The 144,179-nt window shown below is 36.9% G+C and overlaps 3 protein-coding genes and 1 pseudogene across 8 annotated transcripts; 2 read left to right on the top strand and 2 right to left on the bottom strand.

Annotated features, from left to right (window-relative positions):
• Positions 1–45,725: 45,725 nt before the first annotated feature.
• LOC141554152 (uncharacterized) lies at positions 45,726–63,130 on the bottom strand. The gene is made up of 4 exons (XM_074285751.1): positions 63,054–63,130; positions 57,996–58,080; positions 53,426–53,549; positions 45,726–47,420 (listed from the first exon to the last, which is right to left on the bottom strand). Exons 2-4 carry the CDS (start codon positions 58,026–58,028, stop codon positions 45,847–45,849), a joined length of 1,731 nt encoding a protein of 576 aa, XP_074141852.1. The 5' UTR covers positions 58,029–58,080; positions 63,054–63,130; the 3' UTR covers positions 45,726–45,846.
• Positions 61,520–62,795, bottom strand: LOC141554153 (actin, cytoplasmic 2-like; annotated as a pseudogene).
• A 2,961-nt stretch (positions 63,131–66,091) lies between the features above and the next one.
• Positions 66,092–84,040, top strand: LOC141554150 (uncharacterized). Of its 4 annotated transcripts, none has more exons than XM_074285748.1 (5): positions 66,092–66,141; positions 73,025–73,119; positions 75,705–75,831; positions 76,384–76,479; positions 78,767–84,040. In XM_074285748.1, exons 2-5 carry the CDS (start codon positions 73,087–73,089, stop codon positions 80,701–80,703), a joined length of 2,193 nt encoding a protein of 730 aa, XP_074141849.1. In that variant the 5' UTR covers positions 66,092–66,141; positions 73,025–73,086; the 3' UTR covers positions 80,704–84,040. The 4 variants fall into 4 exon arrangements, with proteins under 4 accessions (XP_074141849.1, XP_074141850.1, XP_074141848.1 ...); XM_074285749.1 differs by lacking the exon at positions 66,092–66,141 and adding an exon at positions 67,831–70,200; XM_074285747.1 differs by lacking the exon at positions 66,092–66,141 and having other exon boundaries at positions 67,831–73,119.
• Positions 84,041–87,675: 3,635 nt separating this feature from the next.
• LOC141554149 (uncharacterized) lies at positions 87,676–112,636 on the top strand. Of its 3 annotated transcripts, none has more exons than XM_074285744.1 (5): positions 87,676–87,838; positions 93,363–93,454; positions 102,569–102,695; positions 103,438–103,533; positions 107,900–112,636. In XM_074285744.1, exons 1-5 carry the CDS (start codon positions 87,691–87,693, stop codon positions 109,801–109,803), a joined length of 2,367 nt encoding a protein of 788 aa, XP_074141845.1. In that variant the 5' UTR covers positions 87,676–87,690; the 3' UTR covers positions 109,804–112,636. The 3 variants fall into 3 exon arrangements, with proteins under 3 accessions (XP_074141845.1, XP_074141847.1, XP_074141846.1); XM_074285746.1 differs by having other exon boundaries at positions 87,777–87,846; XM_074285745.1 differs by having other exon boundaries at positions 87,812–87,911.
• The last annotated feature ends 31,543 nt before the right edge of the window (positions 112,637–144,179 follow it).

Here is a 144,179-nt window from a genome sequence, read left to right as displayed (position 1 = left end):
TTGATTTCTTATTTAGATCAGGTAGCGCTACCATTTATTTTAATAGGTTAGCTATACCCATAGTATTATTATTACTCTTTCTAGTTATATTATGTATGTGTAATTGTCTTATGTATTGGAAAATGAAATTAATTTACTCTAATTTCACCCCACTAGCTCAGTCCTCTTATTATTTTCGTGATCTTAAGGCCAAATGATTAAGAAATTTAATATTTCATATTAGGATTATAAGCTCACTCAAATCTAACAGTCCTGAGCTTCCAAATTATGGGAACTTGACCGTTCCATGAACTCTGTATATTTTTGACACTAGATGCTAGGAACTGGCCATTCTTAGAGATGTTTGTGCTCCAGAGAAGAGTGGCTCCCTCCCTGGGCATAGACAATTAATAAAGAACTGTCAAGATACAGACGATACGGAACGAGTCAATTAGGGAAGCCCTTCCGTACCCCGCACCTGCACAGATGTATGTGCCAAACCCTTAAATAATTTTTGGTAAAAATCCTTCTTTGTCTATAGACATGATAAGAAATTTAACTAGAATGAAACGAGACAGTTCTTTTGATACAGCTATATCATTGGTTAATTTGGCTCTTAATGTGATAGAGGAAATGCAAATATATAAAATACAACAGGAGGTAGCTTTTTTAGCTGCGAGTCTACCACAATTTATGATAAAAAACAATGCTGCTTGGCGGCATCAAGAAAGTTTGGATCGGATAATGTTAAATAAAATCTCACAGTTATCTGATGTAATGCAAATTGTTGTACATCAATAGGCATTGACCTTTACTCTCACAAAAATCTTTTTTCCCACCTTTTGATAAGAGAGAAGGCAAAATGATATTCATAAGAATTAGTCCCTCAAATTCTAACCTCTAATTGGCTGATAAGCCTTTATAAAAGGCCAGGCTTTCTCATACTCTTGCTAGGGGAGAGAAATACGGAGATGGAGATGCAAAACTCATAATGCACTGGCTGTTCCCTGAAAGGCAGAAAGGTACTGACCTCAGCAACACACGAGCACCGGAAGATCATCAGGACTGTATGCTTGATACCTGTCTCAAATCGGCCTGCAATACATATGGTCATTAGGAATTCTGCCTACCATAGAATAGACAGGACCACCTATGACTCAATGGCCTAACAAAGACAGACAAACTCAACAAAAATTGGTGTTCCCCATAGCTGTTGGTCGCAGTGGACCATCTGACCCTAGGGATAGAAGCCTCTGCTAATTCTCCACTCTGTTCAGTGCTCTCCTCCCTATGCATAGAATTGAGAAAAACCATAACAACAGGATTATAATAATTAAAATTTCAAATTGGCTAGACGTGATTCTTCTGAGTCAAAATGCCTTCTCTCCTATTTTTTTAAATTGAAGAAGGGAGACATGCTGGAGCCCTTTGCCCCACACCCCAAATACCAAAGAATTGATAAGCAATACAGTGAAGCATGAGAACATCCTGCCTTGAAGATCATTAAGCCCAGGTGTTAGCAATAAAACATTCTCTCTTAGCCTGAGAGCATCCTGCCATAAAACATCACAAGGACACACATATCTACCACCAGATGTTCTTTAATCATCAAAAGTCCCCCTAATTAGTCACAGAACTATTTTTTCAAACCTATACTCTGGAAACATATATAAACCTTGTATTTCCCTTTAATAAACGAGCTATTCTGCCTTACACAGAATTGTCTCCGCCTCTTGCTTTCTTCACCCATTCCCAGGTTGTCGCCTTACGAGCTTTGCTTACAGGTTGGCACAGGGCTTCAGACCCCCCTAGTTCGAGACCCGCAGGTCGGGTCAATGCTGTATGGAAACAAAGTCTTTATTGATAATAAAGGGATAGACGGGCATTTGGCCTTCAGGAAGACCCAAAATGCCTGAAAAGGGGGACGACAGTTTTGACGGGCATTTGGCTGGTATATACCAAATGCAAAGATTTCATTTTTCAGCCTTCCTTATATACATACATGATGACTAGAATCATCAAAACAATGTTTGCACATTGTTATCAAGAGGTTCCGGAGATATTTGTCAATAATACAAGAATTCTCTGTTGTTGTAAATAAGACAGGAATTTTCTTATTATTGTAAGTAAGACAAAAATTCTCTATTGTTATCTCCTTCGGTCTCTCCCAAAAAAGGAATTTCCTGTTGGTATTTTTGATCTTAAGCTATCTCCTTTCCAAATCTCATCAATAGCACTCATAATATTTCTTCTACTGTTACGCCACAGTCTCCTTGAGCTGTTCTACCTCAGTTTCCTTGCACTAGTTTCCCTCATTGTCCTGACTGAGTTTCCCTGAATTATTCTATCTCAGTTTCCTTAACTGTCCTGCCTCAGTCCCCTAAGTCATAAACCCCCCCTGGTTCATTAAGACTGAGGACCATTTGCTCTAAGGTTATAAATTGTCAATGGGAGATGAGGAGCAGATCAGACTTCCTAGCTCCTAGCTCCTTCTGCCCCCAAGAATTTATGACAGTTCCCCTCTAAAATATTCTAAAAGATAAGACTATCTCAGATACTTCACTGACATCTTTACTTCTGTTATTCAAACATTCTGACTCTGGCTTTTAGTAAAAATTTACAACTTCCCCCCCATCCTGACAAGGCTTCTAATTTTCCCGCTCTTTTTCCTCTCCTTCCTCTGAAGAGCTATAAAGGTGTTTATCATTCCCCCATTCATTACTGGATACTTTGAGACAAGAGTCCTGTCCAGTCAATTAAACTCTCCAATTAATAAAATATTTAAAAAACTCTCTAATCTCTCTCTTGCCTCAGTTTCTCCGGCATTACACTACTAACTGCACCCTATCAACTTCTGGTCATGGGTCTCCAATTGCCTAACAATTATCTCTAGTTCCAACCGCTAAAGGGCAGTTGGGTTATATGTCATGTATGTGAATGGAGGTAAATCTAGCTTGAGAATCTGTGGACAAAATGTTCAGGCCAAGAAGGTAACCCAGAGTTGGGGAGAATAGAACCAGTTTCAGGGAAGGCAGATTAAAACACACAAACATTCAGCCTGGGCTCCAGCTTCCTGACTCTGCTGATCATATTCACTCTTTTTCTCCAGGAGGACTTGGAGGCAGGATCTTGTCTGGTTCTGGTCACATGACATCCCTGAAGCTCCTTGAACCCTGGTCTTTCCTGGACCCCAAGCCCTGACCCCTCAGCTCCTCTGATCCTCAACTCTTAGCTCATGATGGAGGTCTTCAGGACTCTGACTCTTTGTCACTCTCCAAAAAGTAGGGTCCCCATCCAATTAAAAGATTTGGTCAGAAAGTTAAAAAAATCAAATTAAAAACAAACAAACAAAAAACAATAGCATTTTAATCAGCCACTATGGGAAAGAAGCTCTGGAGTCAAAGACCCTATCTGAATAGTTGCTGCCCTTGTGAAATTTCACATTCATTGGGAAGACAGTAGCTGATATTTACTGAGTGATTTCTAGAGGAAAAGAAGAAAAAGATGAGAGGAGAAGCAAAGATTTCATCAAAGAAAGATGGAGTTCCTGCCTGAGGAGTGGGGAAGGCCTGCATGAGGTCTGAGGGAGACCCCTGTGCAAAGACATGGCAATTTCAGGTTGCATACAAGAGAAGGGAACAGGCTGGCTTTGCTGAAACAGAGAGAATCCAGAGCTGGTGAATATGGCTTGAGCCTGGGGAAGTGGGAAGGTCCTGAATTGTGGAAAACATTCAATGCTAGGGGAAGGATTGTGTGTTTTCTCCTAGAGCCAACAGGAAGCTGATGGAGATTTAGTGAATAATCATATGGCTCCTCTGTGGAAGAAAGAAAATTACAATTGTTTATATTGACCCGGAGCCCTAAGCTTATAAAGACTTTTATTTTCTTTTATTCTTCTAATTAATAAATAAATTTTGTGTGCTCAGCCATGTCTTAGGGAGAGGATTAAATTAGATACTTTTATTAATTCTTTCCAACTCAAAGACTCCTTCATTCTTGATAGATATTTTTCATCACTTTGCCAACTCAAGAGACATTTAGAAATCTGATCAAAGTCACAGAGCTACTAATTAGGAGAAACTACCATTTACTAAGGCCTAACTCCAAAGTTGATTGTCTTTTCCTAAATCTCCTTACTAGGTGCAAGCCCATTTTCCAAAAATAGGCTCTCTCTCTTCTCTCTATTGGAAGGAAAGCTCTTCATTTGGAATTTCATTTTGATTAATGAGGAAAAACTCAGAATGAGGGGATTTTACAATGGAGCAGCATGTTAATGGGCTCAAGATCAGCCATAGCTTCAAGGTGGGGAAAGCTTTCATAAGTCAGTCTAGGACATTCAGATAGGTCTCCCTCAGGAGAGTTTCCATCTTAGTTCTTTCCTAAGGATTTGATTAATTTGCACACAGATTTACCCAGAACCATTTTTCTAGAAATAGTCCCAGCCAACTTATTGGATGGATCTGAGTATGGGTTCTCTCGGGCTTGTCTGGAATGGGAAGATGGAAACCAGATTCAACATTTTCTTTCACATTAATCTCTTCTAGTGACTGACTAAACCCTCTCAGAAATGAGGCTTTTCTGAGGGGCTTAGACTAGGATCTGTCCAGTCTACCAGACCCCCCCTCAGTGCCCCCTGCAGTTCTCCATTTCTCCAGCAGAGGGGGGCAGTGGGGCAGGTACATGAGCAAAGTCAGGGGAGGCACTTCCCAGGTGTCCAAGCTGGGAGCTCTCTGCCTCCTCCCTGGGGTTGGGAGCTCTGTAATGGTTCTGGAGAGTCTAGTCCTGGGTGAGAGAGAGAAGCTCCTTTCATTTGTCCACAATCATCTGCAACCATTACTATGAGTCAATAAATCTGATCTTTTATTTGTCCTTAAGGTCCCACATTTGAGGAGATAACAGAGGGGGCCCCTCCCCCAGAGCCAGGCTCAGCCAGGGTGACTCACTGTGACTCCCAGGGACCCTGAGGGGAGGCTCCTCCCAGACCTGGGGCTCTTTTGCATCTGGAGCCCCAAGGGAGCTGCAGGGAGCCCTGCCCAGGACATAAAAGCTTCCTCCTTCCTTCCTGCCCCTCAGGGCTCTGGGTGCTCTCTGCACAGTCTCTGAAGGCCAGGATGAGCTCCCCATGGCAGCTGCTCTGGTTCCTGGTGCTCTGGGCTCAGGGTAAGACACAGGAGGGCAGGGAAGGGGTTTAGGAGATCACAGGTTTTCAGGAATAAAACACTTGATGCCCACTCAATTCACAAGGCAAGTAAGCTTAGGTACAACATAGGCAGATGGATGCTGACAAACATGTACAGAGCACAGAATATAACATGAAATCTTTGCAAAAAAATGACTTTTTACTCACATTGGCAGTAAATACTACTACTTATTAGTCACTGGGGATTTCTGGAGTCTACACAAAATTGTCTCATTCGTGTTCTTTAAATTAGACATTCATTTCTCTCTTCCTCTAATTTTGTTAACTTCCTAGATTCCCAAGGAGCCATTGTGCTGACCCAGTCTCCAGCCTCCTTGTCTGGATCTCTAGGAGAGACAGTCACCATCAGCTGCAAGGCCAGTGAGAGTCTAAATGCTTATGGTACTAACTACTTGCACTGGTACCAGCAGAAACCTGGCCAAGCCCCCAGGCTCCTCATCTACTTTGCTACCAATTTGGCATCTGGGATCCCTGCCCGGTTCAGTGGCAGTGGGTCTGGGACAGATTTCACTCTCACCATCAGCAGCCTGGAGCCTGAAGATGGTGGAGATTATTACTGTCAGCAGAGTAGGAAGCTCCCTTCTCCCACAGTGCTTCAGGCCTGAACAAAAACCTCCCCAGGCTGTTCAATAGACTCAATTCATAGCAACAGGTGCCTCCTCCGGGGTCCCCAGGGCAGAGCAGCCCCTGCTCTCTGGGCAGGCTCACATTGTCCAGGGCTTCCTCTTTCTGGTCCCAGGTCCTCCCCTTTCTAACTCAGCCTTGTCAGTCACAAGCCCATCTGCACAGCCAAGGCAGAGGGGAGGTAGCACAGCCCCTGGGAAACCAATGGGAAAAACCTAACAGAAAAAAGCTTCACTTGATATCTTAATTTTGACATAAAGTGTTTCTCTTGTTGGGAGCTCAAGTTTGTGTTGAGGAGGCTTTGCTCTAGTTTTCTCCAGCAAATGACAGAAACTTGTTACTGTTCTTCAGTAATGTCTGAGTCTTTGTGACCATGGGGTTTTTCTAAGTAAAGGCCCTAGAACTGTTTACTATTTCCTCATCCAGCTCAATTCACAGATGAGGAAACTGAGGCAAATATTTTAAGTGATTTGCTCAGGGTCACATAGCTCAGGGCTAGTAAGAGTCTAAGTTCAGATTTGAAGTCAGGAATAAGAGTTTTTCGGATTCCAGGTTAAGGATTCCATTCATTCATTGCACCATATGGCTGCCATGATGTAGACTAGATTGCTTTTTCTCCAATACAGGCCACACTTGTCTGGAAGGGCTAAGGTCATTATGACTTAGGCTAGACCTAGAACCAAGATGAATCTCCATCCTCACAGAACCCCCTTCACCATGCCCCTAATTCCAGATCCATTATTTCCTGCGTCTGTAGAACCATGGTTTTATTGGCTGACTCAGGCTAATGTGTGCACCTGACTAGGTTGGTGGTCTCTCCCACCATTTCTTAGGATAGTACCTGGCAGACATCACATACATTCCCTGTATCATCTGTACTAGGCATCTCTACCTCTATTCTGTACCCCAAGGGATCTCTTGGTAGAATGAAAGTCCAAGACCCTGTTCCTTTCCCTTTAGGACCAAGAGCACACAAATATGTTCTATATTTCTTAAGGGTTTTCTGGTCAGCCTTCTCACTGAAAAGATGATTAGACTGGCTCAGCTTGTTCAACTCAATGGTGCCTTGGGTCCCTATCCTTACAATATTCCCAGAATATTACTTTATTTTCATACTCCCAATCTTATGAGTGGGATTGCATGAAGTATAAGCAATTGTTAACATTGAATTTCTTTCCTTGAATTTTCTTACCTGTCAGGATTTTCTTACTTGAAATGAAGGTCCTAGAATACATAGAGTAAAGTCTATACAAATGTAATTCATTTTATATGGAACATAAGACATGGGCAGCCAAGGAAATCAGATATCCTCTAAGAGAAGGTGCTTGAATTCAGGTTTGTAGAATGCTAGGAATTTTTATAATCTGTCATGTTTAGAGTAAAATTAAGGAATGGAGATCAGCCCAAGAATGACCTGGAGAAAGAAAATGAAATATCCTTTTTAATAGATAGCAAGATGGCTATTTAATTTGGATTGTTGTTGGAATATGTAGGAGCATTTGGAATACACAGGAACTATCTCACAATGGCACCTCACCAACCCAAACCTACAAAATGGATCTCCTCTTTTGAGAGGATGATACAAGGAGACTGAGAGGCAGTTGCTGTTCTTTGTCCTCTCCACTGAGAGGCTGTTGCATTGTCTGACCTCTCTCCTCTTCCCTCCCCCTCCAATTTATCTCATTCCCAGTCCACAACACCTGTGTCAGCAAAGACTGCCTTGCAACTCCTTCAGATGCTATGATCCACAGCTGTGGAGGCTCTCGTAGAATTGACCTGCCCTTTAACAGATTGTGGAATTAATAAAGGAGTAAATAAGTACAATTAATTTGTAAAGCGATGCTGAACTACATAGAAAAGGTCTTAACAGGATGGTTTGTATTTTATCCTAAAGAGAAAAAGACCCCAATAGAGTTTATTCAGTCTGTCAGTAAGCCTTTATTAAACTTCTTCCATTTGATGTGCACTATGTAGAGGAATTTTATGGTCAGATCTATTGTCTAGTTAAAGTACCAGAGGTCATCAGGACTTGGTCATCTATATCATTTAAAACAGAGATATTTTCTGAGGCCAGAGAAGACTAGGGCTCCGGGGAAAGGCCACAGTCTGAGAGCTTGGTGCTCTGAGAACTCTTCAGCCATGAGCAGAATCATCAAAGAAAGAACCACTGGCTCAGACTGACTCCTCTCTGAACAAGAAATAAAGAGAAACCACAAATCTTTGGCCAAATATTCTTTCTGAACTTTCTTCCTGGCTCAGTATTCTATAGGAAGCAACAATTCATGGACCCAAGAGCTGAAGAACAGGCAGCAAGCTAATAAAATCCATCAGTGGATCCAGCTTAAAATTCACATCCTTAGGGCAGGTAGGCAGTGAATAGAGCAGTAGCTCTGGAGTCAGGAGAATCTGAGTTTAAATTCAAACTAAGACACTTTAACCCTTCTTATATAGTCTTCTTACCTGTGTGCCTCTGGGCAAGATATTTAACCCCAATTGCCTTAGCAAAAAAAAAAAAAAAAAAAATCACATTCTTTGCCCATTTTCTCTGACCATGCATTTAAATCATCAGATTTTTGTCTATTTTTTAAAAAAATCCATCCATGCCCAGGGCCATAAAGAGATCTTTCTCAAATCTCCTCTGTCCACTCTTTCCAAAGGAAGACTTCAATTCTTAAAAAAAAAAAAAAAAAAAAAAGGGAAATTAGGATTGGTACCAAGAAACTGAAGATTCTGCTCTCCTCATAGATAAGGAGTCTGCTTAGAATTATAACCACTTCTAAAAAAAAGAATTATAACCTTCTCCCCCCTCTTAATAATATTAATCTAACAGTATTAATTTTTATAGTCCAGGCTGAACTCCTTACTCCTATCCCTTATTGGGGAAAGAGACTGTATGGCGCATTGAGTATGTCAATATATAAATATAAACATGCATGCACAGAGGAATATTTTAAACTCATTCCCCTTATCAAAGACAGACTTTTCATAAATAGTTTTCAACATTCATTTCAACATTTATCCATGTGTTCCAAATATTTTCTCCTTTTCTTCCCTCTCCCCTCTCCCCTAGGCAGCAAGTAATCTGATATATGTTCAACATGTGCAATCTTTCTATATGTATTTCCACAGTTGTCATGCTACACAAGAAAAATGAGAACAAAAAAAAGGAAAAAATAAGAAAGAAAACAAAATGCAAGCAATCAGCAAAAAAATATATATATATATATGTATATATATATATATATCAAAATTTTGTTGTTGTGATACACAATAATGTTCGCTCTGGGTCCAGAAGGCTCTGTCCATCACAAGACCATTTGAATTGGACTGAATAACTTTGCCATTGTAAAGAGTCATGTTTATCAGAATTAATCATCATATAATCTTGTTGTTGGGTACAGTGGTCTTTTGGTTTTACTCACTTCACATAGCATCTATTCATGTAAATTTCTCAAGGCCTTTCTGAAATCTCCTGCTAATCATTTCCTACAGAACAATAATATTCCATAACATTCCTATATCATAAGTTATTCAGTCATTCTCCAATTGATGAGCATTCACTCAGTTTCCAGTTCCTTGCCACTACAAAAAGGGCTGTTGCAAACATTTTTTGCACATGTGGATTCTTTTCCCTTTTTTGTGATTTCTTTGGGATACAGGACCAGTAGAGACAATTCTGGATTAAAGGGTATGCACAGTTTAATAGTCCTTTGTATATGGCTCCATATTGCTCTCCAGAATGGTTTAATCAGTTCACAACAACATGTAGAGTGTCCTCGTTTTCCAACATCCCTTCCAACATTTATCATAATCTTTTCTTGTCATCTTAGCCAATCTGAAAGGTGTGTAGTGGTATCTCAGAGTTGTCTTAATTTGTATTTCTCTGATCAATCAACAAATCTAAATATTTAGAGCACCTTTTCATATGATTAAGAAATGCCTTTAATTTCTTTATCTGAAAATTATTTGTTCATATCATTTACCATTTATCAATTGGATAGTGGCTTGTATTTAAAAATTTTTAATCATTTCTCTATATTTTTTCAGAAACGAGGTCTTTATCAGAACTTTTGGATGTTTTCCCAGTTTACTGATTACCTTTTAATCTTGTCTCCATTGGTTTTGTTAATACAAAAACTTTTTAACTTAATATAATCAAAATTATCCATTTTGCTTTCTATAATGTGCTCTAGTTCTTTCTTTCCTTCCTTCTCCACAGATATGAGAGGTAAACTATCTTTGGTTCTTATAATTTGCTTATATTATCACTCTTTATCTCTAAATCATTAATGCATTTTGACTTTATCTTGGTGTAGAATATTAGGTGTGGGTCATTCTAATTTCTGCCATACTAATTTCTAATTTTCCCAGCAGTTTTTGTCAAATAGTGAATTCTTATTCCAGAAGTTGTGATCTTTGGGTTTATCAAACACTACATTACTATTGTCATTGAGTATTTTGTCCTATTCCACCAATCAACCACTTTATTTCTTAACCAGTACCAAATGGTTTGATGACCACTGCTTTATAATATAGTTTTAGATCTGGTACAGCTAGGCTACCTTCATTTGCATTTTTATGTAATTCCCTTGAAATTCTTGATTTTTTGTTCTTCCAGATGAACTTTGTTACTATTTCTTCAAGCTTTATAAAATAATTTCTTGGGAGTTTCATTGTTATGGCACTGAATAAATAGATTAATTCAGGTAGAATTATCTTTTTTATTATATTAGTTCAGCCTAATGAGCACTTGATAATCTTCCAATTGATTAGATCTGACTTTATATGCATGGAAAGTGTCTAGTAATTTTGTTCATATAATTTCTGACTTTGTCTTGGTAGGTAAACTCACAAATATTTCATATTTTCTCCGGTAATTTTAAATGGAATTTCTCTTTATATCTCTTGTTGCTGGACTTTGTTGGTAACATATAGAAATGCTGATGACTTACATGAATTTATTTCATTTCCTATAACTTTGCTAAAGTTGTGAATTGTTTCTCAAAGTTTTTTAGTTGATTCTCTAGAATTTTCTAAGTATATCATCATATCATCTGCAAAAAGTGATAATTTGGTTTCCTCATTACCTGATCTAATTCCTTTAATTTTTTTTTCTTCTTTTATTGTTTAAGCTAACATTTCTAATACAATAGTAAATGGTAATGGTGATAGTGAGCAACCTTTTTCATTCCTGATCTTATTGGGAATGGTTCTAATTTATCCCATGCTTGCTGATGGCTTTAATTAGATGCTATTGATCATTTTAAGGAAAAGTTCATTTATTCCTATACTCTCTACTATTTTTATTGGGAATGGATGTTGGATTTTGTCAAATGCTTTTTCTGCTTCTATTGAGATAATCATATGATTTCTGTTAGTTGGTTATTGATATGGTCAATTTTGTTAATAGTTTCCATGATATTGAAATAGTCCTGTATTCCTAGTATAAATTCTACTTGGTCATGGTGTATTATCCCAGTGATAACTTGCTGAATTCTCTATGCCAATATTTTATTTAAGACTTTTACATCAATATTCATAAGGGTAATAATCTATAATTTTCTTTCTCTGTTTTGAGCCTACTTGATTTAGGCACCAGCACCATATCTGTGTCATAAAATACATTTAATAGTATTCCTTCTTTCCCTATTTTCCCATATAATTTGCATAGTTTTGAAATTAATTGTTCTTTACATGTTTGATAGGATTCACCTGTAAATCCATTTGGCCCTGGAGATGTTTTCTTGGGGAGTTGATCAATAGCTTATTCTGTTTATTTTTCTAAAATTGTACTATTTAAATAAATTTTTCCTCTTTTGTTAATCTAGGCAAACTATATTTTTGTAAATGTTTATCCATTTCACTTAGATTATCAGATTTATTGGCAGACAGATGGGCAAAATACCTCCCAATTATTGTTCTAATTTCCTCTTCATTGGTGGAAAGTTTACCCTTTTCATTTTTGATACTAACAATGTGATTTTCTTCTTTCTTTTTTTTCTTTTTTATTGAGGCAATTGGGGTTAAGTGACTTGCCCAGGGTCACACAACTAGGAAATTTTAAGTCTGAGGCTGATACAGCAAGGCAGAAGGGAGTGTTGACACAGGTCTGTACACTGCCCCAATGGTGTTGATCCAGCTCCCTGAGCCCATCTTCAGTCAGTACATGATTCTTTGTATCTTCCTTATCTCCTTTGAATTTGTTCCTCCAGCTGCCTTTAGTTTATCTTTTCTCACTTCTGAAATGAAATTGTAGTTCATCTCATTCCTATTTTTCAATTATCTGTTTTGCTAACCTTCAACCAGGCATCTGTCTCTCCATTTATTTTTTTTTCAAAAACCAAAAGTGACCTACTCTCCCCAGAGAAGAGAAGCTTGTCTTATTTATAACTACAATGAGCCACTGATTACAGCCTCACCAAGAAACTCTCTTTACAGTCTTAACAGAGGGAGAAGGACTTTGATCTGGGGCTGGTTCCTATCATCAATGGGAAGGACATCTCAAGTCAGAGCACACTCTTCTGGACATACTTCTTCATTTAAATCTATTTCTTCCCTTTTTCTTTCCTCCACCAAAGGTTCCTGTGCAACCCTCTTGCTGACCCAGTCTCTAGCTTCTGTATCTGTTACTCCTGGAGAAAGAGTTACCATCAGCTGCAGAGCCAGTCAGGGTGTTAATTATCTTCTAGCCTGGTACTAGCAGCTGCCAGGACAGCCTCCCAAACTCCTTATCTATCATGCTTCCAACCTGAACTCTGGAGTCCCTGCCTGCTTCAGTGGCAGTTGGTCTAGGAGAAATTTTACTCTCACAATCAGCAGTATAGAGGCTGAAAATGCTAGACATAATATTGTCAGCAGTATCATGAGAACATTTAGCCACACTGGTGCAGACCTGAACTAAAACTTCCTAGACTGCTGAGTTCTTTAGCTCAGGAGAGCAGCTGCCTTTTCCAGAGTCACTGAGCCACAGCCACCACAAAGCCCAAGGGATGGCAGAGTTAATAGCCCAGCTATGGGGGCCACATGTCATAGTCTCTTGCATCCTAGAAAGGGACAAGAGGTAGAAAGAAGGAAGAGGACACAGAAACTTTTCTCTCTCCTCTCAAGCCAGGCTCATAAATCCTTGCTACATACCCCAGTAAAGCTGGTTCCCTTTCTTACTCACTGATCTGTCCTTCCCCTTATCCCTTTACTATGAGGGCTGCTGAGATAAAGATCATGAGGGTCCATTTAGAGGAAATTTTAAAAGGTTTTTGGAAAAGGGGAGGCCTAATATATGAAGGGCCCTTCTTGTCCCTGCCCTGACAGGCTGTACCAATACAGGATCCTTAGCAATGCTCCGGAGACCTCCTTCAATATTTCTCCCTTAATCTGGGAATATGGTGCTCAGGAGAATCTCCTTCCTTGTCTTTGTCATCCCTGAGGTGTCAAACCTTAGTCCTAGACAATCAACAACGGTTTAAACAATCCTCATGCCCTCTTAAAAAATGTTATCTTGGAGGGCAGCTGTGGTGAGGAACAATCTTGGAAATCTACTTTCAGCCTCTCTGTCTTCTTCCCATTTTCAGTGTATGTTGCTCACATATTTTATGTATGTCCCATCAGGTATATACATAAATAGGTAATATGAATAAATGTCTCTTTGGATAGACATCTCTAGAGTCTCTTTCCTCTATCCTTTTTCATGGGATATTTTAATTCCCCTATGAGGAGGAGAACAAAAGATTTAGGTTATGAGGCAAGACATTCTTCTCAACTTAGAGAGAAGATATTAGGCTGGAACTTAATCACTTCCATTAGTCTAAAGAAGATTTTTTTAAGCCTTCAATTTATTTTATAATATATATGTACTATGTTATTGCAAATTTTTAAATTGTAAATTTTTTTAAACATCAGAATTCTATAAGTGCAACAAAGTATTATTTAAGTATATAAATATTTGTATAAGGAAAATGTCATAATGTTAAAAACCATTGGAAAATTCTGGGAAGATGTGGAACAAGTCAGTTTATTTCTTTTTTTTATGCAATAAGTTTTTTTTATTAATTTTGTAATTATAATTTTTTGACATTATATATGCATGAGTAATTTTTTAATAACATTATCCCTTGTATTCATTTTTCCAGATTTTCCCCTTTCTCCCTCTACTCCCTCCCCTAGATGACAGGCAATCCCATACATTTTATATGTGTTACAGTATAACCTAGATATAATATATGTGTGTAAATCTAATTTTCTTGTTGCACATTCAGTATTGGATTCCGAAGGTATAAGTAACCTGTGTAGATAGGCAGTAGTGCTAATATTTTATATTCAAGTTCCAGTGTTCCTTCTCTGAGTGTAGTTGTTTCTGTCCATCATTGATCAGCTGGAAGTGAATTGGATCTTCTTTATGTTGAAGATATCCACTTCCATCAGAATACATCTTCATACAGTATTGTTGTTGAAGTGTATAGTGATCTTCTGGTTCTGCTCATTTCACTCAGCATCAGTTCATGCAAGTTTCGCCAAGCCTTTCTGAATTCATCCTGCTGGTCATTTCTTACAGAGCAATAATATTCCATAGCCTTCATATACCATAATTTACCCAACCATTCTCCAACTGATGGACATCCATTCATCTTCCAGTTTCTAGCCACTATGAAAAGAGCTGCTACAAACATTTTGGCACACACAGGTCCCTTTCCCCTCTTTAGTATTTCTTTGGGCTATAAGCCCAGTAGTAGCACTGCTGGATCAAAGGGTATACACAGTTTGATAACTTTTTGGGCATAGTTCCAAATTGCTCTCCAGAATGGCTGGATTCTTTCACAACTCCACCAACAATGTATTAATGTCCCAAGTTTCCCACATCCCCTCCAACATTCATCATTATTTGTTCCTGTCATCTTAGCCACTCTGACAGGTGTGTAGTGATATCTCAGAGTTGTCTTAATTTTCATTTCTCTGATCAGTAGTGATTTGGAACACTCTTTCATATGAGTGGATATAGTTTCAATTTCATCATCTGAGATTGTCTGTTCATATCCTTTGACCATTTATCAATTGGAGAATGGTTTGATTTCTTATAAATTAGGATCAATTCTCTATATATTTTGGAAATGAGACCTTTATCAGAACCTTTAACTGTAAAAATATTTTCCCAATTTGTTACTTCCCTTCTAATCTTGTTTGCATTAATATTGTTTGTACAGAAACTTTTTAGTTTGATGTAATCAAAATCTTCTATTTTGTGATCAATAATGATCTCTAGTTCTCCTCTGGTCATAAATTCCTTCCTCCTCCACAAGTCTGAGAGGTAGACTATCCTCTGTTCCTCTAATCTATTTATGATCTCATTCTTTATGCCTAAATCATGGACCCATTTTGATCTTATCCTGGTATATGGTGTTAAGTGTGGATCCATATCTAATTTCTGGCATACTAATTTCCAGGATTCCCAACAGTTTTTTTCAAATAATGAATTTTTATCCCTAATGTTGGTATATTTGGCTTTATCAAACACTAGATTGCTATAGTTGTACCCCTTTTTGTCCTTTGTACCTAATCTGTTCCACTGATTGACCGGTTTATTTCTTAGCCAATACCAAATGGTTTTGGTGACTGCTGCTATATAATATAACTTTAGATCAGGTATACCTAGACCAGCTTCATCTGACTTTTTTTTCATTAATTCCCTTGAAATTCTCAACCTTTTATTCTTCCATATGAACTTTGTTGTTATTTTTTCTAGGTCACTAAAATAATTTCTTGGGAGTCTGATTGGTATAGCACAAAATAAATAGATTAGTTTGGGGAGTATTGTCATCTTTATTATATTCGCTCAGCCATCCAAGAGCACTGGATATCTTTCCAATTATTTAAATCTGACTTTATTTTTGTGGCAAGTGCCTTGTAATTTTGTTCATATAATACCTGACTTTTCTTTGGTAGATGGATTCCCAAATACTTTATGCTCTCAACATTTGTTTGGAATGGAATTTCTCTTTGCATCTCTTGCTGTTGCAATTTATTGATGATGTATAAAAATGCTGAGGATTTATGTGGATTTATTTTGTACCCAGAAACTTGGCTAAAATTGTGAATTATTTCTAATAACTTTTTATCTCTGGGGTTTTCTAAGTATACCATCATATCATTTGCAAAGAGTGACAGTTTGATTTCTTCATTACCTACTCTTATTCCTTTAATCTCTTTCTCGACTTTTATTGCTGAGGCTAGCATTTCTAATACAATATTGAATAGTAATGGTGATAGTGGACAACCTTATTTCACTCCTGATCTTATTGGGAAAGTTTCCAGTTTATTTCTATTACATATTGTGCTTACTGAGTGTCTTAAATACATGCTCCTGACTATTCTAAGGAATAGTCCATTTATTCCTATACTCTCAAGCATTTTTAGTAGGAATGGATGTTGGATTTTATCAAATGTTTTTCTGCATCTATTGAGATGATCATATGGTTTTTATTAATTTGATTATTAATATGGTCAATTATACTAATAGTTTTCCTAATATTAAACCAGCCCTGCATTCCTGGTATAAATCCTACTTGATCATAGTGTATTATCCTGGGGATGATTTTCTGAATTCTTTTTGCTAATATCTTATTTAAGATTTTAGCATCAATATTCATTAAGGAAATTGGTCTATAGTTTTCTTTCTCAGTTTTTGATCTACCTGGTTTAGGTATCAGTACCATGTCTGTGTCATAAAAGGAGTTTGGCAGGGCTCCTTCATCCCCTATTTTTTCAAATAGTTTATACAACTTTGGGGCAAGTTGTTCTTTAAATGTTTGGTAGAATTCACATATAAATCCATCTGGTCCTGGGGATTTTTTCCTGGGGAGTTGATTAATAGCTTGTTCTATTTCTTTTTCTGAAATGGGACTATTTAAGCAATTTATCTCCTCCTCTGTTAATCTAGGGAGCCTATATTTTTGGAGGAAGTCGTTCACTTCACTTAAGTTATCAAATTTATTGGCATAAAGTTGAGCAAAGTAACTCCTTATTATTTCTCTAATTTCTTCTTCATTGGTGGAAAGATCCCCCTTTTCATTTGTAAGACTAACAATTTGATTTTCCTCTTTCCTTTTTCTGATCAGATTTACCAATGGTTTATCTATTTTATTGGCTTTTTCATAAAACCAACTCTTGGTTTTATTTATTAATTCAATAGTTTTTTTACTTTCAATATTATTGATTTCTCCTTTTAATTTTAGTATTTCAAGTTTGATTTTTGGTTGGGGGTTTTTAATTTGGTCTTTTTCTAGCTTTTTAAGTTGCAGGCCCAATTCATTATCTTCTCTTTCTCTATTTTGTTCAAATATAAAGATATAAAATTTCCCCTTACTACCGCTTTAGTTGCATCCCACATATTTTGATATGATGTCTCCTCATTGTCATTATCTTGGGTGAAATTATTGTTTCTATAATTTGCTGTTTCACCAAGTCATTCTTTAAGATGATATTATTCAGTTTCCAATGACTTTTTGTTCTATTTACCCCTAACTTCTTATTAAATGTCGTTTTTATTGCATTGTGATCTGAGAAGAAGGCATTTATTATTTCTGCCTTCCTGCATTTAATTTTGAGATCTTTATGTCCTAATATATGGTCAATTTTTGTATAGGTTCCATGAACTGCTGAGAAGAAAGTATATTCCTTTCTATCACCATTCAGTTTTCTCCAAAGATCTATCATACCTAGTTTTTCTAATGTTCTATTTACTTTTTAAATTTCTTTCTTATTTGTTTTGTGGTTTGATTTGTCTAAATCTGAGAGTGCAAGGTTGAGATCTCCCACTATTATGGTTTTACTGTCTATTTTTTCTTGCAACTCTCTAAGTCGGTTTGTTTCAAACTCTCCAGATTTCCCACACACAGAACAAATTTATGCTTCAGGATGAATATATACTGGTAAAAAAATCAAGAAGACAGTTCAGAACAGGGGTCTATTCTACAAACCTCAAAAGCACCAAATGGGAACCCCTGAAATGAGCAAGTGTAACTAGAGTCTGCAGGAAGAACTTTCATTCCACCCCACCCACAGACTCCATATGGATTCAGGGGTCTGAGTCCAGGCAGACTGAGGGAAATTCTGCTGATTAGGAACCCAGGCCCAGCTGTGCTGCAGAGGTGGGGTCCTGGGGAGAAGGAATCAGCACACTGGGAGTGCAGAAGCATGGGAGCAGGGATGCCATTACAGGCTGAGAGGATATGGTTTGGGGTTCCAGATCAGAGAGGAAAGCTGAAGTAAAAGCTAGAAGCACCATTCTCTCACCCCTCAATTAGAGGTGTTTGCACCAAAATCTTTTAAAGTTAAATGAACTAACAAAGAAGAGAGAAACCAACAACATAAACTTACTATGGGAATGGGAAAGAAAAGGTTCATTTTCAGAAGGGACACTGAAGTAAAAAAACCTTCTATCCCAAAGAGTAATGTTAAATGGCACCTTATCCAGAGACAGTTTATAGAAATCAAAAACATTTTTAAATCAAATGAGAGACATTGAGAAAAAAACTAACAATAAATAAAAACCATCCAAGAAAAATAAGATTATGAAAAAAAGATAACCAACTAGAAAAGGAAATACAAAAATCTTTTTTTAAAATAGTTTTTATTTACCAGATATATGCATGGGCAATTTTGCAATATTGATAATTGCCAAACCTTTTGTTCTAATTTTTCCCCTCCTTCCCGCCCCCCCCCCAATGGCAGGTTGGCCAGTACATGTTAAATATGTTAGAGTATAAATTAAATGCAATATATGTATACATGTCCAAACAGTTGTTTTGCTGTACAAAAAGAATCAGACTTTGAAATGGTGTACAATTAGCCTGTGAATGAAATCCAAAATGCAGGCGGACAAAATTAGAGGGATTGGGAATTCTATATAGTGGTTCATAATCATCTCCTAAAGTTCTTTTTCTGGGTGTAGCTGGTTCAGTTCATTACTGCTCTTTTGGAACTGATTTGGTTCATTCATAGTTGAAAATAGCCACATCCATCAGAATTGATCATCATATAGTATTGTTGTTGAAGTATACAACGAGGAGATACAAAATCTTAAAGATGAAAGTAACTCTTTGAAAATTAGATTTGGGTAAGGGGATCCTAGTGAAACTATAAGTGACCAAGAAATAACAAAACAGATTACAAAGAATTAAAAAAATAAAACAGAATGTGAAAATCTTATGAGACAAACAACTGAATTGAGGAACAGATCAAGAGAAAATATAAGAATAATTGGATTACCTAAAAGCTATGACTAAAACAAAGGGAACCTTAACACAATAAATACAAGAAAAATTCAAGAAAATTGTCCCAGAAAGCTAGAATATGAGGGGAAAGTAGAAATAGAAAAAAATCCACCAATCACCAGTCACTCAAACAAATCCCATGTGGAAAACAAATAAGAATATTATTGCCAAATTTTGAAAACCCCAGATCAAGGAGAAAATTTTGCAAGAAACAAGAAAAAATCAATTCAAATATACTGGAGCTACAATTAGAATTATATAGGACTTATCAATAGCCACAATAAAAGACCTCAGGTCCTGGAATTGTGTATTTGGCAATCAAAAGAATTAGTCCTATGGCCAAAAATATCACATCCAGCAAAATTATGCATAATATTTGAAGAGAAAAATAATGGAAATTCAATGAACTTCCAGATTTTCAGGACTTTCTTTCAACCAAATCTAAACTCAATAGAAAATTTAACATATAAGAAACAATAAGAGATAAAAACCAATTTCAAGGAACTTAACATGGACAAATTGTTTTTTATATGGAAATATATACTATATGTTTAGGATTAACATCAGCAATTGGATAGCTCAAAAGAAAGATTGAAGTATGATCTTACTTTAAAATGTTTAAGAAAAAGTATAAAAATAGTGATTACGTTATACAAATGAGGTATAGAAAAAGAATAGACATAGAGGCATTAGAGGGGGAAAAAACATGTGCTCATAGTTCTGAAAACCTACTCAAATTGGGAATGGGCTAAATAGGCAACATTACATATATACCATGAAGGGTACAGCACTATCCACAATATTTAAAAAATAAGGGGTACAGATGGATGGAGGGGAAGCAAAGGTGGGGGGAAGGAAACAAGGGAAGTATCTATATGTGGAAGAGATTAAGTAATAAAAATTCATTTTAAAGAGCATAATTAAATTGGAAGAGTTAGCAGGGATAGGAAAGAAGAATTATACACAAATACTACCATAAGGATCAGGAGTAGCATTTATTAGAAATAAAAAGTACAGCTAATAATCATTTATCTTAGACTATCAAACTTAAAAATTAAATCAAGAGAGAAATCTACATTATATGTCAGACATACTAATATTGTATTAGATAGCATGTTTACATATGAGTAAATGTATCTGTATATACATATGTGTATCTGAGTATGCAAATATGTATGCATGTTACTTTATGTATGTCTGTATTTAGATATATGTATGCATGTGTGGGTCTGTGGATGAGTGTGAATGTATATATCTGTGTATATATAAATATAACTGTGCTTAACTATAGCCTGGCTGGGGGAAGTACCAGAATGAAAGGGGAAAAAAAGAATAAAGTTTTAAAAAGTGTGTAGCATAGAATAAAAAACAACTTACAAGGAAGCAAAGAAAAGATAGACACCCATGAATATCCCACCCTGAACAGGACATTTATTGTTCTACATTTTGAATCCTCCCTGATGTTCTGTTGGGTGCATGACAATGTTCTGTTTGTTTTGTTTTGCTTTGCTTTATTTTCTTTTTCTGTTTTTTTTCAATACAGAAGCAACAACATAGAACTATCAGCTGCACCAGTGTCATGTAATTCTCATCTTTTAATAACTTTATTTAAAAATCCTATTGTTTTAAGTAACCTAGTTAACATGAAATGCCAGAGAAACTGATGCAAGATAGAAAATAGAGAGTTTTTTTATTTAGAATTTTTTCACAGTATATATGCATGAGTAATTTTTTTATAATATTATCCCTTGTATTCATTTTTCCAAATTATCCCCCCTCCCTCCATTCCCTCCCCCTGATGACAGGAAATCCCATACATTTTACATGTGTTACAATAAAACCTAGATACAATATATGTGTGTAAATACTATTTTCTTGTTGCACATTAAGTATTAGATTCCGAAGGTATAAGTAACCTGGGTAGATAGACAGTAGTGCTAACAATTTACATTCACTTCCCAGTGTTCCTTCTCTGGGTGTAGTTATTTCTGTCCATCATTGATCAACTGGAAGTGAGTTGGATCTTCTTTATGTTCCATCATCACTTCCATCAGAATATATCTTCATACAGCATTGAAGTGTACAGCGATCTTCTGGTTCTATTCATTTCACTCAGCATCAGTTGATGTAAGTCTCTCCAAGCCTCTCTGTATTCCTCCTGCTGGTCGAAAATAGAGAGTTTTTAATATTTTATTTATTGGAGAGCTTGATTGATTGACTGGATAGGACTCTCATCTCAAAGTATCCAGCAGTGAATGTGAGACTCCAAGGTTTTTTTTTAAATAGGATTCTAGTAAGAAGAGAAACAAAGGCGGAGGCAAAGAGCGGGAATTTTCAGTGATGGACCATAAATTTGGTTCTGACAAGATGGGGGTAAGAACTATAAATTCTTACTAACTGGAAGGTAAGAAAGTGTCTGGCTGGAGACAGATGTCTGAAAACACAGAAGTAAAGATATCATTTAGGTATCTGAGTAGTCTTATTTTTTGGAATGTTTAGAGTGGGTAGTACAGCTCCAATGGATAGAAAAAAGAGGGGGGGTTGCATACTAACTCAGGGAAATGGAGATATTATAAATCAGGGAAACTAATGCAGGAAAACTGAGGTTGAATAGTTCAAGGAGACTGTAGCATAACAAACAAGTTTTTCAAGCCTCATCTTAAAAACAAACAAGTTGTCTATTGGGAAGATAAGAAGGAAGACTCTTACTACAATATTTTGTTTCATGCTTTTCTAAAACAGATGTTCTTGTGACCTTAGACAAAGCCAGGCAGCTCTTAGACACTGAAGTTATCAGTTTAGCTCCTGATTATACTCAGTAAGAATGTATATCCCAAATTTTCCATCCACATCTTATTTCCCTTGTCACAGAATTCCTGTTAGATAAATTCTAGGCACCCTGACCTATTATTCAGTTCATTTACCAGTTGTCTTTCCACTTTTTATCCACTAGACAAGAGATCTCAAACACTGGGCTTGCTACTTGAACCAAATGAAAATGTAATTGAAAAATGTCACATAGAATAAATAAAAATACACTAAAACACTAAACAATGATCATTTGCAATTTTCTATATCAAGATGCAGCCAGCAGGGTCTTTAGAAATGACTTGTCAGAGATTATATGATGATCAATTCTGATAGACATAGCTCTTTTCAACAATGAGACAATCCAGGCCAGTTACAATGATCTTGTGATGAAGAGAGCCATCTACACCCAGAGAGAGGACTGTGGAAACTGAGTGTGGATCACAACATAGCATATTCATTCTTTTTATTGTTGTTTACTTGCATTTTGTTTTCTTACTCATTTACTTTCCTTTTTGATCTGATTTTTCTTCTGCAGCAAGATAATTATATAAATATGTATACATATGTTGGATTTAGCATACATTTTAACATGTTTAACATATATTGGATTACCTGCCATTTAGGGGAAGTGGTGGGGGGAGTACATTCCACACATGAACATTAAATAACCTGTGATGAGAGGTAGAATGGTCTGTAAGGAACAGAAAGAAACAGAAATGACTGGATTAAAATGTGTATGAAGTACAACAGTGAGTAAAAATGATTGGAAACTAGAGTGGGACCAGATTGTAATAAACTTCAAAATGCCAATGAATTTGACGGTTGCTGCCAACCTGCCCCTATAAGAAATTTCTGAATCAATTATCTGACTGACATTTGACAAAACATTGACTTGTTTGAGAGAAGGAAGGAAGAAGGGAAGTAAAAAAAGATAAAGACAAAGTAAAAAGCATTTATTGATCACCAGTTATGTACCAGGCACTGTGCTAAGAATTTTACAAATATCTCATTTTATTTTCACAACAACTATGGAAGGCAATTATTATTATTATTCTCAGTTTACAATGGAGGAACCTAAGACAGAGAGGACAACTGATTCACCCAAGATCATACAACCAGTTCTTCCTGACTGGTAAGCCTCAGACTCTATTCACAGCACTACCTAGTTGCCTCTGTGACAAAAAGAAAAGAATGTCAATGCCTAATCTTAAGAAAAAATGAAATTATATGATGGAAAATATATTAAAAACATCTCAAAATATATTTATATCATAAACTTGTTAATAAGAAAAAATCAGAAGTAGATAAAAGTTATGAACTACCCTCATGAAGTATGGAAGTTTAAGCAATGAAAAGCAATCACCAAGTAGGAAAAAGGAGTCCAGAAACAAAATCTCATTTCACCAACACTTGATTTCCTTGCCAAAGAATTGGCAATGGTCCATCAAGGCTAATTCTGGGTTATAGAAATGTATTAGAAACTTAATATAATATCTATTTAGGCAGGATTACTGCCTAAAACATTGATAAGTATTAGAGGGGTAAATAATTTTACTCATGTAAGACCCAATTAATCTCAAGAGCAGACAGGGATGGAACTTGTAGAAGAACTATAAATGTAAATTAAAAGGTAAAAATGTAAAGTTCTCGTCGTCTCTCAATTGGAATCCTTCTCTTGGAGTAGATTTCTTTTCTCTGTGAATCCTGTATGCAGGTTTCTTGGGAGCTCTGAATCTCCTCCAGCTCTTGTCCTTCCCCAATCCAGACTGCTCCTCCAGGCCGCTCCTCCAGGCCGCCGTCCCAACTTTGGCCCAGACAAGACTCCTCTTCCTTCCCAGAGTAGACTACTTCTCTGGGCCCAATGTTGTCTCTTTTATCCTCCCAGAGAATGGGCGTGGGAGAACTCAAGGGCTTGTGGGAAAATTACTTCAACCAATGAACTTGCTCCTTTTAAAGGTTATGTAAACTCCTTTTCATATGTAAACTCCTTCTCAGAAGTTCAAAGGGGTAAACTCCCCTTAAAGGCCTGAACCAAAAGGTGTGAACTAGAGAATTGTTAAGTACTGACTTAGCACTTAGTAAGAACCTAACATCAAAATTTGCCAAAATTAAAGTTTCTGTACAAATAATACTAATGCAAACAAGATTAGAAGGGAAGTAACAAATTGGGAAAATATTTTTAAAAACAAAGGTTCTGACAAAGGTCTCATTTCCAAAATATATAGAGAACTGACCATAATTTATAAGAAACCGAACCATTCTCCAATTGATAAATGGTCAAAGGATATGAACAGACAATTCTCAGAGGAAGAAATTGAAACTATATCCACTCACATGAAAGAGTGTTCCAAATCACTACTGATCAGAGAAATGCAAATTAAGACCACTCTGAGATACCACTACACACCTGTCAGATTGGCTAAGATGACAGGAACAAATAATGACAAATGTTGGAGGGGATGTGGGGAAATTGGGACACTAATACATTGCTGGTGGAGTTGTGAAAGAATCCAACCATTCTGGAGAGCAATCTGGAATTATGCCCAAAAAGTTATCAAACTGTGCATACCCTTTGACCCAGCAGCGCTACTACTGGGATTATATCCCAAAGAAATACTAAAGAGCGGAAAGAGACATATATGTGCCAAAATGTTTGTGGCAGCTCTTTTTGTTGTAGCTAGAAACTGGAAGATGAATGGATGTCCATCAGTTGGAGAATGGTTGGGTAAATTGTGGTATATGAAGGTTATGGAATATTATTGCTCGGTAAGAAATGACCAGCAGGAGGAATATAGAGAGGCCTGGAGAGACTTAAATCAACTGATGCTGAGTGAAATGAGCAGAACCAGAAGATCACTGTACACTTCAACAACAATACTGTATAGGGATGTATTCTGCTGGAAGTGGAAATCTTCAACATAAAGAAGATCCAACTCACTTCCAGTTGATCAATGATGGACAGGGGTAGCTGCACCCAGAGAAGAAACACTGGGAGGGGAATGAAAATTGTTAGCACTAATATCTGTCTGCCCAGGTTGCATGTACCTTCGGATTCTAATGTTTATTGTGCAACAAGAAAATGATATTCGCACACATGTATTGTACCTAGACTATATTGTAACACATGTAAAATGTATGGTATTGCCTGTCGTCGGGGGGAGGGAATAGAGGGAGGGGGGGTAATTTGGAAAAATGAATACAAGGGATAATATTATAAAATATATATATATATAATTAAAAAAAAAAAATTTGCCAAAATTTCTGTCAGAAAGTTTTGTCTTTGTTATTGATAGTGAAGCTACCACATTTGGCTTGTTTTATCACTGTGACCATTTCAGGTACAAGGAAAACAAAAACAAAAAACATGAAGAGAGCAGCTTTAGCAGACCAAGGACAGACAGAAGAGGTCTCCATTGAAGGCAGTACAATTCTTAAGGCTTTTATGGATCAATGCTCAAGATGTCTGAAATAGAGGAAGATACCAAAGAATTAGAAAAATTCATGGATAATCTTGTACTGAAAAGCATAATGAAGTAGTATCTCTAACCAGTGACAAAAATGCCTTCTTTTATCTTCCCATTAAATCTTTATGATAATGATTTATTTTTCTATTGAGACCAGAGTTGATGAAGGTATGAACATTGAATAGGCTTCTTCAAATGGTATTGATGTAATGGGATTCTTTGTCTCCCTGATCTTTGTGAAGGGTGGGCCACCTGGCCTGGGGAAATTCCTAAAAATGATCCCCACCCTCCTACCTGGTTCCCATGGGAAACTCCCACTTTCCAATTGATCTGGGAATCACTTTGGTCTGGAAAATAATCACCACCCTTTAGTGATTTGAAAATTAGCCCTTACTCATTCTGTAATCCCAAACCATAGGCTAATAAAAGAAGATTCTGTACCCACACCTTTGCTAATTCCTACCAGGAACTGGCTCACTGAGGGAAAGTTTCTCAGTGTAATAAATCCATTTTTTGCCAAAAAAACTTGCATGGAGATTGAGACTGAGAATTCTTTCACAAAAATCTGTGACATCAGCCTGGGGACTCTATCGCTGTTAGGGTATCTCTCACCCCTCATCTCTCACCTCTTAACAGTATTGAGTATAAAGGGAAACTGAGGATTTCTCACTTGATAATTCCAGACCCAGTTTCGAAGATCTGTTAATCATTAAGGCTCTGGGAAGGAGAACAAAAGACTTGCTCTTTTAATAGAAATATCTGGTCTCTGGACCTCAACTTAACTGCTTAGAGAAGAATCTAACCATTTAATGACCTGGAGATATTCTAAGAGGTCTATAAACTGGGTGATTTTTATTTGTTGAGGAAACCTGAGATAAACTAAGTCTTCTTGGTTATTCTAGGATTACATACCTCTAAACAAATCTCCTCTTTATGGGGCATTATATGTGTTTTTTTTATAATATACATATATAAAATCATTAAGTACAGTAGATTGAACGTATAATTTAAATTCAGTTCATCTGGGGAATTTGGGAAATAGGGTGCTCATATTGGCTAAGAGAACGGTTGCAAAACTGACCACGATAAAACATACCTGGAAACAGTTGTAAACCTTGTGAAACTGGCCATCATAAAAATCAGGTCAAAATTTAACAATTTTATGTTACTTCCAAGCATTAAGCAAGATAATGAGAATCGACCAGATAAGGGGAATGGGGAAGTTGTCATGGTTGCTTGTGAATATATAACCTCCCCTGACTTCTGAAGGAGTGGCATCCCCTTTACTGGGGAACTCCAGTTTATTGGATGTCCATTTCTTATGAGATCCTAAATAAAGCTTCTATTCTTCACTTTGAAAGAACTCTAAGAAGTCATTTTGAGTTAGGATTTGCTGTGCCATACATTATTACATCTTTACAGTCACACAATTGACTAAAAGTGCCATAAAATACAAATTCTTGTTGTTATGATTCTTTATATTTGACTCTAAAAAAGCATTTAAGTCATTCAACATGCATATGTCAAGACCACATAAGATTCCTTGAAGGATTCAATGAAATAACTTAAGCATGGGGGAAAAGCATTTTCTCCATAAATCTGGGACTCCTTCTCACACAAATATACCTAGAATTGGTGGAAAAAGTGCACATACAAAGGAAATATGTATGGAAGGGTGCATGAGCACACACACACAGACATACATGTGCACACATGTATACACTTAGGCATGCACAAATATAGTATTTGTGGTCCAAGCACCTTGGAGAAGCATTTCTGTAATGCAAATAGGTAGTCTGGGAACATCTATGGAAGGATATCCACCTATGTGACCATGGTACATATAAGGAGCAGTAATGAACACTTCCAGTGATATAGGAACCCTGTTCTTGATGCTGCTTATCCTTTTACTTCTCTCTGTTGTTCCCATTGTCTTTGCTGGATGTTGTTCAGCTAAAGGCATTGACCCAGCTAGAAGAATCACTTCCCCCAGAAGTCACTCTTTGCACATTTTGTTTTTTCCAGTTTCTGACTCAGCTGGAAATTCATGTCTCACTCAAGAGCAAAGCAGATGTAATCATGCTCCTTCACCTAAATCCCACAGGCTTTCCCCCAGTCCTTTCAGAAAAGGCAACAACTCTCAGTCCTCTTGGATTGCACTTTTTTGTTCCTTCCAAGTAGCTTTTATCCTCTCAATAGAAAACTCTCAGTCCTGCTTGCTGCACATACTCACTCCACCAATAAGTCATCAGTGCTAACCTCATGTCTAAGAATGGAAGGTGGAGGCAGGGAGAGACAGACCCATTGTTTCACCCAGGGAAACAGTAGTCACTTTAGCAAGAGATCTTCAACACGGGTGTCTCAGGAAGTCCTCTAAGACCTGCCCAAGCTCACCTAGAGACCTCCTATCCTTCTGTCTCCATTCAGGGAAGAAGGAATGATTCAGAATTAGAAACAAAACACAAACCCCAAACTCTGATGTTTGTCTCCTTTAACAGCACCCCAACTCTCTGGGCTTAGAACTCTTTCTAGTAACTTCAGAAATCTAGTCTTCCAAAAGGGACATAGAGCAGATGCTGCTATCGAGGTCACAATATCAAATAGATAAAAGGGGGAATCTCACAACCCATGATTCCTTTCCCCCAGCTTGTTCAAGTTTGGCACCTGCAGGCCCTGGGCTGAGATCTGTGAGCCAGGACTTCTTTTGCATAAAAATACCCAGAGGAGCTTTCACAGCTACTGCTCCAGATATAAATGTCTTTGTGCCTCCATGTATCTCACTCTGAGCTCAGAGGTCTCTGCCTGCAGGTGTTCAGCTGACAGAATGATGTCTCTGCCCCTTTTCTGGTTGCTGGTACTCTGGGCTCAGGGTAAGACAGATCAAAAGATGGGATCAGTTTCCAGGAGAGGCAGTGTTAAGGGTTAAAATTGTTGTGAGCCTTCCTCTAGAAGAGTTAAGAAGTCAGACCCAGCACTGGCTGATAGGGGCTTATAGGCAGAGATGGGGCCTGTTTTACAGGAAGTAGAATGTCTCTCTAAAACAGGCATTTTAAATAATCTTATGGGCTTTAGCACATCTATAATTACATAATATTTAACTAGGGAGTCCATATATTTTTATTTTACTCTACTTTTTCTTTGCAGCTTCCTATGGAGATATTGTGCTGATACAGTCTCCAGCCTTCTTGTCTGCATCTCCAAGAGACAGAGTCACCATGAGCTGCAAGGCCAGTGAGAGTATTACAGATAGTGATGGTGATGACCTCTTAAACTGGTATCAAAAGAAGCCTGGTCAGCCCCCCAGACTCCTCATCTACTGGGCTACCAGGTTGGCATCTGGGGTCCCTGCCCGCTTCAGTGGCAGTAGGTCTGGGACAGATTTCACTCTCACCATCAGTAGTATGGAGGCTAACGACTCTGCAGTCTATTACTGTGGGCAGAGTTTTAAAAGACCTCCCACAGTGATATATTCTTGAACAAAAACCTCCCAAGACTCAGGCAGGGGATCAGTGAAGCTTCAATACCCCAGCTACTTTCCCCTCCTCAGAACCCACCTGCTGTGGGGCATACACATGTGGCCTCTCTGCCTCTCTAGGCATTCAATATGTGCTTCTGAGCTGTCCAGTGTTCTGTGCTAAGAGCCAGACAAGAAGAAAAGGGTGGAGTCTTTCTGGGACTCAGAGAATTTGACTCTTCTACCCATGTAAACAATCTTAGTCCAGTTCTCTTGACTGCAGAATCCTTGGATCATAGACCAGGAGCTGAAAAGTCCTTGAAAAGTCCCTGGGCTCAACCACTTCCCCCAAAATTTTACATATGAGGAAAATGAAGCACTATTAGGATCCAATGTGATATTTGAATCTGCCAGGCTCCAAACCCCAGGTCTATCCACTTGTCTACACAGAGGAAGACAGTAGTGTTCTGAGTTTGATAAATGCTCAAGATTTCAGTCTTCTCTTGAGTGCCCCACCTGAGTTGGGGGAAAGGGGTTTCCTTCCTCTCCTGTCTCTGTTTTCACCTTCTTCTGCCTAAGGTAAGAATAGAAGGCTGTCCTTGAAGTGCCTGAGTTGTGGAGTTTTTTAGGGGCCAGATCCTGCAGTAGAATACTTTTTTATTGTATTTACATTTTCTTCTATTTTTTCATTCTTTTGATTTTGTTTTACATTCTTGACATCTCATAGAGTCCTTGCCTTCCATTTGCCCAATTCTGATTTTTAAAATATCATTGTTTTTCTTTTCTAAACTATTGACTTTCATTTTTTATTTTTTCTTCTACTTCTTAGTTGGTTTTTAAAATTCTTTTTGATCTCTTTAAGAAAGGTTTTCCAAACCTTTCCTTCATCAGGAAGGAAAGAAGGAAGGAAGGATGGAAGGAAGTAAAAGAAGGGAAGATGAAAGAAACATTCCCACCTGGAGAAATCCTTCTTGGATTAGTAACTCCAAAACCCAAATTACCATTTTTGAAGAGGCCTCAGCCATGCCCACTTTACTCCTGTCTCAATCTACTTCAAGGACACCTCCACATTCTCACCAGCTGCCTTCTATCCATCTCCATCCACTCCCTCTTATTTGCTTCTCTTCAAGTATGTCTGATTCCATTAGAAAATAAACTTAAGGATGGAGATTGTCATATTTGCTTGTATTTCTATCCCCAATATTTTGCATAGTTTCTGGCACAAAGTTAATAATAACTGCTTCTTGACTAATTACTTTTATATTGAAATCATTTTTTGAGTACTATCTGTATTTGCAATAGTCTTTTTAGAATCCCTCCCCAAGTCTCCATCTCTTTTGCTTCTCATCTGAATTTTTGCTCTAAATGACTTTAGAATATCATTCTTCAGATCTCCCATTCCTTCTTGTACTGTTATTGACTTTAGAATTCTGTTGTAAGAGATTCTGCCTATTTGTCTAAAACCTTTGAAATCTCTTCTCCCTACAGATCATGTCTTTTCTTTCTTATCTGTCAAAAATTATAAGACAAACTGATAACTTCTCTCCAAAGCTGCCATTATTTCTAATTTAGTAAATATCTCCTTGTTGGTAAAATTCTTGTCCAGAAATGTTGGGTCATTTTAGTTATATCTGACTCTGTGACCCCATTTGGGGGATTTTATTAGCAAAAATACAAGAGTGATTTGCCAATTCCTTTTCATTCTCAATTTATAAATGTATTCTTAGAATACATTCAATTCAATGTTGAGTGATAATTTGATCAGTAAGAACCAAATTCTGGAGCCACTCCTCAATTCATTGCTGACTGATATTCTGGTCACTGAGAACCAAATCTGAGACTACTCCCTGACCCTACCTATGGGCCATAGAATTAGCATGTCAATGATAGAAACCTGGATAAATGCTTCTGTTTCTTTGCTCATTTCTTTTGTAAATTAGCCCGCTCCAAATGGCATTATAATTACAATAAAACTTTGCCCCTGACCAGGAAATGAGTTTAAGCTTCCAAATTCTTTTGAGACACATCATATCATCAGTCTGTGAACCCAAACTTTTGAGGTCCCCTTCCCAACTTCAACATTTGGTGATACTGGCCTCCCATGGCTTGATTTCCTCCTTGTCAAGGTAAGACTTCCATTTTTTCCCCAGAATCCTATAGAGAGATACCCCAAGTCACTGGAAGAAGGCTGGTCTGGGTCATCATGAGCTCCATGCTCAACAAGTTTTCCTTGACTGGGGCCACCCAGACTAGGAAATACTTGCAATTTTAGGCAAAGTTCCTAGAGAACCTTTGCCACCCTTTCACCTTCTCTGGGATGCCAGAAAAGATGGAAGTGCTATAGGATAGCTTTTGGCAAAATGTTATGGCTATTAGCAAAGATGGAACAGTTCTCTTTCATGTCATTTTGTCTGTGCTGCATCTCTATACATAATGTCTGTGTCATATTTGTTCTGTGAGCTAGATTTTGCTACCCGGAAATATTTAAATCACAACCAGAAAAAAATATTAATATTAAGCACCAGCCAAGCAGTGTGTCTGGAGATAAAGATAGAAAATGATCCCTGCCCACATATTATAAGACTTAATATACACAGTGATACACCTTCAATTAGCCCAACCTTCCACTTCCTCAGTCTACTCAAATCTTGTGATCTATAACACTCCATTCAGTGTCGGCATAGTATAGGTATTTCATAAATGCTTGTTAACTTGTCTTGAACTCAACTACATCCAGAGATGGTCCTAACTTGGGCATTGACATTGCCTATAAATGTTCCACTTCCACGTTAATGAATCTGATATTTCTTTCTCTGATCACAACCTTCTATCTTTCCTTTCTTTGTGTTTACTAGTTTACTAGGCCTGAGCCTGTTCTTCCAGATATGAAGATTTATATAAGGAGTTTTCTCCCTTAATACATCTCAAGCAACCTATGTGTCTCATCTGGAAACTGACTTGATGTTGGCCAATCAGACACTGTTTCCTTGTTCCTTTGTTCAAAGTTTTTTTTTTTTTTTTTCCAATTCTAGATTTGTTCTCTGCACGCTCTCTCTCTTTCTCTCGTTCTACAAGTACATTATGCAGATATAGATGTGTATATATGTACACATGCATGCATATATTCATAATGTGTATATAGCACATGGACACATGCATGCATATATTCATAATGTGTATATAGCACATGGACACATGCATGTGCATTTGTTCAATGTTTACAGATTTTGTTACATATCACATGTGTATATATCATGCATGTAAATATATGACCTTTACCATAAATTCATATTGTATATATATAAAATGTTCCTACACATATACTATGTACAAAAAAGACATGTAATAGATAAATGTCCACACAGAAAGACACAGATGTATCTAAATAACTTGATTTTCTTTACATGTCATTACTCTTCCAACATTAGAATGTGAGCATCTTACAGACAAGGATGTCTTGTCTCTTTTGGTCTCCCCAACATGTAACATAGTGGTAAACATATAGGAGAAACGAAATAAATGTTTGCTGATTGCTTGGCTATCCTGAAAGAATTTATATTCTAGGGAAAGGAACTCACATGTGCAAAAATGTTTGTGGCAGTCCTTTTTGTAACGGCAAGAAATTGAAAACTGAATGGATGCCCATCAATTGGAGAATGACTGAATAAGTTATGGTATATGAATGTTATGGAATGTTATTGTTCTATATGAAACGACCAACAAGAGGATTTCAGAGAGGCCTGGAGAAACTTACATGAATTGATGCTGAGTGAAATGAGGAGAACCAGGAGATCATTATACACAGCAACAACAAGGCTATACAAAGATCAATTCTGATGGACATGGCTCTCTTCAACAATGAGTTCCAATTGTTTGATGATTAAAAGAGCCATCTATACCCAGAGAGAGAACTGTGGGAATTGAATGTGGACCACAACGTGCTATTTTTACTCTTTTTGTTGTTGTTTGCTTGCATTTTGTTTTCTGTCTCAGATTTTTTTTTCCTTCTTGATTCAATTTTTCTTGTGTAGCAAGATAACTGTATAAATATGTGTGTGTATATATATATATGTATATATGTATCTATATATTTATATATATATTGGATTTAACATATATTTTAATATATTTAACATATAGGGGAGGGGATGAGGGAAGGAGGGGAAATTTTGGAACAGAAAGTTTGGCAAGGGTCACTGTTGAAAAATTTCCCACGCATATGTTTTATAAATAAAAAGCTTTAATTTAAAAAAGAATTTATATTCTAATTGGAAAAAACATGTACATGTTTAGGCATACAAATAAATAATGGGAACTCAAAACCAGGAAGAATGAGAAGTACTTCAGTAGAAGGTAGTTGCTGAATTAAGCCTTAAAAGAAAGAAGAGATTCTATGAAGTAATGAAGGCATATATTCCATATATAAAGAATAAATAACCAGTAATGGGAAATAGAATGAATGGCCTGTGAACTTTACAAACATTATCTCATTTGATCCTCACTACAACTATGGGAAGCATGTATTCTACACCAGAAAATACTGAGGAAGAAATATCTAAGGCCACATTTGAATTCAGTGCTCTTTCTAACTATAGGCCTAGTACTCTATCCACTGTACCATCTAGCTGCTTCTGTCACAAATAAGACAAAAAAAAAAAAAAAAGAATATCATTACCTAATTTTTAAAAAAATGAAATTAGGTGATGGGAAACACATCAAAAACAGCTCAAAGTTTATTGATATAAGTAGTCTGTTGATGGACAAAAAAATGAGAAACAGATAAAAATCATGAACTACCCTCTCGAAGCATGGAAGTTTAAGCAATGAAAAACAATCACCAATAAAACAATCACCAACAAAATCTCACCTCACAGATTCTTGATTTACTTGGTAAAGGATTAGCAATCGCCCACCAACGCTAACTCTGGTTTGTAGAAGTGCATTAGAAAATTTATATAACATTTTATATGGATGGATTATAAGCAGTGTTACTGTCTAACACATTGACAAGTACTGGAAGGGAAAATAATTTTATTCAGGCAAGATTCAATTAATTCAGGCCATGTCAAGAGCATTTAGGAATGAAACTTATAGGAGAATTATAAGTGGGAAAAAACGAAAAAAGTCTGCCAAGATTTTTGCCAGAAACTATTTTCTTTTTCACTGATAGTGGAGCTTGTGTTATCACTGTTCCCATCTGAGACACAAAGAAAGGGAATTACTAAAAATTAAAAATGAAGAGAGTAACTAGAGCAGACCAAAAATGAACAAAAGTCTCCATTAAAGGTAACATGATTTCTAGAACTTAAGATTTCTTAAAGAGAGGAAGATTCCAAAGAATTAGAAAAAAATCACAGACACTCTTGCTACTGAAAAACATGAGGCGGCATTTCTAAGCAGTGACACAAATGCTTTCTTTTACATTTCCATGAAATCTTTATGATAATGGCTTACTTCTTTATTGAAGTCATTGTTGATGAATGTATGAGCATTGAATAGGTTTTCTCAAATGTTATCACATCTTACAGTCACACAGTTGACTGAAAGTACCAAAAAATACAAGCTCTTGTTCTTATTGTTTGACTTTATATATTTGACTCTAAAAAACATTTGAGTCATTCAATATGCATTTGTCAAAACCATGCAAGATTTCCTTGAAGGACACAATGAAATAATGTAAGCATTGGGAAGAAAGCATTTTTCCCATAAATCTGGGGCACCTTTCTCACATAAATATATCTAGCATTGGTAGCAAAAGTGCACTCACCATCAACTGATGCTGAGTGAAACGAGCAGAACCAGAAGATCATTATACACTTCAACAATGATACTGTACGAGGATGTATGCTGATGGAAGTGGATTTCTTCTAGAGAAGAGCTAATCCAATTCCAATTGATTAATGATGAACAGAACTAGCTACATCCAGAAAAGGAACACTGGGAAATGAATGTAAACTGTTATTTTTACCTTCTGAATCCAATTCTTCCTGTGCAACAAAAAATTCGGTTCTACAAAAATATATTGTATCTAGAATATACTGTAATATATTTAACATATATAAGACTGCTTGCCATCTGGGGGAGGGGGTTGGGGGAGGTAGGGAAAAAATCTGAATAGAAGTAAGTGCAAGGGATAATGTTGTAAAAAATTACCCATGCATATGTACTGTCAAAAAATGTTATAATTATAAAATAAAATAAAAATTTAAAAAAAAGTGCACTCACATGAGAAATATGCATAGAAGGGTGTGGGTGCAAACAAATATATACTCACATGAACACACATGTGCACATATACTCACGCACATTCATAGACACAATATTTGTGATTCAAGGATCATGTAGAGGCATTTCTGTAAGGCAAGTCAGTAGCTGGGAAACACCTATGGCAGGGCATCCATAGGAGATACAGAAGTGGCCAGAGTACATATATAAAGCAGTAGTTCACACTTCCAATGATACAGGAACACTCACCTGTTCTTGATGCTACTTATCTCTCTACTTCTCCCCATTGTTCCCATTGTCTCTGCTGGATTTTGTTCAGCTAAGTACATTGATTCAGCTAGAAGAATCACAACTCCCAGAATTCACTCTCTTGCACTCTTTGTTACCTCCAGTATCTGACTCAGCTGCAAAGATATATCTTACTCAGAGGCTTTCTCCAGCTCTTTTAGAAAAGGCAACAACCTCAGCTACCAGCAGAAATGATCCTATTGATTGGACTGTTACTCTTCCCCACTAACTCTCATCTCCTCAACAGAAAATTCTCACTGCTGTTGCATATACTCACTCCACCAATGTCATCAATGCTGACCTCATGCCTGAGAATGGAAGGTTAGACAGACCTATTGTTTCCCAGTAGTCACTTTAGCAAGAGGTCTTCAATATGGATGTCTCAGGAAGTCCTCTGAGACCTGCCCAAGCTCACCTAGAGACCTCCTATCCTTCTGTCTCCATTCAGGGAAGAAGGAATGATTCAGAATTAGAAACAAAACACAAACCCCAAACTCTGATGTTTGTCTCCTTTAACAGCACCCCAACTCTCTGGGCTTAGAACTCTCTCTGGTAACTTCAGAAATCTAGTCTTCCAGAAGGGACACAGAGCAGATGCTGCTATCGAGGTCACAATAGCAAAGACATAAAATGGGAAATCTTACAACCCATGATTCCTCTCCCCAAGCTTGTCCAAGTTTGGCACCTGCAGGCCCTGGGTTGAGACCTGTGAGCTAGGGCTTCTTTTGCATAAAAATCCCATGGGACCTTTCACAGCTACTGCTCCAGATATAAATATCTTTGTGCCTCCATCTGTCTCATTCTGAGTTCAGAGGTCTCTGTCTGCAGGTGTTCAGCTGACAGAATGATGTCTCTGCCCCTTCTCTGGTTGCTGGTGATCTGGTCTCAGGGTAAGATAGAACAAAAGGTGGGATCAGTTTCCAGTGTTAAGGGTTAAAGTTCTTGTGACTCTTCCTTTAGAAGAGCTAGGAGTCAGACCCAGCACTGGCTGATAGGAGCTTACAGGCAGAGGTGGGGCCTATTTTACAGAGATGATAATGCCTCTCTAAAACAGGAACAGTACTGTCTCTCTTTTATAGCCAATTAAGTAGATTTAAGGCTTTGTGGGTTTAAATATATTTATAATTACATAATATTTAACTAGGGGGTCCATATATTTTTATTTTACTCTACTTTTTCTTTGCAGCTTCCTATGGAGATATTGTGCTTATACAGTCTCCAGCCTTCTTGTCTGCATCTCCAAGAGACAGAGTCACCATGAGCTGCAAGGCCAGTGAGAGTATTACAGATAGTGATGGTGATGACCGATTAAATTGGTATCAAAAGAAGCCTGGTCAGCCCCCCAGACTCCTCATCTACTGGGCTACGAGGTTGGCATCTGGGGTCCCTGCCCGCTTCAGTGGCAGTAGGTCTGGGACAGATTTCACTCTCACCATCAGTAGTATGGAGGCTAACGATTCTGCAGTCTATTACTGTGGGCAGGATTTTAAAAGACCTCCCACAGTGATATATTCTTGAACAAAAACCTCCCAAGACTCAGGCAGGGGATCAGTGAAGCTTCAATACCCCACCTACTTTCCCTTCCTCAGAACCTATCTGCAATGGGGTACACACATGGCCTCTCTGCCTCTCTAGGCATTCAATATGTGTTTCTGGGCTGTACAATGTTTCATGCTAAGAGGCAGAGCAGAGGTAAAGGTTGGAGCCATTGGCCTCAGCGATTTGACTATTCTCCCCATATAAACAATCCTAGTCCAGTTCTCTTGGCTGGAGAGTCCTGGGATCAGAGACCTGGAGCTGGAAAGTTCTTGGATATCCCTAAGTCCAACCCTTCCCCTTTCCTGAGTCAAAGATTCTCTCTTACCACATATGGACCGAACCTCCTGAGCCCAGAGCAGGAAAACTAGCCAATGGGAAGCTGGTTCAGGAAGTCAGATACATCCAGGAAGAGGCCAAGCCCAGACACTGGGTTCAGAAGCATTAAAGCCTTTAAATCACAGGGTCCAGAAAGGTTGGAAGGTGATGTTTTTTCTTCAGGAATTGACCTCACTGCATTTCCCCAGCATCTAGGGCTGCTCAAACCTTTAACAGTCAAGAGTCATGGAAAAGACCTTATTCCTCCCTAGAGATTAAGAACTAATGCCACAGGGCCCAGAAGTCTAAGTTGGGGAGGGAGAGAAAGGGAGAAAGTGCTAGGGAAAGGAATAAACATTTAAATAGCACCCACTATGTTCTAGGCACCATGCTAAACAGTTTTACAAATGCTGGTGCTATTATTATCCTCATTTACAGATGAGGAAAATGAGGCAGGCAGTTAAAGGACTTGGTCAGGGTCATGCAGCACTTACACATGTAAGTGTGTAAGGAAGTGTGTCCAACTCTGATGGACGTGGCTCTCATCAATAATGAGATGAGTCAAACCAGTTCCAATTGTTCAGTGATGAAGAGAGCCATCTACACCCAGAGAGAGGCCTGTGGCAACTGAATGTTGTTCACAGTTGCATTTTCACTCTTTTTCTTGTTGCTTGCTTGCATTTTATTCTGCTTCTTATTTTTTGCTGATTTTTCTTGTGCAGCACAATAATTGTATAAATATGTAAGCATATATTGAATTTAATATTTATTTCTACCATGTTTAACATATATTGAACTACTTACCATCTAGGGGAGGGGGTGAGGGAAAGGAGGGAAAATTAGAACACAAGTTTTTGCAAGGGCTAATGTTAAAGAATTGTCCATGCATATGTTTTGTAAAATAAAAAGCTTAAAAAAAAGGAAAAAATAATCAATTTTCCTAAATAATTTCTTGAAAGATGATATCCAGTCTCTCTTTTTTTTTGTCATGACTTTCAGTAGATCAATAATTTTTAACTAATCTCTCCTAGATCTATTTTCCAAGTCAGTTATTTTTCCAATGATATAGTTCACATTTTTCCTATTTTTTCATTTGTTTGGTTTTGCTTTATTGTATCTTGATTTCTCATAAAGTCACTAGCTTCCATTTGTTCAGTTTTATTTTTTAAGGAATTCTTTTCTGCAGTGAGCTTGTTGGTTTTTTTTTTTCCAATTGGCCAATTTTTCTTTCTTTTTTTTTTTTTTTTGCATTCTTGTCATTAGCTTTTTTCATTTCCTTTTGCACCACCCTCAATTCTTTTTCTAATTTTTCCTCTCTCTTACTTGATTTTTAAAGTTCCTTTTGAGCTCTTCCATGGCTTGGGCCCAGTTCTTATTTTCTTTTTTTTTTTTTTTTTTTTTTTACTGAAGGTTAACACAGTGTGTTTATTTAATTGAATGGAAATAGCTTTGTGTTCTCAGAATGTCATTGTTAATAAATTTTCTTTTTTTTTTAATTAATAATTTTTATTATATATATTTTTTATAATATTATCCCTTGTATTCAATTTTTCCAAATTATCTCCCACTCCCTCTATTCCCTCCCCCCGATGACAGGCAATCCCATACATTTTACATGTGTTACAATATAGTCTAGGTACAATACATGTGTGTGAATATCATTTTCTTGTTGCACAATAAACATTAGATTCCGAAGGTACATGTAACCTGGGCAGACAGATATTAGTGCTATCAATTTACATTCACTTCCCAGTGTTTCTTCTCTGGGTGTAGCTACCTCTGTCCATCATTGATCAACTGGAAGTGAGTTGGTTTTTCTTTATGTTGAAGATTTCCACTTCCATCAGAATACATCCTCATACAGTATTGTTGTTGAAGTGTACAGTGATCTTCTGGTTCTGCTCAATGATGCTGAGTGAGCATCAGTTGATGTAAGTCTCTCCAAGCCTCTCTGTATTCCTCCTGCTGGTCATTTCTTACAGAGCAATAATATTCCATAACCTTCATATACCATAATTTACCCAACCATTCTCCAACTGATGGGCATCCATTCAACTTCCAGTTTCTAGCTACAACAAAAAGAGCTGCCCCAAACATTTTGGCACATATATGTCTCTTTCCGCTCTTTAGTATTTCTTTGGGATATAAGCCCAGTAGTAGCGCTGCTGGGTCAAAGGGTATGCACAGTTTGATAACTTTTTGGGCATAATTCCAGATTGCTCTCCAGAATGGCTGGATTCTTTCGCAACTCCACCAGCAATGTATCAGTGTCCCAGTTTCCCCACATCCCCTCCAACATTCATCGTTATTTGTTCCTGTCATCTTAGCCAATCTGACAGGTGTGTAGTGGTATCTCAGAGTGGTCTTAATTTGCATTTCTCTGATCAGTAGTGATTTGGAACACTCTTTCATGTGAGTGGATATAGTTTCAATTTCATCAACAATTGTCTGTTCATATCCTTTGACCATTTATCAATTGGAGAATGGTTTGATTTCTTATAAATTAGGGTCAATTCTCTATATATTTTGGAAATGAGACCTTTGTCAGAACCTTTGTTTTTAAAAATATTTTCCCAATTTGTTACTTCCCTTCTAATCTTGTTTGCATTAGTATTGTTTGTACAGAAACTTTTTAGTTTGATGTAATCAAAATCTTCTATTTTGTGATCAATAATGATCTCTAGTTCTCCTCTGGTCATAAATTCCTTCCTCCTCCACAGGTCTGAGAGGTAGACTATTCTCTGTTCCTCTAATCTATTTATGATCTCATTCTTTATGCCTAAATCATGGACCCATTTTGATCTTATCTTGGTATATGGTGTTAAGTGTGGATCCATATCTAATTTCTGCCATATTAATTTCCAGTTTTCCCAACAGTTTTTTCCGAATAATGAATTTTTATCCCTAATGTTGGAATCTTTGGGTTTGTCAAAGATTAGATTGCTATAGATGTACCCTTTTTTGTCCTTTGTATCTAATCTGTTCCACTGATCTACCGGTCTATTTCTTAGCCAATACCAAATGGTTTTGGTGACTGCTGCTATATAATATAGCTTTAGATCAGGTACACTTAGACCACCTTCCTCTGAGTTTTTTTTCATTAGTTCCCTTGCAATTCTTGACCTTTTATTCTTCCATATGAATTTTGTTGTTATTTTTTCTAGGTCATTGAAATAGTTTCTTGGGAGTCTGATTGGTATATATATTTGGGGAGTATTGTCATCTTTATTATATTCGCTCGGCCTATCCAAGAGCACTGAATGTCTTTCCAATTATTTAAATCTGACTTAATTTTTGTGGCAAATGTTTTGTAATTTTTCTCATATAATTCCTGACTTTTCTTTGGTAGATGGATTCCCAAATACTTTATACTCTCAACATTTGTTTGGAATGGAATTTCTCTTTGTATCTCTTGCCCCAGTTCTTATTTTCTTGGAAACTTTGGATAAAGGAGCTTTGACTTAATTACCATCATCTAAGTGTATGTTTTGATCTTCCTGTTAACCATAACTTTCAATAGCCAGAAACTTGTTTTTTTGTTTTCTACTCATTTTCCTAGCCCATTACTCTGCTTTTAACTCTTCATTAAAGTATGGCTCTATTTCCAGGGTGGAGAGTACATTGTACCAAGCTTCCAGGGTTTTGTGCAGCAGATTCAGAAATGCTTCTAGGAATTTGACTATAAGCACTCTTTTCTTCCTTGGAGCTGTTAGGTATATCCCTGCCCCACTGTAGTTGGAAGGTGAGCTGGTCAAAGCTGGGGTTCTCTAATCAGGGCTGAGTTGGGACTGCACACCAGACTCCCATCCATTGCCAGAGACCCTCTCTGCTGATTTTGTGAGTCCTCCCTGGTCACCCTGGGCCTTGAGGTCTAGAAACCTCCAGGAATGCTGTTGATTCAAAGATCCCATGTTACTAATATTGGGGTCTGTGGTTGAGTCCAGGACTGAGACTGGGGTTGGGTTGGAGGCTGTGCCACCATGCCTTGCACCAAGACTGCATGCTAGACTCCCACCTCGATGTCATAGATTTTTTTCTGCTGAACTTCTAAGTTGTCTTCCGCTGTAACATATTCTACTGTCTTTTAGGGTGTTTGGATGCTCTAAAATTTGTTTAGAATCCTTATTTAAAGGAACCTGGAGCAGTTTAGCAGAGAGACTGGACAAGTTCCTACCTTTATTATCCATCTTGGCTCCACTTTCTATATTATTTCTTAAACTGGTCTTGATTTCTGAGAAGCCTGCAATTCTTAAATTATCTCTTCAAATTCTATCTCTATAGTCAGTAAATCTGCTTTATTATCACTCACATGTTCTTCCAATATAATTGTCTTTGGGTTCTATTTTATTAAACTTCTTCCATTAGTTTTGAATCTCAAATCTGTTATTTGCTTTTTTCAGAGCCTCTGTTTTAGAGAATGTCTCTGTAGTGTTCAATACCTGTTCTAATTTCTTTTTTATTTCTTCTTTAAAAGTTCTGTCACCATTCCAACTTCCATCCTTACATGTTATTTTAATTCTTTTGTGAACCATTTTGCAATCTCTTGAGGTTTTTTTCCTCATTATTTCTGGAGATCCCAAAGAATTTAGCATCTTGCTTTTTCATTCTTTGGGAGCTCTTCACTGAAAAAAAATTAAACATTCTGTGAGAACCTTTTCCAGATTCCATTTCAATTTATGGACTTCCAGTACACTGGGTTTTAAAAACAGAATCACATTAAGGCCTTGAGCTCTCACCCAACCTTTCTCACCCTTTTTTTCTTCTCATGACTTTTTATGAATTCTGAAAATATTTGCAAAAGTTTTCCCTGGATTTTTTTTGGACACTCACCTACAGCTGCTTTTTTCCTATCTAGACCTGGAGGACTTCAATAAGTTTCTTAAATTTAAGGGAACAGTTAAGATCCAGCTGTATTTCTACCATAAGAACACTCCATACAAAGATAACTTTTAAATGGTTTTAATTAGCTCTTATTTATAGCTGTAAATACAGAGGGAAAATGTTGGATCTTTTGGTAGAGAGAGGCTGAGTGCCTTTTCCCATAACTCAATCCCAAGCTACTTGTACAATAAAAATTGTGGGATGAGTCTTTTTGGTAACATTTATTATATTGAATATGCCTGGTCTTGGTGAGATTCTTTTGGACCTTGATAATGAAATAATGAGGAGTGAGTTTTACTGGTCACTCAGGGGCCACAGTAATATAAACTGTGAATTGGAGACCAGATTAAGGAGCTTTCATTTTGAGGTCAAATCCAGATTTTATTATCAGAGTGAATTCAATTCTCTTTACCTTCCTAAACAGCAATAAGAAATTTAAACAAAACTATCTTTTATCCTTAAGTCTCAAGATTAGCAATTAAACCACATAATATTTATGGTCCCTTCCATTTCTAGCCTTGCATGATTGAATTTCAGACTAAGTAGAATAACATGCATTATTTCAGCCTATTTAGGCCTAAGGATAATTAATTTATACCTTATAAGAATGTTCAAATGGGTATTTTACATATTAAGTATCATCCTTCTACAAGGAAAAAAACTAGAATTACTAATTTTACTAAAAATATTTTAAAAAAAATTCACCCAAACAGTATATTAAATCTTGCATTGATAAATCAATCAATCAAGACATTTTTGAAATATCTACAATTTGTCTGTTACTATATTAAACATTGAAGAATGAAACAACCTCTACTGAAGGGGTTTTTTGCTGTTACCTCAACTGTCACTTAAGGGTCCCTTGTACTAAACTTGGAATCAGGAATGCGAAAGTTTGAGTTCTGTTTTAGATACTTCCTGGTATAATCCAATGCCTTAACCTTTCTGGACCTGTTTCCTCACTTGTAAAATATGGGGATTGGACTCAGTCTCTAAGATTCCTTCTAACATGATCCTAAGGAAGTATAAGATGTTTTGTAAATCGTTTCAGGCCAAGGATTCCCAAATACTAAATTCTATTCATAAATTCTCACATATATATCTGTGTGTCCATTATATATATATATATATATATATATATATATATATATATATACATATATACATATATACATATATACGTATATATGTATATATCTGTCAATGCTTATTTCAAACTGAAAGATTTCCAATATTTATTACAATTAAAAAATTACTCTCTAGTATGAACCAACTCAATCTTTAATGCTTTGTTTTCAGTTTTTTAAAGTGTTATTGATTTTGTTTTCACATTTAGCATACTTATAAACAATCCCCATTAAACAAGATCTCTTGTAACACAGTAAAACAATTTAGGAAAACTAATAATGAGTGACCTCATTTGAAAGTGATTATAATATTCCATATCTGTAACACCCAAATATTGCTCTTTAAAATTAATATTTATTTTCTTTTTAACCTCTCATCTACCCCCAAAGAAAAGCAATTATATTCATAATTAAGCAAAACAAAATACATTGTTGTCTGCATTACCAAAAAAAAAAAAAAAAAAAAAAAAAGGTCATTCTGTACTTTAATTCATCATCTCCCTGTTAAGGTTGTCTTTACAATGTAATTATTGAATAAACTTCTGATTCTGCTTATTTCATTCTTCATAAATTTACAAAAAAAATTTTAAATTGCTCATTTTTTATATTAATATTAAAATATAAGTTATTCTAGTTCTTCTCACTTCACCCTGCATTAGTTCACAGAAGCATTTACAGATATCTCTGAAATTACTTATGTTCCTCATTTCTTAAAACACAAGATATTCCATCACATTTCTATACCACAACTCATTGAGCCACTCATCAATTTATGGGTACCCCCTTTAGTTTACCGGTTTTTGCTAAGAAAAAAAAAAAGTGCTATATTTGTATATATATATTTTTTCCTTTCTTTGAACTTGTCCATACAAGTCTAACATGGCATAGCTGTATAAAAGGGTACATACTGTTTTGTAACATCTTGTGTATAAATTAAAATTTGCTTTCCATTCCAAGTAGTTATATCTATTCATAGGTCTATCAACATTGTATTAATATTGTTTTCTTAGAATCCCTCCAATTTTTATCCTTTCCATTTTTTGTCATCTTTGCTGCTCTGATGGGGCATGAAATAGAATCTTCAAATTGCTTCAATTTGCATTTCTCTAATTAGAAGTGGATTTGGAGCATTTTGTTTTCAATTGGCAATAGGTAGCTTGGATGTCTTCCTCTGAGAAATGCCTGTTCATATCTTTAGATTATTTATCAATTAGGAAACAGCTCCTATTCTTATAAGTGATCAGTATCTTAGATTTTGAAAATGAGATCTTAGAGAAACTATATGCAAAAATTTGGCTTTTTCACCCTCCCCCTTTCCCTTTCAATCTTAACTTTGTTGGATTTATTTGTGCAAAAAAATTTTTTTTTTTTTAGGAAATCAGAAATTTCTATTTCATCTTCTGTGATTCTCTATTCCATATTTGATTGTTAACTTTTTTCTTATGCATAGATATAAGTAATTTTTTTTATATTTTGTCTTTCTTTTATTTATAATTTATATACTAAATCTTGTACCTATTTGAAACTTATCTTTTTATAACTTGTGAGGTAGTGTTCTAAATCTAATTTCTTCCATATTGCTGTCCAATTTTCTCATTAGTTTTTTGTCAAATATTAAGTCTCTTATTCTAGTAGCTTGCCTCTGCGTTTATCAGATGTGAAAGCTGTATACGAAATCTCCACTTTTTAGTCTATTTTTAACCAGTATTAGACAATTGAGAAATATTTTGTATTATTCATTTGCGATCTCACTTTGCTAAGCCTCTTCCATTCTCATATCTTTTCATTGTTTATCCTGAAATTCTTGACTTTATTCCCTCTAATAAAAATGAATTTTATTGTTTTTTTTCTAGTTAATTCTATTAAATAATCCTTTGGTTGTTTCATTTGTATGGTACTAAAAACTCAAATTAATTGGTAAATAAAATCTTTCCTGATGCTTCAAATTAATACTTCAGTTGACAACTTTCCTATAGTATATTATCCTGAAATTTTAGCTTTTTCTTTAGTATGGATCTTTTGCTTCATGGTGAGCTGGGGTAAATATTCATTTTGATAGTCAATAGTTTTCTCCACCATGAATTTTATGTGCAATAAAGTATGGACTTTGGGATCTTCTACCTTCAGTATATTCAAAAGGTTTTTTTTCTACAATAACAATTCCCTAATATTGTATAAAGTTTCCATCTCATTTAAAAAATTTTCTACTCTACACACTACTTCCATAGGAATTATCCTGTGTTCATTAAGGAATATCCTCTGACTGAAAGCTTTCTTGCAGGCATTACACTAAAAGTGTTTTTCTTGAGCAAAAATTATCTGATGTAATTAGGCATGGATTATTGACAAATACTTTCTTCACATTTATTAAATTCAAAAGGCAAACCATTTATATGGATTCTCTTATGAGTTTTAAGATTTCCCTTCTGGCTGAAGGCTTTTCCACATTCATTACATTGAAAGGGTTTCTCTCCTGTATGAATTCTCTTATGAGCAGTGAGGCCTCCCCTCTGCCTGAAGGTTTTGCCACATTCATTACATGTGTAGGGTTTTTCTCCAGTATGAATTATTTTATGTGTATAAAGTCCTCCTCTCTGACTGAAGGCTTTTTTACATTCATTACATTTATATGATTTCTCTCCAGTACGAATTCTAATGTGTTTATTAAGATCTCCCTTCATGCTAAAGGCTTTTCCACATTCATTGCATTAAAGAGTTTCTCATTATGATGAATTGTTTGATGTGTCCTAAGACGTCTCTTCTGATTGAAGGTTTTCCCACATTCATTACATTTATAGGGAGTTTCATCAGTATGAACTCTCTGATGTTCTACTAGGAATATGCTGTACTTGAAGCTTTTATCACATTCCTTACAAGCAAAGGGTTTCTCTCCAGTATGGGTTATCTTACTTTTATTTAGGTTTCCCTTTCTGTTGAAGACTTTTCCACATTCATTCTTTTCGAAGAGTGTTTCACTCATATGAACTCTCTTATGTGTTTTAAGGTTTCCCTTCTGGCTAAAGGCTTTTCCACATTCATTACATTTAAAAGGTTTCTCTCCAGTATAAATTCTCTTATGTGCACTAAGACCTCCCCCCTGCCTGAAGGCTTTCCCACATTCATTACATTTATAAGGTTTCTCTCCAGTGTGAATTCTCTTATGTGCCCTAAGGCATCCCTTCAGGCTGAAGGTTTTTTCACATTCACCACATTTATAGGGTTTTTCTCCAGTATGAATTCTCATATGTTTAATAAGATCTCCCTTCAGGATAAAGGTTTTTCTACATTCACTGCATTTAAATAGTTTCTCACCAGGATGAATTATTTCATGTAAATTAAGGCTTTGCCTCTGGCTAAAGGTTTTTCTACATTCATTGCATTTATAGGGTGCCTTACCAGTATGAATTTTCTGGTGTTGCATAAGAAATGATCTATATCTGAACCTGTCTCCACATTCGTTACATTCAAAGTGCTTCTCTCCAGTATGAGTCATTTTATGTCTACTTAAGCTTCCTTTTCGGTTGAATGCTTTTCCACACTGATTACATATATAGGGTTTCTCTCCAGTGTGGATTATTTGATGCTGTACAAGATATGAATGGTATCTGAACCCTCTTCCACATGCATTACATTCAAAGTGTTTCTCTCCAATGTGAGTTTCTATATGAGCATTAAGGTTTCCTTTCTGGTTGAACTTTTCCCTACATTCATTACACCTATATATTTTTTCTTTTATATGATTGCTTCGATGTATAGTAAAGCATGAGATATTTGTGAAAGGTTTTCCAGATTCATTACACTTATTACTATGAGTATTTGTTCTGTGGTAATGAATAACTTTTGACTGATAACTAGAAGGCTTTCTGTATTTACTATGCTTATGAAGTTTTTTCCTGAAGGCAGTTCTATTATGTTTAATAAGATCTGAAAACTGTTTGAAACTCTTTCCAACTCTATTAGACTTAGGGAGACTTTCTCTTATAGGAACTCTCTGGTTTTCAAGATGAACTGCCCCCAAAACATGCCATCTACCAAATATATTCCATTTATGAGTTATTGCCACCTGCCTAGATTGCTTTTCCTGTTTTCCTCTTTGCCTCTCTAACCAGACATCATTATCCCATGCTTCTCCCAATGTGGAATCCCAGGGACCATTCTCTGTAATTCTTTTTTTGGAAGATCCTCTTATAAAGACACCCTGCTTTGGAATTGACTTCTTAGTTTCACATCTTGTCTTCTGAATAAAGGAATCTGAAATCAACAAAAAAGTATCATTACCTTTTATTTCCTGTGCTAGAAGAAATCAAAATGATATATTCGAGATCATGTCTTCTCTTCAAAGAGAATGATGATGTGAAGAAATATTAATAGGTAAAGATACAACAATAAAATTAGGTGTTCAAAATTTAATAAATTCTAGGGTATTGAAAACATTTGTAGATGTCATCAAAGTAGCAATTCTTAGACAATTCTTTGGAAAAAGTCAGAATGACCAGAAAGGGAAAATAGATTCTGGAAATTACAGAATGAAAGGACTGAACAAAACATCTAGCAAAATTCATGAACATACACATTTATTGTAAGTTCTTAGAGTATTGATCTCTAAGTATGAATTCCATAAAAAGAGATTGTGTAAAAGCAATCTCCTTTCCTTTACTTATCAGATATCTGGATTAAGGGACAAGAGAATACTACAGATTTAGATATCTAGTCCTTAATAACCTTTCTGGCAAAGAATCTTTTAAAACTTGTTTATTATTTTTCTTTTTCTCAGTTATATTAAAAACAATTTTTAACATTCATTTTTTAAAACTCTGAGTTCCAGATTCTCTCCCTTTCTTCATTCCCACCCAACCCTACTGAGAATGCAAGCAATTAATTATAGAGTATACATGTATAGTCTTATTCACAACATTTCTGTAACTATCATGTTGTGAAAGATAACAGACCAAAAAACAAAAACAAAAACCCAACCCTCAAGAAAAATAAAGAAAGATTAAAATGTATATTTAAATCTGCATTTAGACATCATCAGTTCTTTCTCTGGGTATGGATTGCATTTTTCATTTTAAGCTGCTCAACTTTTCTTAGATCATTGTATTGCTGAGAACAGTTATGTCATTCACAGCTGATCATCTTATAATATTGCTGTTACTTTGTACACAATACATTTCCCATTACATCTTCCAGATTCTTCTGAGAGTATCCTGCTCATTACTTCTTATAGTACAACAGTATTCCATCATAATCACATACCATAATGTATTCAGCCCTTCCCCAGTAGATGATCCACTCAATTTCCAATTCTTTGTCCCCCAAAAAGCTGTTATAAATATTTTGTGTCCTTTTTTCTTTTTTTAATCCCTTTTGGAATACAAATCTAATAGTGATATTGTTAGATCAAAGGATATGTATGGGCTTATAACCCGTTGGGCATAATTCCAAATTGTTCAGTTGAATCAGCTCATCACTCCATGAACAGTCTCATTTTTGCCACATTACCCCCAACACTTGTCATTGTCCTTTTCTGTCCTATTAGCCAATCTAACATGTATGTAGAAGTATTTAAAAAAATTTTTTTTGCATTTTCATTTATCCAATCACTTGTGAATTAAGACTTTTTCATTTGGCTACAGATAAATAAGATTACTTCAACTAAAATCTTCTGATCACTTATCACTTAGGGAATGGCTCTCATTTTTATAAATGTGACAAGTTCTCTATATGTTTGAGAAATACTTTGTCAGAGAAACTTCCTTCAATTTTTTCTCACAATTAATCTTGCTAATTTTATTTCCCATTTATTCCACTCTCTCTCACCCTGTCCCCCCTCAAGTGGTTTGCTTTTGACAACCCTTATCCCCCCCCCCACCCTATTATCTTGTCTGCTCTTTCTACTGTCCTGTAGGGTAAGATAGATTTCTAAATACAATTAAGTATGTATATCACCCCAACACTGATTAGAGTAAGGTTCACTCACTCCTTCATGGCCACAACTCAATCATGACCCCATTTTTACCTGGCTCCCTCTGAGCAAAACAATAGTGGAGGACTTCCATTTCCCAGAATTAATCCAATAATTTTAAAATTATCTCTCTTGTATCTATTTTCCAGTTTCAGTTGTTTGTCCAATGACATTTTATGTTGTCTTCAATCTTTTTTTCATCCTTTTGGTTTTGTTTTATTGTTTCTTGATTTCTAGCTTCCATTTGCTCAATTCTAATCTTTAAGGAATTATTTTCTTCAATGTACTTTTATACCTTCTGTTTCATTAGTTCAATTCTACCTTGAAAAAGAGTTGCTTTCTTCAGTGCATTTTCCTCTCAATGTGGTCAGTTTTACTCTTTAGTTTTTTTCTTCAGTGAATTTCTGTATCTCTTTTCAGTTGGCCAGTTCTGCTTTTAATGCATCCTTCTCCTCATCAGCTTTTTATTCTTCCTTTAACATTTGGCCTAATTTGTTTTTTAAGGTATTATTTTCTTAAGTATTTTTAGTGTCTCCCTTACCAACTGTTGACTTGTTTTTCATGATTTTCTTGCATCACTCTCCTTTCTCTTTCCAGTTTTTTTCCACTTCAAAATCATTTTTGAGGTTTTTCATGGCCTGAGACCAATTCATGTTTTTCTTGGAAATTTTGTGAATTGGACCTTTGACTTTAATATTTTCTGAGTGTATTTTCATCTTCTTTGTCACCATAGTACTTTTCTATTATCAGAATCTTTTTTTCTATTATTTGCTCATTTTTCTAATCTATTATTTGACTTTTAACTCTTTTTAAAGTAGAGTTTTGCTTCTAGGGTTAATGGTGCACTGTCTCAAGCTTTAGGGGGTTTGTGCAGCTGTTTTCATAGATACTCCAAGGAACCATTAAGTTTTCAGTTCTTCCAAGGTGGTATGATCTAAGAAGAGGAGTTTCTACTATTTCCTAGCTCAGCATCTGGTATTTGAGTGACCACAAGCACTCTATTCTGGAGAGTTTTGTTCCATTGTGGCTGCAAGCTCTGCTGTGCTAGTGCTCCTCTTCATCCTGGACTGCAACCCAGATTTGGTCTGGACAAAGCAACAGTGTCCTGCCTCAGTACTAGCAAAGAGACCCCTGTAATTTCCTTCTGACCAGTTGTTTGACCACCTTACTGTCAGCAGCCTGAAAGCTCCAAAAGCTGTCACCAAGTCCTACCTCCAGTCCTAGAGGCCTGTTCCTGATTTATTGGGGATTAGGGCTATACTGGCATGGCCCACAGTGAACTGTGCTCCACTCCTATCCTGGTGCAACAACATCCACACCTGACCCTCCAAGCTGTCCTGAACTGGAAAATTGTTTTGCTTCACCATATTATGTGTTCAGCAGTTCTAGAATCTGTATAGAGTCATTATTTAAAGGTATTTGGAGGGGTTTGAGTGAGAGCTCAGCTGAGTCCTCGCCTTTATTCTGTCATCTTGAATCCACTTATTGACCAAGACTTTTGTCTTTATCAATAAGATGAAGAAATGCAAATTGGAAAGTATATGTCAGTGGATTTATAAAAGCTTAAGTAACCTTATCCCAAAAGAGTATTGAATAAGGAGTTGTCATCCTGGAGAATATTCACTAGTTTTATATCTTTGAACTGGTCCTACCCTATTCAATACATTTATAAACAGTTTTGATGAAATTAAAGGGGGCGCTCTTCCCAATACTGCTGATAACAGAAGTATGTGACATAACTAAATAGTAAATGAACAAATCAGAATTTAGAAAAAAAAAAACACAAGATAGAAGAATGGACAGGAATGAACAATATGCAATTTAATCAGCAGAAATTTAATTCCTGCAATTAGCACATTAGCTGAATAACTAACTATAGGATTGGAGAAACTTGACTAGATAATAGATCCTGTTTAAACACTGGGGATTTTAGTTGACAAAAAGTTTAATTTGGACTAACAGTAAGAATTGGTTCCTGCTATTCTCATTCCACCTGTGTGAACAAAGAGAAATAACAATTAAATACAGTAAGGTAGACTTGGAATTGGACACAAAGAGAAGTCATTGATATTTTAATATCAACATGGAGAATGTTTTCTAATGAACTGTCTTAGAATAAATCCGTAACATTTTAACCAATGCCATTATGAAAGCATAAATAAAATGTTTCTCAAATGAAGATAACATGAAGTTAGGAGGAGTATCTAACATGATAGATGAAAGTTAGGATTCCAAGATATCTTAACAGGGTAGAACCTTAAGCTCAATTTAAGGAATTTAAATGCATTAGAGATAAAGGTAAAATTCTGATATTAAACATCAACAATCAACTATAATGTGAAGGAATTATGGATACCCCATTGAATTCACAAAAAAAAAAAAGAAAGAAAGAAAGAAAGAAAGAAAAACTATGCTATTTTGAAAAAAGATAGTGATTGTGGTTTTAGAAATATTAAGGATAATAGTCAAAAGGAAATACCCTATTATTATGTGCAATTATGGAAGTAGTGGACCAGTGAATGTACAGGACAACAGATGTGGATTTACAAATTTAATTCTCTTAAACTCTTAAAATAATTTATTTACTATGTACAAAGCACTAACATTCTACTAGGGAGAATATAATATATGTACACAGATAAATAAATATAAGATAATTTAAGGAGGAGAAAACTTGGATAACTGAATAACTGAGGAAAATTTCATGGAGAGAGTAATTTCTGATCTTTGAAAGAACACAGGAATTCTGAGAAGCAGAACTGACAAGACAGTGCATTCCAGACAAGGCCTGTAGGAATGCCAAGAGCCCACACATGGTATAACAGCTTTATAATCTTTTCCCAAAATAGCATTCTTCCCTCTCCACTCTCTCTCTCTTTCTGATCATGGGATGTCTTCTTTTAAGCTTTCTTCCCCTATATACAAAACATTACTAAGTCTTTTTGATTCTTCCTTCATTGTAACTATCTTAGATTTACTTGTTCTCCTAATCTCTATAGATAGCACTCATTTCATATCTTTTTTTAAAATTCAATTTTATTTTATTTTCAGTTCCAAATTCTCTAAAATAAACCAGACTGAGAATCCAGTCTGAAACCTCCCTAAGAAGTGTCAAGATGTGAAATGTGGCAGAGGTAGAACAAGATGAAGATGTGAGAGAAAGTATTTGGGAAAAGCTATGACTTAGAGGAAGCCTGAGTCTGAAGCTCCATCATCATTCTAACCAGCCGGGTGACCATGAACAAGACAAACTCTTGAGGCTCAGTTTCCTCTGCTGTAAAATAGGAAAGTAGTTGCATGATTCACTTTATAAGTTGGAAAAGCACAGTGGAAGTTATCAAGTTCTATATATATATATATATGCAAACTAGCAGAACTATCATAGAGCTCCATGCAACAGTAAATTATTCTCCATAGAGCAATGACAGATTACAACATTTCAAGTAGGGAAAGAAATCAGAGTAAATGGAGATACAGTGTAGATGATAATTTGGGAGTGGAGATTGAAATTTGCCATTGAAAAAAATTGACAAGAAATTTCAAGCTAAATAAGACAGGAAATAAGATCAAGAAAAATGTCTTTTTTTTTTTTTTTTGTTGTTGTTATTTTAACTAGATGGTAAATATATCTCTAAGAGCAATAACAAAGGGTGATTAAAGACTCAAGACAGAGAGAAAATAAAAATAGTAAGAAGGAAAAGATGCAATTTGAATCATAAGAGGAAGCATCCACATCAAACCAAAGAAATGGTACCTCCCACCTTTTTTTTCCCTCTCCCTTTCTCTCTCTCTCTATCTCTCTCATCTCTCCCTTTCCCTCTCTTCTCTTTCCTGCTACCTCTGTCTCTGTCTCTAACTTTCTCTCCTTCCCTTTTTTTGAGAATGCACATGAGATCACAGGACTGGACTTGTATGGGTCAGCTCCAACACTCCTCCATTAGTCTGAGATCATTTTTAGGAGTTTCCTGTCCACCGTTGATTCTGACCAATTAATCTGCTACTTCAAAGTAATCCCTATCTTTCTGTTCTTCAATTACTCACCTTCAAAAGAAAATGTAACTTCTTGCTCTCGCATCCATAGTGTTTCTGTTCTTTCCAGTTCAGAGATCATACTGGGTTTGAAAACAGTAAGTTCTACTAATAGGTAAATAAATGGGAAAATGCTGAATTCTGAGAAATATTACATCAAAAATCAGCCAGGCCCCTTAGGAATTCCCCAGGCAATAGAAAATGAGAACACAAAGACAACCCCACAAAAGATGATAACCCAGGGAGAAAACAGTATCCTTACCCAGGAAGGCAAAATTCTCATAGTTCTCCAGCATCACTCTCCTAAACAGGTCTTTCTGGGCAGGGCCCAACAGCCTCCATTCCTCCTGAGTGAAGTCCATGGTCACATCTTGGAAGGTCAGTATCTTAAATATCAAAACATGCTTACCTCAGGACCAACTCTCAAAGGAAAAACACAAGGAACCGTAGGATATCAAAAGGGAAAAAGGAAGACTTCTCGCAACTTTAGGGGTCTTGAGTATTCATGTCAAATATTTCTTTAGGACTTCCTAAATACCATACTTTATACTAGGTTGAGGATGACAGAGAAAAGCTTACTTTATTGCTCAATCAACTTTACAAATCACCTCTCACTCTGAGAGGACAGTGAATCACATATTTATGTATAAGAGTGGGGCTTTCTACTTCTCCCTCTTCAGTCAGTAAATATTTTTTGAGAACCTACTGTGTGTCAGGATCCATACTAAGTGCTGGGAATATAAAAGTCCCTGTCTTCATTCTAAAGAAGGGGGATCTAAAGATAGGATAAGTAAGGAATCATTAAGAGAGGGAAGGCACTGGAATTAAGTGAATATATAAACACACACTTCTCTACTGAATCAATCAATCAAAGGTAGATAAGTCCTTAATTTGGGAGGAATGAAGTGTCTTAATCATCCCATGAAAGCAGGATGACTCCAGAAAGGAAATATGCCTTGACTGATTGAAGAGAATTAATCATTTCCCCTTGGGGCTATGGATAAAACAATGTATGAGGACAGGACTTGGGTCTATGGAACAGAGAAGCAGTCAATTATCAGCAACTTTCAGGTTTACAAGGACCTTGGGGCAGACCCTTGTACCTGTACTAGAGGGCAACAAGGAAGGGGAAACGTTTCATGGAGTGTAATATTAGTGCACATATACCCACCTCCCCAATGACCATGTCACTAGAGAAACTGCTTATACCCTCTGCCTTAGTCCTTGATTCTTACATGGCTCCCCTGATCCTTGGTATAGAATTCATTCTAGAGACTTAGAAAAGAATATGCCTCTCTTTAGTGGGAACACTAAAAGAATTCAGCAGCCATATTTTTAGCATTTTACTTTTTGGCTAATACCAAGCTAGTGGTCCCCATATCAAACAAACTTCATTAAAATGTATAAATTGTGCATGGTTGTATTTTTTTTTTTTTATTTTTCTGGGATGACAGAAGACTTAATACATAAGCATTCATTTAGAGAGCATTTGTTATTAAGAAGTGAAGAATGGACAAGAGAGACTTTTATCTTCCCCTCTTTTAAACTTCCTCTGTTAGAATTTATAACTCAAAATCTGGAAAAAAGTGTTAAAATTGTTTTTACATTAATTGAAAAAAAATTAAGTTTAAATTTCTATTTTCATTTGGTCTAATGAAGCTTCTTTTCCATGTATTGATTCTCTTCAGTGACATTTCTAGCAAGCACATAAGGACATCTTGGACTACAATGGAAGTATGGGGATTTCAATACCCTCGATGGTGAAAAATGTTTGCTATAAAAATTTTTGTACCACTTTTCCATTTCTCATCTCATTGGTCTTTCTTCCAGTTTAATCTTTAAATGTTCCCCAAACTATTTTGCTTAATTAGCAAAGTTTTTTGCTAAGCTTTTAAAACTTTTTAAGGCAATCTTGTTCATCATCACTCCCCATCCTACTCTATATTTTATAAAAGAGATTATAACCCAAGAAATTAGGTGGCAAGTGAGTAATAGAATGCAGGATTTGTAGTCAAGACCTGCATTCAAATCCTGTCTCATACTCTTATCAGGTGTGTGACCATGGTAAAAGTCATGTAACCAATCATTCAGAAACGACTTACACAAATTGATGATAAGTTAAATAACCAGGACTAATAAAACAATATGAATAATGTCTACCACAGTAAACAGAGCTGATTCCTGGTTTTCACCAGGGCAGCACAGGTTAAATTTTTGGCATGGGAAGATTTTGATTTTTTTCTAGACAGTAAGGTGGAAGCCAGGGCAGAGAGCTCCAAGGGGAAGTGTGAATGCCACCTCAGACCCTTACAAGACAGGTCCTCTCTGCACCTGTTTCCTCATCTCTGAAGTGAGAAGGTTGGACCTGATGCCTCTAAGATCCTCTCCAGTTCCAAACCTATGATCTGATGAATGCTGTATGTGCAATAATTATCAAACTTGGCCCTACAGAAGTGATCCGATTGAATTCACTTCAATTCAATAAACACTATTTGTGTACCTACTAAGTGCCAGACGTTGTGCTAAGCATTAAGGGTACAAATAAGAAAAGACAGCTCTTGTCTTCAAGAAGCTTACAATCTAATAAAGAAACTAAAAATCAGGGGGAACAGAATTGAGGAACCAGAGGGCATATTGTTCTATGAAGTGGAAACTAAGCAGCTGCTGGTGAAAGAAGTTTGTGAACCTTCTATAAAGAAAAGCTTTGGAAGGAGTTTAGTATTCTGTCCTCCAAGCCTCCAATCATGAGATAAAGGTCACTGAGGGTGAGCTGAGAAGGCACAAAAATGGGCACATGCATCTTTCTCTTATATTTGCAGAAGTGAGAAACTATAGGTGCAAAACACTGTATACACTTCCAGGCTCAGCTGACCTGTTGCCTGGCCCTTAGATGCTTTTCTTCTTTCTTTTTTATTCTTTGTAACAAGAAATGGTTTTCTGAATAGGGGAGGAGAAAAGTTCTTATTTGGAAATGAAGGTGCAATAGCCACAAAATATGCTACTAAAATTAAAAAGAAAAGATAAAAATGAAATCCTAAATCACATTTCTCTTAGCTATACAAAAATAATTTTAAAAACCACTTAGGAAAAAGCAGAATCCTGGGATTTGTGTTTATATGGTCAAGAAGAAGTGATTTAATTTAAAACAAATTTATTAAATGCCCAATATGAGTAAGGCACTGTTCTACTTTCTAGAATGTGAAGACAAAAGCAAATAGTCATTTGAGGAGCTTCCTTCTTAATGAATAAATCATTTACATATATTAGTATAAGAAAAATTATAATTTCAAGACAGAATGAGAACAATTCAGAATATTAGAAAAGTTAGGTTACATGTAGTTAAGTGTACTGACAAACAATATTGTCAAAGAATTTAAGTATGCTATGAGACAGAGGGGAGGCAGGTGATCCTCTGGATATGAGAGATCACCAAGACAAAGGCAGAAATGGAAGATGAAATGACATATACAGGTAGCCCTAAGTCAGTGTGACAGGAAGGAAATTTTTTGAAACAAGAATGTAAAATAGAATAGAGCCAACTATGAAGCAATTTAAGTTCCAGGCTGGGTATTTTATATTTTATCTTAAGAGCAACAAGGAACAACTGGGAGCCACTAAAGATTTTTGAGTTGGATAGAGACACAGTTAATCATTAAGATTAAGATTGTTACACAAAAAGATAAAATGTATCTGCATTTGAAGTGGGAAGGATGGCTGTGTTATGAAAAGGAATAAACTACTCCTTTAAAAACAATACATAAGTTGTTGATTTTTTTTATCAAATAAGGAAGAAAAAATATAGTTGGCAATAAAAATTTGGGGAAACTAAATTGCTAGATGATATGGAGAGTTGTGAATGAGAATCATAAGGAATATATTTATTTCTCAAACTCTCATAGGACCTGTACAAAAACTATGTTCTTTATAATAAAGAAGTCATAATAAATGCAAAAAAGCAGATACTGTATTCTTTGTATACAATGATGCAACAGAATTGTAATCAATAAATGAATAAAAAATGCAGGCTTAAAGAGAGACTGAAAAAGTATCATCCTAAATAATTAGTGTGACCAAAGTAATAGAAACAAGAAAAAAATTCAAGGAAACTCATACCCCTGAATATATTAAAAAAGAGAAAATGAGAAAACTAATGAACTGAATGTGCAGTTTTAAAACTAGAAAATTCACAAATTAATAAACTCAAACCAATCACAAAAGAAGATTCTTTGAAACTATGAGGCAACAGATGCAAACCTGGAAAAAAAAACTGATCTTGTTAATAAAACCAATAAATGTTTCTTTTAAAAAACTAAACAAAGGTACATTATCATAAAACAACAATTATTAAAAATGATTAGTAAATTATCTTTGTTATAGATAACCTTTTTCTGGTTGTAACTTGCTTTACAGAAAGTTAACAAACTCAAAACAGAATATATAACAAAAGGAAAGGTAATAAAAATTAATCAAAAAGTCATAATTATACTGCAAAAATACTGAAAATATAAATGAAATGAACTAAAAAAATGTAAATACAATTAAAAAAAAAAAAAGAAACAGGAAACAGACAGCCTAAATAAACCACTCAGAAAAACCCAACAGTAAGAAATTTACTCCCACCAAAAAAAAAAAAAAAAAAAAAGGAAAAAACCTCCAGGTTCAAATGAATTTCTACCAAACTTTTAATAATAAATAATCATCCCTATTCTAAATAAACATCATTATAGGCACCATAAGAAATTCTATGTAGCCAACACAGTCTTGATTCCTAAATTAAAAAGGGATAAAGTAGAAGATGGAGAGAGGGGAGAGAGGGAGGAATTCTAACTCACCTGGGATCTAGTCGTTAAGGTTCTAGAAATCATTCCTTCGTTTTCCTTAATTTTTCTTTCTTTGGGAAGAGCAGAATCTTGAAAACTGAAGGACAAAAATAAAGTCAGGAGGAAAACAAATTCAGCTTTGTAGTTTCCAAGCCCATTAGGATGGAATTTGCCACATACCACTTGGATGTGATCCCTGAGATCTTTATGAGGAGAGAAGACAAAAGAAAGCCAGGATCAGAATGAAAGAGAGAGTCTCTAGACATAAGTTTTTAAGGTCAATACAAAAATGGGAAAGTCAAGAAATAGTAGGAGGGTATCTAACTGCCTTGGGTGAGTTAAAATCTAGAGAACATCTAGAGAAACTGCATCTTTCTATAAAGGAGAATTGAATCAGAGACTTAAACAATTAAGAAATCTTAGGGTTTTTTTTTTCTTTTTTTAGATGGGTTCTTACCAGTACAGGGAGAATTTCTCAGAAGTCTGTCTGCTCAAGACCATTAAGAATAGGCTTTTTAACACTACAAGAAACAGTCAAGACAGCCATGAAAGCAGGGACTATATTTCTTTTCTTGATCTGAATCCCCAGTGGCAATAAAATGTTTATTGACTGGCTCAGTGGATCTTTTTCTAAAATTATAAATAGTATTTTTCAAAAACCAAAGGACAACATTATCTGTAATGGGATTAAACTAGTACCCTTTCCAATAATATCAGGTATAAAGCAAGGATGTCCATTGTCACCAATATTGTTCAATATACTACTAGAAAGTGGCAGTTAGGTGGCACAGTGGATAGAGCACCAGCCCTGAAGTCAGGAGGACCTGATTTCAAATCTGGTCTCAGATACTTAACACTTCCTAGCTGTGTGACCCTGGGCAAATCACTTAACCCCAACTGCCTCAGCAAAAAAAAAATATACATACATATATCTGTGTAGATATACATATATATATATATGTATATATATATATATGTATATATATATATATACTAGAAGTATTAGCTATAAGGATACACCTTTTTAAAAAAAGAAGGAATAATCATAGGTAATTGTAAATAAAACAATTGCAGATGATAAGATAGTTTACATAGAGAATTCTAGAAAATTAATTTTAAAAACTGACACAATTAACTTCACCAAAATTTAAGGCAATATAATAAACTCATTTATATCATCAGGATTATTTCTGTGCATTACCAACAAAATTCACCAAGAAATGGTAGAAAGAGATATTTCATTAAAAACAACTACAGAAAGTATTAAATACTTAAGAAACATGCCTGATTGGAATCATATGAATGCAAGCACAAAACAATCTGTATTCTAATAGAGATCAAAATAATTGGAGAAATATTAATTCTACATGAGTGGCAATATAACAAAAATGACAACATTACCTAAATTAACCTACTTATTCAGTGCCATATGAATCACATTGCCAAAAATTTACCTTATACAACTATGGAAAATAACAACAAAATTCATTTAAAGAAATAAAAAGAGGAAGCTATATGATACAGTGGAAAGAGTACTAGAGTAAGGAGTTCCTGAGTTCAAATCCAGCCTCACTTAACACTAACTTGTCACTTAGGCCCAAATGCCTCACAAAAACAAAAACAAAACAAATCTCAAAGAAAATAATGAGAAAAGAAGTGGGAAAGAAGAGGACTAACAGAACCAGATCTCAAACAATATTCCAAACAGTAATCATCAAAACAATTTAGTACTGATTAAGAAACAGAGAGAAATCAGTAGAACAGATCAGGTTTACAATAAGCAGAAACAAACACAGTAACCTAGTGTTTTCCAAAACCAAAGATCCTAGTCATTAATGTAAGAACTCAATATTCAAGAAAAACTGTTGGGAAAACTGGAAGGCAATATGAAAAAATCAGGTATAGACAAACATCTCACAAAACATATCATTCAAATACCATGTCATTCAAGTGGACACGACTTAACTAAAAAGGATGAAGGTAAATGAGGGACTCTGCAGCAAGTGTTTTTTTGTTTTTTGGGTTTTTTTTTCATAAACATCTAATTTTTAAGATACAGAAGGCACAACTTCTTCAGATTTTTCTACTTGTGACCTTTTTTCACCTGAGAAATTTTATGTGACTAGTATATAGATAAATAAAATAACATTTGCTGATAAATAACATTCAGTTACATTTGGGATCACAACCTATAGTTTAAGAAGCTTTGATAGAAGAAACTAATTCAAATTTATAAGAATAAGAGCCATTCCCCAATCAACAACATGGTCAAAGGACTTGATTAGGTTGTTTTTCAGAATCAGAAATACAAGCTAACAAATAGCTCCTTGAAGGCAGGGGCTCTTTGTTTTTATCTCCATCTGTATCCCCGGAGGTTGGCACAATGCCTGGCATACAGGAAGTGCTTAATCAATGGCACAATGCCTGATTGTGGCAGTTAAGGCCAGGATATTAGGGATGCCCATCGATTGGGCAAGCTGTGGTCTCTGTACAGGAAGATAAGGTAGGGGAAGGGTATTACAGAAGCCTAAAAAGACTAGGATGAGCTGGGAGGGGCGTGGCAGTGACGTCAGACCCCAAGGAAAAGCTTCATTGACTGGGTCCATCTAAACTAAGCAAGGTCAGAGGAGCCCAAGACCATACTTTAACCTTAGGGGGAGTGGTTGGGGTGCATTTCCTTTCAGTAGTTATTGTTTTTCTTTCTTCCTTGGAGGTGAGAAGGTGGAATCCTAAGAACAAAAAAGGATGGGTACTTTTTATGAATTGAAAATAAAAATAAAATTTTAATTTAGAAAAGAAAGAAAAGAAGGAAAGGGTCCAGAGCCCCCCGAGCTGAATCCCCATCTCTTTTTTTTTTTTTTTCTTTAACGTGTGCACTTTTATTTGAACTGGTCTTAAGTCAATGTACAGGTAAAGCTCCTCCCCTCCCCCAAGTACTGGCACCAATCTCAAAACTCAGCGGGAGACTGTAAAGTCTGCATTCACATCTATGTTGGGGGCAGGGAGGGAATTTAGGGGGCCATTTTTTTATGGCTCTGACAATTAAAAAAAAAAGGAACAAGTATTAAGGCGGAAGATACAAAAAGTTTTTTTTTTTGTTTTGTTTTAAAGGATTACATAATTTACATGTAAAGCAATATTAGTACCTTCCCTCCTCCCCCCCCCTCCCCCCCCCCCCCCCCCCCCCGCCTGGATTTGTTAAGTAGCTCCTTTGCTCTGTGTGTAAGAGCAGGACAGCCTTCATAGAGGCAAGTAACTCTGTAACAATGCATTATACAATATTTGGAATGACTTAAAAAAAAAAAAAAAAAACACAAACATGTACAATCAGAGTCCTGAAGACGCACTGTAGAACTTTGGGGATGTTTGCCTCCAACATACTTAGACTGCTCATCACCTTCACCGGTCCAGTTTTTAAATCCTGAGTCAAGCGCCAAAAAAAAAAAAAAAAAAAAAAAAAAAAAAAAACAAATAAAGCCATGCCAATCTCATCTCTTTTGGGCAATTATCATGTCACACCCTTTGAAAAAAACCAACCAAAAAAAAACAAAAACAAAAACAAAAAAACAAACAGTCCATTTAGAAGCATTTGCGGTGGACAATGGAGGGCCCAGATTCATCATACTCCTGCTTGCTGATCCACATCTGCTGGAAGGTGGAAAGAGAGGCCAGGATGGAGCCTCCAATCCAGACAGAGTATTTGCGCTCAGGTGGGGCAATGATCTTGATTTTCATTGTGCTGGGGGCGAGGCTGTAATCTCCTTCTGCATCCTGTCAGCAATGCCTGGGTACATGGTGGTACCACCAGACAATACGGTATTAGCATACAGATCCTTACGGATGTCAACATCACACTTCATGATGGAGTTGAAGGTAGTTTCATGGATTCCACAGGATTCCATACCTAAGAAAGATGGTTGGAAGAGAGCTTCTGGGCATTGGAATCTCTCGTTGCCAATGGTGATAACCTGACCATCAGGAAGCTCATAGCTCTTTTCCAGAGAGGAGCTAGATGCAGCAGTGGCCATCTCCTGTTCAAAGTCTAGGGCGACATAGCACAGCTTCTCCTTGATGTCACATACAATTTCCCTCTCAGCTGTGGTAGTGAAGCTGTACCCTCTCTCAGTCAGGATCTTCATGAGGTAGTCCGTCAGATCATGGCCAGCCAGATCCAGACGGACGATGGCATGGGGAAGGGCATAACCTTCATAGATGGGCACAGTGTGGGTCACACCATCACCGGAGTCCATCACAATACCAGTAGTACGACCAGAGGCATACAGGGACAGCACAGCCTGGATGGCAACGTACATGGCTGGGGTGTTGAAGGTCTCAAACATAATCTGAGTCATCTTTTCTCTGTTGGCTTTGGGGTTCAGGGGAGCTACTGTGAGCAGCACAGGGTGCTCCTCACGGGCCACACGGAGCTCATTGTAGAAAGTGTGATGCCAGATCTTCTCCATGTCATCCCAGTTGGTGACAATACCATGTTCAATGGGATACTTCAGGGTCAGGATACCTCTCTTACTCTGGGCCTCATCCCCCACATAGCCATCTTTCTGGCCCATGCCCACCATCACACCCTGATGTTCCAACAATGGAAGGGAACACAGCCCGAGGGGCATCATCTCCTGCAAAGCCAGCTTTGCACATTCCAGAGCCATTGTCAACAACGAGAGCAGCAATATCATCATCCTGGCGAACTTTGAAGTGGCAAGTTTAAACCCTTAAGAGAGAGAGGAGGTGGTGCCGCACCTGGAGGCAGGGGGGAGGCAAGTGCACGCTGGGTGGAAGAGCTCACAGCTCCCCATCTCTTTAAAGAAAAGGAAACTGGATCCCAGGAGTTTGAAGCCTCGGTAAGGGGACAGAGCTAGGTAGGGGAGGCAGAATTTGAACCCATGTCCTGGCTCCACTGTACTGTGCAGGAGGGTCAATATATCTTCTATCAATATTGCCCCTCCCGCTTTTCCTTTCCGTCTTCCCCTCCAGCCGCAGACCCAGGGGTCCGCGGTCAGATAGAGCCCTCTCACAATTCTAATGTGAATTAGGCACATTCACGTTCACACTCACCTGGACCACTGGAGACCCAGCAAGGATGAAAAGCAGAAACCTTTAAACCGCACACACAGCACTACGCTTGCGCAGATAGAAAGCTGAACTACGACTCCCAGAAGCCAGTGGGCTCCTGACAACCTAGAAGAGGACGGGGATGGTCGCTGCACGTGCCTGGATTGTTTACCTTGTGGTCCAGAAAGATTTTTCTCCCTGGGCCTCATGGAAAATGTAGTCCTGGAGCTACTTCAACGCAGGCGCACTACCCAATTCTCCAGGAAGGGCTCTATCTAACAGGGGAAAAAAGAATCAGTATGAGCGGGAACCCCTCTCAGAGCGAAGAGATCAATGCCAGGGGATGCCAGAAGCCAGAGCTGCCCAGCAGAGTAAGAATTGTAAACAACAGAACAAAAAAGTGGCTAATAGGAGATTCAGACCCATGATAAGTATACAGAAGAGCACTAAATTGATGTGGTTGAGTTTTGATCTCCAAGCACAAGTGAATGAGCTGTCCAAGTACTGAAACTATTGGTTGGTTATGATTGCAGAACCTTGGTTAGTGATTTTGAGAGATCACGAAACAGGCTTTTCTGCAACCCAAATTAACTTGTTAGCTAAGAAACTTTAATCCTTTCACATTCCTTGCGAAGTAAAATTTAAACTCATTAAGTTGGCATTCTAGGTAGAGGCTTCATAATCTGCTTTCAACTATTAGTTTTATTCCTCACTATTGTTCAGTTACTGTAGGTGCTAGTCAAATTGAATTATTCCCAGTTTTTCTTTTTTTTATTTGACCTTCTACCTGAAGATCTCTTCTCAAGTCTCCTTTGCCAGAGTCATACTGCTCCCATCCACTAAATATGATGGTCTGCCAAAGCTAGTCTATCCTGAGTCCTTGTCTCTTCATGATCTCCACTTAATCTCTTTTGTTCAATTGTCATATCTATGCAGATGGCTTCCAAGTTGACATGTCTAGCCCTTTTCAGTCTCTCCACCAAAATCTAGCCACTTGCACCAAAGGTCTGCCAGCTATCACCCACCAACATCTCAAACTCAACATGTCCAAAATGCAACTTACAATATTTCTTTTCAATCCCTTCCCATCTCCAAACTTCATTATTTCTGTAGGAGATGCCACCATCCTGCTTATGACTAGGGTTCATAATAAACTTTACTTTTTGTTTGCATATGTCTGCCTCTAGTATAATGAAATCTTCAAAAGATAAGGATTATTTTGTTTTTTGGCTCCATAATCTCAGTTGCCAGGCCAGCACTTGGCATCAAAAACATTTAGGAAGTGTTTTCTGAGTTGGGCTGATTGCACTGAAATAACTGTGGATTATACTACCATAAAATTTCAACTCTATTCTATTCTTTTACTTTTAAAGCCTCTCTCCTAGTTTATCATCTTTGGGCTGGACACTAGTAGTCTCTCTGCTATCATTTCCACTGCTTCCAAATTAATATTCTTAAAACACAAATATCTTTATTTTGCTCCAAAATTTTAGCGTTTTTCTAATGCCTCTAGGATGAATACAAAAAAAAAAAAAAAAAAAAGAGTGGAATTCAAAACTTTCTACAACTTTCCAGCCTTATTTCAAATTATCCTATTTCATACATGGTGATCTTCCAGTAATCATTACCTGTTAATGAAATGCACGGGCATTTTCCTTATGTCTACTCCTTACCCTTTATTTTAGAATTCTGTGCCCTTTAAAGTAGACTTCTGATCCTACCTCTGTGCTAAGCTGTACTAAGCATATTTTCTTTTACTCTTTGTGGATTATTATGTACCATTTATTGATGTTGTTTGAACCTAGCTTTATGTGATAAGAGGTGGTTGGACCCAGATCATCAACCTGACCTCAATTCCTCTCCAGTATGCTGGAGATTACTAGAAAGTATTTTGGGTTCTCCCAGGTCTTGTGGATCCACTCAAAACCATATCCAGATCTTGTTGGGATTCCTTTGATTTTGCATAAATTTTATTGAATGTTCATATTTATTTACATGCACCTCAGTTTATCTTGTTTTCAAGTTCTCTCAGCAAAATTGCTTAACTGTGTATGTGAGTTTTGTATGGGGAGCCTTGTAGAAAGCATATGTAACATAAACCTTCCAGAGCCTTCTTTCCTCTTCTCTTACCTCTACCAAATTGCCTAATAAATTTTTCTATTTCAGATTTTTGGATTCGTTCTCACAAACAATAATTTCTTTGTTTTCTCCCATTGATTTGATTTCCAGCACCCCTAATCCCATAACAGTGATATCTCTTTGCCTCTGGTCAATTCTCAAGGCCACTCCGTTAGTACAGACCCTAATCCGGCACTGTTTGAACCAGGAGTCTCCTGATTAGTCTTTCCACCTTCAGTCTCTCCCTCATCCTTTCTAGAACTCCGAGACTAATCTTCCTCAGGATGATGTCACTCTTTTTCTCCAAAATCCAAAGCAGTTCCTTTTTGGATACTGAGTGAACCCCAGGAGAAACTAAATGGAAAATAAAAATCAGAAAAGGGAGCAAAGAGGAGAGAGAAAGAAGAGAGGGAAAAAACGGAGGGAGGAGGGAGAGCCCTCTCCAAGTGCAAGCGAGCCCCGCGTTCCCGCCCCCAGCCGCAGATCCTCCGGGCGGGAAGGGGGAGGGTCTCTAGATCTAATCCTGCACTGCCCCTTGGGATGTGATCAAGACAAACGATGCTCCCTCTCCGGACTTCAGTTTCCCCTTCTAAAGAAAGAGATGGATGGACCCTAAGTCTTCTAAGATCCGTTTCTAATTACGTATGAACTGTCCCCATTGCTCACTTCGTGGGAGTTTAATAAACTTATTTGATGCAATAACTGCTCAGTACACCTGTGCAGAGAACTACATATCCCCGAATCCTACGGGTTCCGGACCTTGAGTTTCCCTGAGACTTCATTTCCCAGAGTTCATCGGCAAGCCAAGAGCATCACATGTAATGGGTCACGTCCAATTAAATTCGTCCTGGCCGACTCGGTCCCGAAGGATTCCGGGAATCGTAGTTTAGGTCTTTCTGCGCAGGCGCAGTCCGGAGTGGGGCGTGGTTTTTCTCTTCCTCCTATGCGTAGAACTGCGTTGGGCAGGCGGCAGGTAAGGGTGAGGGTGAGGGAGTGGGGGAGGGGTTCTTCTGTTCCTTCACTTCCTGCTGGGGTGGGGCGGGAAGCCGGGTCCTGACCTCAGAACCCGGATGTAGTGGCCGTGAGTTCGAATCCCTACCCTTCCCTTTTTTGACCCTATGTCCCTGGGAAGGTCGCATCACTGCTTTGGGCCTCAGTTTCCTGATCTGTAAAAGTAGACTTAAACTTAAGAGTTCAGGCTCTTAGGTCCTGGGATAGGCCAGATCCCGGCAAGGTCGGGATCTGGAGAATCCCCTGGGGTGAGTGGGAGAGGCAGTCAACTCAGTCTACAAAGAGGAAGGGACAGGCAACCAGCATTTATTAAGCACCTACTGTGTGCTGAACTTTGTATTAAATGTTGGGGATATTTTTTTCTTTTTCTTTTAAATTGGACCCTGGCCTCCAGGAGTTTCCATTGCAATAGAGAAGGCAGCGAGGAGGTCTATAGACAGTGTCTGGTTGGGCTGGGAAAGGCCTCCTGCAAAAGGCAGCGAGCAGAGTGCATTGTGGGGAGAAACTTTGTGGGTGAATGAGTGAAGATCACAGGGGAAGATGGAGGAGCAAGAGCGGAGCTCTGGGGTGAGAGGAGGACGGAGGATGGGGCAGGGAGCACTTCTTGCTCTTTTTCTAGTCAGATTCCCTGCCAGCCACCACCGTCTGCCACCAGTGTCTTGTTGCTGTCTTCGGCTCCTTGGGATCTTACTCTGACAAACCCAAGTCCAAACCCTCGCTCAGATGTAATTAACTCTGTGGTTAAGGTTAAATCCTCGGTTAAACCCTTGCTCAGATGTAATTAACTCTGTGGCTATGGTTAAACCCTCTCTCTAAGCTTCATTTTCCTTAATCTAAAATCCACCTGCCCCTCCAGGTTATGGAAATGAAGCGTCTTCCTTTACCTGAAAATGCTGTGTAAATGTTAGAACCAGACCGGCCATGTATTCTGTCATCGCAGGGAAATTCTCAATAATATGAATTATTATCTATGAGAACCAACCAGTTTCTAAGTTAGGCTCAAAGGACATTTTTGTCCGAATAGAAGTGATTTCATCACTGGAGGGAGCTCATAGTGAGGAAGTGACTGATACAGATCCGCAATTGTTTTGCAAGAAAGGCCTGGGGCCCTTAGAAATAACCAGAGTCACACAGCCAGTGTGTCAGAGGCAGCACTTGAACCCAGAGCTTGAAGTCGGCTCTATCCACTGCACTTCCTTGCCTCTTAAATTCGATGACGTTCGTAAAGTGCTTTGAAAGAGTTTCAGGTGCTGATTAAATGTCACCTTTGATCCTGAGAAACTTTTCTTTGACTCCGACCTTTCTTCCTCCTAATCATTTTAGTTCTTGCCCTCTTCATCAGGGACCGGCAGAGCAAGCCATGAATTTGGAATTCTAGTTCCACTGTTTATTATTTCCTTGGTCTTTGAATCCCTGGGTGAACAAGTTGGTTCCTTTCTGAGTCATGTTTTCTTCATGTCCAAAATAAAAGGGTCACACATGAACATTCTTTTTCATTCTGTTTGGTCTCAGGCCAAGCTCTTTTCTCCCCCAATGCCTTTTTTTTCCCTCTTTCTTCAACTAACATTCTCTCCGTTTGTCTTTCTCCTTCAGGTCCTGGAAGATGATGTTGACCACAATGAGAATGTGGAGGGGAGGGGAGGGATGTGTGTGTGTGTGTGTGTACACATGCATATGTTTGTATTTATAGTGAATAGATCCTGGTCATGAAGTCAGAAGGCCTAACTTTCTAGCTCTCACAAATGCAAGCCATATGACCAGTGGCCAGTGATTTACTCCCTTGGTACTCTAGGCAGCTGTTCAGAACTAAGGAGTTACTAAGGGACCAAGTCTAACTCGTTTGAAAGTATTTGTTAAGTTGTTTTTCCCTCACAACCAACAACATCACCTCCCATTTAAAAAAAAAAAAAAAAAAAAAAAAAAAAAGCATCCAGACTGGGGAAAGCCCAAAAGAGTTTAAGGTCCTGATAAGCAAGAGCATCCAGGAGGAAGAGGTCTCCAATGTCAGATGCTGCAGAGGGGAGACCACAAGGATGAGGACTGAGAAAAAGCCAAAAGATTTGGCAATTAAGAGGTCTCTTAACTGAAGGAGATAGATTGATAAGGCCAGAAGTCAGACCGAAGAGGAAATAGACTTGTAATCTTAATAGTACATGGAGTCTGGGGGAAGGAGAGGGAAGCACTTGCTCCAAATTTTTAGTCTTTGAGAGTTGCCTTGGGTAATATGAAGTAATTGACTTGCCCAGGATGTGTCTGAGGCAAGACTTGAAACCAGAGCTTCTTACCTAATGTTGGCTCTGCATCCATCATACTGAACTGTTTCTCCATTTATTATTAATTTAAAAGGCATTCTTCAGTTTATAATATCTCCTGCCCTATTGTTTTCTTGTGGGCTCTTAAAGGCTATGCTTCCTGGGCATAAGGGCTGCAGTAGCCTACTAGTCTGAAAATAAATTCAGTATGGACAAGATTGGGCTTATCTGGTTAGCAACAAAAACAACCCAAAGATGTGATGTTACCTCTGAGGGTATATATACTGGGACAGAGGGCATACTAGGACAGATCTTTGAAATGTTGAAAAAGCGAGAGAGAGAGAGAGAGAGAGAGAGAGAGAGAGAGAGAGAGAGAGAGAGAGAGTGTGTGTGTGTGTGTGTGTGTGCGCGCGTGCGCGCGCACAAGCATGCACGCAAGAGAAAGATTCTCGAGCAGTTGTTTGCTAATCCTCATACTTGAAAACAAACTCTTGTGCCTATCAAGGATCCTAAAATAAAATGGGTTTGAACAAATAGGGATTGAATAAATAAATCAATGAAACACCACAGATATCCATCTGTAAGCCCCCAGGAAATCTGGCCATCTGCGTAGGACCATCAGTGTGACAGGGTAAAGTGTCTTCGAGGTGACTCCATCTAGTCTGCCTCCAGTAGTCTAGAAGGCCCTGTCTGAGGCACCTGGATACCAACTCTTCAGGGAGGTGAAGGTATTAGGAGACAATCCTGGAGAGCAAGAGGCTTCAAATATAGTATAAATGCCTTTATTGAATTGAATTCAAAGGAAAAGTACTTGGCCTGAGATCTTGTTCACCCCAGAGCTTCAGTGCAAAGGCCAGTGAAAATGAGTTACTTGGGTAACAGCAATTTTCCCATCCTTGCCGTATATGCTAGACTAAAGACTTTTGTTAGCACATCAAGGAGAACATGGAAAAAGAAATGACTTTTAGTGTTTGGAACTAATGCTTTCAGAGGGTGGTTAGAGATGAGAAGGTTTAGGTGGAAAGAGTTGGGGAGGTACCCTTGATGAGGTAATAGGGAACCTCAAAATAATGAGGTAACTTGAACCAAATCATGAGGTCAGTACCTAATGAGGAGGTATATACCTCAATAGGATTAAGTGAGGTCTAGTGGCAGGATTCAGGGTACAGGAAGTCATATGGAGCTCCCCTGCAACCTCCTTAGGATTCGGCGCAAGGATACAAAGTTAAATCAGGTCTAGTGGTGGTGAGAGTCCCCTGTAAATGAATTTACAGGCCAAAAACCTAGATGGGTAAAAAGATGTTTATTGCAGGGTTTGGAAGAAAGGTTAAGGTCTGGTTAGTAAAAGGCATTAGATAGAGGAAGATAAATGCTGAAAGCGGCGGGGACAGAGAATCTCTGATGCAAGCATCTTAGCTGGCATCTTTCAAATCTCTGAACCAAAGATGTTCTAGCTTTGCTCTTTTTATCTACTTGAAGAATGGGCGGAGCTCAGGTTAATTCCTGGAAAGCCAGATTTTTGTCGGGCTTTATCCAAGCCAGCTCAGATCTGGTGGGAGGGCTGGGTATAACCCAAACTAGTTTTGACCAGATCTTGTATCTAACGGGGCTGAAAACCCAAACCAATTGGGGGCTGGGTACAGCCCAAGCTGGATCAGATACAGATCTTTTCCCTTAGGAATATCTTGTCCCAAAAGTAGATCAGACAAGGAATCTTAAAGGGGCTACGCCCGCACACCCTGACCAGAAGGAAAGAGAACTTGGCTCAGGTAAGGGTTGCTGAGAGAATGGCCCTGATGCTCCTTGGCTCCATGGCCTCCCCCAGACACACATATACCCTTCTCTGCCCCCATTTCACTAGAACTTTATTGAGCTGCTCAGTCACCTGGCTATCACTATCTAGTCTAAAGGGTCACTCATTGCTTATGATGGAGAAAAGGGTCCTTATGTATAAAATAATGTATTTTTTCTTAAATAATTTTTTACTAAGAGGAACATAGGAATAAAAATGCAAATACTCCCAAACACAGAACTGTGGACAGAGAAACTTTTATGTTGATCTTTCATAGTTCTTAGCCTATTAGTAGTCCCCTGAAATCACAAGTGGTTTTTTTCACCACTAACTTGAATTCCCCAAGTTTTTTGTAGTTGATTTTTTGAACCCTAAATAGGAATTTTTTTTTTTTTACTTCTGTGTAATTTCATCTTTCTGGATTTGATCTTGAACAAATTTTCTCATCTAGTGTATCTACCTCTATATTACTGGTTCTTGTTCTGGTTTTGCTTTTGGAACAAAACAGAGACAGTCCAGCCTAATTTCAAGTAAATTCTTTGTTGCACAATCTGGAGGCCTTTCCCCATATCATAATCTCTGATTTTAAAGGACCTCAGTAGCTTTTTAGCACAACCTTTATCTAAAAGGAAATTTGGCTGCTTTCCTCTAGACACCAACTTATTGATGTTGTTTTTAACATAGTGTTCAGAACTGAACCTAATAGTCTAAATTAAATACATTCAAAAAAGCATCAAGACCCTTGCCTTTCTCATTATGGATAGTAGTATTCTTTTCTTGGCAATCCGAGCTTCAATTATTTGGGACATATGGGAAAATAGAGCTGGTGCCCTTCTACATAGTTGAGCCCTAAGAAGTTCATAACCCACTAAAATGCCCAATTTTTTTAATGGCTGCTATCTATGTTTCTCCTTTGTTCTTGTAAAGTTGATTTTTGAACAATTTTATATTAATCCATTTATTACATTTAATTTTTTTAAAAGTCAGCCCAGTGTTCTGTTTTGTCAAGGCCTTTTTGTATCATGACCCTATCATCTAGAGCTTTAGCAATCCTTCTTAGATTTGTGCCAGTTATCTATGATTTTTAAGTTATTGATGAAAATATAAAATGACCAAAGGACAGATTCCTTAGTATACCCCATTGGAGGCCTTCCAAACTGACTCACCCTCCACCTCTCCCCACCTCATTTTGGTGCTTCCACAGAATCTTTCCCTGTAAATAGGGAAAACAGTTAAGCAAAATTATATAGTGAAGCAACCACACCTGCCAGAGATTATGAAATATTTTGCCCCCATAAGGCTCTCAATTCTCTGATAAAAACTGGGAAAGATGTTTCGTGATGTATCTTTTAGGACCAAGATTAGTCATTGAATCAAATTTCAGATTAGTTGTATTTGAATGGTATTTATTTACATTATTGTGGTCAGGGTTTTGCATCATGTGTTTCTCAAATTATTCATGTACAACATAATTTTGCCACAATTTGCTTGAACATTCCCAAGCTGATGGGAAGACACTTTTCTCTCCAATGTTTGGCTACCACAAATAATACCCTTACTGGTATTCTGTTATCTGAAGAAACTCGATTTCCATCCTCCTTGGTTTATATGCTCAGTTGTCATTTTAGTAACTCAAAGGGTGTGAACAATGTATTCATTTTTCTCATATGATTCCAAACTGTTTATAATACTAGGATGAAGACGGAGCAGCAGCAGCAGAGCATTAGTGTTCCTGTCTTCCTACATCTCCTCTAGTATTCATTTAATTCATTCATTCAGCATTGATTAAGCACCTCCTATGGTCCAGGGTCTGTGTTAGGTTCTAAGGACAAACACATGAAAACCAACCCACCCCACCCCGCTAGCCTGTTCTGGATTGATATTAAAAGTCAGCCCAGGGTTCTGTTTTGTCAAGGTCTTTTTGCCTTGATGTTCCTCATTTGTTCTTTCTTTTTTACATAAATATTGAGAACATTTGGTTTTATGTCACCCACATTTCCTAACATACCCTTCTCTCCCCCAGCCATTAAACTACCCCATGTAAGAAAATAAAAACAGTTCAGCAAAACTGACCTGATAAAATATATTTTTGTTCTTTTGAAAACTATCACTACTCCTTTTTCTGGATATTTCCTGACCATCTCTTGAATAATGTTCCAGAATTTTGCCAAATATTAAGATAGAGCTCATTTAAGGCTCTGTCTATAGAGTTTGTAGGCTATCATCTATCTTCCCCCCCCCCCCATTTTTTTTTTCAAATTAGTTGACCTGTCTAGTTCTTATGGGCCTTGTGACTTGAATTTAGCTAGGGCAACCTAAGTAGTTGCTTTGCTTTGTTTTGTTTAGTTTTTATCATCTCCTTATTTATTTTCCATTTCAACTTGCTATTAATCATTATTCCTGTCCTTTCATAGTGCTTACCCTTAATAATTCAGCAGATTTATTTCTCACATAGGCAGTAAGCTAAAAACAAGACTGAAAATGTTTTCCTTCCTTAAGTGGGGTATTAATAGAGTTGCATACTCATTATCATGTAGCATATAGTTAAACGCATCTCTTAATTCCCCTAAGAAAACTCTAGTCTTTGAAACTTGCTTAGTAAGAGATAGAACTAGTGTCAGAAAGCTATATCCATGGTCTCCTTCTGATTACAGGATGAGATCAGGTTGTTGCTGGGCTCCTCTTAATTTCTCTCTGTATGATGGACCATGGAGTTACATAACTTGTAGTTTCATTCTGGTGAGTTTGTGAGTGACAAGGCAGAATTAGATTTTTTAATAACTTATTTTTTTCTTTCCCAGTTCTCTCTTCTCAAGAATTTTGTCTTCTCTGCCAAAGGAAAGCCAAGGAGGAGGAGGAGAAAATGATTTCTGGTCTTCTGATAGCTGAGTCCCAGGTAAGCCAGAATTTATTTCTTTTCCTTCCTGATATAATTAAACATTGCTCAAAATATGGATACATTTCTTTCCCTTTTCTTCTATTTCTCTGCTCAATCAAGTCATATCTATGGACTAGAAAACCTAGACCTCACTCAGAAGATTGTAGCTGAGTGTATGGGTGCCACAAGATTTCTAGAATCCATAGATTATTAGATTTGGAAAGATTGGAAAAATCCAATCCCTTGATGTGACACATGAATATTCTGAAGTAAAAAAAAAAAAGGTGAATGTGGAGCAGTGGGAAGTTTGCAGGATTTGGAATTAAAGAACCTGGCTCATTCCTTGCATGATGTACATTAACCTCTTCTTCTGTAAAATGAGGGGGTTGGCCTAAATGACTTCTAAGGTCTTCTCTACCTCTAAGTCTGGTATCCTGTAATCTGATTCCAGACCTTGGCACTTGGTCCTCTGCTCTGTCATTAAGGAGAGAGTTTCTCTTTAAGCCTAGAAGTCTGGATCAAGGTAACTTTCTTATAATTAAGTTTTCACTGATATAGTTCTGAATTTGTATATTCTTTTTCCTCTTATAAATAAACCCTGGGGAAAAACTGAAGAAATTACATTTAAGATCTTTGTGAACAAAGTATAGAATGGATCACAGAAGATATAACAGAAATTTAATTTTTTTTAAACTTTAAAAGTTATTTTTTTTGTTGTTTTTTTTCCCCCCTGAGGCAGGGGTTAAGTGACTTGCCCAGGGTCACACAGCTAAGAAGTGTTAAGTGAACTCGGGTCCTCCTGAATTCAGGGCTGGTGCTGTATCCACAGCACCACCTAGCTGCCCCTAAAACTTTAAAAGTTTTGCACGAAAGCCCATTGCAGCTAAAATTAAATGCAAATCAAGAAAACAAGGGGAAAAATTGTACAGCAAATTTCTTTGATATAGCTTTTACATTTAATAAGTTGATTTAAATATCTAGGAACAAGAACTATTTCCTTGTTGATAAATATTTAAAGGATATTTATGGGCAAAAATTCAAGTTATCAATAAATTTGGAAAAAAAAGCTTCAAATTACTAATAATAAGAGAAATATAAATCGAAACATTGGTGAGAGTCCACTTTACATCCATTAGATTGGCAAAGGCAGTGTAAAAGGAAAATGATAATTTTTGGATGGGCTATACTATTTATGGAACTGTTAAATATTCTAGTCATTCTGAAAAACAATCTGGAACTATTCCTTAAAAGTTGTTGAACTTGGAGTAGCTAGGTAGTACAGTAGATAGAGCACCAGCCCTGAAGTCAGGAGGACCTGAATTCAAATATGGCTTCAGACACTTAACACTTCCTAGCTGTGTGATCCTGCGCAAGTCACTTAACCCCAATTGCATAAAAAAAAAAAAAAAAAAAAAAAAAAAAAAAAAAAAAAAAAAGTGGTGAAGACAATCAGGGCAGTGTTAAATATCTGTGTTGTATTTGATACCTACTTAAAAAAAAACAAACAAACAAACAAACAAAAAAAAAAAAACCAAGGTGTATATAATAGAAATGTAGGGACTAACCTACTATCCCCCTTTTCTATTCTTTGAATAAAGAAATATTCATGTTTATTACTTGTCAAGTTCATAATTATATTGAAAAAAGTAATAAAATGCATTAATTACATTCCTATAAGTTGTGACTAATATGACCAATCATGGTGGAATACTACTATACTGTAGGAAATGATGAGCTTGTTGATTTTTGAAAAGCATAGATAGACTTGCACAAAATAATCAAGCAGGAAATGACCAGAACCAAGAAAATAGAGTATACAATAACAATGATACTGTTTTTAAGAACAACTTTGATCAACTAAGTTTTTTTGACTATTATAAATACCAAAATTAACTACAAAGGATCTATGAAAGAAGACATTACCATCATTCAGAGAAAGAAATAATAAATAGAAGTATGTACAGAATGATTTATATAAAATCATATATATATATATATAAATATATATATATATACACACACACACACACACACACACACACACACACACACACAGATTTGCAACTAATGGTAGCCATCTCTAGAATGGAGGAGGGGTGAGAAGAAAAGAAAAAGAATAAAGTTACATGATGACTTTATTATATATTTAAAAGGAATTGCAAGTTGTATACAATAGATTTGCAATTTAACATGCAGTTATCCTTTTAAAAGTTCTATTGTTATAGAAATGCTTATTTTATTTCATAAATTTAAAAAATATATATATATATATATATATATATATTTAAAAGTTCCTCCTATTTGCCAGTCAATATGCTAAGTGCTAAAAATACAAAAGCTAAAATATTATGTGATATTTAAGAGTAAAGTGCTTGATCCTGTTAGGGCTTTCTGTAGGTGAGGTTTGGGGAAGTCTTAGAGCAATAAAATGAAATTATTAAAGTGATTTAGAATCTAATATAAAATACTGAGTAAGGTGCTCAAGAAATAGGTAAGTTAATGTGGTGATAACCCCTTCCTCTCCATGCTGCCATCTTCAGATATTCCTCATGCTCCATTAGAGAAGGTCCCCTGATAAGCAAGAATGTCTTTTGCTATTTCAGAAAGCACTGACCTTCCAAGATGTGGCTGTAGAATTCACCCCAGAGGAATGGGGACTGTTGGAACCTGCTCAGAAGGACATGCACAGAGATGTGATGTTAGAAAACTATGAGAACTTCGTCTTCCTTGGTAAGTACAGGTTTTGTCATATGAATATCATCTGTCATCGGAATATTTTTGTACTCTCCTATCTTCAGGACTATGCACTACCTGAAGTGCTCTGCTGAGTTTTGACTTGGTGAGCAGGGTTATTCTCCTGAATTCATTTAAAGTACAAAGATTCCTAAATCTTTTGGCATAGAGAAACACAATATTGTGCTCCCTCTTTCCACATGAAAAAAGGTCTTTGTTTTTTGAACAATTTGAAATGAGCAGTTTTATTGTTATGTCACCAAGACTATTCCTTCCTGACTGTTCATCCAGGTCTGATATTCTCCACTAAAGTCTTAAAGAAATAAACAATTTCTATTCACTTACCAGGAAATATGTAATAATTAGCTCCTTTGAACTCACATAGAATCCTATCATCCATACATATCCCATATTTCCTAGAAACACAATACAGCACATTTTTCAGAGGTTCTAGTTTATCCTCTAGTTCTCAAAGATAAAGAGGCTAATGTTGAATTCTGAGATATCTTTCTGATCTCAACACTTTTCCATTCATTTCCTTATGAGCAGATCTTCCAGTTCCCAAACCAACATTAATCTTCCATTTGGAGAGAAGAGAAACACCATGGCTATCAGCAGGAGATATCATAAGATATACCTGCTCAGGTGAGCAAACTAACAGACATGCAGACCAGATACATTGCAAGCAGCAGCTGAGCTAGACCGTGAGGCCATTAGGAACTCCCCTTAAAGTCCCTTAGAACTATCACCAGCCAGACTGAGATTCCTCCTCTAACTTCATAATTTACTCTCTTCTTTCATATTTACCTCCAGTCTGAAAGAAAGAGGTATTCCTCCCTAGTGGTGCTAATCCTTCCTGCTTTACTCTGGATCCCAACTTTTTTGTGCTTCCTCCAGTCATTCTTATCTTTTTATACCCTTAATCTCTCTTGCTTTCAGATAAAAATAAGGTTGACCTGCATTTAAAAGACAAAGCCTTTGGTTGTGATTGTTTCCTGTTTTATGAGTATTCTTATTCATCTCTCTCCTTTCATGGCCAAAGCCATATACATTTGCTCTGTACTCCTCTGTCTCCACTTACTCTGTCTCTTTTCTTTTTGAAATTTTGTAGAGCAAAATGCTTTCATTCCTACTGTTTAATGGAAGATGAATTTGGAATGCCATTTAATTCCATGATATTAACTATAGCTCATAGATACAATGTACAAAGTGCTTTCCAAGTCTGCATAGTAGTTAGTGAAAATACTCATTTTTTCATTTGATAAATGAAAAGCAAGAGTGAAGCTCAGTGAGCTTTTGACTTGCACATAATCACCTGACTAGTAGGATCTTCAGTCCAGGTTTTCTTTTTCTGAGTCCAGCACTTTGTCACTTTTCTCTCCATTACACATACACTTCTTCTTCTGCCTTATTCATATTTCAACTCTTTGCAGAATTTATAGTTTCACTAGCTATTTATGATACTTTGGGATACATTGTACAGGAGAGTCTCACTTGGGTACAAATCATATTAGAGAACCCCACAACTCTGAGATTCTTTGATAGTCATCCTTAACTCTGCCATGGCCAGACCATTTATTGTTTGTAATTCTTTCCATTATTGTTCTGAAAGAAGATAGACAAGCCAGGCCATTGGATTAAGTGCATGGGAAGTGAAGCCTTAGTCTTACCAAGATTAGTGGAAAGAACAATGAATGTTTTTCCTGGAGAAAGAGAAGATTTTGGAGGGGTCTTGTGAAAGGCAGGGAAAGAGAGATTCACCTTGTTTTCTCTGGCTCCAGAGGGCAGAACTATTAGCAGAGGGTGGACTTCACAGAAAGGAAAACTTACTCCTGATGTAGGGAAAATTTTCATATTAATTAGTGCTTTCTGCTCATAGAATGGAGGCTCTGAGGTGGTGGTTTCCCCTACAGAGCAGGCAAAACTTTAATCAGGCTAGTCTTTTCATTCAGGTTCCTAGTTTAAAATGCGTGAAGTTCTTGGGGTTTGGAAAATCCATTTAAAACTGAGTTCACAAATTAAAGAACATACTTCAAGGTATAAAAGAATATAAAAGTACAGTTATTATTGTCCATAATTTCCAAGTCAGAAATCTCAAAGGAATTTCTGGAAAGCAGTCACTACAGCAGCCAATCAGTTTAAAGATATCTCCTCCCACCCTACACCACTCCTTAAGCTAAGTCTCTTATACCTCCTAGGACAGGAGGGGAAACAAACAAAAGCCATACCATGTTGAAGAGGCAGTCAGGCTTTCAAGTCTTGTTCATTTGATAACAGGTGATTCAGTTCATCCAAGGACACTTTGATGTGTTTGTATCTATGCAGACCACTAAAGGGATGGTCCCACAATCATGAGAAAGATACTGGGATACTAAAGAAAGAGGGTCCATGCCCATTGCTAGTAAATAAATTTTATTGGGGCAACTTACAAATAAGGTAGATCCTTGGTGGTGGCAGGACAATGATATATATCTGTACCACACTTAGATCAGGTCAGATATTGTACAGAAAAAGAATAACATTGTCACATGCAAGTTTTCCCATGATACCAGGTTCACATTCCCACAGTCTTGCTCTTACCATATGGTACTCTATTACTATTTCCTTCATTATCCTGGGTAATAGTACCTCCTTATTATGCATTTTTGTTCTCTCATTTTCGGAAGTCAAATAAGAATTGAGCAATTCTACCTTCTCTCTCTTGTCAGCTATCATTCTCTCTACCCACTCTCTTGTGACAGTATCTAGAACTAGTCTATATTTTGACATAGAAATCAATTGATTTTTTATTGTCTTTAAAATTATTTCAATAAGCCTTTGTTCATCTTAGGTTTTATTGTTCTTAACACACTTAGGAACTTTTTGATTTATTTTTTATTATTTATCCTTGAAGAGCATTAGATATTGATACTATGTTTACTGTTGTTTTCAGATTTCCTTGTACAGAAGACAAATTGTGAAACCATAGAGTCATCTCCAAAGCAGCATATTTCTATGGAAGAATCATCCAAAGAAAGACTGAAAAAGAATAGTCCCTGGGATTCTAAATTGGAAGATGCTTGGGATTATGATATAAAATTAGAGAGGCAAAACAAAAATCAAGAGAGATCATCCAGACAATTAAGAATCATTCACAGGAATACTTTTAATGGGTTAAATACCAATGAATATGATACATATTGGGAAAAAGTCAATCTAGGGTCAAATGTTATTCCACAACAGAAAGTTACTATAGAAAAATATTTACAAAAATATGATATATTTGGAAACAGTGTCAGATTATGTTCAGACTCAATTAAGCATAATACAACTTCCTTGGGGAAGAAATTTCCTAAGTACAATAATTGCAGGAAATCTTTTATTTACCATTCAAATCTTATTCAGTATCATAGAATACATAGAAAAGATGCTAAATATAATCAAAATAGCAAAGATTTCAGCATCAACTCTTCATACCCTACTGTACATCAAAAAATAAATATAAGAGAAACTCCTTATAAATGCAATGAATGTGGGAAAGCCTTCAAGCAGAAGAAATACCTAAAAACACACAAGATAATTCATTTTGGAGAGAAATATTTTGAATGTAAAGAATGTGGAAAAGCCTTTAGCAATAATCACAGCCTGTCTCAACATCAAATAATTCATAGTGGAAAAAAACCATTTGAATGTAATGAATGTGGTAAAGCTTTCAGTAGCAAACGATACCTAATTGAACATAAAACAGCTCATACAGGAGAGAAACCTTATAAATGTAATGAGTGTGAAAAAGCCTTCAGCTGGCATGCAAGCCTCTATGTACATAAGAGAGTTCATACTGGAGAGAAGCCCTTTGAATGTAAGGAATGTGGAAAAGCCTTCAGCAAGAAAGTGTATCTTATTAGACATAAGGTAATTCATACTGGAGAGAAGCCCTTTGAATGTAATGTATGTAGGAAAGCTTTTAAGCACTATTCTTCCCTTATGCAACATCAAAAAATTCATACAGGGGAGAAACCCCATAAATGTAATGAATGTGAAAGAGCCTTCAGACAAAAGGCACACCTTGAAATTCATAAGAGAATTCATAATGGAGAAAAGCCCTTTAAATGTAATGAATGTGGGAAAGCCTTCAGGAACAAAGTATACCTTAATACACATCAAGTAATTCATACTGGAGAGAAACCCTACAAATGTAATGAATGTGGGCGAGCTTTCAGGCGGAAGGCACACTTAGAAACACACAAGATAATCCATACAGGAGAGAAGCCCTTTGGATGTAATGAATGTGGGAAAACCTTCAGCAGTAATCACCACCTAAATCAGCATCAAACAATTCATACTGGAGAGAAACCTTACAAATGTAATGAATGTGGGAAAGCCTTCAGCAGTAATCACTACTTAACTCAACATCAAACAATTCATACTGGAGAGAAACCTTATAAATGTAATGAATGTGGGAAAGCTTTCAGCACAATTGCCAGGCTACAAACACATAAATTAGTTCATCCTGGAGAGAAACATTTTGAATGCAGTGAATGTGGGAAAGGCTTCAGGTACAAATCAGGTCTTATACGGCATCAGAGGACTCATACTGAAGAGAAACCCTATAAATGTAATGAATGTGGGAAAGTCTTCAAGCGGAGCTCCTCTCTTATGCAGCATGAGATAATTCACACTGGAGAGAAGCCCTACAAATGTGATGGATGTGGGAAAGCCTTTAGTCGGAAAGGAAACCTTGAAATACATAGGAGAATCCATACTGGGGAGAAACCTTACATATGTAATGAATGTGGGAAAGCCTTTAGGCATAAAGGAAGCTTTAATGCACATATGAAAATGTATACTGGAAAGAAACATTTTAAATATAATGAAAGTGCAACAGCCTAAATAAAGACCAAATTGCTACACAGAATTCATAGGACATAAATATTCATTAAATATATAGAACTTGAGAAAAATTTGCATTGCAAAAAATCATGGAATTTATATTAAAGAGAAACTTAATGAATGTGGCTTGGCCTTTAGCTAGAAGGGAAACCTTACTGAAAACTTATACTTGAAAGAAATATTTTTAGTGTAATTGTACCGTGCTCTCCTGGCAGTTACAATTACTAGTCTGTCCTAGACCCACCAGAGTACCTTTGACCACTGTGCTTAGCAGTGTGAACTCTACCTGGCTCGCCTCTTCTGAGGCCTTCAAAGGTCTCTGGCCACAATCTCTTGAATCTATAGTTTAATAACTGGTAGCGTACTCAAGAACAGCCACATGTAATCTTAAAAGCCTTTATTATACCTACTCACATAATGCCCTGACTGATGCCCTGACTTGTTGGTTCCCGAGTGAACACCTGGTCAGAAGACCCACGTGTTCACTACCAAACTCCTTACCTCTTTCGGCTATCCATCTTGGCTTGGCCACCCAGGCTAGGAAGCCAGGGTGAAGAGCGCCAGGTTAAAAAGAGCGACTGCTGCCTGCAGTGGGCTTACATAGGGCCTGTGAGGTCACACACACAGCCAATCAGCGAGTCACCCATTACGAAGCTATCTCAAAATGGACAGGATCCTACCTACAAGGCAGTCCTAATATCCATAGAAATTACTTCCGGACCACTCAATCTCCCGATGCACTGTGGCGCCCATTTAAAGGGCTCTTACAGTAATGAATGCAGGAAAGTTTCCAAATGATGGAGAAACTTTAAGGAATGTTAGAATTCATTCTGGAAAGAAACTTTCTAAATGTAAGAAATTTGGGATAACCTTTAGGAAAAAAAGCAAAGCTTCATGTTGAAGGGAAACACTTTTAATGAAGTTGAGTGCACAAGCTTTCAAATAAAATAGAAAGATTAAAGACAATAAGAGATTACATTTCAGAGCAAAGTCCTCCTTGAATGTAATGAATGTGAGAATACTCCTAGAATTAGATAAATCTTTATTACATATAAGAAAATTACTGTAGAAAATGTGTTTATTTTATTTTGATTGCTAATATTTGAGTGTTTGGAAAAGCCTTCTAGAGGGAATCTCTTAGAAGATACTATTGAGTATCTCAAATGTTTTAAATGTATTTTGAAGCTCATGAAAGACAGCATATCACAGAGAGGGTTTTTGTGCAGTTGTAGTTTTTGGATAAAAGCATTCTGTAAAAAGTTTACAGAATTTCAAGATTCTAAGGAATCTTAGGAACTCAAGTATTCCAACTTATACTTGAAAAAAAAAAATCCCTTCCACAGTATTACCAAATGATAACCTGGCTTTTGAAAGCCTCCAACTGAGGCATATTTACCTTATCTTGGTCTGCCATGGGGGCTTTAAAGTATTTATTGTGCAATTCCTGCACTAAGAAACACTAGGTACAGCCCAGTGGTTGAGGGTTACTTGAGTTTATGGCAAGACTTGGAAGACCCCTTAGTAGTCATCTAGTCCAACTTGATTTACTTTAGTTTTCTATCTGATCATCCACACATAAGTTTACATTTTTAAAAACAAGCATTTGTTGCTATATGCATTTTATTGTTTATCACTGGAAATAAAAATTTAAAAATGAAACATTTATTTCCACTCCCTTCTCCAAATTCTTCTCTCTTCTAAACTTCTCTATTACTGTTAAGGACACTACTATCTTTCTAATTACTCAGGCTCACAATCTTAATTTCATCCTTAATCCCTCCCTGTTATTCATTCCATTTATCCAATCTCTTGCCCACGCTTATCATTTCTATCTTATCACCATATCTCAGGTGTTTGCTCTCTTTTTCTATAATCACCACCATATTTGAAACCTTTACCACTTCTAAATATATTGCAATAACCTAATTAATCTCCTTGTTTCAAGACTTCCCCCACTCAAGTTGTTCTTCAACTAAGTATCAAAGTGATTTCCCTAAAGAACAGGTCTGATCATATCATCTGCCTGCTAAAACAACTCTAATAACTCTCTTTTACCTTTGGGAACAAATAATAAAAAGTACTTGGTCTTTGTTTTGTGAGAGTCCCCTTGATGAAGTTTTGGATCTCCTCAATTCCTGGTGGTGATGAGGTTGGTGGCAGTCAGAGAGTTGTTAAAAATCCCCTTTTAATCGGCTGTAGATTTAAAGTGAAAGAATTAACTTATTCCCAAATTATTAATTGCAAAATGAAAGTTTATTGTCTGATAGAAACCAGTTTGCTTCTTCTATAGTGGCAAAGACCTATTAGGGTAATGGAATTTTGTGCTGAGAAGGGTCCTAGCAAATTGCCTGGGCCTTTTGCAAACAATGAGTCCAGATCCTGCCCTTTTTAAGAAGCATTAGGGCTTCAGGAGCCAAGGTTCAAAGGCTTAGATGCTTATCAATTTTCAACCCAGATCTCCTATTGGAATGAACACTTCAAAGAAGTGCTTTTTGACCAGGATTTCTAATTGAATCAAAGGCTCTGGCATCCTGGAAAGATAACTTGTGTGGGGGATATACCTTTCCCAGGAGGGGCTGAGACTCAAAAGGGATCACAGATCAAAAGGAAATACAGTTTCTTCAAGGGAACACAACTTCAGTAAAGGAAACAGTTTCCCTCCCCCTTGATCCTGGCATGAGGGAATTCCTCATGAGAGACATAGGGGCTCCCATTGATCTTACTTTCCATGATTACACTCACAATGCCACACTGCTATCAAGGTAAATTCTTGTCTTGGTACTGATTTATGTCTAAGGAAAGGCCAGTGGGCTAGCCTGAAATGTCAGGAAAACATTCCTTAATAAGTTGAAGAACCAAGAGTAATATGTAAAACAATGGAGTTGTTTCCATTGTCAGAGATTTGATAAGGAAATGGAAAAAGAGAGGAAGAGAAGAGAATCCAATGTATAACTCAGATTTATCTCAACATAGAGTACAACTCACGTAAGGGCAGTTTAGGAAGCACAGAGAGCTCCATGCACCTAGAAAGGAGTGCTCTAGCTGGTAGGTGTGCTCCCATATTTCCTTCTAAGGCTGGGATACTTATACCCTGATTTTGGGTGATCACCTGAAGCTGACCATTTGCATGTCAGTATTCAAGGCATACAGAACAGAGAACAGTATGGCAGTTGGCAAGATGTTATTTTGGGAGGGGAGGGGATATAGTTGCACTAATCTTGGGAACTTTAATACCTGTATTTTTCTATTACTAGCTTGAGCTACAGCCTCCCTTGAAAAGAGACTTAGGATAGTGTTTAAGACTAATAACATAACAGTGGTATAGAAATTGGTGAGCAATAAGGGAAGCCTATATCTTCCTGGAAGGGATTCCCTTACGCCATAGCACTGGCACAGAATAATTTGGTGTTTAAAGTTCTTCACAAACTTCCTAATTTTCCAGTTTTCTTAAATTTTCTATATCCAGTATTCTATGTTTCTTATATACTGGATATACATGTGTGTGTGTGTGTGTATACATACCTTTTGTCACATTTCTATATATCTTCAATGTACCTATATTTACATCTCAGGATGTAAATTCCATGAGGGTATATGATGTTTTTTGAGATTTTTGCCTTTCCTGGCACCCTTAACACTTATTGAAGTGTTAGCACATCTTTGTACTTTCTGAGTAAATCTCCCACAAGGAGCCTACATTTTACCAATAGATATATAGAGAGGACACTAACAAATGTGGGGCAAGAACAGGGAGAGATTGGAGAAGATTGTCCATAAGAAATAGCAATTATGTCTTGAAGGAAACCAGTTCAGAAAATGGAGGTAAGGAGAGTGCTCTAGGAGAGCTAGCTTGCCCAAAATCATGAAGAGCAGACCCTATGCTGGGTTCAGGAAATAGCCAATTGGTGAGTTTGATTGGAATATAGATTGAATTAAAGAGAGTTAATATGAAATAAATTACAGAAAGGAAAATAAGAGACAGATTGTAAAATGCTTTATTGTAAAATGCTTTAAAACACAGGCTATTTTCATTTTATTCCAGAGGCAAATTTTATTTTGACATTAGTTACTTCCAAAAAAGAACTTCCTGCCCCAATCCAAATTTCCACAGGCCCTTACCAAAACAAAACCAAAAAATCAATGGTTAAATAAAAGTATGAAACCCAATGATTGCAAGTGATTTTTTTAGGCAAAACCTACTTTTATCTTACTGTTTAACATAAGGAATATATATTTTAGTATTGATACTTTAAGACTAACATTGTACCTATGATCTTAGTTTTGTTGCATTACATTATCTTCATTTATATTGTAGTCATTATGACATTCTTTTGATTTCTTTTTCACTCTTTAAGCAACAGGTAAACATTTATTGAACACTGTGCTAAGTACTGGGGTTACAAAAAGAAGCAAAAGATAGTCCTGCCCCCAAAGCACTCATGATCTAATAATTTCATACAAATCTTCCCTTGTTTCTCAATTCTTCAAGTCCAGATTTCCTAACTGTAGAATAATATTCATTTACATTCATATAGTATTGTTTATTTCAGCCATTCCTGAATCATTAGGCCCATTATGTGGTTATTTTTAGTCCCATTTTTGGTTATTAGAATGAGCAACTACTATATATATTTTGGTACACATAGGATCCTTCTTTCCATTCTTGACTTTGTCAAGCTGTGAGCCCAATAGTGAGACCAGGTAGATAGAAAGATGGCAACAATTTCCTAACTTCTCTTTGACCATTCCACATTGTTTTCTAAAATGGTTGAGCCAATCACTATCATCAGTGAATTTATTTGCCTAACTCCAATATTTTTTCAATAATTTAATTTATTTAGAAAACTATTTACACTTTTTTCCTATTTGACTTTTGGGGAATACATCATAATCACAAACTTTGTGTCAATTTCCTATATATTTTGAATGTCAGACTTGTATCAAAGATGTTTGGTGTAAAGGTTTTTAATCATAATAAGTTCCTTTTCTCCTTTTGGCCACATTAATTTATGCAAAAAGCTTTGAAACTTTATAGGATAACAATTATCTGTCTCCCACTTGATAACTTAAAGCTCATTGACAGAACCTGGCTTTTGTATTTATATTTTCAGTGTTTAGCACAGTGCTTGGCTTCTAGTAAATGCTTAATAAGCACTTTTTCATTAACTTATTTTTTCTATCCAGTATCTTTCTTTTCCTATCCACACTTAGGAATGATATAATCTTCCAAGCTCCTCTACTTGTTTTATGGTTTGATATCTTTATTGGGTCATTTATTTGCCATTTATTATATATGTAGTATAAGGATATCAGAATCTCAGAGTGGAAAAGCACATCAGAAACCATATCATCCAAACAATAACTAAGAAAGATAATTTATTGTTTCCCATAATGATGTATTTCCTCTGTGAAAGATTCTAGTAAAACCTTTTCTGATAACCCTATAAAATGATACAAAGCCTTGTTTACACTCAGTTGATCTAAACATGGGATTTCTAGAAACTATATCAAATTGAGAAGTGGACAGAGCTTATGGAACAGGCATGTGATTGATATTTTCAACATAACTGGGCTTGAATATTGTTTCTCTCAGAAATGAACCAGTACCTGAAATGGTCCTAGGCTAAGTGGGGATGAACAAACTGCCCAGATGTCTGACAACTCAATTTACAATGGAATTTCAATGTATGTTCCAGATTCTGGAATAATGTAACATCCAGTTAAATTTCTTTTCATGAATTAACATCTATTTCATATTCTTTATTATTCACATTTTTGCATTGATATAGAAACACCTTATGCTGTGCAGGTATCTCCTTAGGGAGATGAGACTAAATCATTCCAGAAATAGTGCTGTGGATATGTATACATTATTTAAAATAAAAATAAGGGATAAAATGTGCATTAGAATAGCATGAAAAGATGAACATGTCTGAGGAAGTGCTTGAAATGGCAAAGGGATGAATGCTAGAAAATCTCTAGGTGAAGAGGGGAAGAAAATTTAGTGATTTTGACAAACTTTGCAAAGAAGCATACTGTCTACTAATGGGGGAGAACTTCTGAGTATTCCCTTTTAGTCATAGGTCTTTGAGAGACAGTGATAGAAGAAAAGCAAAGACATAGAGCCTAGAAAACAGTCATAGAGACAGAGGCAGAGATATAGAGAGAGAGATGAGCACACACAGAAGCAGAGATATAGACATGATTAGAAAGGCAGGCAGATATAGAGAGACAGAGGGGAAGAATGAAAGACTTAAGAGCAGAGAGACAAAGGGACAGAGACATAGAGAGACAGTCACAGAGACAGAGACAGAAATACAGCAACACAGTCGGAGACAGGCAGAGACACAGAGGCAGGGACAGTGACATAGATGAGCACAGTGGCAGACGTGGGCAGGGGCCGGCTCTGGGACCAACGAAGTTCGCTTCCCTGCTAGGGGTCCCTTTGCAGCCTCAGCCCCTCGGAGCGCCCCGACCTCCCATAATGATGAAGCCGCCGCCACCCGGATCCCAGCGCCCTGATTCGAGCAGGGGTCCCGCAGGCAGCGATTACGGAGGCGGCTCGGACGCATCTAGAGGCCTCTTCTGCTCCAGCCCAGGAGCCCCGATACCCTCCCTTTCTTTCAGGACAGAAACCCCCAGGGCAAGGGGTAGGAGGAGGGGACGGAACCAAGACCCCGCAGCGGCGGCAGGAAGGATGCGGGGCACACCTGCTCGCCCTGCGCCCGGGCATCTCGGCAAGGACGCCGGTGGTGGACGCGGGAGAGTGAACGGAGGAGGCCGAGGAAAGCCTGGGCCTGGAGGCCCCAAGAAGCCGGGAACCCAGCAAGAGAAGAATAAAAGCCTCTAAAGCAGGACTGGGAATAATTGGGGAGTGCGCTTGCGCAATAGTAGGCCGTTGACTACATTTCCCAGGATGTCAGACTGCAATGCGACCTGGAACCATCCACTGTTTCCCAGAACCATCCCGAAGTAATCTCTCTAAGCATGTCCTGCTTGTTCCAATTCGAATTGTCCCTCACCCCAGTGGCTTCTGGGCATCGTAGTTCTGGGCTCAATTTGCGCAGGCGCAGTGTAGAAGTGAGTGGGCGGGGCAGGGCTTTCCGCCCTTACTTCTTCGCCGAGCTCTGTGCAGGTGAGCTGGTGAGTGGGGTGAATGTGTGTGCGCGCACGTACGTGAGCGAGAGGATGAAAGCGAGCGTGTGAAAGTGAGTGCGGGCGAGTCCGGGCGGAGCCGGCCCGGGAGGGGGTTGGGCGTGGGGGAGGTGTGGGGGAGGGGCGTTAGGCGGGGCACTGAGTGTGTAAGCTGTTTGGGGGAGGGGAGGGGCAGGGGCTCTGCTAGGCCGGGGTCCTTGGCTGGGGGGAGGGGTGGGAGTGGGAGAGAACGTGACCGGCAGGGAATTTGGGGGGCCATATTGTCAGAGTGGAACCTGCAAAGTGGCCTGTGACCTTCCAGACCCGCACTTCTCGCCCCCTTCATTCTTTTTCCCTGATCCATCTTTCTCCCATCCCCCTGCCCCATCCTTTCCCCATCCCTTCTTCCCTATCCTTTCTTCCATTCACGTTTCTCCAGTCCCCCTTTTCCTCTGATCCCCCTTTACTTCTCTACCCTTTCATTCTTTTTCTTCCCCTTCTCTCATTCTTTCTTCTCCTCTTCTCCCCCTTCATCCCTTGTTTCATCTTCACCCTTTCCTCTTATCACTTTCCCCCTCTTCACCCCATCTCTTCTTCCTTCCTTCTCCCCCTTTCCCTCCCTTTTCTGGTGGCTCCTCCCTTCATTCCCTTCTCCCCCTTCACCCTCACTCTACTTCACTCCTTTTTTCCCAACTTCCCTTTTCTCCCTTCTCAGATTTGAATGCTGTTTTTGCTATCTAATCTATTTTTTACTTGTTATGGAATACCTGTGTGAGTTTAACAACCTGATCCCCATATAGTAAGCATCTGCCTGATACTGAGTTTTTGCCAGGGACACAGAGATGAAAAAGAATGTGCCCTGTCCTTGAGCTGAGGGACTTCATCCTCACTGAGAGACTCTACTAGACATGACCAGCTAATCTCCTCCTGCCTTGTCTCCCAATATTAGACATTTCTCTTTGTTAGGAAATTTTCCCGACTTCAAATTTAAATTTGCTCTTGGCATCTTTCATAAATTGCCCTTAATTCTGACTTCCCTTGACAAAGAGAACAAGCCTGTTTACATGGGACAGACTTTCAAATAATTGCAGATAGCTGTTATTCCCTTCTTTGTCTTCCAATCTCCAAACTGGAGGTATCCAAGTCTTTCAACTGATTGTCCTAGTTGACCTCCTTTGGACAATCTAATTTATCAACGTTCCTAAGCTCTGATGCCCAAACAGAATAAGTTCTTAGTATGGCAGATGAGGACAGAGTGTGAGGGAATTGTTCATCTGAAAGTTAAATCTCTTAATACAGCCCAAGAGTGTATGAATTTTCTTGGCTATGGTCTCATTGAACCAGCTCCCTACAAAGATTCCTAGCTCTTTTCAGTCTTGTTATTGTTCTCAGATAAATGGCTTTCTCTCCCCAATCTTGTCCATGTGAAGTTGATTTTTTTTCTAATCCAAATATAAATCTTTACATTTATTCTCACTGAATTTCATCATTTCATTCAGCCCAGTGTTCTAGCCTACAAATATATACAATGCAAAATAAATATATTGCATTTGTATCTAATGATACAGCCTTCCTAGTCACCTTTTCTAGCATTGTTTACACTTAACATTCATTTCCCCTGGGAAAGGTGGGAGAGTTGGAATACTCATTGCTCTCCATTGCCACTTCTAGTCTCTCCTACTTTATTCAGTAGCATCTTCTGCGAAGTTCATTCTATCTATAGTTATTACCCAATTCTGTTGGCAAACCTCCTCCAAGATGCTTTTCTGTATCTAACTTAGTCTTTTCTCCTCCTCAACTCTGCCCTCATACCAATGGACTTCACCAAAGCATATTGATATTTCTTCAATCCCATTTCTTCCCACCTCACCTTAGCCACACACAAAGATCATTCTCTTGATTTTGTCATAGCCTGCAAATACCTCCATGTTCATGAACTTTGATCAAATTGTGACTGTAGTCATTCAACCTTTCACTCTGCTCAGCAACTTCCAAACCTAGTCTTTCTCTTCATTGTGATCTCTGGCTTCTTGACCCCTTTTTCCTTTCCAAGCTATCACCCCTGCACTGCCTATACTCTCCATTTTTCACTGTCTTGACCCCTCTGTTCCCTTATACCATCATTGATTTTGCCTTGCCAAGCCTTAGACCTCCCTTTTCCATCATCCGCACTGCCTTCATCCTTACACATATGGCTGAATGAAGTATAAGAAAATCATGACAACATGCTGGCAGGGTCTCCTACAAATTTCTGTTGCATAATCTCACCTAGGCTACTATGCAGTCCTTATATTCCTTCCTAATTAAGTCACAGTCCCACTCATCACAACTACTCTTCCAGACCTCTTTATCCCACACCTCTCATGACTCTCCCGCTCCCTACAGCCTCAGCTGAGAACCTTGTTTCATATTTGACTGAAGAAAGTGAAGGCTGTGCCCCAGGAACTCCCTTTTATTCCCCTTTGCCTATCTCATATCACTGTCTCTTGCCACTTTCTTCTCCTCTTTCACATGAAGAGATGATCTTTTTCCTTGTAAGGCTAGCCCTTGTACATATTCTAAATGATCTCCAGCAGATTTTTCTCTCTACCTTCCTCACTCTCCTGGCTGCTTCCCTACTTCCTACAAACAGGCTTATGATACCCCTATAAAAAACAAAACAAAACAAAACAAAAAACTTCCAAACCCCAACTTTTACTTTATCTCTCCATTCCTTGCTAGTCACCACCACATAAGCAAAATAAGCACAGTACTTACAATCTATTAAGCACTTAATAAATTGGGGGTGGTCTCTGCTAGCTCTTGAGGAAGGGGTGGGAAATCAGGAAAAGCTACTTTGTAGAGGGCTGAAACTCTGAATCAGACAAGAGAGCACTTAAGGTTACCTATTTGATGTTAAATATATTAGTATATATTTAGATGATGGCTCTCCTCACCATTGGTGCTTGCTGAATGTTTGGTAGTGAGATAATCATAGGCAAGGATCGGAGGGTGGAGGGAGAGAGTCAGAAGCACTTGGCGGAAGGATGAGGAGGAGAGAGGCTGGTGACTCAGGACTCCAGAATCCAGGAGAGATCTTTGGTAAGCCTCACAGCTTGCCTGCTTCCTTCACTTCTCCTCCTGAGGACCAGAGACTTTGATTTATCCTGACTCTGGCTGACCCTAAAGCCCTCCAGGGAGCTAGCTCATATTTTACACTACCTGATGAGGTTTTTAAAGGAAACAAAGGAGGACTTGAGAAGAAAGGCCATCCTGGAGTAAAGATGTGGCAATGAAGTTTTATGTGATGAAATATACAGAAAGTTGGGGCCAAGTGGTAATAAACAAAAGAATGTATCTCTGATCTTAAAAGTAATTTATTGAGGAGAGGAGATACATTGTTAGTTTAGGGAAACCATTTTTGTTACTTTGTGAAAGAAGAATTGAGCAGGGAGGCTAACCAATAGAGATCATTGTAACAATCCAGGTGTGAAAAGTTGAGGGTCTGAAATGCAATAGTAGTTCTGTTAATAAGAGAGGAGTGAACACAAGAGGCATCCATTCTGACTTAGAGTCTGTAGATCATCTTATACTCTAAAAAATTAAGATGATGGTTACCCTTCTTCAGTTTGGGGATCTTCTCATGACCATCATTTTTCAGAGTTCATCAAGAGTAGTTCTCTCAGGTTTTTGGATACCTTGGGGAATCAGGGCCACTCATTAGTGTTGTTCATTCAATTCCAGTTTGAATGAGACCTATTTGTATAAGTTTTAAAATGAGAAAGTGGCTTAATAAGTATCTCCTCTCTATTTGAAATTTTACACTTGGCAGGATTGTGGATGGTGGGATCTTCCTGATGCTCCATTCATAGATGACATTGTATCATTGCCTTAAGTGCAAAAATATGGCAGTCTCTCAAAAGGATTTTGTAACCATGCATTAGAGATTGGCCTGGCCACCTAAATAGAAGAGACCAAGTAAATAGAGAATGTCTGTTGCTCATATAATAACATATATTTGGTGGACAAGCTATAAAGTTAAAAGTATGTGTGTGTACATGTACATACATAAATACATATATACTACTGTAATATATAATTGCATATATACATTACAATATGGAATATAGGACATGTATACTATATGTACACTCATGTTTGTATGTACATATGTATATATGTATACACACATATATGTAGAGAAAGAGAGGTGTATCAGCATTCTAATTGTTTTATAGCAGTAAGATATGGAGTATAACAATATCCGAAAAATTAAAAATGAACATCATATAGAGATCAATGGATAGGAACATGGTGATTATAAGAAGACTTTTGGAGAACAGGATTAAAAGGTATTATCAAAGAAAAGCATTCTGGGAGGAAAGGGACTAGTCACATGGCAATGGCAAAGGCAGGGGATGACAAGTAGGCAACCAAGAGTGCTGCTGGGAGAAATCAAGGAAGGCCTTAAACATATTATATAGACACCATTTGGCAAACTCATAGAAGGATATGGACAAAAATTACATGGGATGGCCCAGTATCAATGGGTTGGGGGAAGAATGAACATCAAAAGTAGTGGTATCACAGATGCATTTGGGTATTTCAAATTCAATATTTAGTAGCAAAAACCTCTCCAAATAAATAATGGAGTGGCAAACCATTAGGAAGGAGAACAGAAGAAACCCATGCATAAGCCTTATTTATCTAAATTATTAGATTTTTTAAAAAGCACACCATTTTCTTTCAGCTAGGATGAGAAGGATTCTGTAGTATCAAAGCTTATCCAGATGGGGTGGTAATATGGCAGCTCTGAAGGTAGAGTCCCAACTCTCCCTTTTTGTATAGAAAAAAAGTTCCATGTTAAGGATTTCTCTGCTTTGTTGGGGTTCCATTGTGGTGATTGCTTCCAGGTCTGTGCTTTCAGACTTTTTAGCAGAAAGAGAGCAAGGAAAGAATTTGATTCATCCCTGGACTGATTTTGGATTTATTCCTCATAGAAATAAAAATCTGTTCTTCATGGCTGTACCCGAATATACCTGTGAGCTCATCCACAGAACAAAAGTGCTAAAGTGCCTGATTTTCTGATTTAACTTTTAATTCTTATATGTAAATCTCTGGTCTATCTCTTAAGTATCCATCTAGTAGGAACAGCTAACAGGTTGACATTTACTCAGGACCTTTTGTTCCCTCTTTCATTTATTAGCATGTGGTATCTATGAGTTTAGCCCGAAGGCAGATCTAGAATAAGGATTTAGTTCTTTGGGGCCTTGAGATTTTTACTCATCAAAGGTCAGGTACTCTCTTATTATTTCTCTACTTTTCTTAGATTTCATGTTTAGATCTGTCCTTAGGAAATCATGTCTGTGCTTTTCCCCTCTGATTTTAGTAGATGTTTCCAATTCTGTGTTTCTTTTGACCTATCCCTTTCTAAGGATCATGGGAATCATACCCAAATAATATACCCAAACAAATCATACCCAAATAAATAAGTGGGCTTCAAGGCAAGACTTGGTCTCCCTCTTGATTTCTTTTTTGTACTTCAGCTCTGGCTTCTCAAGATTCTGCCTTTCCCCAAGAAAAGAAAATCAAGGAGGAGATGGAAATGACTTCTGATCTCTTACCACCCACATCCCAGGTAAGTTAGGCTTTCCTCTTTTTTGAAATACCATTCCTTTTCTCAAAGTGTGGATCTTTCTTTCCCTTGTCCTCTATTTTGTTTATAGTTGCATTCAGGAGTTTGATCATCAGTTTTCCTCCTCAGAAGACTGGTGCTTCTGACGTATGATAGAACGTCAGTTCATAGATTATTAGAGCTTGTCACAGTGTTAAAAATCACCCCTAATTTGATTACTGAAGAAATCAAAGCCTAAAGAAGGTGGTGTCTTACTCATCAGGGACCAAACCTTAACATTTCTACATGTGTTCCAATCTTATTGCTCTGGTCTTCTGTGGAATGTTGCCCACTTGCCTTATATTCCCTCTGACAGTTTATTTATTCATTCTTAGTACTAAAGTCTAAGGGGCCTGCTGCCCTTCTTTAAAGTTTTATTGACACAGCAAATATACTCACCAGAATTAATTTTAAAAATAACCGTATTGATAAATTTTGTTTTGATGCATCATAGATACCCATGAGTTACTCCCAGTTGAACCCCCTACAGTGTGTAGTTTTGGAAAAAAGGTAAGTGAAACAACATAAATGAGTATTTGTGACCTTGGTCCTTGCAGCCTTAGTCCTTTAGTGGTTAAAAAAGGGATATGTTATAAGCTATTACTAAAGCCATTCAGTATTTATAGATTTAAAATTATAAGATACCTAATGGATCATCTGGTCCAGTTGTCTTATTTTACAGATAAAGAAACAGGCCTAGAATGGTGAAGAAATTTGTTCAGGGTCCCCTAAGTAATAACTGGTATAGCCTAGGTCCTCCAACCCCCCCAAACCAACATTTTTTCCACTAATAAATGTTGTTCTTGGTCTTATTTGTTTGCCATTTAAATTTGTTTTCTTATACATGGTTGAAGGAATTGTATATAGTGTTCTTTTAATTTTGCCTTTTATACTGTTTCATATAAATCATATCGCATTTATCATTATTTACAGCAGAGTATTATATAGTCTTTGAAATGACAATTTGTTTTCACTTTTTTCCTATTGCAAATAATGTTGCTATATATTTATTTTTGTGCAGATATTTTCTTTTCAGCAGTAATCTCTTTCGGGTTACACCCATTAGTGGGACATAATAACTGAATCAGAGCACATGGAACAGTTTTGTAACTTTTCTTGCTTAATTACAAAGTATTTTTGGTTGCACCAATACATAACATTTTAAGCAGTTAATATATCTTTTTTTTTTTCTCACATTCCCACACATACTTGAACTTTTTTCCATTTTTTAGGAATTAATTTGGTGGTAAAGCTCAAATTTGTTTCAATTTGAATCTCTCAGATTACTAGCAATGTTAAGCTCGTGGTTGATAATTTGCATTTCATATTTTGAAAATTTTTCATATCTCTTTTTTTTAAATTTTATTTATAATTTTTTGACAGTATATATGCATGAGTAATTTTTTTTATAACATTATCCTTTGTATTCATTTCCCCAAATTATCCCCTCCCTCTCTCTATTCCCTCTCCTTGATGACAGGCAATCCCATACATTTTACATGTGTTACAATATAACCTAGATACAATTCATGTGTGTAAATACCATTTTCTTGTTGCACATTAAGTATTAGATTCTGAAGGTATAAGTAACCTGGGTAGATAGACAGTAGTGCTAACAGTTTACATTCACTTCCCAGTGTTCCTTCTCTGGGTGTAGTTGTTTCTGTCCATCATTGATCAACTGGAAGTGAGTTGGATCTTCTTTATGTTGAAGATATCCACTTCTATCAGAATACATCTTCATACAACATTGAAGTGTACAGCGCATATCTCTTTTCTAAAATTTTAAAGTGAGTCTTTATTTTTCTCCCTCATACTTCCTCCCCTCATGGGGAAAAAAAATGAAGAAGAGCAAAGTCCTTATAAAAATTATGGATGGTCATGTAAAGCAGATTTTCACATTGCTGTTATCTATCTATGTATGTATGATTCACTCTTCATCACTTTTCTGTTAGTTTGTAGCATACTTCATTAGCTATCTTGTAATCATGATTGGTCATTACATTGACCTCACACTGAATCTCTCATTTTTCTTTTTGAACTGAGTATGTGTGTATGAGAGAGAGAGAGAGAGAGAGAGAGAGAGAGAGAGAGAGAGAGAGAGAGAGATATGGACAGAGAGAGAGAGAGGGAGGGGAAAAGTAATATGTAGAAGCTTTCTGTTTGATAGAATTGAAATCTATTTTATCTTTTGTGATACTGCCTTTTTGGGATCTAATTATAAGCTTATTACCATGTCCTTTCACTCACTGGCTTCAAATAAATTAAAAGACGAACATTTTAGAATATGAATGTTCTGAAATTTTCATAGCAACCCTACTTTTTTAGTGAAGAACTGGAAACTAATTGGGTTTCCATCATTTGGGGAATAGCTAAATAATTTGTATTATACAGATGTATAAAAAAACACAAAACAAGTATAAGGGCTTCAGAAAAACACAAGACTTATATGAATTGATTCAGTGATGAAGGCAGAATTAGGAGGAAAAATATCCACAATGACTAAAACACTGAGAATAAAAAACAAAACAACAACAACAACAACAACAACAACAACAACAACAACAACAAAAACAACCTCAATAAATTAGCTGAGCTCTGTATGTAAGGATCAGTCTTAGTTCCAAAGCACAAAGAGTAAACCACATCTTATAGAGATAGAGAGATGAAGGACTGTGGTGGTTGAGAATGGTTCATACTTTGTCAGATTTGGTTGCTGCTTTGTTGTTTTGGGTTTTTTTTTTTTTTTTTTTTGGTGGGGGGGGATTGTTTATTTTTGTTATAAGAAGTTGAGAGGGAAGTAATGTCTATGGTATAAAAAAAATAAAAGGTATCAATAAAAACTTTTAGATGATCAACTTTCTATAGTTGTGGAAGAAACTTTCCTTATTTTTTACAGTTTAACTTGCATAGGATATGGCATAGCCAAAAGATGCTGATTTAAGCATGTATTATTTCAGTAGTTCATGAATAAAGAGTTCAACCTCAAGTACTTAGTTTTCTTAAATATTTCCTTCTAACTTTACTTATCTAGTATCTTTCATTGGTTATATTTTTTATTCAGGACCAAAAAGAGTTGATAACTACTGCTGTACAATGTAAATTAAAATTTGTTAATGCTTCCTTTCACCTTAACATTTCTAGATTTGGTTTTTATTTTTTCATTCTTTCTTAAGAAATCCTTGACCTTTTAATTCACAGAATGAATTTTATTATTCCATGAACTATCCCCTTGGTAATTTGAAATTAATGCATTACATTTTTAAATGAATTTGCGTAATCCTCTTTCTCTGCTTTATTGAACCTATCTTTGAAAATTGAATTCTCTTTATTTATTTATGACTTTTTAAAAACCAGATCTGTGGTTTCATTCTTATAGTGAACTCTTGATGAGGAAATGCTCTCTGCCAATGCAGACTGACAGCTTTTCTACCACTTACTACCTTAGAACATTGGCCGGGGTCCTTAGAATTAAGTCTACCTCCTCAGAGTCAAATTACCACAGTATGTTGGAGGGGGCACTTGAGCCCAGATTTTGTTGGCTCCAAGATCAACTTTCTATCTATTGATTAGTCTGCCTATACATGTACATACAGATATGCATGTTTGTATTATAGGCATATACACACATATGTATATAGCATTTTCATAGCAGATGTACACATTTGTGATGCACAGAAATATGTATTTGCATATACACATATATGCTGTGTATGTGTGTACATGTATTGCTTATGCTTGTATACATATACACACATGTATACATGTGTGCAAGCAGATTCTAGTAGAAATGAACCCTAAGACAAGAATGACAAAAAATTAAATAGGCCCAGAAATAAAGCGAGCTGCCTAATTAGGCCTTGTAAAAGTTAAAGCCTTGGGTTCTTATCCCAAAGATACAAAGGGATCCAAAACAGACAATCACATTTCTCACTTCTGGAGAATAATACCAGGTGGCAACTAAAAGGGGCAGATCTTGGCTGACCCTCTAAAACTGGCAAAGAATTAGACTAAGATCAATTCCAAAAGCCAGGAGAGATTTTACTTGTTAACAAAAGGAAATAGATATGGACTGCTCTGAGCACTGTTCCATTTATGTAAAATATAGATATATACTTTTATTCTCAGGAAATGTTGCTGCATCAACAAGGAAAATAACTGCGACATCCTTGAACACTTTTCTTCTTATATAATTTTTGCAACTGTTTTTGCTAAACTATAGCAAGTTGCTATTATTTATCTTTGTTCCATATACTTATTTTCCTCTCTTAGTATTCTTCCTTCCTTCCTCCCTCCCTCCCTCCCTTACCTTCCTTCCTTCCTTCCTTCCTTCCTTCCTTCCTTCCTTCCTTCCTTCCTTCCTTCCTTCCTTCCTTCCTTCCTTCCTTCCTTCCTTCCTTCCTTCCTTCCTTCCTTCCTTCCTTCCTTCCTTCCTTTCTTCCTTCCTTCCTTCCTTCCTTCCTTCCTTCCTTCCTTCCTTCCTCCCTTCCTCCCTCCCTTTGTTCCTTCCTTCTTTCCTTCCTTCCATAATTGGGGTTAAGTGATTTGCCCAGGGTCACACAGCCAGGAAGTGCTAAGTGTCTGAGATCAAATTTGAACTCAGGTCATCCTGACTTCAGAGCTGGTGCTCTATCCACTACGCCCCCTAGCTGCCCTCTTCTCAATATTTTCTATCAAAAACAACTGATGTATAATTTTGAAGAGAGATGACTTAAGAATAGTCAGATTCTCTGAAAACCCTAACCAAACAAAAAATGTAGCTGTAATATTTTATAGAACAAAAAAAAAAAACAAAAACTTGCTTACATCTGTTAGAACCAGAAGGTAAAGTGACATAAAAAAAGTAGAATCTTTCAGTCACCTGCTGGAAGAAATCCCCAATTCAAAACATTCAAGAATGTCATAATTACTGGGTAGAATTTCCAAAAGATATTGCAAAGAACCAGAAAGAGTCCAAGAACCAAAGAACCACAGTCAGTATCACATAAGAATATGCTGTAACTATAAGAAATAATAGAAAATATTGGGACATGGTATTCTAAAAAATAAAAAAAGATAATGAGCTATAGCCAGGAGTAATATAACCTGTAAAACTTGAACATAATCCTATAGGGGACATTTAATCTTTGGTAAACTAGAACTTTTTAAAGTAGTCCTTTTTTATTATTTTTTAGGTTATATATGTATAATAATTTTTTTACTTATTTCCTAGTGAAAGGTGGAAGCTATGTTGTTCTTACTGATGGCTTAGGTAACCTCACTATTATCATTGAAACCATGACTCATAAGCATTCAAAACACATAAGGCCACCTCTTCCTTTCTTCAAAGTGTCAGGACAAATTGCAAATTTCTCTCTTAGCAGATCCTTTAAACAATTAAGAACATTACAGGTGTGGTATTCCAAACTAGGGGACAAAACTGGAAATAACTCTGTCTTATTCAAAGAACTACCTTCTCTAAAGATTAATAATGGTATAGTCACATTAAAATTGGGTCTGGATGAAGTGTATACTTTAACAACTATCACTACAGGTCAGAAGGGTAGTTATCCTATTCCTCCGGAGTCACAACCATTTCCAAAAAGCTATAAAGATGATTTCAACATTCGTAATTCACCTTTTAGTGAAGCTCCAAATGTAATCCAAAATATATCAAACATGTTAAAAATATATGTTAAATCTAGTATATGTATACATATTTATATAATTATTGTGCTACACAAGAAAAATCAGATCAAAAAGAAAAAAATGAGAAAGAATACAAAATGCAAGCACACAACAACAAAACAATTGAAAATGCTATGTTGTGATCTACACTCAGTTTCCATCATTCTCTCTCTGGGTGTAGATGGCTCTCTTCACCACAAAATCATTGGAACTGGCCTCAATCATCTCATTGTTGAAAAGAACCCCATCTGATGTGCTAATTTCATGGAAGCACAGAATACTACAGATTCATTCACTCATCCATGCATGGCCATTCAAGGAAGTAGCTGACTAGTTTGTACAGGAAAAAAATAAATCATTAAGAATGATTACGGTCCAAAATATAATATTAAGTTTTATGAGCAGTCCTTTAAGACAGTACATCAATATGTGCGTCTTGGACATATACTTCTGACAATAATCTAAGACTGAAACTGAATAGGAAAGAATGAATTTTCTTGCTTTTTGAAAGTTACATAATATTTTCAGCAACCCCAATGTACTCTTACTTCAAAACCTTCTTTTTTAACACTAATATTGTCTCCTGGTGTTCACCCAAAAGCAAAGACCCATCTTTTTTATATGAATATGTCAGTGAATCTTTAAACCCAATTGTCTGCTGATAAGTACTTAGCAACTAAATTTCTGGAAAAAGAAATTTATGCACCACATACTTGTAGGTTTACTCCACAACATCTCTCACTTTCTTAAATCAAGCTCTGATTTGTAACTTTTGTCAGTTGCTCACATTGAAAGTTTATGAGAGCTGTTAAGAGTTGACTAGCATACCTTACATACCCTTCAACTCCTTCTCAAGGACGATTGATAGTTGAACATACTTAGGTCATCATATCTACATAGTGCTGGACCCAAAATTAGACCATGTTTCTTCACATATCATCTAACCCCCTATTTAGACCTTGCCATATATGCCTGCTCCACGTGGCAATGTATCACTTGTCCATCCCCTTCACTTTCCACCTTTCTCCTGAACACAGTAATCAATCAATAGTACTATTACTTGAAGAAAAGGCTTGTCACTTAACTTAACTCATGCCTGAGACTCTCTAGACCATAACCCCATTTCCCTAGCCTCTTCATCCTTCCCAATATATGTCATTTCCTCCAGTTAGAATGTAAGTTCCTTGGAGATGGGAATCCACTCCCTTTTTATATTCATGTTTACTCTTCTTTAAATACAATGACTGCAAAGTTATTATTTAACAGATGCTTTTTCTTTGATTTATTCAAAATAGATTTGGTGCTTAGGATTTTCAAAATCAAGTTCAAACATTTTGGAATGGCATATATATTTTGGTATTTTCTTATCTTTTTAGTGTCTTCCTATTCCTTTCCTAACTAGATTGTTCACTTACCCTTGTAAATGTCTCACACAGTCTTGCCTACTTGCTTTTGTTCATTTTATTACACTTTTTTAATACCACCCTTATTCCCATGTCTGCCTTCTGATATTATGACCATCCTTTATAGTTTTTATAGTTTAATGGTACAAATATTATCCCCATGTATAAATGGGAGAACATATGTAATACTGTTTATAATTTCAGTGTTTTTTGACATATTGGTTAGGTTTTTTCCTTTGTCTTTAAAAGAGATAATTCTTTGAGAGAGAACTGATGAAGAGACAAGGGATAAAAGATTTTTAAAAATATATAAATATATGTGTGTACTAGATACACTTTTATGTGTGTCTTTAAAATATATAACATTCCTTGATCAGTTTATCCTTCTTAAATATTGTATATTTGTACCTGGCATAAATATAGTAGTGATTTGGAAGAGAGCAGGGTTAGAAGATTTGTAGGTGGGAAGACGAGAGAATATATATATATATATATATATATATATATATATATATATATATATATATATATATATATACATACATATAAGTATATATATAGAAATTTAGCAAAGAGGCATGTAAAGGAGGAAAACCTTATGCCCAACTCAAAACAATGGATGGCAGGCCTCGAGGTCTTTCCTTAAAGAATAGTCTGAATTATGCATCACTTGCTAAAAATCACTTCTTGCCTAAATGCTCCCTTTCTGGTCCTTACAACTCATTAAAGTGGACTCTGCTATTCTAGTGGTGAAGCAGTGACAAATTCTTTTAGCATGAAGCCACTGTTAACAAGATCCTGAAAAAATGTTACAGACTTTCAAAGACAGGATGTTCTTCTCTTAAGCTAGAGAACTGCCAAACTTCTCAGATAAGATTTGGGGTACTTGAGGAGTTTCTTCTAGAGCTGTAGACAGTAATACAGTTATTCAGTCTTTTCCTTCCTCCAGCTCTTCAGATAACAAGGGATTCTGTTTTATCCAGCTAGCTCTTAGAAAAATCCAAGCTACTTATCACAGCAATCCAGATTCAAGGCCTGTATTTTCCCTGCTGTTTGTCCCCCTCAAACCAGAGAAAGCAGTAGAAGATAACAAATGCCCCTGAGAGGTTTTCTCTAGAAAGCAGTAAATCCAGAGAACTCTATTGATCAGCAAATTAAGCAGAGTTCAGCTCTTTTAAAGACTTCCAGCAGCTGCAGACACTAGCATACCCTCTCATCTGATTCAATCCCTGTCAGTTTACTGTATTCTTTCTTTTAGCAACTTTTCCCATCTCCTCATGTGCCTTCTGTCCCTAACTCCTGCTCTCATCTTCATCTGGTCATTTCTTACTCCTCCAATCTTCCTCCTCCCTCTAGTGTCCTAAATCAATGCTTCTAATACAACTTGTGAGCTGAAATCCCAAAGATCTACCTTTATGTCAAATATGACCCACCAGTCCTTTTATAGAATCTTCCCATTGGTTTGTAATGTCTCATTAGATAGAACCTTTTAAAATGAAAACAGTCTTACTCACATAAATTTATGTACCACAGTGCCTTCTCCCAGTGCTCTGTTATCAAACAGGACTTTTCAGTACATTTAGTTGAGTAGCTGTTCTCTTTCTGATCCCCAAAACAGGATCTCTTTCTCAGATTTTTCACTAAGATTCTGTATTTCTTCTTAAGGTGAATTCGCTACTTTTTCTTACATAAACATTCTTTTTATGTCTCCATGAGCAACCAAAATGTTCATATAGAGGAGCAGTGTTGTACATGAGTAAAGCATATAATATATAAGGGGCCAGTTTGGGAAATGATTTTTAAGGCTGACTTTGAATACTAAAGCAAAGTTTCCTATAGGATGCAGAGTTTGATAAAATTTAAAAAACAACGAAGTACACAAGTGAAGCAAGAATACTCCAAACCCTTGTGCTATGATATCTTCTCCATTCTGCCACCTTCACATCCTCCTTGTTTTCCCTTTTGAGAAGGGTCTCTAGATGAGCATAAACATGATTTGACATTTTAGGTATCGCTCACCTTCCAAGATGTGACTGTGGACTTCTCCCAGGAGGAATGGGACCGCTTGGAACCTGCCCAGAAAGACATGTACAGGGATGTGATGCTGGAGAACTATGAGAATTTTGTCTTCCTTGGTAAGGACAGTTTTCCTATAATGAGTCATCACCCATCTATGTCTTTGCCTTCTTATTTCCTAATAGTGGTGGGATGTCTGCAATGCTTCACTTTGTTTTGACTTTATATGCAGAAATATTATCATGAATACATGCAATATAATGTACTGAATTCATGTAATGTAACCGTGGAGGTTTCTATTAAATAATAATAATAAATAGCTAGCACTTACATGGTACTTTTAAAGTTCATAAAGCATTTGGCAGATATCTCATTTATCTTCATGATAACCTTGGGAGGTAGATGTTCTTATCCATTTTTTAGAGGAAGAAACTGAGGCAGAGAGAATTTCAGTGACTTACTCAGGGCCACATATCAGAAGCAATGGCAGTCTGCTTGTGCTTTGCCCAGCTTGTAATTTTGGAGCTGGTTTTTTGTTCCTAAGTGTAAGACTCCACTTATCCTTATTGAATTTCATCTTACTTTAGATTCAGTAGAGATGCCTGTTAAGATTCTTTTTTATCCCAGGTTATTAGCTTCCCCTCTCAGTTTGGTGTCATCTGCTGATTGAACATACCATAATACAGATACCTTTAAATGAACATGCTTTCTTTAAGACCAGATCATTCTCATTATCCATCCTTACTGCTTCCTGGGAGCACATCTTTGTCACATCCTCTGGGTCTTTTTAGCATACCCTAAAGGGAGAAGAGAGTAACACTGAATTCCTCAGCATTTTACCATTTCTCTCCCTACGAGCAGGGCTTCCAGTTTCCAAACCAGATGTGATCTCCCATCTAGAAAGAAGAGAAGCCCCGTGGATGACAGAAAGTGAAGTCCTAATCAGCACTTATCTAGGTGAGTGAAAACCAAGCAGATGGAATCATTTGAGAGTGTTTGTAAGGATATTTTCCCTTGATTCTCCCCAGCCTCTGGAGAAGAACTGTGGTTGTCAACCCTGGGTTCTCTCCTCTTTGACATCTGTCACTTTGCTAATAGCTCCCTATGTCCATATTCTCCAGTCTCCAGAAGAGATGTACTTATTTTTAATGTTAACACCTCTCCCTACACACCTTTCCTTTCATACCTTCTCTCCTAGCATGTTTAATCTCTCCCTCTTCAAAGTTTCCTTTCCTTCTATTTTCAGATATAACTATATTCAAGCTGTATTTAAAAATGACACACTCTTTCCTTTTTTTTTTTTTAACCTTCAACTCTACTCCCAACCTTCCATCTACACTGTTTCCATTTCCTCTGGTCTCTTTCTCTTATGAAAAGCTAAAATCTGTCTTCTTTTCAACTGTTCCATGACCATAATCTTTAAGGTTGCTATGGAGCTCCATGATAGTCATGCTAGTTTGCATCCATATAGAACTTTATAGCTTCCACTGTGCTTTTCCACCTTGTAAGGTGAATCATGCATCAACCTTCCCATTTTACAACAGAGAAAGCTGAGCCTCAAGGAGTTTCTCTTGTTCATGGTCACCCAGTTGGTTAGAATGATGATGGAGCTTCAGACTGAGGCTTTATTTAGCCCATGGCTTTTCCCAAAGGCTTTCTCTCACATCTTCATCTTGTTCCATCTCTGCCACATTTCACATCTTGATATTTCTTAGGGAGGTTTCAGACAGGATTCTCAGTCTGGTTTAGGTTGGACTTGGTGGCCTCTGAGATCCCTTCCCACTCTGGAGTTCTGTGAGGTTTTCACTGGACTCTGCCTTGGTCAGACCACAAGTGGAATATTGTGTTCAATATTTTAGGAAGGATATTGACAAAATGGAGCACAGTCAGAGGAAGAAAACCAGGAAATCACATTGCAAGGCAGTGTATTACAGCTTCTTAATGGGAACATTTTAGTATGCTCAAGAGAAGGCATAAGACCTACCTGGAAATATCTGGACTGGACCAGAAGGGGCAAATGAAGAGGAGTTCAGAGCAAAAATATCTTTAGGTGATGGTAAATAATGAGAGAGACAAGGATATAGCTGTTTCAGAAGAAAGGAGATTTATCTTGATCATTGTCTTTTGCTATAGAAGGATTCAATCTTATCTCACAGAGCAAAGAGACATCATTGTGCCCTGGTGACAGTGATCGTAAGATCTCAGGAGCAGGAGGAATGGCATTGATAACCTTATGATAGGCTGCCCTCTAGATCTGGTGTGCCCAGATTATATTATACTTTGTTCATTGTTCATTATGGGATTATCTGGAATCTATCCATACTTGGCATTTAGTAATCATCCTTCCTCAAAATCCCCTTCCATTGTCACATTCATGGTCACAATTCTTCTCCAGCTTTTCCTTTCTCCTTGTCAAACTAATGTTACCTATGTTATGGAATAGTCATCTATACAACTTCAGCCCCAGGCTTTGGAGCAGTGGGCAGAGTGATCACACCTTGGCTGCCCTGCTAAACTGCATCATTGAAGCACCCTGCATATATAGTATTTATCACCATCATTAAGAAGCAGAAATCTTGACTACAGATTGGAAGTTAGAAAGTCATGTATAAGCTTGATGAAAAGAAAACCTTCCTAACCATTAGCGCCTCCCCACATTGAAATGGGCTCTTTTTATATTTCCTTCCACTGAAGGTTTTTAGGCCAGACTAAAAGTTCACTTGCTGGAGTGTTGTGAAGGTGATTATTGGATTAGGTAGTCTCACTCTGAGATCCTGGATTCCTTGTTGCCTTCTGTGGCCATCCTAAAGCACTTCACCTGTGAGCATCTTAGTGATCTATCTTTCAACGACTTGGCCATCCATCCTTCCCAAGATCTCTCTGCTCTTAGAATTGTAGATTGAGTGTTGCCAGTGCCCATATTGACCAGCTCCCTCGTTTTGCCAATAAGGAAATGGTATCCAGAGAGATGAGATGATTTGCACACAATCCTACAAGGAGTAAGTGGCAGAGCCAGGATTCTCTCCCTTGTAGCACAATTGCTCCTTTATAAATGGAAGGCCAGTAAGAGAGAATGTTGGTGAAAAACAAGAGAGTGAATGACCAGTCCTTTTAGAAGACCCACAACAAGGTGTCAGAAAAAAAGATGAGCCAATAAGGAAATGGAGCAGGGTTATGAAGTGTATCTGAAGCCGTAGGAGGAGAGAGTCTCCAAAGGGAGGGAGAGTGGCTGATAGTGATCAAAACTGTGCAGAGACCTTGACAAATAAAGCTTGAGAAAAGGGCTGGGAATTTAGAAAAATTATGGTAGAAGCACAGGCCAGAAAAATCAAGAGAAGATGTTGGGGAGGGATTTATTTTAATTTAAAATTCAAGAGATCTGAGCATATTTGCAGGTCAGTGAATGAAAGAATTGGTGGCAAAATGAGAAATTGACATTGCTAGAGAGAAAACATTAATTGAAAACTTAGGGGAGAAATGGACAGGGAATGAAATCCATGATTAGCAGAGAGGAAAGCAAGAATGATCATGTTGAGAAAATTTGAGGAAAAGAATGGGGGCTCATGTTAGATGGTTTCATTTTTCTCATTGAATTAAGAGCCGACATCATCTGATATAAGTGTGGAGGTGGGGAAACGTAGAGTATTTGGAGGAAGAAGACATGGAATAGTCCTTGTGGAATTAGATATAAAGAAATGAAATGAGACTGTTGTGCAGAACATAAGAACTATAGCAGAGTTGAATGGAAGCAGGGCCTCAGCTAAGGTTATATACCTGAATTTGTATGTTTAGTTAACTCAGTTGTATTATTTTCTCCAGTGATATTCCATATCAACCCTAGAGCTGGAACACAGAAATCAGAGTAGATAGTTAACTAGGGTTAGATATAAGATGACAGTATACACCTGGAATCCCTCAATGTGATCACTCCCATAATGCAAAACTATACACCCCTCTCATAGACCATGTCAACAAAACCATTTCTGTCCTTAATTCTACCCCAAACTCTGTGTCTTTATCAAAATTTTGAGAACAGACTCTCTCCAGCAGGAGGTGAGTAACATGTTTCATCTTTAATTTTCAGGACTCATATATATGCATTTCATTGATCAGAATACTATAGTCTTTCCAAGTTGTTTTTCTTATAGTGGTGTTGTAAATTGTTCTAGTTCTGCTCACTCTGCTCTGCATGACTTCATAGAAGTCTTCCCGTTTTCTAAAAATTTTACTTGTTATAGATAACCATTCTCTTTGAGCCAAAGAACTGCAAAAATCATGAAACTAGCTATAACTGGGATATACAGACCAGCCTAATTATTCATTCACATAGATGCTATCTTCTTAGTGCTCAGAGCAACAGAACACAAGTTAATTCCTTTAAGCTAGATAGATATATCTAGCTAGCCAGCTTACTAGAATACCAAAGCAGGTACAAAAAGTTTTTCAACATTTCCTTTTCAAGCTATCGGTGTCAGAAAAGTTCCTACCTCAATTACTTTTTTCTCAGGCTTCTAAGTAGGGTTCATCTCAGTTTCCTATACCATATTCTTAAATATTTTGGTACCTTAAATGAGACCCTTCTGATTCTCAGTGATTCATCTATCCTTTAAAAAATCAACAGACTCTCTACATTTTCCCAGTGAAATGTATAGGTCACTTTAAATCACAATTCACTGTTCAAATGGTTATGTGACTTTTTAAAAGCATATTTATCATTTTCATTCATGAAACATCTTTAGTCATGAGATATCATAATCCCTTGCAACTATAATTTCTCCAGTGCAATCCATTATGTCTTTGGTATCCTTTAAGCTGTCTTTCTTTACATTCATTTTCCCCTAGTTTTAATGAATAAAAAATCTTTGTCTGACTCTTTGTAACATCAAATTTTCCCCACAGAAGTGAGGCATCATTCTCCATTGTTCATAAGGATATTTGTGCTTATAAATCATTTCTTTTCATAGTAGGTTTTTAAATTTTAATGAAGATTTTCTTCAAGCTTATCTTTATTTCTCAGAATTTATATTTCTCTTCTTTCTAAATATTGACACATTTTTTCAATAATTCCCAATATTTGTACTCTGATGAAATCTATAAAGTTTCTCTGTACCCTAGAATGTAATTCATTAAGTTATGGTGACTAAGTACTTTTTAACTCTCACCTTCCTTTTGCTGTCTCTCACTTCCCTCAATGTTCCACTTTTTCCACACTAATAATTCATTTTGAATGAGAAAGGGAAGTCTAGAACTTAGTATAAAAGCACTTTTTTTTTTCCCTAGCAAAGGCAGCAGTGAAGATTGATATTTTTTCCATTTCTTACAGATTCTCTTATTCAGAAGACAGGATATGAAATCGAGGAATCAGTTCCAAAGCAATATATTTCTATGGGAGAATCATCCAATGAGTTACTCACAAAGGAGGGTCCTTGGAATTCCAGTTTGGGAGAAGGTTGGGATCATGATGTCAGGTTAGAGAGACAAATGGGAAACCAAGAGAGACAGACAAGGCAGGCGCCTGTCACTCACAATTACAATATATTTGGGAGAAAGCTCATTCTAGGGTCTTTCCTCATTCCACAACTGAGTTTTCCTAGAGGAGAAAGTCTCAATAAGTATGATACACTTGGAGAGAGTTTCAAACAATTTTCAGATCTAATTAAATATAATAGAATTGAATTAGGAAAGAAACTTTGTAAATATAGTAAGTATAGGAAACCCTTCAATTATCAGTCAAACCTACTTCATTACTATAGAACACATACTAGAGGAAGACCTCTGAAATGTAATGAATGTGGCAGAATTTTTCATAGCATCTTAAATCTCACCATACATCAGAGAAGTCATGCTGGAGGGAAACTCTTTGTATGTGATGAATGTGGAAAAGCCTTTAGCCAGAAAGAAAACCTTGATACACATAAGATATTCCATACTGAAGAAAAACTCTTTCCATGTAATGCATGTGAGAAAGCCTTCAGTAACAATTCACGCCTTATTGTGCATCAAAGAATTCATACTGGTGAGAAACCCTATATATGTAATGAATGTGGAAAAGCCTTCAGCCAGAAAGGAAACCTTAAAACACATAAAAGAATTCATACAGGGGAGAAACCTTTTGAATGTAATGAATGTGGAAAAGTCTTCAGCAGTAATAGACACCTAACTCGACATCAACGCATTCATTCTCAAGAGAAACCATATGTATTGAATACATATGGTAAAGCCTTCAACAGCACCAATTACCTTACTAAACGTAGAGTAATTAACAATAATAATAATACTGGAGAGAAACCTTTTAAATGTTATGAATGTGGAAAAGGCTTCAGGTACAGTTCTTCTCTTATGCAGCATCAGAGAATTCATACTGGTGAGAAACCCTTTATTTGTAATGAATGTGGAAAAGCCTTCAACCAGAAGGGAATCCTTAATACTCATAAAATAACTCATACTGGAGAGAAACGTTTTCAATGTAATGCATGTGGAAGAGCCTTCAGACACCGTTCATCCCTTATGCGACATCAGAGAATTCATACTGGAGAGAAACCCTATAAATGTAATCAATGTGATAAAGCCTTTAGCCAGAAGGGAGGCCTTAATGCACATAAGATTGCCCATACTGGAGAGAAACACTTTGAATGTAGTGAATGTGGAAAAGGCTTCCGATATTGCTCATTCCTGGTGCAACATCAGAGAATTCATACTGGTGAGAAGCCCTATATATGCAATGATTGTGGAAAAGCCTTTGGCCGGAAGGGAAGCCTTAATACGCATAAGAGAATTCACACTGGCGAAACTCCTTTTGGATGTAATGAATGTGAGAAAGCCTTCACCAATAACCAGAGCTTAGCTCGACATCAAATATTCTCTCATATTCGAGAGAAACCCTTTCATTGTAATGAATGTCAGAAGTCTTTCAGCCAGAGAGGAGATCTTAATAAACATAAGAGAATTCATACTGGAGAGAAACCTTTTCAGTGTGAAGAGTGTGGGAAAGCTTTTACCCGTAGTGAAAATCTCAAAGGACATAAGAAAATTCATACTGAAGAGAAGCCATTTCAGTGTGATGAATGTGAGAAAGCTTTCAAATGGAGTGGAAACCTTAAAGAACATAAAAAAACTCATGCTGGGATGAAGCTCTTTGAATGGAATGAAAGAGGAAATGTTTATAGTCCAAACTTTGTTGCATATGATAAAATTCATAATAGAGAGAACCCCTTTGAATATAAGTAAATGTGAGAAAACTTTCAGAAATAGCTCATTGCTTTAAAAAAATGAAAATTTCTACTGTAGACCATTTCAATATAAGGAAATTAGGAAAGCTTTCACAGAAAAACAAAACAGAATGTTCACAATTAAATGTGATGAATTTCAATTTGAGTAGAAAACTGAAGGACATAAGTGGACTCATTCATCATTATAACCAGGATTTGTGATTCCGGCCGTGTGAGAACTTCATCGACCAATGTGGATCACAACCTATAACATTGTCTTATTTCCTGATACTAAGAAATATTAAGTGACTTGCCCAGATAGCATCAGGCTAGGGCTCCTTGATTCTTAAGTTTTACGCTCTATCCAATATACCAACTAATAACCTCTCAAGGATATTCATACTGAAGAAAAATTCTTTGAATGTAATAAATTTCATAAGGTCCTTAGCAATAGTGTAACCTGTGTTAGTCATCTAAAAATTCATACTGAAGAGAAACCCTTTCAGTGAAATAAATGTAGGAATGCTTTCACCTAGAGTAGAAATCTGAAGCACCAAAAGTTGATTCATACTGGAGAGATTCTTTGAATGTAATGAATGTTATACATCTTTCAGGCTGATATAAAAGCTTTGATACATATAAGAAAATTCATATTGGCTAGAAATCTTTTGATTATAATGTATTTGAGAAAGCTTTAATCTAGAAAATCTTGTAGAACATTAAATAATGCATACTGGTGAGGATGTTCGTAAATGTAATGAATGTGGAAATACCCTCAGAATGAGCTCATCCCTTATGAAGCATAACAATCCTGGTAAAAATCCTTTGGAGTCCATTCCTCATTAGAATTTTCATACTGGAGATTAACCATGCATATTGATTGAAAGAATGCTTCATAAAGTATTATCATCTGTTAAATATTGGAGAGTTAAGATGTCAAGTTTTATCATCAATTAAATTGTTGCATTCAGAGGAAAAAGTAACCCCCTCCTTTATTTCCCTTTCTTTTGTTACATTAACTACCAATCAGGTGGCAGTTCAATTGCAAAAAAACGAAAAATTGGAAGTGCTGCCATTAAAACGTCTGATTTTTTTAAAAAGTAGTTTTAGTAAACACACCAAATATTAATTAGCAAAATAGTTAAGCTTTTATAACTTTTTCAAGCCAAAGACTAAAAGAGGGTAAAGACCCTAGGATGATTTCCCCCACTTCCAGGGATGTTTAATATGGAAACTACTTAATCTTACTTGGATCAGATTTACATATATTCTACTTCTCAGCCTAGCAACATAAAAAGGAAGGAACTTTTAAAAATTACCTGTTCAAATACTATTTTGGTACTTAAGGATGAGAAGTAGAAAAAGAAACAAAAGGACTTAAAAAAAAACAAAAACAAAAACAAACAAACAAACAAAAAACTTTTGCTTCCTGATCTCAGGGGAAAATGTAACAAAGAACTCCAGATTACTCTGAGGAGGAGATCTGGGTCTGATCGTAGTGTGGAAGGTCACTGATTCTGGTTGAATGTCCATGGAGGCCCTGGCTCATTGTTTCCTCAACACTTTTAAAGACATCAGTTTAAGGAAATCTATATCTTATCAAGATCCTAAAGGACAAGACAGTCAGCATCCCAGTAGTGATGCAGCCCACAGTCACAGTAGACTTCATGTTGTACAAGAAAGGCAACAAGATATACTAAACAGAGTGCTGGATTTGTAGTAAAAAGGCCTATGTCCAAATCCTACCTCAAACTCTAGTTGTGTGATCCTGAGCCAATCACAGAACCTCTCTGGGTCTCAATTTTCTCATGTTTAAAATGGGGTTGTGGTCAAAACTTTTTTAAATTGAATGTTAAAAATTTCTTTTTACATGTCATTGGGTAGGGAATAAAATATTATTTAAAACTAAAATGAGATAATTGGACCTCTAAGGTCCTTTCCAGCTTTTAAATCTAGAATTTATGGTAAATCTATTGTATTGGGTTAGAGTTAACTGGAATTGACCCTTGGTAGGAATGGTATTAAAGGACCCAATTATCCCTTCCTACTCAAAGGTTCAGAATTTTTACTCTGTAGCTGTCACCCTAAAGAGTATGTGTTGAATTCCTCAGCCTCATTTTGAGTTTCCAACTTCACTGGAAACAAAAGCCTCCCCAGACTGGTCAAGGTCTCCAAAATCCAAAAGGTTCCATAAATAGGGTAGAGATCGATAGCTAGGAGAGTTTCTACAAAAGTAGCAAGAGTGAGAGATTTTGCATCTGCCTAACTCCCATTCTAACTCTCATTTCAAATAGACCTCAAACAGCAATTTCACTTACCACAAGAATAGTGGAAAAGAAGTATTTTCCCCCAAGGTAAAGGCTTCTAAAATGAAATCAGAAGATTGATAGACCCACTTCTCCTTGATGTACCCAGAACCTCTTGTCCTCAGGGTGATGGTCTCATTAGGCTTGAATTTCCAGTGCTACATGGGGTAGCATCTGTTTTGTGTCCAATAAGTTCTCTCAGAACTCATCCAGCCTCAGTGGCTTGTGTTACTGATGGTGAACAGACTCAGAATTACAAAGCCAATCAAAAAGGAAGGGATTTGTGTGGTAAGTAAAAGAGGTGTGTTATGTGGTTGGCTGTAGTCATCTCTGTAGCAGTATCTTCAAGACAGATTCCTGGATTCTATCCCCATAACTTAACTCAAGTTGGTTATTGCAGTTGCTCAAAGAGCAAAATAAAGTAATGGGTCCCAATAAAAATATATTTGGAAAAGATGAAATGGTTTGGTAAACAAAGAGTGCTAGATAAGAAAGGTTGAGTATAAGGTCAGTCTTCAGGCAGATAAACATTCAGTACATTGAAAAGAGGGAAAAGAAGCAAACAATCTAAAAAATAATAGAACCACACATATAAATATTATACAATGAATAATTGACAGTTTTATCTGTCCGTGGTCAAGTAGGAAAAGATCATTAGGAGAAAGGGACATATGGGTAGGAGGAGAACAAGGAGAGAGTAGCACCATCACAAAACCCTAGAGGGAGATCGACAGTGACCAAAACTGCAGAAAATATCAAGAAGAATGAGGGCTGGGAAAAGGCCATTGGATTAACAATTAAGAGATCATTAGTAACTTTAGAGAGCAGTTTGAAGTATCTGAAGAGGGTTATAGAGCTTCTGCCATTCCAAAAAGCTGGCTTCATGAAGCAAATTTGTGGGAGTCAGGTTTTGCAAAGGGATGTTTTTCAGAAAAGCAAAATAGCCCAAAGTGAAATGGAGAACAGACTGACTGATAATGACAATAGCACCAATAGACTAATTAGACTAAAATAGAAACAAAATTTTTGCTAGGAGAATTGATTATAAAGCCTGTAAGTGGAAGATAACCATCAGGATAATCTAGAATAAGAAAGGAATAATGTGGCTCACACATTCAGAATACCCAGAAGGTTTATAGTACAGAACTGTAGTTTCATCCAACTGGGAAAGGGAAGAAGAAAAAAAAACAAAACTAATAAAATCAAATTCATAAACTTGAGACAGGTCATTGGGAAAAGGAGGAGATGAGTGAGTTTGTAGGAGGAACCTAGTCAACCATCAAACAAAATAATCAGGACGACTAAGAAGAGAAGGTTTTCGAAAATAAAGTTCTCCCCTCTTCCATCAACCTGGATTAAATATAGGAAAATTCAAACAGCAATTGTAGCATTAAATGTGAATGGCTTAAATTCTCCCCCCCAAAAAAAAATGGCAGAATGGATATGAACAAACCTATCAATTTCCTAAATATTTGAAACACCAAAATTAACACAAATTTAAATGTGGGGACAGGGTGGAGAGAGTAATGTTTCAAGCTAATTTCAAAAGAGGAATTGAAATGATTTCAGATATGACAAAAGTAAAAACTGACAGTGTTGTGAGAAAAATGGAGAAAATGCATAATGTTTAAAGGTACTAAAGACAATGAAATTATAATATTAAATATAAGTGATGAAATAACTGTCTGAGTTCTTAAAGATGAAACTGACTGAAATGTAAAACAAACTAGCAAACAAAAGATATAGATGATAATGAAGTCATAGTGCCAGATTAATATAATAAAAAGAAAATGCCTGAACCAACTGTTGGAAATTTTAGATTTTGAAAATGATGTCTTTTGAGTAAGAACATTAAAGAATATACAAATGTCTTAGCCTAATATGCTCTTTTTATAAAAATTGAATATAGGTTAGGGGATGAAGAAATCATAAATGGAAAAAAGTAAAAATATTTAGTGGATCCATTACTATAAAAAAATAAAAGTATTGGCATGAACAACATGGAATAGATATATGCTTAATGTATACTAGATAATGGTTGTATTTTAAAAAATCAGAAACTGTATAGAAGGTATATATATATATATATATATATATATATATATATATATATATATAATGTATTTTTTTGAGTGGGAGTTCATCAAAGATATGCCTTTCCCCTCACCATCCCAAGTAAGCAGAAAAATACTCAAATGTAGCAAAATCAGCAATGACAGAATAAAATTTAAAAATTGAGCCATAAGATAATTCTTTTAAAAATAACTAAAGCAGGGGCAGCTAGGTGGCACAGTGGATAGAGAACTGAAGTCAGGAGGATCTGAATTCAAATGTGGCTCAGACACTTAACACTTCCTACTTATGTGACCCTGGGCAAGTCACTTAACCCCCATTGCCTCAGCAAAAATGAAATAACTAAAGCTAAGTGGGCTAGCTCATTGACTCTTATGAGACCTCTTGACTAAAAGTCAAATTCCTCAGTTCTGAGTTCTTGAATCCCATACTAAACTAAATTTCTGCAATTATAGAATTTGAAATAAGAGAGAAGAGTGACTGTGCTAATCATTCTCTTTATAGACAAATTCATAATGAAAAAAAGGTGCTGCTTCTGCGGCTATTAATACTAGACTACATTAAGCCCTTATGCTTAAATCCTTTTGAGTTCCCTTATTGGACGAATCAAAAAAGACTTTTCTGGGAACATGGAATTTATCACTCTCTAGACTTTGGAACTGCCTTATAATTAAGAACTTTGTGCCTGACATCCCATACTTGAGTGGCTATCAGATAGGAGACTAAGAGGTTCTCCCAATGAGCTACAATCAGTAAGCTCACAACACTATTCTTTCAACAACCAGTCCTCTCCCTAAAGAGGGTCATCTTCAGCATCAAAGGTCAGTTCTTCAGGCCATCCACTATTAAGAGAGTCTAAGGCAATGACACATAGGACCCTGAATGGGGAGAAAATATATGTGGAATTAAACAGTCCCTTGTAACATAGATCCAAAGCTTCTAGGATTTGGAATTACTTGGTTTAACAGAAAAGCTAACTACTCCCTCAGAGAGACTTCCAGGGAGAGGAATATCTTGACCAGTGTGATAGGTAACACTGAGAAGATATATGGCAAGTCTCAACATCCACATTGACTCCAAGACAGGCTACATAGGAAAGGAAATTATTATTTCAAGCTGCCTTAGAGGTGACCTTGATTTTTAATGAGAATCAATGACTTCATCAGATTTATCAATGTGTCCATGATACTCATTACAGTTTTTGGTCATTGATTTATAGTGGGAGTCCCACTGTGAGTTGCAAATATTTTTTTATTATTCATCACATGGATCCAAATCACAGAAATCATGGACCCAGATATTCCGAAAGAAAAAGGCAAATTTCTCATCTTCCCTTCCATATTCATTCATTTCAGAGGGCCATGAAATTTTATTTTATTTTATTAATATCTTCCATCATTGTAGGAGTCAAAGGATTTCACATTCAATAGGAACAGGCTTTGAAAGGTGAAATACAGAAGTTTATCACTGCTCAAAACCTTGATTTAAACAAGGCATAAGAAAAGAGGAAGCATAACACAAAATTAATGCACAATTAACAAACATGGCAATCACCAAGACAACATAGGAAACAGACAATAGACAATATAAATCATCACCACTGAGAAAGCATCAACATCTGAAGTCCTTAGCTGGGAGAACCATGGTCACAGCTATTGAGAGCCTCAATTGGGGACTGTTAGACAAGGGGCATTAAACATCCTGAGTTCTCAATCTCTTTCCACTAAGGGGTTTTTATAGGCTGAGGACAAAGAAGGCACTATGTTAAATATTCTCATTTAATTTATGACTCTTGAGACAGAGTAATCCCCTCAGGTATAGGATATTTCCATTGTAAGAGGCTCACCAAAGAGAATATTTGTTCATTCTTTTAGGAGGATTATGTTCACTCTAGGAATTGGCCAGGTTTTCTAGGATAAATACAGGCCTGCCGTAAAGGATATTCATTAATTAGGACACCAAGAAGATGGCTGATCCTCCTAATGCTTCCTGAGGATCAATTAGATAACTAAGAACACATTTCAAAATTCTCAGCAAACTAATTTACACAGACATGCCCAAGACTCACTGGGCATTCCTTACAATTGGTCCTAGGTCTAGGCATGTCTCCAATTTGATCAAGCAAAACAACAAGGGTTTCAACTGATAATCATTTATACACAGCAAATAAAACAACAGGACTGCAACTTATAATCACACACACACAGTCACTCATACATTGTAAAAGTTTGTAGTCTAGAAGAAACTGTAGTCGAAAGACAATTCATAATACAAGGTCCAAAGCATAGAACAAATACCCATATCAAAATGATAGGATGTAGATATAAGTATTTCCATATTGTGCCCCATCCTGATATCGAGCAAAACAATGCATCCAATGTGCAATATCATGTATATTAGTTTCAATGGCACTTGATTTATTAATGTAAATGCAACATGAAGTATTTATGATCATACTCCTCTTCCAGTTAATAAGTAATCTAAGGCTATTCAATTGCCAAGGATGACATTAGGGAATTTGGGATTCTTGCAGATTTTGTGAGCCTTGGGCACTTTTATTTGCAAGCTGCTCAATAGCAGCAGTTATATTAGTTAAAACAGCTTTATGATCTATATATCCCAACCAGGGTATTAAAAAAAGCAATCACTTTTTACACCCACCATACAAAATTATCTGAAATTTTCCCACTTCTTGCAGGAAATATAGCTAGAAGCTGACTCTGAAGATGTTGAATGACTATAAACCTGAACACCAGAGTTCAAAACTGCAATGGTGCAATAGTCATAATTAACTTATGGATTAAGGCAGTAATAGTCTACAATCTAGGCCACACTCAATAGAGTCTTATTTTGGATGTCAAGAGCTTCATATAATAATATTCATGGAGAATATCTGCTACACAAAAAGAAATATCCTTTGGGAGCACAAATAGAGTTTTAAGCATAGTTTTAAGTAGATTCTATATTTTCTAGATGTCTAGCTATAGAGGCAGTTCTACAAAATCCTCTTTCTCCATAACATTCTATAGTTTGACAAACATCAAACTGAAGTGTTAGTGATGTATCCTTTTTTGAGTTCATTCACCAGTTCTTCTGCAAACTTTGGGGCCCCAAATCCTTTGGGGACAGCAGCAATGATCTTATCTTCTGAAACTACTTCCTGATGAGAATGGGTGTATGCCTGGGTCATCCTACAGGGTTCCATTCTGGGGAGTGGCAAGCTGGAACTAATTGAAGCATCCTGTGGGTTGATTCAGATCCCTGAAGCTGGTCAGTGCAGCTGTGACTAACCAAAATCTAAATCTAAAAAATCTAAAAAAATCTGAAATAAAAAATATTTTAAAAATCTAAAATAAAAAACAAATCTAACAAATACAGGTTAGGATAGTCTGACACAGAAAGACCAGCTCACAAGGATTGCTATAAGATATAGAGATGGCAATATAGATTGTCCAGCAACTTTTCATGTAAGGTAATATGTTTTTCTCACAGGACACACAGTACATACAAATGTTAAAGCTGTTTCAGCTTTAGTTTCTTTTATTTTCTTTTTTTATTATAGCTTTTTATTGACAGAACATATGCATGGGTAATTTTTCAACATTGTCCCATGCAATCACTTCTGTTCCAACTTTTCCCTTCCTTCCCTCCACTCTCTCCCCTAGATGGCAGGCAGTCTCATACATGTTAAACATGTTAAAGTATATCTTAAATACAATATGTGTGTACATATTTGTACAGTTCTCTTGTTGCACAAGAAAAATCAGATTCAGAAAGGTAAAAATAATGTGGGGGGAAAAAATGCAAGTAGTCCACATTCATTTCCCAGTGTTTTTTCTATGGGTGTAGCTGGTTCTGTTCATTATTGATCAATTGGAACTGAATTGGATCTTCTCATTGCTGAAGATATCCACTTCCATCAGAATTTATCCTCATCTAGTATTGTTGTTGAAGTGTATAATGATCTCCTGATTTTACTCATTTCACTTATCAGCTTTAGTTTTAACAAACAATAAAATAACAGGTCTCACAGACAATTGTGTTAATTGTTCTTATATTATTTTGGAAACCTTTAAGAACCTTATTTCATACAGACACAAACATCTAGTAACAAATAGATGATAGGCCAAATACTCATTCACCTACTTATTTAGGATATACTGACTACATATTTTCAGATTGAAAACAGCAAAATATTATATATTTGAATTGTACTCATTACTTCTGTTGACCATCGTAGAGATGTAGATTGTAGAGATTTTCTATTGAAGGAAAAAATAAACCCATGATTATAATACCATTAAAACTGGTCCTTCAAACCTCAGCCTGGAAGCACATACATGACTGGATAAAGCACCTTAGCTCGGTTTGATAATCAATCACACAGTAACAATTCCACCTTATAGCCAGGCTCAGGAATAATCAGGTGGGTTCTTATTCAAAGAAAGACAACTGCAAAATTCAGTCAGAAGGATCCTACAAGAAGAATTCAAGGTTGTCCTCCCAACTCTTGTTTAGATACTGACCTCCATCTATAACAATTCAGGATCACATTTCTCTAAGTTGCTTATGGTATTTTCCTCAAGTGGTGGGTTACTGACTTAATAATTCATCAGACAAGCATTCCCAAATTCAGAATTCAAAACATTAATAGTTACAGTCCTAAGAGATTTCATCTCATTAGCAAGTTTCACCAATCAGAGGCTTCAGTTCTAAAAAAAAACTTACAAATCATTGTGCATAGCCTATCACATGTGCCCGCAGGATACAATCAAAACTAAGTGCAGGGATGTCAGGTTAAAATTCTGCCCTAGGTACTTCAAAAAAGCTATAGATTATATTTGTTATCATATTCATTAAAAAGGGACCATTATGCACTTAAATAAATATTAAGTAATTTTGCTGAAGACCCATGAAAACCTTGGTAGAAGTAATCATTTTCAGAGAACTTGCAAATCTAACAAACCTCTTAAAAGTTTCTTGCATTGCTAAGTAGTAAGTAGTATCTTTGACATAGCATCACAAATGACTTGCTTTAAAACAGACATAAATTTGAAAAATAAAAATCAAATATTCAGTTATTAGCACCATGCAAACACGAGCTATTTATTCTTTTAAGCAATAGAAGTAATTAATGGTAAAAGAATCTCATTTAACCAGCAGGAGGTCCAGGGCAGAAGCTATACTTCCCCCATTCTGTAAAAAGGGCAGGGAAAAAAAACTCAAGTAAGGGCATCTCATAATTATTCCATAATAATTATCCATAATTACATTATTATTTAAAGTAAAATTATGAAATAAGTTATCAGAAAGACCTTTGCTTAAATACAGATTTAAACTTTAATAGTAATATTTCAATATTTGCACACAAATTTCTAAGATTTTGTGTCTAAGATAAACAAATTCACAATTTTAGAACACATCAGTTAATGGTGGTTGTCTTATACAATTGTAATACAATTTTAGAAAATTCACAACTCATCTTGATATCTAAGGAGATGGCCTTAAACTCAACATTCCTGGTGTAAAAGTCAATCACTAGAAATTGTTTCTATGTATGCTTTCTTTGTCAATCCCAAATTCCAGATACCTTTTCAAAAAAAAATTTAATCACAAGTTTTCAAGATTGATAGCCAAATTATCATCTATATTTTCTTTCTTGTATGGAAATTTTATATTCTATATCAAACTTAGATTTGATATATATTAGTTATACTAATTTTGTTTTAAAATAATAACTTCGTAAAACAAAACTTACAGATTACATTGATGGGGGTTGAGATCCCTTTAAGATTCCTTTCTGATTCCCCAACCCCCATGGCTGACCTTTAATTTACAAATATATTTTATCTAGCTTGTGGTAAAATTTCTCTTTGGTCTTTATTACATAGTATTCCTAAAAACTTTACTGTCTGAGTCAGCCTTTATCAGGGTTAATGTCCCATCCTTTAGATTTCAAATGTCTATTGTTTTCTGTAAACAGGTTTTTTCTATTTTTCCAGTTTGACTTTGGATTAATTTATTTTCAATACAATGTGAGATCAATACATCAGGGAATGAAAGTTCCTCTAAATATTCAACTATTAAACAATAACATATTGTAAGGCTATGCAAATATCCCTGAGGCAACCTAGTGAAAGTGTATTGGCTCCCTAGCCAAGTAAATGCAAATTGGTCCCATTATGAGGGATCAACAGGAATAGTAAAGAAAGCATTAGCTAGATATTATCACCACATTCCGCTGGCCTGGATTGGTCTGAATATTCTTCATTAGTGTAATAGTATCAGGAACTGCAACCATTAATTCGGGAATAATTTTATTTAATTCCCTGCTGAGACCAGCAGATAATCCCTACTACGAAGTCTAACATCCAAAATCCATAGGGAATTGCTACAAATCTACATGACTAAAAGACAGTTTTGAATAGACAAATTTTCAAACTATATAAATAGTTTTGAAAAGGAGAAATGTAAATTTAATTTGAGAAATCAAACAACTGGGTTACAGTTGCATATAGTGCACAATATTCCAGAGTATTTCTGAACCAGATTAAACTGTAATTGGGGAAATATTTAACAAAATAAAAATCCAATAAAACAATTCAAATTTTTACATTTGGAAACTAAACTAACATGTGACCCACAGAGATCCTGTATGTATGACATGGTGGCCCTATTTCTATTTGAATTTTCCACCACCGTTCTAAATCAGTAAATTCTGTTAGAAAAGAAATAATTTCTAAATAAGAAAAATTCAAAACAAAAATGCAAGCCACTAATTGGCAAAAATAACAAAGGATGTAAGAAATCAGTGTTAGAACAGCCATGGAAAAACAGATGCACTAATTCACTCTTGGTGAAGTTATAGATCGGTCCATTGATTCAGGAAAACAATTTTTTGAAGGATGATTAAAAAATTATGAAATTGTTCATATCCTTTGTTCTAATGATCCCAGTTTCAGAACCTAAAACATTAAATGACAGAAACTTCTCAGGTATCCTAAAATATACAAAACTGCATTATTTGTGCCAGTTCAAAACTAGAAATTATTTTTACCTCTTCATTGGAAAGTGACTGACAAACAGTACTATGTAGTTATCAGAAAATATCATACAGTACAAATGGAGATTATAAATAATTCAGAGAAACATGGTAAGACTTGTATGAAAGGATGATTTATAATATCATTGATCAGAGGACCAGATTTAGAACTGAGAAGATCTTTAGAGGCAATTGAATTCCACCTCCTCATTTCACAAATAAGGAAATAGATATAGGAAAAGTGTGACTTGTCACACACAGTTTGAGGCTGAGGCTGTTTGAGTTCAGATTTTCTGGAATGCAATTCTAAAATGCTATCAACTACTAGAAGAGAGTTGATATAGTCAAATAAATATGTCAATGAAGACTACATACACAGGCAACAAAGCTTGTCACATGGCAATTCTAAATTATTAAAACAAAGCCAGAAACTTTTTCTGTTAAAATAGTTAAAAAAATAATTGGGAAATTGCACATACAGTCACCCACAACCGTCATATCTCATGCTTTTCACTGTAAAGTATTATGGAAGTGGAATGTTGTTAGTTCATTTGTTAAAATAAATGGCTTTGTTGTCTCTGTGCTGCCTCTAGACCCTGAAAAAACAACATACTCCTTGGTCAGGCTTTTAAAGTCTTTGGTCAATTCTGTAATCAGGTGCCTGCCTTCCTGTCCAAAATTCTTTAATACTTAAATTAAATATTACTATTACTCCTGCTTCATCAATAATTCCCACCTCACTATTTGACAAAAACTGTTGAGAAAACTAGAAAATAGTATGGCAGAAACTAGGCATAGGCCAAATCTTATACCATATACCAAGATATGGTAAAGATGGGTACATGATTTAGACATAAAAGGTGATATACTATAAGCAAATTAGGAGAGCAAGGAAGAATTTACAAGTCAGATTTATGGAGAAAGAAAGAATATATAAACAAGAGACAGTGAACATTATGAAATGCAGAAAAGGAAAATGATAAATGTTGGAGAGAAGGTAGGAAAACTGAAATACAAATGCATTATTGGTGGAGTTGTGAACTAATCCAATCATTCTGAAGAGCAATTTGGAATTATGCCCAAACTGTGCATACTCTGGTCCAGTAATACCACTGTCATATCTATACTCCAAAGAGATGGAAAAAAGGAGGAAAGAATCCACATGTAAAAAATATTTGTAGTGGCTTTTTTGTGGTAGCAAAAAATTGGAAATTGAGGGAATGCTCACCAATTGGGGAATGGCTGGACAAATTGTGTTATATGAATATGATGAAATACTATTATTCTATAAGAAATGGTGATCAGATTCAAATAGTAGTCAGATTCAAAAAAACTTGACTTACATGAACTGATGCTTAGTGAAGTGAGCAGAACCAGGAGAACATTGTACATAGTAATAGTAACATCGTACAATAATCAACTTTGATAGACTTAGTTCTTCTTAGCAATACAATGATCCTTAGCTCTTTAGATAATTCCAAAATTCATGATTAAAAATGCTATCCACATTTAGAGAAAGTCTGATTGAGGATTGAAGCATGCTATTTTCACTTTTTTTTCTTTCTCATGGCTTTTCCCTTTTATTCTGATTCTTCTTTCATAACATGATAAATGTGAAACTATGTTTAATATGATTGTACATGTATAATCTATATTGAATTGCTTGACCTTCCCTTCTTAGGGATGGGAGAGGAAAGGAAGTATATTTCTCCTAATCTAAGACTGAATTCATTTTCTTGACTTGCACTACCAAACTGTTGCATTTCTGTTGAATCTATAATCTTACTAAAATCTCAAGATATTTTTAGTAAACTTGCTATCTATCTATACCTCCCTTATCTTGGATTTGTGAAGTTGGTCTTTAACTATTAAACTTTAAGTTTTTCCTATTAGTCTTCATCTTATTACATTTGGCCCATTTGTTCTAAGCTTATTAAGAGTTTTTTGAATCTTGGATGTCATGTTAGCTGTTCCTCCGAGATTTCCATAATCTGTGAATGTAGTAAGTATATAAATATGTTATTTGTAACCTTAGTAATATCATTGATTGAAACAATTATTAAATTGCCCAGGGCCCAGAACAGATATCCCTTTGGCACTCCAATGTAGAATGACTTCAAAATTGACATGAATTCTTGATGTCAGCATTTATAAAATAATTAAGAGTCAAGATGATTTAGTGACTACTTTTAATATTATTTGTTGCTATTTCATTCTTTGTATTTGTAAACCCATAGCTAAACCTAGTGTCTTGGACATTATAGGCAGTCAATAAATATTTATCGATTAATTGCTTGAATAAATGATTGCTATTCTTTATGTCCTTTTGTTGGTATATGTTGCTTACACAAAGTGCTAGTTTTTTGGGGAGATAAAATAAAACAGAGTCCCTGATTTCATGTGCTCAAAATGAGGGAGTTGACTAGTTTTTGGTGTATATGACACATACATAAGTAACTATGATGCAAACATAATAATTTGAGATTCAAGCAGGAAAAGATCATTTTTTGGTGGGAGGGAATCAGGGAAGTTTTTTTATGAAAAAAAATGACATTTTTTTCTGTGTTATAAATTATGCATAGTATTTCAACATATAGATGTAAGTGGGAAGGACATTATAATCTGAAGAAGCAACATGAATGAAAGTTTGGAAAGAGGGCATCATGAGAAGTTTATCTGGGTTGATGAGCAGTCTAATTTCTTTGAAACATAACACATATATAAGAGGTAGCAATAGTATAAACCAGAGATGTAAAACACATGAACCTTCTAAATGCTGATAGAACCAGATCAAAATATAATTGGGAAATAGTTAACTACATAAAACTATAATAAAACATTTGTGGTTGTTTGGCCAATTAGTCTTGTCCCAACTAATGACCCCATTAGGGGTTTTCTTGGCAAAGATTTTGCCATTTCATTCTCCAGTTCATTTTTCAGATGAGGAAACTGAGGCAAATAGGATTAGGTGACTTGTCCAGAGTCACATAGATAGTAACTGTCTGAGGCCAAATTTGAATTCAGTTCTGATTCCACAGCTACCTAGCTGCTCCTTTAAAAGAACACAGATAATGGAGATAATATATGGTTTTTGAAGTCAATATGTGGCCTGTGAGTATTCTTAGCAAAAACCCCAGCTTGTAGCTAAAGCTTCTATTATAAAAAGAGACAATTTTAAACTCAGTCCTTGCAGAGGACCTAACATGCCATGCCATGCCATGCCATGCCATGCCAAGGACACCTCTGCCCACTGAAATGATATTCTCTTTCAGCATTACCCTCTCTTTATCCTCACCTATTTCCCAACACCTCTGTGTTGGGATTTCTCTACTAGAAATTTTTACTTCTCTGCTGGGACCTTGCCACTAAGGAATTCAGTCTTTCTATTCATCACAGCAAAGGCTGACTTCCCAATGCCAATAATAAACTTCTTTTTATCAGCATAGCTTTTAGGATTTGCAAATTCCTTTATGAAGGACCTCTGTGCCACTAAAAGGGGATTCCCACAACTACCTACCTTGTGCCAAGTCCTAAAGGAGATTTAGGGGAGCCAAACCTCTTCATTTGGTTCCCTGAACCCCATAGCTGCCACTAACTTCATTTAACTCCCTGACTACCAGGAACCCTAATCTCATCATTTTGTTTCCCTGAATATAATCTCATCAAAACTTTTTTTTTATTATTCATTACAATTATTACTGGATTTCTCTCCAGTGTAAATCAATACAATGTTAACTGATGAGCTGTACAAAGAAATTTCCCAAAATTTCCTATATTCAATGAACCTCTACTTAGTATAAATCATATCATATATAGAAAAATGTGATTTTTTAATAAGACTCTTGTACTTTTATTATATTGAAAGTATTTCCTCCCAGTATGATTTTTATATGTGAACCAAGAGTTCTCTTAGTTTCAAAGTTTTCCCACATTCATTACAGATATAACATTTCTTTTCAGTATGAATTCTCTGATGACTATTATAAAGTTCTCCTTTCAGCTTAACAGTTTACCACATTCATTGTATTTATTGGGTTTATATCCATAATGAATTCTTTCATACTACGTAAGGGATGACCATAGTTTGAAGCCTTTCTCATGTACATTACATTTATAGTGTCTTTCTTTATTATGAATCCTCTGATGTCATATAAGGTACAAGCTTGTATTTAAAGCTTTCCCCACATTCTCTGTATTCAAACATCTCCAGAATGAATGATTGTGTATTTTAAGATATTCCTCTTGGCTTTCCCACGTTCATTATATTTATAAGTTTTCTCTCCAGTATGAATTGTTTGATAATGAATTACATAATGATGACTTCTGAAAGTGATGACCTTCTCACTTATATGAATTATTATGAAATATATTTCAAGGTGTGCCTTACTCCTGAAGATTCTCCCATATTCCTCACATATATAGGTGTTTTCTCCAGTATTGTTGAGGAGTAAGAGATACCCTAACAGTGATGGAGGTCCCCAGGTCAGTGTTGCAGGGTTTTGTGAAAGAATTCGCAATCCCGATCTGCTAGTAAGGTTTTTGGCAAAATGGGTTTATTACACGAAGAAACTCTTTCCTCAGTGGGCTGCTTCCTAATTAGGAAGAAAGCAAAGCTTTGAGTACAGAATCTTGTTTTTTATTAGCCTTCTATGGTTTGGGGCTTGGGAGCGATTAGGGGCTAATTTCCAAATCAATAAGAGTGGCGATTGTTTCCCCAGACCAAAATGATTCCCAGATCAATAGGGAAATGGGAGATTCTCTTGAGAACCAGGTAGGAGGTGGGGATCATTTTTAGGAATTTCTCCAGGCCAGGTGGCCCACCCTCTACAAAGATCAGGGAGACACACAGTCCCTATTACATCAGTATGAGCTGATTCATATTCAATTAGGCAAAAGTTATTGATGAAAGATTCACCACATTCCATATGTGGAATTTTTCTTTTCAAATTGTTTCTTTTCAACACAGATTCATTCTTGCCAAAGTTTTGCCCACATTCATTATATTTATAAGAGATCTCTACACTATGAATTTTTTTATATGCACCAAAGCATGAGATGATTTACTTTATAAATGAGCCTTTGCCACATTTATATTTACAGTACTTTCCTTGATTATATATTCTATAGTAATGAATTAGGATTGAGTTGTAAATAAAGGGCTTCCAGTAAGTATTGTGCTCATAAACTTTCTTTCCTAAGGAGTTTAAAATGAGTGAAGAGATAGTAACAAAACACCTAACTGCTTGAGATTTCATTTATGTTTGGATTTTCAGAATGGGAAAAAATATTAATTTTGGAAGCTAAACCTGAGTACTAAACCTGAATCTGATCTCTGGCCAATTTAGAAAATTATTTAACAGAGAATTTGTATTCAGATATGTAGATAAGGGGTGGTTTTATAAGACTCAACATTAATTTAATATAAAAAAATAGATCATATAAAACTGAGTTTATTTCCATTAATGGGATCATGTAGAGATTGATGAATGATCAGTATGATCATCAGTTAGGCATAATTACTGGAAAAAATCTCTCAAGATATTTTTGTGATAGAATGAAAAAAAAAATGTGGTTCAGATGATAGTGATAGCACAGCTCAGTTAATTGTTAGCCAGTGTAAAAAAATTGTCTAAAGAATCTTAAGTAAATATTTTTGTCCATTAGGAATTAGTATCTAAGTCTCAACTTAGTGTCATGATCAACATTTCTATTGACACTTTGAATAAAATCTTAGAAAGCATTCACCAATTTTGCTGATGACACATATAATGCATGACTTAATACATATGTGACAAGAATTTATTTTAAAAATCTCAAGAAGAGCATGTCAATACAATATGAAATTTTAAAAGGCTCAAAGTAAATTCCTATACTTAAGTTCAAAATATCATTTTCCTAAGCACAGAATTGAGGTTACCTGGTTTGACAGTAGATCATATTGAATATTCAATATTCCCCAATTCTAGTATAAATTTACAACATACTATTGACACTAAAACATTATTATAATATAATATTTTGATATAATAAATGTACACTGTATAAGTTACAGAAAGTGAGTCATAATGATTATATGCTGACTATATTTCATATTTTCTGCTCATTTTCTGAATGCTATAAATTTGATAAAGACACTTACAACTTGGTTGTTCAGAGGTTTTCTTTAGTTCTAATAGCAAACTGCCAATTACAGTTGAAAAGCAAATAAGTTATATATTTTCATATCATGAGCCTCAAGGAAGGAATCTTGTGAGGATGAAATCTGCCAGTTCAGCAACTCTTGTGTCCTCAGCAACCACAGCTACTGAAAAATGGAAAAGCAAGGTTCCTGACACCAAAGTCCTTGCCACCATCAAATGCTTCAGTATGAGACATTGTTCTGTTAATAAAAGTGGCATTAAAGAAAATGCAATATCACCTTCTTTCCATTCTTCTTATATTTTATCACTATTCATTTATCTCATGATTCAGTCACACTAGCCTTTGTGCTTTCCCTTGAAGACAATCCTTCATCTCCCAACTTCTTGCCTTTTATTGGCTATTCTCCATAACGCAAATTCTTTCTCATCACCTCTGCCTCTTAGTTTCCTACTCCACTTTAAGATTCAACTGTAATTCCACCTCTTTTAGGAAACCTTTCTGTTAGGATTACTAAGTGAGAACTGAGGTTGTCTGGACAGTGACAAGGTGAGAATTCAGGTTTTCTGGACAATTACAAGGTGAGAACTCAGGTTGACTTGATAGAGGGGGCAAGCTCATTGGCTGGGGTGGTTCTTCCCAGAAGCCCTTGCATTATCCCACGCCCATTCTCTGGGAGAATAAAAGAGAGGACTCTCAGAGAAAGAAGAAGACTCTCTGCATTACATCAGGCCTGACGGGGCTCTCTGCAGGAAGGGAAGTCACTTCTAAGGACAAGAGTTAACAGCAACTGCCTGGAGACAACGGTTCACTACAGGAAGAAGAATCTGTCTTAAAGATTTGAGTAGACACAGCAGATCTCTTCCCAGAGAGCGATCCAGCAGCTTCTGGAGACGACAGCTCGCTACAATTGGCGTCCACACGTGGGGCAAGGACTTTTGCTTATCCTGACAAGAGGAGCTAGACCAGACCTTCGCATTTTGGCGCCCGAACAGGGACAGACACGGTCCTGATTCCAGTGGAAAAGCTTCCAATCTAGATCTCAGTCTCTCTGACCCAGAACCGTGAGTAACGAGGAAACTTTGTTAAAGATTAAGTGAGCGTGCTAATAGATAAATAAGGAACTTAACTTGTTAAGGGCTAAACCAGGAATCTCTTATAGCTGAAATGGGGCAGATGTTAGCTATATTCAGTCCCTGGACCTCAGCCGACTCATCCCCAACCTCAGCTCCACCCCCATTCAGGAGTGGTACTATAGAGAGTATAATCAACATAATTGAGGAGCAGAGTTTACTTGTAACCTGGGTACAGATTGCTAAACTCTTGGCTGCATTAAGACACACATCCCCTTGGTTCTTAGAGGAAGAAAAGATAGATGTAGATAAATGGAAGCTAGTGGGATATGAAATGAAAGAATTTCAAGCAAAAAATGGGCCTCGTTCAATTTCTGCAGAAGTATTTTATATCTACAACATAGTTCAATTAGCCTTAAACTATCAAGCAAGTTGTAGGAGAAGGAAAAGTTCTAAAAATGAACAGAGGAGGAAGTGTGAGGAAAAAAGGAAAGATCAAGATCTTTCCCTAGAGCAAGAGGATTTAAATGAGGAATTATGGTATGATTCTCTTGAAGAAGCTTCAACCCTGCCTAGAGAACAGATTATTGACAGGCCCACATCAACCCCACCTTCAGAGATGGAGGAAGAAAGAGGGGAAGAGGCAGAAACACAAACAGAATTGCCTGTGAAGAAGCCTAAGCCTATGACAAGATTAGAAAAAGCATTGGTTAAAGCTAAGAGAGAAGGACAGGATATAAGTGATTTTATACATGCATATCCTGTGATTGAAAATACTGACTCTGTAGGTAAAAAAAGGAGAAGATATGCACCTTTAGATTTGAATAAAATTAAGGATTTGAAAAAAGGTTGTACCCTTTATGGGGCTACATCAGCTTATGTCAAAATGTTACTAGATGGTTTGTCTTATGAAGTCCTAACCCCGAATGATTGGAAATCCATAGCAAGGACATGTCTGGAGCCTGGAGAAAATTTATTATGGCTTGCGGAATTTCATGAATTATGTAAAATTCAAGTCAGATGCAATTTGGAAATAGGAGTTAACACACAATTCACTTTTGAGCACTTAGCTGGTGAAGGTCAATATGGAGAGAATTCGGAACAGATTAATTATACCATGACAATATATGAACAAATTGCTAAGGCTGCAATAAAAGCTTGGGGTGTCCTTCCTGGACAGAAAGATCGTGGAGAGGCTTTCACTAAAATACAGCAAGGTCCCAATGAACCTTTTGCAGATTTTGTGGGACGTTTGCAAACTGCTGTCAAAAGAACTATTGGAGAAAATTCAGCTACAGAAATAATGACCAGACATCTGGCTAAGGAAAATGCCAACGAGATTTGCAAAAGAATTATATGGGGATTAGACAAAGATGCTCCTTTAGAGGAGATCATAAGACGCTGTGCTACAGTGGGAACAAATGCTTTTTACACCCGGACAATGATGAATGTGGAAAGACAGGGTCCCTCCTGGCAAGGGCCTTCTAGAGAAACTCGGCGATGTTTTCAATGTGGAAAAATTGGGCATCTAAGAGCTCAGTGTAGATATGGAGATACAGTGAGAAGACAGGGTGAGAGAAGACCTAAAACCCCATGTCCAAAATGCAACAGAGGACTCCATTGGGCATCAGAGTGTAAACTAATTCAGGGAAATAGGATGAGGGGCCCAGATCCAGGGCCCCAGGCAAAAAAGACTTGGGGCATGATGGCAGCTGATGTTACACCCAAAGAGCCTTTAGAAGGCCAGGACTCTGATTTAATCAATCAGCTGAAAAACAATCACATGGAAGAAAGGGATTACCCAATCAATCAGCCAAAAGACAATCAGATTGCAAAAATGGATTACACTTGGGGAGAATACAGGCCTTTTAAACCAACATGGCTGTATCCAGTGCAAACAATTCCAATGTAATTGCTAGATGATGAGAAGAGATTTAGAAAGTGGTAAATAGAAGGTAATTAGATAGGTTGGCTGCCTGGGAGAGAGGGTTTGCTTGTATTTCTTCAGCAGGAGAAGGAATCAGATGGGTGCCAACGAGTCATATTCGCCTTGTCCACCAGAGAGAGACAGAAAAAGAGAAAGACCTCAAAATAAAGGAGAAGATCTAAGAAACATCTGACACTGAAAGATCATGAATAATAAGAAGACTGTTAAAGAACTTTAAAAACCAGCAGGAATCATTGGACTTCCTCACACAAGATGAGACTAATGGACAATGGACTTATGGACATTTATAAATTTTCAATTTATGATTATTTGATTATGATTATGTTATATACTTCTAGCATGTGTTATGTTACTATGTTACTATGTGCTTATGTAATTTATGTAATTATCTGTAATACTTCCCATATTGATGGATTTATGTTTCAAGGTCATTTATGTAATTATCTGTAATACTTCCCATATTGATGGATTTATGTTTCAAGGTCATGACTGTCCTATGTTCTAAATCAAAAGAAAGGGGGAGATGTTAGGATTACTAAGTGAGAACTGAGGTTGTCTGGACAGTGACAAGGTGAGAATTCAGGTTTTCTGGACAATTACAAGGTGAGAACTCAGGTTGACTTGATAGAGGGGGCAAGCTCATTGGCTGGGGTGGTTCTTCCCAGAAGCCCTTGCATTATCCCACGCCCATTCTCTGGGAGAATAAAAGAGAGGACTCTCAGAGAAAGAAGAAGACTCTGAATTGCATCAGGCTTGACGGGGCTCTCTGCAGGAAGGGAAGTCACTTCTTTGGACAAGAGTTAACTGCAACTGCCTGGAGACAACGGTTCGTTACAGGAAGAAGAATCTGTCTGAGAGATTTGAGTAGACACAGCAGATCTCTTCCCAGAGAGCGATCCAGCAGCTTCTGGAGACGACAGCTCGCTACACCTTTCTGAGTTCCCCTTGCTGCTAATGCTTTCTCTCTGACATTAATTATTGTATATATGGTTCTGTACATATTGTTTATATGCTGACTCCTCCATTGCATTGAGTTCCCTGAAGAAAGGGACTGTATTATTTCCTTTCTTTGCATTCCAGTGCTTAGTACAGACCTAGAATACATTAAACACTAATAAATGCTTATTGATTGAATACTTTGTCAATATACCCTATGGACTACTGGATATTTCCATTTGTCCTGCAGCTGAAATCTTCCTTAATGTATTATTTCTCCATCAGAATTCCAGCTACTTGAGAGAAGGAACTGTTTTGCTTTCCTGTAGTTCTGGTACTTAACACAATGCTTTGCACTTAGTAGATGTTCAATATATGCTTTTCACCCATTCTTTCCACCTTTCTCTTTCTCCAGCCTCTTTCTCTTCAGAGTACAGAAGGGATATTCTGTATTGTATTTTCAGGAAATATGGGAAATGGGTACTAACTGAATTGCTATCTGGAAGAGGAGGAAGACTTAGAAAATGTTCCATTTTACTGTTGCTCACTCCCAGACACAGCTTCTCTTTTATTAATGTTGACTTTCGTTGAGATGACTTTCTATTAAAATCTCCAGGTTTTTTTCAGCAAATAATTAGATAATGATGATATCTAGATTTTGAGGGTTCCTGGTTAGGGAACCAAATGAAGAGTTCTAGATTTTAGGGTTCCTGGCAAGGGAACCAAATGATGAGATTAGGGTTCCTGTTGATCAGTCAGTTAAATGATGAGGTTAGTGGCAGGATTGGTGTTTAGTGAACCAAATTAAGAGGCTTGGTTCCCCTAAGTCTCCTTGGGATTCAGAGCATAGGTAGGAAGTTTTGGGAACCCTCCTTCTGGCAGCGCAGAGGTCCTTTGTAAAGGAATTTATGAACCCAGAAAGCTAGACTTATAAAAAGAAATTTATTATAGGCATTGGGAAGTCAGCCTTTGCTATGCATGAATAGAAAGACTGAATTCCTTAGTTGTAAGGTCCTGGAAGAGAACTAAAGTTTCTAGTAGAGAAATCCTTAAACAAAGGTATAAAGTCTTGTTAGGGAAATAGGTGAGGATAAAGAAGAGTGAGAGAAAGTGAGGATAAAGTAACTCTGAAAGAGAATATAAAAGCTTGAGTGATAAAAAGAAGTTTATTATAGGCATTGGGAAGTCAGCCTTTGCTATGCATGAATAGAAAGGCTGAATTCCTTAGAGGCAAAGTCCCAACAGAGAGATAAAAATCTGGTTAGAGAAATAAATAGGTGAGGATAAAGAGAGGGTAATGCTGAAAGAGAATATTCCAGCAGGCAGAGTTTTCTAATATGCCAGGAAGAGAGAGAGTTTCCTTAGCATGGCATATTATCTCCTCTGCAAGGATTGACCCCCCAAATTACAGTTTTTATAAGGAAATCTGAGACAGAAGTTTCAATCCCTCAATGCTATCACTATCCCCAGGCCTAGATGAAACCACTTACTAGAAGTGGTTTTGAGTCAAAAATAGGGGTAGAAAATCTTGGAATTGAATACTTCAATTAGTCCCACCAAGATAAACCACTTTATCTTGGTTCCTTGGGGTAGGTCTCACAGAGGAGGATTCAAGGAGAATTTCTCCTTGAAGGAGTTTTAGAGTTTCGGGGTTCCCTTCATCAATAGTTCTGCCATCCTTAGCTTGTACTTGTGAAAATGAGAATCAGTGTATTGGATTGCTTGCTTTCTAGGAGAAAGAGGGAGAAAAATTTGAAACACAAGGTTTTGCAAAAATAAATGTTCAAAACTATATTTGCATTGGAAAAATAAAAAGCTATTATCTCCTGGAAAAAAAGAAAATGAGAATTAGACCCAGGTCTAAGACTTTACATTTATCTCTATATCATTTTTGATTTGATTCCAAATTCCGGTATGTCAAATATGTCTCAAATCTTGCCTTTGGCAATGCAGTGTATTGATCACCACTCAGTCATATTGACTTCTTAATCCAAGTGCTTGACAAAATTTAAATAGCACAAGGCCACGCATTGATGTCTGGAGTACTGCACTAGAGATGTTTTAAATGTTAAATTTATTGTTAATTTTTAATGTTAAATATTAAAATGAATCCTTTGGGTTTGGTAATTCAACTGGTTCCAACTCCACTTAAGTATACTATCATCTCTCCATTTAGTTTACACAAAGAACACAAAAAGCTTTATTAAGTGCTTTTCTAAAACATGGATAAACTGTATGTGCAATAGTCAAAGGTTGGACGGACATGACTTCAGGCAGATCATTTGTGACTAATGTTTACTTTTCTGGAATATAGTAAACATCTAATAATATATCTTAGAATTTTTGCAGGCATCAAAATAGAGCTCACTGCGTCCCATAAATTGCAAACTCAATTTTCTTTCATATTTTCAAAGTAGAAAAAAACATTTTCTCTCTCTCCAATTCTATAATGTTTTTTCCTTTCTTCCTGACTCTTCAAAAGGTACTTTCTGCATCCAGGGATACAACTCTTCAGAGTCCTAGGACTTAAACAAAGGCAGCTAGGTATTCTCTTTTTTACTTCTCTTAGGAGTCAACTTTCTAATTTTTTTCTTGGTTTTCTCAAGTTCAAAATCTCTTCTCCTTGGTGTAAAAAATAACGGAAGTAAAATAATAATTTGGCAGCCTTTGTTTTAGTTATTACTGTCCTATCTGTCACAAGCAAAGATATTATCCCTTAAACTACCACTTTCCCCCATTATTGCTTTAAAATAAGGCTTGGAAGTTTTTAGTTTTCCTAACCCATCTTACATTAAGATCTAGCACTCTAGGGATTGTTCTTTTTTGTATATGGCTATTTTCCTAGTAATAAAATATGGTTCTAACTCACAGAACATCACAGTCTCTGAAGAATACATGAATTTTCTGGTAGGTGTGAGTTGGCTATAGGATAGTAACAACAAAGACTTGTTCAATAAAACTGGCATGATGGGTATGTTCATAGATGTATGTGATTGGAAAAGGAAATGGATTGGTCTTAAAACAAAATTAACAAGCCATGGATAACCTGAATGTTCCATTAGTATCCATGAAGTTTCAAGACACTCAGCACACTGAGTGAATTTTCACTGGAAGATTAATGGGAGGAGAAACACAAGATTTATAGAAAATAAGCGGGTGAAAAAAGGGTACCATAATCTCTACTGTGGTAATGGTTCTAGTACCCAAGCAGAGTGTGACACAGATACATCTAATTGTCAATGAATAAATTTAATCCATGTATGCGTTTTACATATGTGTATATATGCATACATACATACATATATATATACACACCTGTTATCCTTTTCATACACACACAAATATATATATATATATATATATATATATATATATATATATATATATATATATATATATATATATATGTATATATATAGTGAGAAATGATAGGAGAACAATATTCTGTTTCCACAGATGTTGTGACTTGGCTATAAAGATAAGTAACTGGAAATCAGTGGTCTATACTATCTTGGTCAGCAGTAATGCTTGTAGTCACAAAAGAATTTATTCAAAATTTATTCAAAGTCTGGATGAAGGGAAGGGTTAAATCATCCTGCTAAGAAATTTCCAATCAATCACACTGTGAGTCAGGAAGTTTACTAAAACATAAAGATTCTGATAAGAGAACCCAGGCCTAAAACTGGAAAAAAAAAAAAAAAAAACTGGGGTCAATGACAGGACCTAAGCCTTTTGCGAGCATGCATACATAATGAACCTCAGGTATATTAACTCATACACATTGGCAGGATTAGTCACCATCTTTTAACATGAGATGTCTGATCAGGAAGGGAAGACATATTAAGGAGTATGTAGTGGGAATGGAATGATATATGAGACTTCTGAAGGGTCTCTTCCAATGGAAACTCTGGGAAGGATAAGGATGTGGCGCTAGAGTGGGATTACAAGATAAAATTGTTAGTTCCGATAATTGTGAGTTGTGTAGGTAAATTCAAATGGAGTTTTCACACCAGCTCCTTACAGGAGCATATTAAAAAGTTTAAACAGCTTCACTTATCCTTCATCTGTTCATTCACTGTGCCCTTTTGGAGCTTCATAGTATATGGAATTAACTGAGTGAAAACACTCTCATGGGAATATAGCCTGAAATTATACTTTAATTGTCTCAAATGACATTTGAGTCATTTGAGACTTTATAATAATAAACAGAGATATAGATAAAAGTTGCAGGTGTTTGTCCCCTCCTGTTTCCCACCACTTCTTAATTAGCTTTTAAGTACTTCTTTTAAAGGTGATTATCCAGGGATTGCTTTATTGTAGTTCTCTAGGGACATTTAAATTAAGAACTTATTATTATTGACTTGTATTCTTTTATTTCTGGGTTAGACTTCTGCAATTATAATGAAAGTCCAGACTTACCCAAACAATGGGGGAGAAAGGCCAGGCAGGGGAAGGGGCTTCTGCATTCAGGGTATTTAATCTTGTGTTCTGCAGTTTTTACTTTGCACTTTTTGCTGATAAACACCTTTCAAAAGGGAGATGCCTGATGGGGGCGATAGCCCCTTTAAGATTCCTTGTCTGATCTCCAACTTCCTTTGGGACTGACCTTTAATTTTAAGATCTGGTCAAAACCACCCTTTTGTATTGTATTTTTGCATTCCTTTTGTATTGAAAATCCAGATCTGAGCCTGTTTGGGTTGTACCCAGCCCCCACCAGATCTGAGCTGGCTTGAGTTTTCAGCCCCCACTATCTACTCAGGTTTCCCCAAAACAGTTTCTTCCTTATCTGAAAAGCCTGCCAAGAATTTGGCCACTGCCCTAGGGTTCTTGAAGCAAATAAAAGAGCCTAGGCGGAATCATCCCTGGGTGGAGAGTTGAAAGATGCCAGCATCACAGACCCTCTGTCCTGCTGCTTTTGGTGTATTTCTTCCTTTATCTAATACCTTTTACTAACCAGACTTTAACCTTACTTCCAAACCCTACAATAAACTTCTTTTTATCAATCTAGCTTTTCGGACCTGTAAATTTATTTACAGGGAACTCTCACTGCTGCTAGACCTCATTTAACTTTGTATCCTTGCACCAAATCCAAAGGGGTTGCAGGGGAGCTCCATTTGACTTCCTGTACCCCAATCCTGCCACTAGACCTCAATTAATTCTAATTTTATTGAGGTATAGACCTCATCATTAAGTATATACCTCATCAATGCCCTTTTTTGCTTTTCCTTATTCTGAGAGTCTCCGATTATTTTGTGGTCATTATTGTCTCACACAAGAGTATTTCTCACAGTATGTATATATGTGTATGTATATAGAAAATCTGTGGTGAATGCTATTTTTGCCAACACTGTAGATTGCAACACATTTATGTTTACCCATTCAGTGTAACTTTTGTCCATATTGTCCCAGAAATTTGCTACCAACAAGGTAACCTATGTTTATATAGTGAAATAATTAAAAAAACAAAAAAAAACAAAAAAAAAAACAAAAAAGGAAGGAAAGTGAATTAATGTATTTCATCTACTGCTTTGGTAATCAAGAATTTATCATGATTAAGATTAATGGATTCAAGTATACAAAATTGTGTGCACAATGAAAGATAAACATGGTACAAACAAGTAAAGGAATAGTAAATTCTCAGGCAATAATCAATCAATGAGCATTTATGAAGTACTTACTATGTGCCAGGCACTTTTCTGGTACAGTGAAAAGCAAAATCAGAATCTTTGTAAAATGGAGAAGAAAGCTGAATTTTGAAGAAAGATACAGAAGTGAAGAAGTGAGATGAGGAAAAATAAACTGAAGACTAAGCATAGGGGGTGTTAAAGTTTCAGGAGAAAAGGGCGGACTTGAACAGAAAGCAAAAAAATTAGTTTCTGAGAATAGAGTTTACATCCCTCTCCCACAGTATAAAATAAGAGATTAGATGGATTTAGCAAGGAAGGGAGTACCTAAACACAGGCTGCTAGAACATGTTTTCCTGTGTTTTGTTTATGCATTGAACTTGGATGATACTGTTGAAGGGTGAGAAATGTTAAGGGGTGAGAGATACCCTAACAACAATGGGGGTCCCCAGGTGTTACAGGTTTTTGAAAAAGAATTAGTAGTTCCAATCTGCAAGCAAGGTTTTTGGCAAAATGGGTTTATTACACTGAAAAAATATTTTTTCAGTGGGCTTCTTCCTGATTAAGAAGATAGCAAAGGTTTGGGTAGAAAATCTTGGGGGTTTTTTTGTTTGTTTGTTTTTGTTTTTGTTTTTTGTTAGCCTTCTATGGCTTGGTTTGGGGTTAAGGAGTGATTAGGGGTTGATATCCAAATCAATAAAGGGTGCTGATTGTTTCCCAGATCAAAGTGATACCCAGATCAATTGGGAAGTGGGAGATTCCCTTGGGAACCAGGTAGGAGGGTGGGAATCATGTTTTAGGAATTTCCCAAGGCCAGGTAGCCCCCTCTCCATAAAGATAAGGGAGACACAGAGTCCTTATTACATCAATACTACTGTGGTACTATGATACAGTGGATAGAACAATGGCCTGGAGTCAAAAAGATCTGAGTTCAAATTTGGCCTCAAATATTAATTGAGTGACTGGACAAGTCATGTGTAAAGTGCTAGAATTGAGCAATGCACTTGGATAATGAAGCACGTGAGACTAATTGCCAATTGGACAGTTCCCTATTAACTTGTTTGAAGGTTGACCCTCCCTAGCTGTTCTGTGCTGACTTGATTGGTGGGACAAAGAGGGGGAAGTGTCATGTATGGGAGGAGTAGGAGGAGGAAGAGGAAATTGAGATGCTGATGCTGAGTCAGTCTCTCCTGGTGTCATGTCATGCTGTTTATCTCAGTCTCCTCATCTATAAAATGAGTTGGAGAAGGAAATAGAAAACCAATCTACTGTCTCTCCCAAAGATGAGGTGCAAGAAAGTTGTGAAGTCTGAGAAACCTAAGACTTGGGTGTGCCACAAACAATGTTGGCCAATGTGTTAGTCAGTAAACTGTAGAACTCAATGATGGAAACTATCTCACCCCTACCACTCAACAATTGTACCTTTAAGCCATCATGTTAGCATATCAATATAATCCTTATTTCTTTTTCCTGCAAAATTATCTCCTCAATTCTGCCTTTGTACTAAACTTTGCAACTTTAGCCTGCTGTTAAGAAGCATATCTTCTTACTTTTGGTTCTTTGCTAGATTCCCCTGGAATTTTAGCCTGCATCAGTTGGTATTACAATTACAATAAATCTTTGCCCCTTAACTTGGAGACTAAGTGTGCGAATTCTTTTGCCAAACCCACAACACTAACCAAGGAACCCTAATCTTGTTGGGGTGTCTTTCTCCTCAAAACCAAGAAAAGGTTACAGAAGACCAAATGAGGTTACAGAAGAGTCAGACCTGACTGAACAACAACTGACCTGTTTGCATTTAACAACATAGGACATGTAGGAGAGTATCCCAGGATAAGCGCTACATAATCAAGTGTGTGACGATTGATTCTGGCTGAAGCTGCTTGTGTCATGGTAGGTGAAACTCTTCTGTTGCGTTTGTGTTTCTCTTAGTTCTTTTGATAAAATTATTATGTTTCTATCTCTATTAGCTACCAAAAAGGCCCATTTCTCAGAAGTGACTGGTACATCAAAACAAAGTGACAAAAACCCCAACCTGTTTAATGGAGTTTTGTTGAAGAGGGCTTTAAAGGGAGAAAGAAAAGGAAAGAAACTGCCTACATGGGACACCCGAGTCAATTTGCAATCATTCAACTGTTGAGGTTGGGAAAGGGGGTATCCAAAAAGTCTGGGGTCCCAGATCAGTGTCATGAGGTGTCTCAAAAGAATTTGCAGGCTTCCCATCTCCTAGTCAAGGGGCAAAGCTTTATAGTAAGTTATTACAAAGTGTTTTATGGGCCAGAACTCTAGGTACTTGAAACAAGGATTCTTACAAGGTGTTGAGTCAGTGGAATTGATAAGACAATGGTTATCTAGTTTAGCATGGTGAACTTGCTAATCTGGTTTGATTCCCCATTTCCTTTAATGTTTTCATCTCCCTTCCTGAGATGTCAGAGAGGGAGTAACCATCTCCTTGTTTGGTGTTTTTACCCCTTTTTCTGAGAAGTCAGGGAAGGCATGATCACCTCCTTTTTGGGATTCTCACCTCCCTGAGAAGTCAGGAAGGGTATGACCACATGTGTTCTAAAACAAAAGAAAGCAGGAGATGTTAAGGTCCAGAACTCTGTATTTGAAACAAGGATTCTTACAAGGTTTTAAGTCAGTGGAATTGATAAGACAATGGTTATCTAGTTTAGGATGATGATTAATAGTTCTTTAGTTCAGTGTGATTGATTTAATCTTACCACAAATAATGGTTCCCTAGTGATATAATGATTGGTTTATACTCAGTATACTGTAAATGATATAATTATAATACAGCATATAAACTGGGACAAACTCAGCCAGGATCAGATTCAGAGAAGACAGAGAACTTGATGTGGGAGCTCAAGCTCTCAGAACCAAGAAGAGAGATTAATTCTATCTCACACTACTGTGGTGGCTGTCCTGTCCTCCTGCATTTCCTCCACTAAGACCAAGTTAGCCTGGTCCCAGGAAGGAGACAATAAAGAATTTGGACTTATTAACACTTGGCTATTCTTGTGGTGATTACTCTGCTGAAAGGAAGGCTGGTACAGAGACCTCCAGAACACCAACCAGAATACGACAAAAGTAGGCTTGAATTCTAAGGGAATTCAGCAGAGAAACAGAGGCAAGCAGATACATTTATCCAGCTTCTACCATAGATATGCTAATTCTATGGCTCAAGGGTAGGGGTAGGGAGTAGTCTCCAGAATTTAGTTCTCAAGATGACCATATCATCAATCAATGGTTCTGGAGTTTGGTTCCCACTGACAATGATGGGGATTGAGGTCCCTTTAAGATTCCTTTCTAATTGCCCAACCCATGGCTGACCTTGATTCACAAATCCTAATCAAAGGCACCCTTTGAATATCCGGGCCCAGCCCCACTATCAGCTCAGCTTCCCCCAGCCCTCACCTGATCTGAGCTAACTGAAAAGCCCGCCAAGAATTTAGGGGTACCCCCATCATTTTCTAGGTATAAAAGAAACGAGCCGGAGTGCTCTCTTTGCAGGAGCCCTCCCAGCCAACACATGGTATCCTACAGACCATGTAAGGGTTCCTGCCCGCCCAGCGGCCACCTCTGACCCTGGCGTCTTTCTAACCGAGCTTTACTTCCAAACTTCTACAATAAAACTTTTATTTATCAATCTAGGTTTTCGGGCCTGTAAATTCATTTACAGGGGACACAGCGCCTCATGGGATTATCTATGCGCCCAAGAAATGGGGTTCCCCCTTTCCTTTCCCTCATTAACAAGATTTAGGACTAAGATTGTTGGTTAGTGGCAGTGCACAAAATGGTGGGAATCCCCTTTCTGGTGGGTTCAATGTGAAAGAATTCACGAACCCGAAATATTAGTGGCCAAAAAGTTTATTGGCACTGGGAAGAGGGCTTCTTCACAGAGGGCAAAAGTCCTGGCAGGCAGCTATGCCAAGGAGCATATTACTTAGGACTGCGGCAAAAATGTGAGTTCAGGACCATTCTTTTATATAAGTCTGAGGCTCAGGTTTCAAGATGAAAAGAGAGCCAATGCCCTCAGGCCTAGAGACTTGGAGTTTCAAGGCACTCAATATCAGATCCAAATCTCCCAATTGAATGAAAATCACTTTGAAGGCTTCCTGAATGAGGGTCTGGATACCAATGGGGAAGGGGGGCGGGGATGAATTGCTTTAGAAAAGCCCAGTTGAATGATGGCTCTTAACTTGTCTGGGGAGATGTGCTTTCCCAGGAGTGCCTGAGACTCGAATCTCCCTTCTTTACAGATCAAAGGGACACAGTTTTTACAGATTAAAGGGGACACAGTTTTCAGAGTACATTTCTCCCCACTCCCATACTTCACCCTTGTCAAGGGGACCCCCAAATCACCGCTATATTTCCCTAGAAGCTATACCATATAACAACTAATCAGCCAACAAGCAGTGGATAAACCCATACAGAGTTCCAGGCTGACTAAATCTTGGGGATACAAAAGCAAAAGTGAAACATTTGTAACCTTTAAGGATCTTACATTGTAACTCGGGATGAACAATAGGCTGAATCTCCTAAACTACAATCAGGGTTGTTTGGAAGATCAAATACTATTGTATTTGTATTTGCAAAATGCTACATAAATGCTCATAGTTATTCTTGTTTCTATGGTCCTCTTGCACTTCTTCATGGCAGTCATTTATTTGCAAAGCAGATGTGGGGAAGCTCTTTTGCAAAGCAAATGCGGGGAGTCTCGGAGCTGAGGGAGCTGCCCCGGTTTTGTTCGGAGCCTTGCAGCAAGGAAACGAGTTCCTCGTAGTGGTGATGACCAGGGACTTTAGAGTCTGGGCTGCTCTGCCTTCCGGGCAGTGTCCACGCCACACGAGGGAGCGCTGAAGCCTGCCTCTAATCCGGGCACCCCCGCCCCCTAATGCTGGGGGGAGGGGAGGACAAAGGATGCAAAGTCGAGAGAAAAGTCCAGACACTGACGCCTGGTCCATAAGGGGGAATGGTGCTTGAGAAAGCCGCGGGCGGGTCCGGGGTCCTAGAGATCAGCCTAGGGCTATATTGGGGAGAGGCCTGGGGCAGAGATCGCCATTAGGAGGCCACAGCTAGAGCTCAAACAGGAGGGGCCGAAATGGGACTGCGGAGCCCAAGTAGGGACCAGCCCTGGCGACGCATCCAGGGAGAAAGAAGCGCGCATGCGCAGAAAGAGCTCCAGGACCCAAGGCCGGAGTTTCGTTCTTGGCTGCGGAACCAGACACCATTTCCCAGAATTCTTTAGCACTCTACGTCCTTCTGCTGAAGCCTTGGGAAGTCGTTCGGAGCTTTTGCGCAGCCGCAGATCCAGGAGGGACGGGGTTCAGTGCTTCTTGGCTTTGGACAGCTCCTCGGGCTGGGGAGAATGGGAAGTGGCTGGGAAAGTAGGTGGGAGACTGATAGGGAAGGGCTGAATGTGGGTGTGCTTGCGGGAGGACGCTTGGCCCCAGGACCGTCTTCCCTGGTGTCTGTGAATTTAGGAGCTCAGGACGCTTTGCTCGGGACAGGAAGCTCATGGATGTGGAAGTCTAAGGCCTGAGTTCGAATCCCAGCCACTGTAAACCATTAGACTAGGACCTTAGCAGCAGATACTAGAAATTGAAGAATTCATTTTGAAATATGACTTTTCTCCCTGGAATAAGTCTTGAGATATGCCATTTAGCTGGAAATAAAATAACATAAGCTTACAATCTATGTCTGACTCCCCCCCCCCCCAATATCCCCCAAAAGGGGCTAGGGATGCACTATCCCTCTTTGACTCAGATGGAGAAAGCAGTGGGCAAGAAAGCAGTCCGGCATTCTGTTTTCTAATTTGGTATTTTTGGGTTTTCTTCAAGTCCCAAGTAATACTCCATTTTTCACGATTTTCCTTTTCTTCTCCTTCCTCCTTAATGGTATTGCCTTCTCTTTGTTAATTACCTTCAATTTATCCTGTGTATATCTAGTTTTATGCAGCTGTTTTCATGTTATTGTTGAGGTTCAAAGGAAACCCTAAAAGGTTTGGGTTGCAGACTGTATCCTGAGGAGTCTCAAAAAAATATTCAGGCTTGAACTCATCTCCAAGTCAAAGGACAAAGTTTATTATAATTATAACACCAATTTAAGTGGGCCAAGTTCCAAAAGAATTTAGCAAAGTACCAGAAGCAAGGAGATAAATTTATAGGAAAAATTTAAAGAGACCAGATGCTTCATGTTACTTATTTGCTAGTTTTATGGCTTACAGATAGATTTGAGGAATGGTCTATTCACTATTGTCTCAGGAACTTGGTCATCACTGACCAACAGATTGTTTATCTGACAGTCGGCAATGCATTCCTTAGACCAGGAGACTTTAGGATTATTGATAGATTGTTAGGACAATAGCACTCCTAAGGCTAAGGGACCCCAGAGTTATTGCAACAATACTCCTAGAAGTTTCACCCCATCATTATCTCTCCCATTATACTGTGAGATGCTTGTGAGCAATGATTAAGTTGTTGGCTATTGGTTTTTTTGGAGGGGAGGGCACTTTCTTTTTATCCCCAGCATTTAACAGAGGTTGATATATCATAAGCACTTAACATATGCTTGCTATGAATTCTTCATTTCCCATCTGGATGCACTCCCCAACTTTTTTTTCATCATGCTCCAAGATTGTCTTCATCCTGCAAGATCACATCAGCCCTGGAACTCGATACTCTTTCGTCCAGAAACCGCTTCCTCCCCTGGTTGGAGACTGATCGGTCAGGTGAAACAAACAAAAAACAAAACAAAATCTAAATGAGAAGCAGTAGACAGATTTTCAGGTTTTGGAATATTTAATCAATAAATATGATCCTCTGAATACAATGATGATGAAACAAGTCTCCTTCATGAGATATTTGCCAAATGATATCCTTCCAGAATCTAGGAAGACTTTGGCATTGTTTTCAGTGTTAGGTGTAATAGTATAATGTTAGGTTCAAATATTACAAGCTCACTATAAAATCTGCCTTCTAATGGCTGGACCATGAAGCTCTGAAGTTCCCTGAACCTCCATTTAGGAGGAAATCCAGGTCAGTCAACTATTTGTTTCCCACCTGGCTACATTCCTCCAGACTTCTCTGACATGTCCCCCCATACTGAATAACATCTTCACCTCCTACTTCCTATTGCTTTTCTGCATCCTTTTGCATATTGTCTTCTTCCATTAGATTATATGTACCTTTAGGATAAGAATTATCCTTTGCCTTTCTATATATTTTCAGTGCTTAGCAAAGTGGCTGGCATA

Source organism: Sminthopsis crassicaudata, chromosome 2 (assembly GCF_048593235.1).
Source record: "Sminthopsis crassicaudata isolate SCR6 chromosome 2, ASM4859323v1, whole genome shotgun sequence".
Lineage (NCBI taxonomy): Eukaryota > Metazoa > Chordata > Mammalia > Dasyuromorphia > Dasyuridae > Sminthopsis > Sminthopsis crassicaudata.
The sequence above is the reverse complement of the archived record's forward strand: the minus strand, read 5'-3'. Positions and strand labels throughout refer to the sequence as shown.

Excerpts from the sequence above, each read along its gene's own strand:
- LOC141554152 (XM_074285751.1), bottom strand. The coding sequence starts at position 58,028 with ATGATTTCTAGAACCTTAACGACTAGATCCCAG. Across the intron at positions 53,550-57,995 it reads CCTTAACGACTAGATCCCAG|ATACTGACCTTCCAAGATGT; the intron begins GTGAGTTAGAAT and ends TTGATATTTAAG. Across the intron at positions 47,421-53,425 it reads TGAGAATTTTGCCTTCCTGG|ATTCCTTTATTCAGAAGACA; the intron begins GTAAGGATACTG and ends TGTTGATTTCAG.
- LOC141554150 (XM_074285748.1), top strand. The coding sequence starts at position 73,087 with ATGATTTCTGGTCTTCTGATAGCTGAGTCCCAG. Across the intron at positions 73,120-75,704 it reads TTCTGATAGCTGAGTCCCAG|AAAGCACTGACCTTCCAAGA; the intron begins GTAAGCCAGAAT and ends TTGCTATTTCAG. Across the intron at positions 75,832-76,383 it reads TGAGAACTTCGTCTTCCTTG|ATCTTCCAGTTCCCAAACCA; the intron begins GTAAGTACAGGT and ends CCTTATGAGCAG.
- LOC141554149 (XM_074285744.1), top strand. The coding sequence starts at position 87,691 with ATGTCCTGCTTGTTCCAATTCGAATTGTCCCTCACCCCAGTGGCTTCT. Across the intron at positions 93,455-102,568 it reads TCTTACCACCCACATCCCAG|GTATCGCTCACCTTCCAAGA; the intron begins GTAAGTTAGGCT and ends TTGACATTTTAG. Across the intron at positions 103,534-107,899 it reads CCTAATCAGCACTTATCTAG|ATTCTCTTATTCAGAAGACA; the intron begins GTGAGTGAAAAC and ends CATTTCTTACAG.